This window comes from Callithrix jacchus, chromosome 4, assembly GCF_049354715.1.
Source record: "Callithrix jacchus isolate 240 chromosome 4, calJac240_pri, whole genome shotgun sequence".
NCBI lineage: Eukaryota > Metazoa > Chordata > Mammalia > Primates > Cebidae > Callithrix > Callithrix jacchus.
Genome location: NC_133505.1, coordinates 2,893,599 through 2,995,625, shown reverse-complemented (window position 1 = coordinate 2,995,625; position 102,027 = coordinate 2,893,599). Strand labels below are relative to the sequence as shown.

Genomic DNA, 102,027 nt, shown 5'->3' with positions numbered 1-102,027 from the left:
GCTTGCTATTTGCTGGGCAAACTTTATTATTTAATGGGCAACTTACTGAGCTGTATAACATATTCTTGGAGTAGGCTGAACACAATCCTTTTCATGAAAACTTAACTATAATTAATCCAGTTAATAAAATTATTATCCATAATTTAGAAATATTAATTAGTGCTCACTCTGGCCTGCATTCACTGCTGTCCTTGGAGGCTTTAGGTAGGTAGGTCTATCAGATTTATCCTAAAATGGTAGCAGAAAACCATAGTAATAGATAGCAGATAATTTTAAATAGTCTGTCTCCACAGCCCATGTTTTTAACTCCATACTACAGATGGAATGTAAAAATGTGAGAGAGCAGAAGAGTTAGGAAAAGGAAACTGGAAAGGGAGGCAGGGACAGTCTCACATCAAGAGTGACGTGATTGTGCATCTGGATGACTTTAAAAACATTATCAGTGGCTGGGCGTCACCCTCAGAAAGTGCAATTTCCCTGGACTGGAGTGGGGCCTAGGCATGGGCTCGCTTTTTTTCCTTAACTCTCTAGGTGTAGCCAGGGTCGAGAATCCCAGTTCTAGGATCATAAAGGGCTTGTATGCTCAACAGATGAGTTTACATGTGAAGCATATTCTTTTCTTTAATACTAAGTTAATTTTTTTGATAATTTTTATGAATTTCTGAGGTCACCATTCTTGTATTATAACACCTTTCTTCTGGGTTCACTCTTATTGAAATCTATCCTTTTTTTTTACCCTAAAATTTTTTTATCCTAAAATTATTTTAGTGAGTTCTTTGGGTGGCAGACTGAGCTTTTGCATGTTTCAAAGTTCTCTTATTTTGCCCTTCCTATGACTTAACTGGGATAAACTTCTAAATTGATGTTTTTTTCCCTTAGCATTTGAAGATACTATTAATATTTCACTGTCTTTTAGCTTCTATTGTTTGCTAGTAAAAAGCTACTAACAGTCTAAACACCTTTTAAAAAAATTCCATCTTTTCTCTTTAACAGGTTTTAAATTTGCTCTTAACTGTTATGCTCTGAGTTTCACTAAGTATGTCCAATATGGCTTTATCTTTGTTCATCTCGCTTGGCCTGTAAATGTACTTTTGCTCTAATAGCCATGTTGTTCTTCAATCTGGGGAATTCTCCGCCATGAGTTCCTTAAATAAGCATCTTTTTTATTCCTTATATTATTGTCTGCTGAAGCTTCTAACAAGTACACGTTTAGAACCACTTATCAGTCATCCATTTCACTTCACCGCTTCTTCACATATGTTATGTCTGTCTCTCTGTGGCACATCCTACTGGACTCCTAATGTCTTCCGGTTTATTCTCCCTGTGACTGTCTTCAGCCTATCCATTCCATTGAAGATTTTATTTCAAAAACTATCATTATTTCTAAAATTTCTATTCCGTTTTCATAGCAATCATCCTTGTTCTGCTTATTTGGTTTCATAATTTTATGTTTATTTGCCATGGATGTATGTTATCATTTGTCGTTTTTCCATATCTTTAATCTATTAACTTCGTCAGGCTGTTTGATGAAAGTAACTTCATCTGGATTGAATTCATGTTCCAGTTGGTGATTTTGTATTGAAATTTCTATTTCTAGGCTCATTTTGAGTTCTGGTCTGTTTATATTCCCTCCTTCTTTGTTTACCAACTCTGTTGTACTTTTTCCTGCACCACCCCCACTTCCCCGCCAGAACAAGGTTTTATACAGTGATATTTCAGGACTCCTGTTCCATGTGATATCACAAATATCACCAATGCAGTCATGTAGTCACAGGCTTCTAGGTGGCTTCACTTAGTTCTTGGTCCCTGGGTTCCCTCTTGTTCTCTGCATGGTAAGGTACGCGTGTATGCGTGTGCCTGTGTGTTCCACCTAGCCTGTGGCACCATGCAGATTCCTCTGGTGACAAGACTTCAGTCACTGTGCAAGTCCCGGAGCCCAGCAGGCCCGGAGCTTCAGCTATAGTCGCCACTGTGTTTCTGCTTCCTTTCTGGTCCACAGAAATGTTTATCTGTTGGTTTTTTTTCCACAGATGTGTTTACAGATTTTTAATTTTTATCCATTACTTTGTGTATTTGGAGGTGAAGCGTGAACTCACTGTGCCATCCTGACTGGAAATATGCCATTTTCCTCAACCTCTTTTATTCAGTTACAAATTGAGTTCCTATGTTGTGCTTCCTTTTTATAATCCACATATTTTCTTCTGATGCTAATATGGATTTTAGTTCTTATATCTGTAAGAGTCTTTTGGATGCCATCTATAATAGCCACTTTTTTTCTCTGCTTACTGTTCTAAAAAGACTATAATATCTGTGCAATTTGCTTTCAGATTCTGCACACAGATATATTTCAGGTAGCTCTATGGTTTGAACATGTCCTGCAGAATTCGCATGCTGGAAATTCAATCCCCAGTACAACAGCATTGAGAGGTGGGCCTTTTAAGAGGTGATTAGGTCATTTTAAGTTCTGGTCTGTTTATATATTTCATGAGGGCAGAGCCCTCATGAAAGGATTAATGCCTTTATTGTGGGAGTGGGTTAGTTATGATGGGAGTAGGTTCCTAATAAAAGGATGAGTTGAGTGTATTCTTTTATCCCCCACCCCCTTTCCCCTTCTCTTTCTCTCTCTTCCCCTCCGCCTTCTGCCATAGGGTGACATTGCAGGAAGACCCTCAGCAGATGTCAGCATCGTGATCTTGAACCTTCAGGCCTCCAGAAATGTCAGGAAATACATTTCTGTTCTTTATAAATTATCTCTTCTGTGTATTCTGTTATAGCAGCACAAAATGGACTAAGACAGGTGGCGGTAACATAAAATTTTAAAGTACCCAAAGACTTTAAGATAACCTTAAATAACCACTAGCAGTGAGGGGCTTTTAAGCAGCGCGGCAAACTAGTATGGTGAGATTATTTATGGCAGCCTCTGGTGTAAAACAACGCCCCAAGGGAAGGTTGATCTCACTCTTGCAATGTGCTTTCTCAGCTCTGCCTCATCCCTGGGTTCCTGACCTTCACAGAAGCTCCAAGTCAGATGAGAGTCACTTTTCTCAGACAGGTTGCTAGTGAACTTTGTTCCTCATCCACACTCTCGAAGATCTGAATCCACTGTCTGACCATGGCTTCTTCTCTTCTCTCATCAAAGTCTCTTGAATGAATACATTTTAGCACCGTGAATCCCATTGCCTCTGCCTAGAGTTAGCTGTGACTTGTATGTGTGTGTGAGCACTGCTCAGTACCAAGCTTGGATTTTCTAATCTTTTCAGGCAGATTCGTGGGAAGAAAAACACCAGCCGAGATATATAGAGAAAAGAAAGAGAGTTTATTTACAAGGAAAGAAAAAGAGTTTATTTACAAGTATACCTAGAGATGCTCACAGGCTTCAACACCGGCAATGAAGCAGAACGGGTTTTCGCAAGTACAGACCAAGTCACCACCGAAGCTCAGCTCGGCTTCTGCTAAACAATCTTTTATACTTTTTAAAACAAAGAAGGGTCAAGTCAGGACACTGTCCACGTCTTCATCATGTAACTAACATCCTTGAGGTGTTTACCAAAAGTTGGATCAGGGAACTAGCCAGGTTCTCAGATCCGACTCTTCAGAGCCGTTTTTTTTTTTTTTTTTTGCATTGGGAAAATTCTGAGCTCGGAATGCTCCCAATGATAAGGAAATAAAGACAACATAAAATCTGTCCATGACTTGTAAACGTAATTAACTCCTTCTGTTCCATTACAATGTGTCCTAGTGTTTCAACTGTCATGATTGTCTTTTCTCTCTTTTTTTTTTTCTCCATTTAATGTTCCTTATCCACTCAAAGCACTGCTTTTCCCTGTGTTCTTCCTATGTAGTTACAAATTCTGCCCTTTACTCTGGGTCCTAAAAATGGGATTAAGTTCAGAAAAACATCCCTTGGGTATGAAAATCTCATGTTTTCAAAAACTGTAGATTACTGAGGATATGGCCACATCTCCTGCCCTGGAGAAATTGAGGGTGTTGAGACCCTACTCAAAGGAACCTCTGTAGGAAAGATAGGCGGAGGAATTTTAGGGACATGGTTCCCCTGGGTAAAGACAGATGGAAGTTGAGGGTCTGTTAAAGAACCTTCTCTCTATTAGTAGCTGTTAGCCTGGTAAGTCTGAAATGACCCACAGAGTACAGCTTCACGCTTGACAGATCCCCAGTGTTCTCTACAGGAAAAGTAGTGAGGTCTTTAGGGACCAAAGCAATCTCTGTTCTATCCCCAGTGATAAACCTCGTTTTGTCCAAGGTGTCAGGCCTAATCTTTTTGTTCTGCACATGGGAAATGAGACACTTCCCTGTGCTCTGATTTCCTCATTTTTTCAGTATTCCCAGAGGCCTTCAGGGCAACCTGCAGAGAACTATTTCATGGCACTTATGGGGTACCTGTCCCTGTTGACTTCCTTTCTCTCTTTTTATTTTTCTCTATTCAACTTTGGGCCTTCCCTGGAGAACCTACTTTCACGTTTGATCTCTTCTGTTGTTTACTCTGCTTGTTCTTTGGATCATGATTATCATTCTCCCTATTTTTCTCCATTTAACTTTGGGCCTTCCCTGGAGAACCTACTCTCACGTTTGATCTCTTCTGTTGTTTACTCTGCTTGTTCTTTGGATCATGATTATCATTCTCCCTATTTTTCTCCATTATTTTCTTCAATCATGCCCTTGAAGTCCAGTCCATTCTCTCTTCTATTGCCATCTCCCAATTTCCCCCTCAAATGTTTTAAAACCATTTTGTTGGTGTATTTAAGCCATTTACTTCTAGTGTATGTATTTTAGTTCCTGTGTACCCCAGTGACGTCTGAATCTTCTGCTTTTCATTTCAGATGATATTATCAGAATCAATAAAGTAGAACTCGCTCAAGAGCAGGAACTTACTGTAGATGTGGATTCCCAGGAAAAGTTACCTGGCAAAACCAGTGGAAAGGTTTCTGAATGTGGAGAAACCGAAGAACATGAAGGATGGACAGAAATATATCAGAGAGCTGGGTGCAGTGGCATGCCTGTAATCCCACCCCTCTGGGTCAAGACAGGCAGATCACCTGAGGTCAAGAGTTGGAGACCAGCCTGGGCAATATGGTGAAACCTCATCTCTGCTAAAAATATAAACATTAGCCAGCCATGGTCGTACATGTCTGTAATCCCAGCTACTCAGGAAGCTGAGAGGAAAATCACTTGAACCTGGAAGGTGGAGGTTGCAGTGAGCCAAGACCACACCACTGCATTCCAACCTGGGCGACAGAGCAAGACTCCATCTCAGAAACAAACAAAAAGAAATATATCAGAGAAATACATCAAATGAGAGAAAATATAAGTGTGATGAATGTGGGAAAACATTCATTCAAAACTCAAGCCTCATTAGACATAAAAGAATCTGTACTGGTAAGATACCCCATTCATGTAATGTATGTAGCAGAACTTTTACTGAGAGCTCACAACTTACTGACCATCAGAGAATACATAGCCAAATAAAACCCTGTCATTGTGATGAGTGTGAAAAGGCCTTTTATTACAGCTCACGTCTTATTCAACACTGAAGGACCCATACAGGAGAGAAACCTTTCCAATGTAATGAGTGTGGGAAAGCTTTTCACTACAGTTCAGATAATTTACCAGAGAGACACCAGAGAACTTACATGGGAGAGAAACCATACCAGTGTAATGATTGTGGGAAATCCTCTCTGAGCTCATGTCTAATACAACGTCAGAGTTCATACTGTAGAGAAGCCATAGCAGTATAGTGAATGTGAGACTAGTGCTCGGGCCTCTTCTATCACCAGAAAATCCACAGTGGAAAGAAACCATGTGAATGTGACAAGCATGGAAAGGCCTTCAGATACAGTTCAGCTCTTGCTGGACACCAGCGAATCCATGGTGGAAAGAAGCCCTATAAGTGTGATGTGTGTGGGAAAGCTTTCAGTAACAGCTCACATCTTCTGGGACACCAAAGAACCCACACTGGAGAAACGCCCTGCAAATGTGATATATATGGAAAAGCTTTCCAGCAGAGCCCACTCCTCATTATACATCAGCAAATCCACAATGGAAAGAAGCCCTGGTGATGTCAAGCGTGGTACAACATTGTTCATCTATGCTCATTCCTGTGGAACATCAAAACAGCACGACTAGAAAAAGATGCCATCAACGCAGTGATATAGGGAACTCTGCAATCACTATTGAAATTTCAGTAGTCACTTAAAAAATACAGCCAGGCATGGTGGCTCATGCCTGTAATCCCAGGGGGAATCACTTGAGACCAGGAGTTCAAGATCAGCCTGGGCAACATAGAAAAATTACATAAAACAAAGAATTACATACAGCATACAAAAAATTTAAAAATTAGCTGGACATAGTGGTGCATGCCCATAGTTCAGGCTACTCAGGAGGGTGTGGTAGGAGGACTGCCTGAGCTCAGGAGTTCAAGGCTGCAGTGAGCTATAATTGCACCATTGCACTCCCACATGAACAACACAGCAAGACTCTGTCCCAGGAAAAGGAAGGCTGAAACGGGCAAGCACCTGGAAGCTTGCTAAACAAGGCTTTCTGATTCTCTGCCATTAGGCATACTACCTGATGATGAACTGGGACTGTGCAGGGGCTTATTCCACACTCTGAAACTTTTCTCTAAAGCACGTGGCTCAGGAAATCTAAACATTCTGTTAGACATATACTGGAGGTTTTACTACTGTTCTCGTTCCCCTTCCCTTTTTCTCCTCTTCTATTTCTTTAGAGTTGGAGGAATAATCTTGTGTAGAGTGTGAAATTAGAATTAATATCTGATCTACATGAAAAAAAGCCCCCTTTTTTTAACTTGATAAAATACAATAGCCTTTTACTTACTTACCCTAAAAGCACTGTGACATACAAAAGTCATTGGTTCTGTAAGGGTAAAAGAAGATTTATTGTGCAAACTTCCTGTGACCTTTCACATCTTAAAAATGGCAAACAGACCAACTGGGCTGTATTTGGCCTGCACAGGCATTTCCCTGCCCAATGCAGTGTTTAAAAAATATGTAAAACTATTGTCATTATTTAAGAATCTGGAGATTTCACATAAAATCTAACTTTCCAGATACTGTTACAAAAATACATGAAGTGACTCCTAGACCCCACATTCCCACATGGCAACAGAAGATGAGCTGATTCTCACTACGCTCCAGCTGGACATGGTCCTCACTGCCACACAGCCTCTGTTGCCTTGTATTGCCCCCCTTCATTCACGCATTTAACTTGTGTGCCCTAAGGATTTCTTAGTGGGGCTTCAGGGGCTCTGGGTGCTTTGCCACCCAAACAGCCTCACTTTCTTTCTTTTTTTTTTTTTTTTTGAGATGGAGTTTCGCTCTTGTTACCCAGGCTGGAGTGCAATGGCGCGATCTCGGCTCACCGCAACCTCCGCCTCCTGGGTTCAGGCAATTCTCCTGCCTCAGCCTCCTGAGTTGCTGGGATTACAGGCACGTGCCACCGTGCCCAGCTAATTTTTTGCATTTTTAGTAGAGACGGGGTTTCACCATGGTGACCAGGACGGTCCCAATCTCGTGATCCACCCGCCTCGGCCTCCCAAAGTGCTGGGATTACAGGCGTGACAGCTTCACTTTCGTTCGTGAAGTGCCTTCCAATTAAATTTTTCTATGAAGAACGGGTTTTCTGCTAACAAATTTGAAGATTTAGGTTAAAATTTTTAAATATATTCTTGATCACCTGAAGTTAGAGGATAGCACTTCAAAATTTTATTTGGATAGAATTTGTAGGTAATCTACTGAAAGTCAACTATAATAGCTTTTAGCAGACTCCTCAGAGACTAGTTCTTCGAGTAAAATGAAAAACACATGAAGAGGGTCGACATTAAGTGTAACAGTGAAAAAGTACTGGCCAAAAGCAGGTACTAGACTGAGGAGAGAATCATTTACATCTGAAGCATTTAGTAATAGCAGCAGTTGTGGGGAAACAGTAGGATGAGGCCCAAATGGGAAGGTGGAGAGGTAGGGGGAAAAGCAGCTAAGAATAAGGGAGGGATGCGGATAAACGCTATGAGCACAGGGAAGTAAAGAGAAATTAGGGGGGAAAGGGAAAAAGTGGTTAAAAAAGGACAACAGCACCACGAAAACAAACTGCAAAGAGGAAATGGAAGCCGAGCTAGTGAAAGCACATAGAGGAGAAAGCAGCAACCGGTAGAGAAATGTGAGGCGGAGGCTGAAGGTCTTTCTGTTCTTTTTACCGTTGATTTCAGAGTAATCACCTTCTATTTCCATGCTGTGTAGGCCAAATGCCTTGTAGGAAGGACCCTAACCCAAATCGAAGTTTACTGCTACTACTTGAGGTCCACTCCGGATCCTTGCCCTGTGCTGGTCTCTGAGTGTTGACACAGGACACCTCTCTTCTCTCCCACTCTAGGTCCCAATTTGGTGAATCCTGCTCAGCCTAGATGCCAACTCGGCGAAAAGATTCTCCTGAGGAGCAGAAATATATTCTTGGTTTTTCTTCAGGAGGCATCCAGAGTGCTCCTTTTACGGAAGAGGTTTGTCTGTTCCCCCTCTCCACCCTGCAACAGAACTTTCTGAGATAGTAATATCCATTCCAAATTAAATCAAGGATCTATGCAAAAGGAGGAGCCCTTAGACACCACAGGAATAGCAGCTGCCATTTGTCCAGCACTACTGTGGTCCGGACATTGCACCAAGCACCTTCTGTATGTCACGTAAACTTTCCAATTCTTCTGTCAGGTTCCACATACTTTCTTAAACAATGTATAGATATAAATCATTCTTATGAAAGGTTTATAATAAAATGACAAGTTTTTATTACATTAAAATGTCAAGTAGCATAACGGCTTATGTTCATCACTGAATATATTACATAATCACAAATATGTAAAGCATTTAAAACAGTAAAAATTGAAAGGAAATGACAACAAACTCAACTGCATTTAGGTGATGAAAACAGAGTGATTTCCCCCTTTTGCTTCCTGTTTCTCTATATCCCAAATGGAAAAGTTAGAATTCATCATACACATGTATGATGAATGTACACATGTAAATGCTTTTTAAATATTAAAATGCTGGCTGGGCGTGGTGGCTCACACCTGTAATCCCAGTACTTTGGGAGCCCAACGCAGGTGGATCACGAGGTCAGGAGTTCAAGGCCAGCCTGGCCAAGATGGTGAAACCCCATCTCTACTAAAAATACAAAAATCAGCCAGGCATGCTGGCATACACCTATAATCCCAGCTACTAGGAAGGCTGAGGCAGGAGAATCGCTTGAACTCAGGAGGCAGAGGTTGCAGTGAGCTGAGATCATGCCATTGTACTCTAGCCTGGGGAACAGAGCAAGACTCCATCCCCCCCCAAAAAAATTAAAATGCTATAGAATTATCTGAGTCTTTCCAGAGATTATTCTTTGATAACTTTTTCAATTATTGTTATTAGGGTTGGGTTGGCTTATTTACATATTTTTCCCAAAAAAATCACTAATTTCATTGAGCTTTTCAAAAATGTTAGTAACGTACCTTCCTCTTCATCTGCTATTTGTGATTTATAATGTTTAAATGTATTCTCTCAATTGGATAGAGAACATAGACTTGTTGCTTTTATGAACTTGTTAATAAAGATTTTATTTTTGTACTTATTTATTAATGTCACTATTTTTCTATTTTCTGATCCATTTTCTTCTACTTTTACTTTTTTTTTCTAACTTTTTTGTTGGGAGCAGGGGAGGCTTTCTTCCTTTTGTAATTCCTTGAGTTGAATGTTTAGTTCATTTATTTTCTTTATTTTTCAATAATGAAAGCAAGTGAGAATATACATCTACCAAGTACTGTAATTTTTTAAATAGTCCACTGTGGGAATCTGTGTGTGGTGGTAGTGAGGAGGTTGGGGGGCTTTCTGTTTGTGTAGTTTTAGAATATACAAGGGGAAAAGAGGAAGGTCCTTCCTGTCATATACCAGACTGTATACTTAGGCCTTAATGAACAGGTCAGAGAATATACCTAAGCTGAGGACAGAGCTAGGATTTTAACAAGATCTGCAACAGTGATTGGAAGCCTCATTTTGTCTGGTGTTCAGGCACTCACGTTACCACAACAGGTGCTCCAAGGTGCTGGCAATTTGATTCTCTGAATTTGGATGATGAGCCAGGGGTACATTTGAAGAACATTCTGGGCTATTTAGGAAGTTCAGAAGGATGACCTGATGCAGGCATCATACAGAAAGCAGGCTGGGCTTGTGCTTAAAAACTTGATAATTTAATTCAGCAAGATACTAAATAAAGAGGGCAAAACATACTGCTAATATACTGTGCATGAACGGAGAAGCAGGAAATTGCTAAGCATTGTCTGGAATTTTTATCTGCTCAGCTGGCTATGAGGGACATGCTATGTCACAGTCGAGGGAAGAAGAGACTTCAGCTTTTGATTACATACTTCTAAGGGAAAGAAACGCAGGGGTTATCCTTTCTCTAAAATTTTCTTCCCAGCATGGAGAGTGTTCTAAAGTTTATTTGAAAGTCATTTATACGTACACTTTTTAAATGTTCCACACAGATTTATTTGCTCACTTATATTTGCCCTTAAAAAGCACAGAGAAGTTGAATCTGATTTTCATCTTAAAGGAATTATACCCTTTTGTAAGGTATAATTTCTTTAAGACAAAAGGTATATATCTACAAAAGGTATGTATTTACAGAAGGATATATATGTCATGAAAAATATTGTCAAACTAGATGCTGGGGACATTTATTCTTTTTGATAAATTTATGTGAATGTATTACTTATCTTTGACTTGTAAGGCAAAGAATTTCAGAGGTGGAAAAAAGATATTGATGAAATTCTCCAAACAGGAAAAGTTTTTTGTAGGTTGCAGAAAATAAACAGGGTTTTAAGAACAATTATCTTTTCCTATTTATACCAGTAGCAAATCTTCATACAAAATGGAAACTTTCCAGAAACATATAATGCATAAAATGCTCTCCTTAAGTTTACCACAAGCTGATACTCACATTTTTAAGATAATAATTTTCACAAAAACAATCATAGCATAAGTTTTGTAACTTTTTATTTTACTCAGTATACCTTTGGCATATTTTAGTTTCTAAAAACTGGGTGAGATTTTAATGAACAGACATGTAGAAATTTAAATTCCAAATTTTAGGCATTCAAGTTTCCCAATTTAAATAAACAGTGCTTCTTTATACATATGTTCAAACAATTATGTAAGCATTTCTATATGGATAATTCCAGAAAGCTAAGTTGTTGAATCAAGGGATATGGACAACTTCTTCTAAATAAGTCTTCCCTTCTAAAACTGTACAACTAAGTGTGCCTGTATATCCATATATGTTCTAACACTGAATATTGTAAATCACTTGTCTTTAGCAATCTGAAAGATTTTTAAAAATCTCATTCTTGTTTTATTTAAATTCTTATTCATGAACCTTTTTACATTCATGATTCTTAATTTGTGTTCTATAAATTCATGCAGGTTAAGTACTTTGTCTACTATATTTTAGTAAGAGAAAAGGTCTTTTTATATTAGGAAAATCAGCTGTGTGGCATATTTTACTTTTAGCTTGTATTTTAATCTTACTTTTTTCATTCAAAAATTTTAATTTTACAAGGCCAGTTTCATCTATCTTTTCTTTCATGGCTTTTTCAGTTTTATATCGTTAGGGTTTTGCATTATTCTTAAAAAGGCGCTTCCCACTCCAGCTTTCCAACCTGTCTCCCTGCTTCTGCCCTTGCCCAACCCCTGCACATTCAAGTCTATTATTAACATAGCAGCCAAAATAATAATTTCAGTACCTAAGTTTAATTATGTTACTCCTCTAACTCAGAAACCTTGAATGAGCCACGCTGGGTAGCTCGTGCCTGTAGTTCCAGTTACTCAGGAGGCTGAGGTGAGAGGATCTCTTGAGCCCAGGAATTTCAGGCTGCACTGAGCTATGATCACGCCACTCACTGCACTCCAGCCTTGGTGACAGAGTGAGACCATTTCTAAAAAAAGGGAAAAATAAAGAGAAAAGAAAACAAACTTTGAGTAGCTTATCATTTTATCATTTCAGAGTAAAAATATCCTTGCACTCACCCAAGGTTCTCACTATCTCTACACCCAACACTCTTTTGCTCACTCAGCTCTGGACATGCAAGCATCCTTCCTTTGCTCAAAAGACTTAAAACACACGCCACTCCAGGCTTTTGCACTTGTTATCCCTCTCCCTGAAACATCTTTACCCCTAATAGCACATTCCCTCAGCTCCCTCAGTCTTTGCTCCAATGTCAGTTTACTAGTCAGGTCCTCAATGAATTCCCTATTTAAATTGCATCATTTCATTCTCACCCCAAATTCCCTATTTCCTTTATTTTTCTCCTTAGCACTAACATTCGCCATCTCTATACACTATATTTTTTTGGTTTATTGCCTGCTTTCCCTCCACACACACACACACACACACACACACGATTATAAATTCCATAAAAGAAAGGGCATTGTTTTGCTCAAAACTATAGTTCCAGCTTCCACAATAGTGCCTGGCACAGTAGGTAAATCAATATTTGTGAAAGAAAGGGAAAGAGGGAGAAAAAAACTTTAAAGCATTTTTCACCCATCAGTTTGGCAAAGATAAAAATATTTTATAACACTGTGTTGACAAGTATAGGTAAATAAGAATATTGCTGGTAGATTCCGTGATTGATGATTTGGCATTAACAAAAGTACAAATGTCCCTACTTTATGCTGTAGTAATTCCCTTTCTAGAAATGTAGACTATGGATATATCCTTACACATGAAAAATGATGTGTGTTCACAGTACGTTATTGCAGCAACGTTTGAAAAAGAAAAATTGGAAACAATCTCATGACCACCAGTGGGGTAGTTATTAATAAATTATGGCACACGATACACAGCTGAATACCAGGCAGTTGTTTAAAAAAGAACAAGACCAAGGGACACTTAGGTTCAGTCTTTACCAAAATCGCTTGGTTAAAAAACAAAATAAGCAAGGCACAGAAATGATACCACTTGTGCAGAGGGGGAAAGCGGGGACAATCTATAACGGTGGAATGTATCTATGGAAGGGTACAAGTCACGAAAAATACTGTCAAACTAGACGCTGGGGGGACATTTACTCCTTTTAATAAGTGTATGTAAATGCATTACTTATCCATATTACTAATTTAATAATTAACCGAAAAAAATCTTGAGAGGGGGAAGAACGTTTAAAGAAGGACAAATAAGACTTGCTCGCAGGCCCCGCAATCCCATCAGTAGCAGGTGCACAAGCCGGGTCCTCCAGTGGCCGGGCTGAGGAGGCAAGCCCCCAAACTGCCACAGAGGCGTAGCTTCCTAGAGCGGCCCGGAAGTGCCCGGCTGCAGCGGCCGGCTCCGATTGGTGTCTTTGAGACTAGTCTTTGTTCGGGGCTGTCCAAAGGACGCTAGCTGTCGCACCTGTTCCCTGCACGCAAGGTGAGTGTCTCCCAGCTCCCAGGTGGAGAGGAGGGGACAGGGTGCAGGTGTGGTCAGCCAACACCCTCCCACAACTCCCTGTCGTGGGCACAGTGTAACACTCCTGTCCCTCCCTCCGTGCCCCGACAGATCTGCAGGCGGGGAGTTGGCCCCACCTTCCGGGAGAGGACGGGTGGAAGGGGACACTGGTTGTGGGTTCCTCTGCAGAAGCAGCCATCTGATCCCCTTCCAGGGTTGGCACACGTATCCTATAACCAGTGAGTCCTGGGGACACAAGCTGGCCCATGCATCTCCCGGGACTAGAATGAAGAGCCTTTTAACAAAGCAGTTAATAATACCTGGCATTTATTTAGTGCTTACTAGTGCCCGCTGCCATGCCAGGGATGCTGCATGCGTTCTCACGTAATCTACATATCAACCCTGTAACACACATGAGAACTGTACATGAGGATCTGCAGTTCTAGTCTGGATCAATAACTTCCTCTAAGTTACACAGTAGAGCACAGATTCACATCATGTACCTGCGTCGCTGTTTTTTGGTTTTGAGTGGTTTTTTTTCAGCATCCTATAACACTGTTTTCTCTGATTCACTTCTGGTGGCTTGGCTTCATTATGATGTGTTTATGTTCAGCAGTTCTTGTAATTTCTCTATGGTAACAACTTTTTATGCTTTAGGAGTGGCTCTGAGGCTGGATTCTAAGAAATTCTCTCTGACTTAATCCCAGATACAGGATAAATCTCCCGAAAAATCCAAGAATGACTACAGCCCTGGAACCTAAGGAACCAAAAGGACTTCTGATAATTAAGGCAGAGGACCATTACTGGGGACAGGACTCCATCTCACAAAAGTACAGTCCTCACAGGAGGGAACTCTATAGGCAACATTTCAGGAAGCTCTGCTATCGAGATGCACCTGGACCCCGTGAAGCTCTTTCCCAGCTGTGGGAGCTCTGCCGTCAGTGGCTGAGGCCAGAATGCCACACCAAGGAGCAGATTTTAGACCTGCTCGTGCTAGAACAGTTCCTGAGCATTCTTCCTAAAGACCTGCAAGCATGGGTGCAGGCACACCATCCAGAGACTGGAGAGGAGGCAGTGACCGTACTGGAGGATCTGGAAAGAGAGCTTGATGAACCTGGAAAGCAGGTGTGAAGGAGCAGTCATTTGGCTGTGAGTGATCAGGGAATATGGACAAAGCCAAAACAAAAGGCATATGAAAGAACATCTGAAAGTATTTAATCTGTATACCCTAAAGAACAAGGCATAGGAAGGGGTCTGACTGTCTGTGTCAGATAACTGAAGGGTTGCTGCGTAGAGAGAAGAGTCACTAGACTGATTCTATATCTGTTTGGAAGGCTGGGTTCAGTGGGAAGTTACCGAAAGGCAATCAGGTACCACAGGAAAACAAATAATTTTCTGCCATTCATAGCTACCCATAAATAAAATAGGCTACCCCATAAGAAACTCCCTTTCCATATAGATATTCAAGTGGAGATTCAAGTCAATGTCAAGGGTATTGTGGAATAGCACTGTCCCACAGAAATATAATATGAACTGTATATGTAATCTAAATTTTCTAGTAGCCACATTTAAAAAAACAAAAACAGGTAAAATATGTTTTATTTAACCCACAATATGTGATCGTGTAATCAATATTTTTAAATGAGGAACTTTAGATTTTTGTGTTTTAAATTTTCAGTTTGATAGGTATTTTACATTTAGCTTATCTCATTTGTACTAGCCATATTTTAAGTACTCAGTGAACGTGTTGCTAGTGACTACCTTATTGGACAGCATGGTTATAGAAGGAATGCTCCCATTTGCTGAAAGTTGGGCTACATGATTTTTAAGCTATCATTCAAATCCTGGACCTCTGCAGATCAGTGAAAGAAGAGACATTCAATTTTACTCTCTAGTGTCCTGAATTGAAGAGATTAGCTTCTGTTCATTTTCCTAGGCATTATTACCATTTACAATGAAATGAGAATATGTCCCCCCTTTCTATGTCCCTGGCAGATGTTTCATTTGATTGTTTTGTCTGAAGTTACTTCAGTTTCCATAAAATTCACCTTACACACCTCACTGTCCCTAGGTCCAAACCTATTCAGAAAGACAGGACATACTCATGGACAAGTTGGCCCCCTTGGGAAGGCCGTATGAATCACTGACTGTCCAGCTCTATCCCAAGACGACCCAGCTGGAGCAGGAAGCTGGGAAGCCACACAGGACTGGTAAGTAGGAAGAGCTCTGTGTGTATGAGGGAAGAGGAGCTTCCTTAGGTTTGAGAAGAACTTTCTGACTTTCATCTTCTCCTTTTAAAGATTTCCTGCTTGTCCTCCACCTCACTGGATAATTCTCTCCTCTTCTTACCCTTACTCTATGATGGAGTTATATTTTAGTTTTTCACCAGACAAAAAAAAAACTGTTATTTGGCTCAAAGGATGAGGGTGGGGTTTATTTAATATCTTTAAAATTCTATTTGTTATATAATGATTCTAGCTCTAAATTTCCATTTTGAGATAGGAGAATTTACGGCACCCTGTATTAGTCAGTGAGAGCTACCACACAGAATACCATAGACTTATGGGTGGCTTAACAACAGAAATTTATTTTCTCACAGTTCTGGAGGCTGGAAGTCCAAGATGAAAGTGCTTACAGGGTTAGTTTCTAGTGAGGCTTCTCTTCCTTGGCTTGCAGACTTCTTGCTGTGTCTTCACGTGGCCCTTCTCTATACAGGCACACTCCTGGTTTCTCTTCCTCTTGTAAGGACACTAGTACTACTGGATTAGGGTCCTACCCTTATGAACTTCATTTAACTTTAATTACTTCATTAAAGGCCCTACTGTCAAATACAGCAATGTTGGAAAGGGGTTGAAGCTTCAATGTATGAATTTGGGGAGAAACACAAGTCATAAGACATTCCCATGATGAAAGAAGTAGGGAAGAGAGGCAACGATCAGTCAACAGAGCAAAGTTTCTTGTTTTTATCTGCATGTCAAATTAACTGGGCTTGGTCCCCCATCCCAGCTCCCTAATTACAAACCGGTGTGTCTAGTGTAAACCCAAGCTACATTAAAAAGCAGGTGAGGCCCATCACTTTGGGAGGGCGAGGCGGGCAGATCACAAGGTAAGGAGTTCGAGACCAGCCCCAACCAACGTGGTAAAACCCGTCTCTCCTAAAAATACAAAAATTAACTGGGCGCAGTGGCACGTACCTATAATACCAGCTACTCAGGAGGCTGAGGCAGGAGAATCCCTTGAACCCAGGAGGCGGAGGTTGCAGGGAGCTGAGATTGCACCACTGCACTCCAGCCTGGGCGACAGAGCAAGACTCCATCTCAAAAAAGAGAAGCAGGTGAATTTTAAATGTTAAATTCCAGTTTGTCCAAACCCTACCCTTTCCAGTGCTCACCGCCCTTTCTCTAGAGGCTCTCATGTCTAATAATGCCTCTCCAGGTAGTTCCTTATACTCTAGCCTATTTTGTCTTCCTAGTACTTAAATTTTACCAATATAGTTCTTCCATTCTGTAGGATCCCTACCAGATTATTTGTCTAATCTGAAAAATTATTTTCAGCTAAGATGTTCCTAGCTGCTATCTGGAAAGGATGACATTTAATTATATGTAATTTAAAGAAGCCCTTCAGTGCTTTAACTCTAGGAGTGGAGTGCTGGTTGGTTACTGCTTGGCTTTCCAAGTGAGGTTCAGAACCTCCTGTCTGTTCTTTTTTATTTAACTTTATTTAGAGGAGAGGTCTCACTGTGTTTCCCAGGCTTCTCTCAAACTCCTGGGCTCAAGTGGTCCTCCGAACTTAGCTTCCCAAAGTGCTAGGATTATAAGCGTGAGCCACTGTGCCTGGCTCAGCCTGTCTGTTGATTCATTCCTTTCACTGAGCATTTACTGAGTAGCAGCTATATGCCAGGCACTGTAGTAAATGTAAGGAATCCAAAGGTAAGATACTTAGATTACTTCTCTTCAAGAAACAGGAGAGTGAGCATTTACAACTCAATAATAATTACTACACTAGAGATACACTCTGAACTACAAAGACGACAGCTATCCCTGAGGTGTGCCTGCAAAAGTACCACAGAGTAGCTTTGCTTGAGCTGAGAAGGTTAGGTGGGAACTGGAAAGGGGTGAAATTTTAGGCAATAAATAAATAAATCTATGAAAAAAATAGCATCAGAGCATAACATTCTAAGAATAGCAAGTGCTCTGAGTTTGATTCTGATAAGGAGGAGTCTGGGAAGGAAAATCAGGATCCTGTGTTTTAATAAACCCCCAGCTGATTCTGATGCACAGTAAGGTTAGGAAGCACTGAGCTAGGGTTTCGACAGAAGGAGATGGCAGCGATGACACCAGCTTCAGGGAAAAGAGTATGTTACCAGCATGTACACTATCCATTGTCACTTCCTGTTCTATCCATTGTCACTTCCTGTTCCTTTTCATTCCTCTGTCTCCCCTGACCTGCGTGCTGTCACCCTGCTTCCAGCTAATTATTAGCCTTCAAACATGCGCCCCTCCTTGGATGGTTCTTATTCACTATATTCCTCTCAGGCTGCAGATCCTATTATCCTTTCCAGTCACTTCTACTTGATTTTACTTGCCACCTATGTTTCAGGCCCCTGCATGTCTCTCCGAAACTTTTAGCTCCCTCCGTATCTCTGTTCTCCAGTCTCTTCATCAATCCCTCTTAATTATCTTTGGCACATGTATAGTCCCCTCATCTATCATTCCTCCCTTACATAGTATTGCTGGTTTATCTCTTGAGCTCTATTTTTGCCTTTTCTTCTCTTAGTCTACTTTCAAATAATTTGTCCTGCTGACATCTTCCTTACTTCTTAATTTCTTCCCTACATTTTGACGCTGTGCCATGATGATACCAAAATAAGATGGTACCAAGTACCTGATATATACATATAAATGTGTTATTATGTAACACATTTATAGTATTTACACATTCTTTTTTCCATAGGCTGTTTGCTTCTCAAACATAGAATAGGACCGTTTGTGTACTGTTTGTTTGTTACAGGAGCTAAAACTAGGACGACGAATGAAGAGTTGTTCCAGAAGGAAGATATGCCCAAAGACAAGGAATTCCCTGGGGAGGTAAAGGACAGACTGAACACAGACACTCCTCAGCACCCTAAGACCAAAGACACTGAAAATGAGGACAGATCAGAATGGCAACAGAGGGAAAGAAGACGATATAAATGTGATGAATGTGGGAAAAGTTTCAGTCATAGCTCAGACCTTAGTAAACACAGGAGAACTCACACTGGAGAGAAGCCCTATAAATGTGATGAGTGTGGAAAAGCCTTCATTCAGCGCTCACATCTCGTTGGACATCATAGAGTACACACTGGAGTAAAACCGTATAAATGTAAAGAATGTGGGAAAGATTTCAGTGGACGTACAGGTCTTATTCAGCACCAGAGGATCCACACAGGTGAAAAACCCTATGAATGTGATGAGTGTGGAAGGCCTTTCCGAGTAAGTTCAGCTCTTATTAGACACCAAAGAATTCATACAGCAAATAAACTCTACTAATACAGTAGTAATATCAGAAGTTCTTCAGATACTCAGGCCTAACTAGTTATCAGAAAATCTATTTTAGAAATCTTGAGTTTCCTCAATGTGGTCAAAGCTTCAGTCATCATTAAACTTCTCTAGCACCAAAGAAACTACCTGAGTAAAATATCCTTTTATTTCAAATGAGTTCAGTTTTGGGGGGAGAATCAAGAATTCGTTCAGAAAGCCTTGTCCACTGACAACACTGGTCACTCACAGCCCAAGATCAATGGTTCCTGGATGAAAGACAGTGAATTAATTCTACCTGTCTCTGCTCTAGATCCGTTTTTAGTTGACAATTCAGTGTCTGACTTTAGGCAAGACATACAAATTTTTCTCTGCCTTCATTTCCCCTTCTGTAAAGTATAGGTGATAACAGAGGCCCACTAGGTATGTTTTGACAAGTTAAAACAGATGAAAACGACTTTTGAGATTAAGAACTAATCATTACTCGTATAATATCCTAAATATTCTTCGCCTTTTTATCTTAAAGTGGGGAGTGTGATTATTTTTTGTAAGTTTTTGTTTGCCAATAATAAAGAATAAGCCATCAGTAGACAGGAGGCCAGACTGGTCAACACAGTGAGACCTCATCTCTACAGAAACTTAAAAAGAATTAACCAGACATGTTGGCATACACCTGTAGTTCCACCCAACTGTTTAGAAGGCTGAGGGGGGAAGATTGAACCCAGGAGTTCCAGGCTGTAGTGAGCCATGATCGCACCACTGCACTCTAGCCTAGGCAACCGCAAGACCTTATTTCAGAAAGAAAAAACATGGAGGCTGAGGAAAACAAAATGGAGGAGAAAGTAGTACGTGCTTATTAGGAGCTGCTGGGGAGAGGAAGGGTTCTATAACTAGGTAAATCACTTATTTTCTGGATTTCAGATTATTTTAAGCTGAGGGAGATGGAAAGGGGTTGATCTGAGATGGTCCAGTGTGTCCAGATTGGTAGCCAGTACCCACATTAACTCAAATAAAATGGAAAGTTCAGTTCCTCAAATTTCAAGTACTCATAGCTACATGTTAGTGGCCACTATATTGGACAGCACAGATATACACCTTTTTTTTTTTTTTCTGCCCAGGCTGGAGTGATCCTCCATTTCCTGCAACCTCCCCATCCCTGATTCAAGTGATTCTCCTGCCTTAGCCTCCTGAGTAGCTGGAATTACAGGCATGCACCACCAAGCCTGGCTAATTTTTGTATTTTTAGCAGGATTTTGCCATGTTGGCCAGGCTGGTCTCAAACTCAAGTGATCCGCCCACCTTGGCCTCCCAAAGTGCTGGGATTACAGGCGTGAGCCACCACACCTGGCCACATATCTAATTTGAGAATTTTATAGCATCACAGGAATTATGGCCTAAGGCCCTGCACATTCAAAGTCATACCACCAATCAGACTGCCCAGCGTACAGCTCTGGCTCTTTGTTTAGTTCGAGGAATAGCGATCACCAAAACCATCAGGAAAGAAGGGATCTAATCTCTTCAAATCGCTTGTTTTCAATTAAGAGATTTAAATTGAAGAGATCTATTAACACCTGCTTTATCATTGTGTTTAAGATCAGGAAAACTACCAGAATCGTTTTTATGTCTACTACGATAGGAAGATGAATCTTTTAAAAATAATAAAGACAGAGTCTTGTTCCATTGTCTGGGCTGGAGTGCAGTGGCACAATCATACCTCACTGCAGCCTTGAGCTCCTGGGCTCCAGCGATCCTCCCGCCCCAGCCTTTCAAGTAGCTGGGACTACAGGTGCACACACCATATCTGGCTTTTTTTTTTTTTTTTTTTTTGTAGAGATAGGGTCTGAGTATGTTACTCAGGCTACTGTCCAATTCCTGGCCTCAAGCAATCCTCACATGCTCCTCCCAAAGTGCTGGGATTACAGGTATGAGCTACCATGCCCAGCCAGGAAAATGAATCTCAAGATATTTCTCATAATGCCCTAAAGATAAACTGAATTTTTATGTCCCTTGAACATGATGATCCTCTAAATAAAGTATATCTGCTTTGAATATCTTACATCAACACATTTTTTAAATGTCAGGTTTCACACGAATTCTTGTTTTATGACTTACTATAATTACCTGAGTAATATTTCAAAGTATTTGAAACGGTCAAAGGATTTTCTTTAATGGTCATGAAGAGAAAAGTAAAATATGAAATATTTAGTATTAGAAACATCTTTATTTTAAAAAGTAGAGTTGAGTGCTTTCTGAATAATGGATTTTTCCCTTTTACCTTTAGTGTTTCTGAGAAACACTATAATGCTTAGAAACTGTTCACAATCTTTAAAGGGGAAACTCATGTTTCCGATGTCATCTTTCCTTGAATTTAGGGAAGCTTCTGCAATGCTGAGAAAGATGATTTTGGCTACCCCAAGATTAGGTTTCCTAAAACTGGTAAGACTGATCTTCCTTTATCATCCTCTGTATCAGCAGTCCTCAACATTTTTAGAACCAGGGACTGGTCTCATGAAAGACAATTTTTTCCAGGGACAGGGAAGGGGTGTGGTTTCATTTATCATTAGATTCTCATAAGGAAAGCGTTAACTTAGATCCCTCACATGTGCAGTTCACAATAGGGTTTGCGATCCTGTGAGAATCCAATGCCACTGCTCATCTGACAGGAGGTGGAGCTCAGCTTTGCTTGCTCTCTGGCCCCCCACCTCCTGCTGTCCTGGCCATGGTGGGGCCTTGGGGACCCCTGCTCTATATGACAACATTCCACTTTGCTCATAGTATTGAATTTCTGTTATGTACAAAGAACTGTTCTAGTCTTAGAGTTCTGCACCCTGAAAGGCTGAGTGAAGAGTAGTCTGGAGCACTACAACCATTGTACCCTTTTTAGGTTTCATGCTGATTCCAAACTGCCACCACAGTGCCCAACACACTTTTGGTCTAATGTTGACGAGAAGGGTAATGGTAAGAGTCAGGGAGGGGCAGAAAGACTTGGGGTCAGAGACAGCCTAGAACGATGTAGGTGAGAGAAGAACCATCGGTGGGATCTAGGGTAACTAGAGGCATAAGATCAGAGGAAATCTTAAGTGGTTGCTAGTACTATGGAGACACAGGCAGTGTTTTCGTAGCACGTAGAAACCCACAGAAGAAACTGCGGGCAGTACGACCAGTTGGAAAGACTACAGCTCAATCACAGCCATAGTTCTTGGAAGAGGAGGTGTGATATGCTGGACACTCTATCAGTTCTAGCATCCTGAATGGACGGCACCTAGTCTCAAAAACAAAAACAAAATCACCCTAAACATGGAAAGCAGTTCCTCAGAGAACTGTGTCAAAAGCAAATACGTTGTTGTTGTTCATATCTTTTTGGAGGGCATTTTTCCTGAGGTAGGAGGCAAGAATTGATACTGTGTAGTTTTCATGAATTACCAAGACAGTAATTGCAACAGACAGCTATAGGGAATATGGGGGATAGCTCTCAGACACAGATGGGGCTTGGTAGTGAACTGGCAATTCTAAGTGAGGGTGTCAACAGGTATGAATGGGAGAAATAGGTGAGTGTTGAGGGAGGGTCTGTAGGAGGTATCAGTGGGCACTGATGAAGAGGAATAAAACAGAGGAAAAAGGGATGAAAAGAAAAGAGAATAATTTTAAAAAGAGGCCAAGGGCATAGGGAAAGGAAAAACTATGAAACCAGGGATGGAGGTGGGAAAGCTAGACAGGTGATGTGATGTACTGGCATCAGTCGGAGGCAGGAGGTCATATGGTGCAAGCCAAGAAAAGGTAAAAAGGTTGGCCGGGCGCGGTGGCTCACGCCTGTAATCCCAGCACTTTGGGAGGCCGAGGCAGGTGGATCACAAGGTCAAGAGATCGAGACCATCCTGGTCAACATGGTGAAACCCCGTCTCTACTAAAAATACAAAAAATTAGCTGGGCATGGTGGCGCGTGCCTGTAATCCCAGCTACTCAGGAGGCTGAGGCAGGAGAATTGCCTGAACCCAGGAGGCGGAGGTTGCAGTGAGCCGAGATCGCGCCATTGCACTCCAGCCTGGGTAACAAGAGCGAAACTCCGTCTCAAAAAAAAAAAAGGTTAAAAAGATTAGCTCCTGATCCCAAGGCACTTTGAGTCTTCTGTGTACAGCACACACTATATCACCTTTATTAAATGGTCTACATTCTCATCCTGAGCATGAAATTATTTTATTATAGTCTGATCACAAAATTCATCAACAATGGAAACAAATGGAAACCAAAATGCTTCAAAACAACCTGTTTTTCCCATAGTAATATGACAATGGAGTTAGGCTGAGGTTTTAAAAGAGTAGATATCTCAGACTTTCTTACTCAGATCAAGGTTTCTCAACCTTGAGAAACTATTTCTTTTTTTTTTTTTTTTTTTGAGGTGGAGTTTTGCTCTAGTTACCCAGGCTGGAGTGCAATCGTACAATCTCAGCTCACCGCAACCTCCGCCTCCTGCGTTCAGGCAATTCTCCTGCCTCAGCCTCTTGAATAGCTGGGACTACAGGCATATACCACCATGCCCAGCTAATTTTTTGTATTTTTAGTAGAGACGGGGTTTCACCATGTTGACCAGGATGGTCTCCATCTCTTGACCTTGTGATCCACCCGCCTCAGCCTCCCAAAGTGCTGGGATTACAGGCTTGAGCCACCGCGCCCGGCCGAGAAAGTATTTCTATTGACATTCTGGGCCAGACAATTCTTTGATGTCAGGGGCTGTTCCTCTGCACTGTAGGGTATTTGGCAGTATCCCTGGCCTCTACCCACTAGATGTCACTAACACTCCCCACTTGTGATATCCAAAAATGTCTCCAGACAATTTGGTGGGCAGGCTAAGTGGGGCCAATGTCCACTGAGAGGCAGAATCACCCCCAGTTGAGGACCCTTGCTGTATAGGAAAATAATCAATCAGAGTTCTATGACTGTTCCACATCATATACAATAAAATTCTACTTAGAAATGTTAATGTGACCAGCACTGCTGGACCCTTTCCCTACCCCAGAAAATTATTCCCAACATACCTAAACTCAATGCAGCCATCATTGTAAAAAGTAGGCTACTTCAGAAAGCCCTACCTCATTAACTAGTGAGGACCAGAGGACTGTCCTTAAATGCCACCTGCATAAAGAGCTTACACTGCATGTTTGCGGACTTTCCCCTCCCTTCTTGCCACACTTCTGTGCAGACTTCTCCTCTGCCCCTTGAACCAGTCATGAATACGGGTATTTTATCCTTGGTCTAAATCTGTGCTATCCAATACAGCAGCCACTAAGTACATAGGACTCTGCGACTGAGGAACTACATTTTTTATTTTAATTACATTTTAAAACTAGATAACTTTTAAGTATGTGTGAAATAATTTGGATACATAAAGCTATTTTTTTCATTTTAAATTTAGGTAATCTCAATATAGATCAATTACTTCTTATGAAAATATAATATGTGAATTGAGATGTGCAATAAGTATAAACACACTGGTTTTCAAAAAAAGGAATATAGCTGGGCATGGTGGCTCACGCAGTAATCCCAGTACTTTGGGAAGCCAAGGCGGGCGGATCACCTGAGGTTGGGAGTTCAAGTCCAGCCTGACCAACACAGAGAAACCCCATCTCTACTAAAAATACAAAATTAGCCAGGCGTGGTGGCACATGCCTGTAATAGCTACTTGGGAGGCTGAGGCAGGAGAATCTCATGAACCTGGGAGGTGGAGGTTTCAGTAAGCTAAGATCGCATCATTGCACTCCAGCCGGGACAACAACAGCAAGACTGTCTCAAAAAAAAAAGAATATAGGATATTTCATTAATAATTTTTGTATTGATTAGATATTGATATAGTAATATTTTGGATATGATGGTTTAAATTTAAAATAATTTCACCTGTCTTTTTACATTTTTAATATAGCTACTAATAAGAAAATTTTAAATTACATAGGTGAATCCCATTACATTCCTATTTATTAGAACTGACCTTCAGTTCCGCAGAAGATCATTCCAACAAAGGAAATAACTAACCCAAAGTGTCTGAACAGGAATGAATTTGGTGTGTTACAGGAACTGAAAAAAGCCACCTGTTGAAAGCACTGGATTAAGGGGAAGGTGGCAGATTAGGATAGAGAGGTGACTGGGGGGCCAGGATGTATATTCTAAACGTAATGGGGAACTACTAGAAGGGAGGAACATAATCAGATGTTTGTTTTCAAAAGATCATTCTGGCTCTTTAAAGAGGCAAGAATGAGAAAAGAGCAGAAGTAAGGAAATCAGTCCAGAGGCTACTGAGTAACCCAAGTAAGAGAGGGTGGTGGCATGGATCGTGGGTTTGCAGTGGATATAAGGAGAAACAAACAGATTTAAGGTACATTTTAGAAATGAAAACAGAATCTTGCTAATTGTCGATTCCTAAATTCTGCATGAAAAGATGTTTCTCTATTAGGTTAAACAAATGAAATTCCTGTTTTTGTGGGTCAAAATGGTTAAATATCGGAAATATCAAATGATTTAACCTAATAGAAACAAAATAAAGACAGAGAAGATTCAGAGGAATGGAACAGGAGAAGGGACGTTGAATCGGGGCTTATTTATTAAAATGAAATTTTTATTGTTCTCTTCTCCTTAAATCTCTCTGTGGAAGGCATCCTTGTCAAAAAAAAAAGTTTGTTTAAAGGCAAATTGCCAACAAACCCGATGAGATTCAGAACACCACTACAATAACATGTCTGTACAAACTTAGGCTTCCATCTGGATAGCACATTTCTGTCCAGGTGGACAGCAGATAAAACCAGGTCATCAATGAAAGGCAGTAGAGCGCAGAATTTAAAGGAAGAATGGCTGGGTGTGAATCCCCGTTCTGCCAGTTACGAGGTATGTGACCTCGGCTAACACACTTACTCTCTCTGTGCCTCAGGTTCCCCATCTGTAAAACAGTCTTATAATGACACCTGCCTCATAAAACAGGAATTAAATGAGTGACTACATGTGAAGGGTTTAGAACAGTGCCTCTTAGCCCCTACCGCTGGCGCCCTTAGATCTTTTCGTTAGCATTGAATTCAGCACTTTCTTCCTATCAACGCTGCTTAAATCAGTTAACTGGCATCTCACCTTCACGGGCTCACTGCATGGCTGCTGTGTTCATCTTAACCATCAGCATCATTTTGAACCTCTCCCTGATACCTAACCCCGGTCCCAGCCCGGGCGGTGGAGCCTCTGCACCGGCAGAGAACAGCACCCAGCCTCGCCCTCACTCTGACACTCACCGGCCACACTGTCTTCCGTCCGTTTTTTGCCTCTGGCCCAGGGCGCAGCTCACGTAGCGTTTTCGGCAGCTGCTTGGGAACCGTTAGCAACCGGAAGTGGCTAGAAGTCTTGCGAGAACTTAAAAAGGGGGCCGGCCTTTTCCGGCGGCCCAAACACTTGGGTTCCGGCCTGGAAGGAGGCCCGGGGTTCCCGTAAGGAGAAACAGGGGACCCATTTGGATGGATCCAAAAAGATCCTGGCAGCTGATTTGAGCTAGGCTCGCCGCAGTGGGAACCTCCGGGATGCCTGGGGACTCGCATCTGCGGCGACCCGCAGTTTCCGGTCCCGACCCTCTCTCGCTGCAGTTGTCCACCTCGGCCTGCGGCTTGGAGCGCGGGGTCTCGGTGGCCCTGGCACCCAGGGGCCGGAAGCCGAGGGGCGTTGCGGTACAAGAGCGGACCTGCGGAGCTGCCGCCTCGGGAGAGAACCGCACCGACCGCTGACCGGGAAGGGAGGGCTTTCCTGTTTGAGTGCAGCCCCGCCGGCGGGCGCCTTAGTCTCCCGGGAGACAGGCGGGCTGGGACGCTCTTGTTTGACTTCAGGATGGCCTGGGGGAGGGGCGCCGAGGAGCGTGTCCCACTTGACGTCGCGAGGTCGCAGACCGCATTTGCATTTGCTCACTGTGAGCTGGCAGGACCTTGCGGACTTAACGGAGACGAAAAGCGGCCTACTTGGAGTTTCTCTGATCCTCAGGGGAAATGAGTGTCCAGAGCGAAACAGGAGCACAGTGCTGGCACTCGAATCCTTTAAACCTGGATTCAGATTCTGAGGCCACCACTCCAGCTAGGACTGAGGGCAATTTATTTCTTAACCTCTCCAAGCCTCTGTTTTCTCGTTTATGTAACTCAGGCTAATAACGGGGTGCCTATTTCGTAGGGTGCTTTTGACCGTCAAGTGCGAGAATGCATGTAAGAACATTCTGCAGGTCCCTACCTTCCCCCTTGTCTGCTGTCACTCTCATCCATGTCAGACAACTGGGACTAACTAACCAGCTTTCGCTTTTGTGAAGCATGGGTAAAGAAAAGTGAAGTTCAGGGCTTGGGGAAAGGAGATTCTGAGATCCACGGAGGTGCTCATCCCAGCACTTTAACCTCACCTGGCGTCTGGCACATGGTGGGTGCTCGATAAGTACTTGAATGAATGAGGACCTACTTAGGAGGAAGGAATTTTTGAATAAGACTAGAACAGAAGGGAGAGGATGAATCAGATTGATTAGCTACTTGACAAAAAAAAGGCAAACCATTTTTCCTGTCAGAAATGTATGGTACATCTGCATATTTGAAGGGCTTGCCACTTACTGGAACTGGGAGGGAGATCTCAGAACAGACACTCAACTAAAGAAGCTTTAATCTATTGATAGCGAATGTAATAATAGCAAGTATATAAGACAGAATGTGATCAGTGCAAAATAGAATAATAGGGTCTTGAGAGAGAGTTAGAATAATAGAGTGTTTAGAGTGAGTAGTGAGCAATGAAGTAAGTCCTTTGACTTGGGAGTGCAAGCGAATTGTGACCAGGGGTATGGAATAGGGAGAAGGTTATTCTGGAAGGCAATAAAAGGCAGACAAGGGCCGGGCGCGGTGGCTCAAGCCTGTAATCCCAGCACTTTGGGAGGCCGAGGCGGGTGGATCACGAGGTCAAGAGATCGAGACCATCCTGGTCAACATGGTGAAACCCGTCTCTACTAAAAATACAGAAAAAAATATTAGCTGGGCGTTGTGGCGCGCGCCTGTAATCCCAGCTACTCGGGAGGCTGAGGCAGGAGAATTGCCTGAACCCAGGAGGCGGAGGTAGCGGTGAGCCGAGATCGCGCCATTGCACTCCAGCCTGGGTAACGAGAGCGAAACTCCGTCTCAAAACAAAACAAAACAAAAAGGCAGACAGGACACTGGTGGTAGAAACAAAGGAAAACAATGTCTATCAATGTCCATCAATGGGGGAAGATTACATATGACATGCTATTGAGGAATACCTTTCAGCCATCAAAACGATAATCAGTGACAAAAGGAGTGTCAGTACAATATATATTCCATTTTTCTTGAAAAAAAAATGCATATGTAGATGTAATTTATGGGGTATTTGTGCTGGAAAAGGATGCACTCCAAACTTAACAGTGATTACTCCATGTCAAAAGTTGTGAAACTCTTACCCTACTTGCAAGCTAATAATTTAGCTTGCCATAGTTTTATGGATACTAAGAGAAGACCCTGGACTCCTGCGTCAGAGACAGAAGACTTTATTATTTAATAACACAGGCATCATGAGCTTTATATTGCCTAGTTGCCAAAGCTTATGTTCCCAAAGCCCGCAGAGGGGGCTAAGCTTGGCCTTCCTCTCCTAGCATGGAACAGTGGGTTTGCATCCTAGCAGAGGAATTCTAAGCTTAGGAAGCCCCAGAGTGAGCTATTATCTTTATTATCCTGATCAGGAAACAAATGTGCTGTAGAAGGAAATACAAACATCCATGAAAAGCTAACCTGAAAGAAAAATCTACCGTAAGACTAGAAGTAATTTGAGAGATCATTAAAGAACTGTCTCCCAACATTCCAGGTAAATACCTTTTGAGGGTAGAGGTGTCAGCTTTTTAAAATTATATATAATTCTATATTGATTTTTATCGTTTTATTAATTTTTAAAAATACAAAAAATAAAAGGCAAGCAGAGAAGTTTAAGTTTTACTTAGAGATAAGGAACCACCCAGGGTTAGTGATCTGGAGAATGCTGCGTCTTGGATAATTGGGAAGACTCTCTCACAGTCACATAAGTGTTGTGTTGCAATCACATAGGTGTGGGATAATTAGAACTCAGGATGCTGGTTACATCAGTGGAAAAAAGTAACATTTCAAAGGAGAAATCTGGCTCTGATAGTTTCTCCTTTATCTCATATTTCACTGGGTAAACCAAGGAAACCTCTCAAGCCTGAATAATGTAGAAATTGGTGATATTATCAACCATTCTAATGGGTATGTGGTGGTAACTCATTGCGGCTTTAACTTTGCACTTCCCTGATGAATAATGATTACTTTTTAATATACATACTGGCCATTCATTTATCTTTTGTAAAGAAAGTGTTCAAACCTTTTGCCTATTTATGTTGGATTGTCTTATTCATTCAACTTTGAGAGTTCTTTATATGTTCTGGATACTTGTTCTTTGTCAGATAGATGTATTACAAATATTTTCCAGTGTGTGGCTTTTTCTTCACTTTCTTAATGGCACTTTTTGATGAGAAGATTTAAATTTTGATGAGAATTTAAAGATTTGTAGTCAAATTTACTAATTTTATCTGTTGTAATCAGTGCCTGTGTGTCCAGTTTGAGGAAACTACCTATGGCTTGCCACTTTTACTTGCTGTGTGTACACAACTTTGTACATAGTACGTGCAGGCACAGTTGTGTGCACATTGCTTTCGTACAACTACATATCTGCACCACTTCAGATCTAAGAATTTATTATTTATTTGTTTGTTTATGTCGAGACAGAGTCTTGCTTTTTTTTTTTTTTTTTTTTTTTTTTGCCAATCAGTTTGAGCTTATGAGGTTGCTTAGGTTAGCCTTGAACTGATGACCTCACCTTCGTGAGCGCCATGAGCTCCGGCGGGAGCCACTTAGAGTCTTGCCTTACCGCTCAGGCTGGAGTGCAATGGCAGGATCTCAGCTCACTGTAGCCTCTGCCTCCCAGGGTTAGGTGATTCTCCTGCCTCAGCCTCTGGAGTAGCTGGGACTACCGGGGCCCGCCACCACACCTGACTAATTTTTCTATTTTTTGCAGAGATGGGGTTTTGCCATGTTGGCCGGGATGGTCTCAAACTCTTGAGCTCAGGTGATCCTCTCGCGGCTTCCCAAAGTGCTGGGATTACAGGTGTGAACCACTGCACTCAGCCAAAAAAAAATTTTTTTTTAATGTAAAAAAAGAAACTGAAAGAATTGTAGTCTGACACCAGTTACTTCCAGTTACCATCCCAGGTCGAAGGCATCAGCTGTGAAATAAAGAGCAAAAATAAAGGCTTCGAAGGAGTTCAGAAGCACTGTAGCTAGCTTGTGTTTTTTATTTACTTGTTTTCATGTAATAATTAGATGACAAACCCTTAAACCAAAACGACCTGGTCCGTACACAAAATACTGGGCAGTTAGTAATTGGGAAGGGTTAGAAACATTGCTGGTGGCTACCAGTAGGAGCAGATAAAGAGAGATATTAAGGTGAAAATTGGAGGAGCCCTGATAATAAATAGGTGGTCGGGAAAGGCGTTGAAGTAAATAAATACGTGGGACCTAAACAACAAAAAGTAACACTTCCTACAACCTCCACCCCTGAAATCCTATTAGTCTCAAAAGTTAGAAGCTCTAATGCAACAGGTACCAGGGCAAGTACCATGCCACGAGATTTCACAAAACTGTGAACTGTGATGAGCAGGAATTCCTCACGAAGTTTGGAGCTATGCGGGAGGGCTGGACATATTTATGAGTCGAGAACAACAGGAACGTACAGGGTAGGTACAAACGCGAGTCGTTAGAACGCTCCTCCTCCAACACTTTCCCAGCCTCCCGTTCACAGCTCCCGCCTTCTCACGTCGGACATCGGCCCCCGGGTGACCGTTACTACTGCCAGCGAACGCGCAGAGCCGCAGGGGCACACAAGGCGGAGGGGACACCAAAGTCCGTTCTTGCCCAGCACGTCCGCTGCCCCAGCGACTGCGCAACCCTGAGGCAGGCAGACGCGAGAGGAACCCTAGGCCCAGCACGCCGCAGGTGAGGGGCGTGGTACTCTGGTACCCTCAGTTGTCCGACCATAGAGCTTTTAGACCTCCAGGACTCCTAGAGAGCTTCCGGAAGTGCCTTTGGGGCAAGATGCGTGCTGGCCGGTGTGGTGCCTCCGCTGATTTGGGAAGTTAGTGGCCGGAGGGGCAGGTCCGAGTACGATTTTTCTCCCCGACCTTCTTCCCTGTCTGTTTCTCTTTTGCAGCCCCCCCTTCCCCACGCCGGGCCGCCTCTGCAACTCACAGTGAGTACGGTCGGGCTCTGGGCCGGAGGAAAGTGGGTGTTTCGTGGCTGGATCAGGCCGCAGCTGAGGACAGGCCTGAGGGGTCCGGAGAGGGGCCTGTGCGGTGGTCGGCGCCGGGGAACGATTCTGCCGCCTTCGTTGCCGCAGTAGGCAGCGTACGTGCCCGCGAATTGCCCTCGAACTTTTTGCGAGGGAACTCTTTTTATGAAGGTTCGCTTTTTTCATGGGTAATCGTTTTGTGGTATGATTTTTGTAGTCGATCGTATTTATTTTAAAATGGGGCACTGCCCCCCATGTTATTTTTTTATCCAACTATTTCCAGGGTCTGAATTGTTTTCACTTAGCACTATTTTGCGTTTCGGTCACAAAAAATTTTTCATTTTTTTAAAAAAAGAGATATTTTGCTTTTGGAAGCCCCACTTATCCACAAAAATCCATTTTTGCTGTTATTCTGCTTTCTTTAGTGTATTAAGAAACTGGGGGTGTGTTGACTGGATAATTGTACAAAAGTTTACTTTTTTTAAATATCGGGTAATACAGAATTCAACATTATCAGAATGCCTGTTTCATTTATTAAAGCGAACTGAAGTTAGCCAACGAGGAACTCTGGGAGGGGCCCCATTTCCAAAACTCTGGTTAGTAATGAGTAGTTTTTGTCAGGCTACTCTGACCGCCACCTTTAAAAAATTTCGGTTTTTGTTAGTTCCGTTGAGTATATTTACGTAGCAATCATTGTTTTAGCAAATGTATACATGTTTTGAATTTCTGTTGTTAAATGTAAAATGTCATAGATGTTAATTAAAACTTTCAGCTAGTGAAATTTCAGATAACAAAGCATAGAAAATGTAGACGAAAAATGTAAGAAGAAAATGTAAAAATCAGTCTATATTTACACAGTGCTTACCAACTTAATACAGACATGTATGTACAAAACTAAGAGGAAAGTACATAGTGGAGTAACTTTGCACTCATTTATTTGTAAGTTGTAATTCTCAAAAATGAGCTGATTAGAGAGGGAAAAGACCAAAAAATAGAAAAGTAGCCACTAACTAGAATAATCAAGATGGGCAATGGACAAGACCTGTTGGCTGATTTGGTATAAAAAAAATCAACAAACCTGAAAATTAGCTGGCTTTCATCAGTGTCATTATTGAGACTTTAATGCCACATCCACAGTATAAAGTTCTTGAATGCTGCACACTTCACATGAAAATATTTTATACCCTTCTGTACTGGTGAGCGCTGGGATTGCACCTGTGAATAGACACTGCTGTCAAGCTGGAGCAGCATAGTGAGACCCTGTCCCTAAATAATAATAATAATAAATATTTTATAGCCATATGGATGAGGATTGCCCAGTAATGTATGGCCAGTTGTTCAGTAGTTAAAAATGAACCTGGGCTTAAAGGAGATTTACAAGAAAGCGTAAGACTATCACCATATAATATCACATTCTACACAGTTAGAATTTCTGTCCCATGTAATGACCTTTAAGTTTTTAGCATTAAACCGTAAGTAGCTATTTTAAGAAAAATGTAAGTTTGTTTGTTAAATTGTAATTGATTTTAAAAATTATTTTAAAATGAACTAATTTTAAAATAAATCATCTTAAATTATAATTTATTCAAACAGAAACAAATACATAATTTGTTCAAACCAAATTGATTACCCTTTCTCAACAAAATTTCAGCATCTTCCTCAAATTCACTCTTCACCCAAATCTCACTATTCTAGCAAATTCCTCCAGTTTTCTGTAACGTCATCATCAATGAACTTGACCCCTGATGTTAATTGCTATATTTAACTATATATTTTGCTCCTTAGTTCTTCTAATCTGTAGTTTACTCCCCATCCTGTTGTTTCTGGCCTTGTCTAACTTTTAAAATAATTTTCAAATTCCCTTCCTTTTCTGTACACACTCTCTAAATAGAATTTGTTTCTTTGTTTGTTTTTAACGTTCCTGGCATTCTTGGATGGCCTTTGAGTCTACGAACTCTGCTGAAATTGAATGTAAAATTTTTTGTCTATGAACATTTTGCTGGAAAGAAGTTCTGTGTTTTCTTTAGGTTGAAGAGTCTGTAAACCAACCGCCCCCAGTCACCGCCTCCAAAAAAACTGAAAAGATAAGCACTGCCTTGATGATCCATATTGGGAGCTATAAGTACAGTAATCCACTTTTATTCCTAAGTACTTCTCTTTTCTGTCCTTTGTGGACTATAGGTCTCTGGTTTTATCCTGAGGTTAGCGTCTCATGCCAGCTGGTTTTAGGTGTGCTACCTTTACTTAACGCTCTTCTTCATTCTCTACGGTGTTGCCTGAAATACACAGATAATGGTCACCTCCACCAACAGACATTTGCACATTCTCACAATGCAGCAAGTCCTATATTTGGACCATATAAAAAATGCTTTGGTAGGAATGACAAATGGCAGGGGAATGACAGAGAGGAACTCATCAGAAAGGTAATAGGTAAATTACTGTTAACAGTTGAATGGTTTTAGCTAGACCAAGATTTATCAACCTTGGTATTGACCCTTTGAGCCAAATAATAATTTGTGGTGGGGGCTGTGTTGAGCATTGTAGGATCCCTGGCCTGTATACCCAAGATAATAGTAGCACCCCTTCCCTCCAAAGTCACGAGAACCAAAATGTTTACAGACATTACTAAAGGTCCCTGGGATGAGGGTAAGGATGATATTGCCATCAGTTTTGAACCACTGAGCTAGAGTAGAAAACTCTGTAGTCGAATGGAAGTATGAGAAAGCTACAGCCCGAAAGGCTTTATGAAAGTGAGTTTAAAGTAGTTAAAGCCACGTAGGTTTACATTTATAAAGGGCCTTGCATACCGTGCTAAAGAATTTGGTTCCCTATTGAAGTATTTTCAGGAGGTGAGTCGTATTACATGTTTTTTTAAAAATCTCCCTGGCAGTTTAGGACTACTGTAAAAAAAAAAAAAAGTGTCACGAAATTGGTAGTTTAATACAATAAACACGTACTGTCTCATAGGGAGGCGAGAGGTCCAACATCAGGGCGTTGCCAGGGCCATGCTTTTCTGGCTTCTGGTTGTCACTGAACTTTGGCATTCCTTGGCTTGCAGCTACATAACTCTGTCTCCGCTTCTGTCGTCACTTAGCTCTCATTCCTCTACGTGTCTGTGTCTTCACATGACCGTCTCCTTTCTGAGAGTCTGTTTCTGTGTCTTTTCGTCATTTCTCATTTTGAAAGTGTGCCGGTCATACTGGTTTAATGGCCTGTCCATTCCACTATAACTTCATCTTAATTACATCTACAAAGCCCATATTTCCAAATAAGGTCGCATTCGCAGGTACTGGAGGTTAGGACGTCGGCATATCTTTTTGGAGGACGCATTTCAATCCACAGCTGACAACACTGTGGAACACGAATAGGAAAAAGCATAACCAAGGTTACCACTGCAATTCGAGGCAAGAGATGATGTCTGTACCAACGATAGAAACCATAGACATATATTTCACAAAGAAGTGGGATTGTGGAGTGGAGCTTTTTTGGATATCAGGTCTTGTTTGTAAACCTCACTCTTACAAGAAATATGAACATATTCTGTGTTTGCTGTTGTAAATATGGCTAATGTTTTTTGATTCTATGAATGAGATAAAGATACCTTTCCCCTTGGGGAAAAGACAATTAAGTTATGAAGTCAGAATTCCTTTGGAACTAATAAGTATACAGTTGTAGGAAAAGTAACATGAAAGCAGTACACATTTAAGTAACAGAGGTGTAGAATGAGAGGAAAACAACTTCCCACTGGAGTCACCAGAAAAGGATTTTAAAGGCGATGGTATTTTATCTTGTCCTTTAAGAAGGTAGTATAGGGGGTCCAAAGTGGCTCCCACCGGAGGTCATGGCGCTCACGAAGGCGAGGTCATCAGTTCAAGGCTAATCTGAGCAACCTCATAAAGCTCAAAGTGATTGGCAAAAAAAAAAAAAAAAAAAAAAAAAAGAAGGTAGTGTTGGTACTAATGAAGGAAGTCAAAGAAGACTTCAGTGGAGACACATTGTGTTCATGGAATGGAAAACTCAATATTGTTAAGATACCAGTTGTCCCTAAACTGACCTATGGATTCAGTACAATACCATTCAAGGTTTTTTGTTTTAGAAATAAATACACTGATTCTAAAATATGTATCAATAGACAACAGAACCAGAAACGTCAAAATGATTTGAAAACGAACAGCAAAGTTTTAAGACTCACACCTACTTGATTTTAAGATTGTAGAACTCACACAATCAAGACAGTTCTGTATTGCTGAAAGAACAGATGCCTAGGTCAATGAACAGAATAGAGATTCAAGAAATAGACGCTTATGTATACATACATATAGTGAACTAATATTTGATAAATATAGAAAGACAGTTACATAGATAAAAGGGACGCCTTAAAATGATCATCCAGCCATACCTCAAACCCTGTACAAAAAATTAACTCAAGTGGATCATAGGCCTAAATGTAAAACCTAAAACTATAAAACTTTTTGTAAAAAACAGGAGAAGATATTTGTGACCTTGGATTAAGCAAAGATTTCTTAGCTATGACACCAAAAGGACAGTCTGTAAAAAAATATGAACTTTTTGTTCTTCAAAAGGCCCTGTTAAAAGAATGAAAAAGGAAATACTTACAAATTACATATCTCATAAAGGACTTGTGTCCAGAATATATAAGGAACTCTCAAAACTTAATAAAAAGAAAAAGCTAATTTAAAAAATAGGCAAAAGTTTTGAACGAATACTTCACTAAAGAAGATATATAGACATTAAACACATAAAAAGATGCTCAACATTATTAGTAGGGAAGTACATACTAAAGCCATATGAGATATATATTAAAACTGTAACGAGTTGCTGCTATGTATACACCTATTAGAATATCTAAAATTAAAAACAAAAACAATATGAAGTGCTGGTCAGAATGGTGAGCAACTGCAATACTCATGGAGAGTGGAGTATTTTTTTCCATAGCAAAGTGCTTTGGAAAACGGTTTCACAGTTTTTTATAAAGTTATACATGTATGTATTTTATGACAAAGTAATTTTACCTCTGAATATTTGCCCACATAAAAGGAAAACTACATTCACACAAAAACCCATGTAGATGTTCACAGTGGCTTTATTCATATTAATAAAAAACAAAACAACTCAGATATTGCTCAACTGGGAAATGGAGAAACATTTAAACATTCATCTACATAAGGAACAAACTGCTGCTCCAGTGTTGATAGAAACAAGTGTATTATGCTGTGTAAAAGATGCCAGACTCAGAAGCCCACGTACTGTATGCTTTTATTTATGTGAGATTCTGGAAGTTCGTTTAGTGTGGTGGGAGTAGACCTTTGGGTTGTAGGTGTTGACAGGGCATGCAGGTTGCTTGGAGTGCTCCACAGAGAGTTCTTGAATTGGAGGTAAAAGTCCATAGTAGAGGAAATCAGCCTTGAGATAGGAGGAAAGATAGGGAGCACAGGTAGGATAAGGCATGTTAGGTGTAGAAGAACAGAGTGTTACGAAAGTTTTTTGACAATTCCTTGAATTAGATTGTATAGAAATTAGTCTCATCTGTTAAGAGTAAGGAAAAGGTCGAGAGCTGAAGTGTGTAGAACCAGTTTAGTACAGCTGGTGTAACAAAGGCTAAAAGGGGTTAAGTGAGTAACCCTGAAGGCCAGCTGAGAGTCAACACAGAATTTCAACGACATGGTTTCCCGACTTTGTTTAGCCATGTTCCACATCCCCAAACATAGTGATGAAAGTAGAAGGAAGGATGGTTTGCATGACTAGCATGGCAGGAAGTTAAGGAGGTAAGTAGTTATTTCTGGAACAGAGAGGAGGATCATTTAGTTGGCTGAGCCGTGAAGTCCATGTCATGATAAGGAGCTTGTTAAGATATGATAGTAAGTTACAGTGACTTTTGACTTGCCTTAACACTATTATATTTTCTTCATGAAGAAGTGCCCTCAGAAAAGAGACCCTCAGAAGAGTCTTCTCTTAAGAAGATAAAGAAGGTAGTGGAAACGAGCCTCCTGAGCTTTTCAGGCCCTAAATGGCTGAAGAATCAAGAAAGCCTTCAGCCCCATCCCCACCAGACCAAACTCCTGAAGAGGATCTTGTGATTGTCAAGGTAGAGGAGGATCATGGTTGGGACCAGGAATCTAGTCTGCATGAAAGTAACCCTCCTGGCCAAGAACTGTTCCGCCTGCGCTTCAGGCAGTTATGCTATCAGGAGACACTAGGACCCCGAGAAGCTCTGATCCAACTACGGGCACTTTGCCATCAGTGGCTGAGGCCAGATTTGAACACCAAGGAGCAGATCCTGGAGCTGCTGGTGCTGGAGCAGTTCTTGACCATCCTACCTGAGGAGCTCCAGACTCTGGTTAAGGAACATCAGCTAGAGAACGGAGAGGAGGTGGTGACCCTGTTAGAGGATTTGGAAAGGCAGATTGATATACTAGGACGACCAGTAAGTAGAAGGAGGTGTGCATGCTGTCACTGTGGGAGTCCTGGAAGCTCGGTAGAGGGACGTAGGCATGATAGTGGGAGAGCAAATGATTAGCCTCAGTTTCTGTTTGATAAGGATGAAAATGGTTTTAGCACAGTGTGGCCTGTAGAGTTCTTTTTACTTTGGCAAAGGACATAATTTTTTTTTTTGTCATCATAACATCCCTACAGCTATATTGTTCCTGTTTGCCAGATGGGAGCTTGATGCATAGGGAGCTTAAGTTACTTTTCTAAGGGCACCCAAATAATTAAAGATAAATTTGAGAAATCAAGCTTTCTAGTTCCTTATTAAAGGATTTTCTACTGCATAGCACTGGCTTTAAGTTTGTTTGTTATTTTCCTCCATCCTCTGCTTTAGGAGCACAAAATATTGTTGTTCTGTGTAGCAGGGAAGGCATCAGCAGAAATCTTTTCCTTTAGTACTGAGCAAAAATGATGCTTTTCTTTCTGTGCTAGTCTACATATTTGTGTTCCTTACTCTCTCTAAGAAGTAAGGGAGCTTCTGCTGCTTCCTTCCCCAAGCATATATCCCTGTAGAGGTGTTCTTGGTCGTCTTTCATTGTTCACTACATTTCTCAAAGGGATTCCTTATTATCCAAATGTCTGTCGTTTTTAGGTCTCAGCTCGTGTACGTGGACATAGGGTACTCTGGGAGGAGGTAGTACATTCAGAATCTGCACCAGAGCCTCCAAGTACTCAGCTCCAATCTGAGGCAAGCCAGCATAAATCTCCAGTGTCCCAGGAGTCACAAGAGAGAGGTGAGTAGCCAGATTTCATTGATGACAAGTGGGGGACGTTGAAAGAAAAGAAGTCCATTTGGGATAGCTGTCTAGTTCCTGAAGAACCAAGAACTGAAATCCTGTTTACAGACCAGTCCCAATGTCTGTGTTTAAATGTTCAGGCTTCAAATATAGACTGTTCATCCTAGTGGCAAACTCATGAACAAATTAAAGAATTTGGGTATTTTTAATGTATTTACGTATTTCTGTTACCCCAGTACCTTTACAACATAGGTGTCTTTGAGTTCATGCTGATATTGTCATTCCACTTTATTTGGAAATATTTCCGTATGTATTTCCTCCGGCAAGAGCATTTCTTAGGTAACCTAAATAAATAAATTTCTAAATTTATCCGCATTAAGAAATACAATATTGCTACAATACTAATGGTGGGTCACAGTTGCCCCAGTCATGTTCTTTGGTCCAGAGTGCAGTCCGGTATTGCACTTGGTGGTTAGTTGTCATGTCTCTTCTTTAATTTGGAATCATTCCTTGGCCTTTCTGTTTTTGAAGAGTACAGGTGTGTTATGTTGTAGAATGGCTGCAGTTTGGATGTGCGTGATGTTTGCTCATGTTCACAATGAGGTCATATATGTTTGGCAGGAACACCTCACCCTGCCAAGGATACATGACCTAAGTCATGACAAGAGATGTTGTACCCTTCTCAGGTGTACAACAGGACTTTGTCCCATTACTGGTGATGGTATCTTTGATGACTTGGTTAAGGTTATTCTTGCTAGGTTAATCATTGTATAGTTACTGTTTTTCCCTTTGTAACTAATAAGTAGCTTTTGGAAGATACTCTTGAGTGTATGGAGTGTATGTAAATATCAGTCCTCATTAAACTTCTGTTGCTAAAACACTAGTTCTAGTGTTCATTGGTGCTTCTTGACTGACTTAGTGATTACTAGAATGGTTATGAAATAGTGATTTCTTGACTGGGTCATTCCTTCCACATTTCTTTATTGTAAAGAAGAGTGTTCTCTCCTCCCAATTTTATTATTTTTATGTATCAGTATGGACTCATAAATTCCTATTGATTCCATAAGTATTTTGTTACTGTCTTTATTTTGTTTTTGTTTTGTCTTTGAGACAGTCTCACTCTGTCATCCAGACTGGAGTGCAGTGGCACAGTCTCGGCTCACTGCAGCCTCTGCCTCCCAGGTTCCAGCGATTCTTATGCCGTAGCCTCCCCAGTAGCTGGGATTACAGGTGCATGCCACCACACCTGGCTAATTTTTGTACTTTAGTAGCAACGAAGTTGGCCGGGCTGGTCCCAAACTCCTAGCCTCGAGTGATCCTCCCGCTTCAGCCTCCCAAAGTGTTGGGATAACAGGCATGAGCCACTGTGCCTGGCCAGTGTCTTTATTTTGATGGTAAATAATCTGAGATTTGGCCATAGAAGGCCCCTTCAGCCTGGCTCTTGTGTCCTCTTGATATTTTCCCATCATTTCTTAAATTTTTTTACTTTATTGCAGAATGAGATTCCAGTATCATCTTCCCCTGCATTTCATATGTTTTCATTTATATGATTCAGAGTAGTTTATATTTATGAAATTTTTATATTTCTAAAGAAACATTAAAACACTCAGTAATTCTTGTCTGAAGTCCTAAAGCTCGTTGCCTAAGATACAGTAATCTATATTTTAATAATAAGCTGTTTGATATCTGTAGAAAGCAAATACTAGAAGCCATAGTAGACATTTCAGAAAGGTAATGAATGAGTAGAGATTAATTCTGATACTTAGTTTGCCAAGAGATCAGAACCTAAGGAAATACTGTATACAAGCACAAAGATGGAGGTAGTTCTGGGCCGGGTGTGGTGGGTGGATCACTTGAGGTCAGGAGTCAAGACCAGACTGGCTAACATGGTGAAACCCCATTTCTACTAAAAATATAAAAAATTAGTCAGGTGTGGTGGTGTGCATCTGTAATCCCAGCCGCTCGGGAGGCTGAGGCAGGAGAACCACTTGAACCTGGAAGGTGCTGGTTGCAGTGAGCTGAGACCATGCCATTGCACTCCAGCTTGGGCAACAAGAGCGAAACTCTGTAAAAAAAAAAGTAGTAGTTTTGATGGTAGAGAAGAAACTGAAAAGCAATTCCTGTTAGGAAACCAGTATACGTTCTGTTTTTAGTGGAACTTCAGTCTGACTTCAGGGACATCGGCATGAATATGCTTTGTGGGGCAACCGTACATACAGGCCCAGAATCCGAGATATCAGTACTTCATGTGCAAAATTTTTGGTGCACATGTATATCTGCTGAAATACAAATAATTTGGAATAGGTGAGTGCCAGCCCCCACAGCCACAGGACAGGGCTGGTCTCATTCATAGCTCCTTTCTCCTCTCAGCCATGCCTACTTCTCAGAGTCCTACTTCTTCCCAGAAAGGAAGTTCTGGAAACCAGGAAATGACAGCTACACTTCTCACAGCAGGGTTCCAGGTGAGTTGTGCTCTTTCTCACTGAAACTCCGTAGCTCTGCTTGGCAGTGTTTGTGGCATCTGCCCTATATCTAGACTGTCTAGTTTGTAGCAGTACCTACTTGTCTGAAAAATTCTTTTGCCTAGGGACAGATTGATCCTGAATTTCCGCCCGATAAATCTCATGCATTTTCCACTTCTTCCTGGCTATTCAGATCCCTTTACATAGTACATTCCCAAGTCTTAATCCTCTCCCAATACTGATGGATCTCTCCAACTCTAGGTTTGAGCTGTGAAACAGCCCAGTCCCCAAATGGGGATCTTGTTTTGTTTCAGACTTTGGAGAAGATTGAAGACATGGCTGTGTCCCTTATTCGAGAGGAGTGGCTTCTTGATCCATCACAGAAGGATCTGAGTAGAGATAACAGGCCAGAAAATGTCAGAAACATGTTCTCCCTGGGTAAGGAGAGCTGTGATCGTGATTGTCATTTTAGAGTTTTTGTTTTGTTTGCTGTTTGTGTGTATGGTAGCTAACCTTTCTGAAAGACCTGGTTGAGTTTAAACTCAGGATCCAACAGAGGATATAATGTTGAGACTTCTGTTCTCCTGTCCAGAACTTTCTTACATTTTGTACCTGAGTACTGGCATGTTTGCCATTTGGGAATTGATATCTCACAGATACTCTCTGAGTTCATACATTTCCTCTCCAAGTTGTCATGGGAATGCTCCGTAGATTTTTCTCACATAAATTAATTGTATCTTCTTTTGATGACTATTTAGGGGCATTTGCCCATTTCTATCCTGCTAATTAGTTCTTTTAGTCGTTGCATATTCCTTCTCACTCCCCAATTTCACCTCACCTCAGTTGACCCTTTCCTGACTTTAGTTCCCCTTCCAATAACTCTCTTTTTTTAATGGCACCTCTTTCCTAGTTGACTAGCTCATATTAAGCAAAGTCACTGTTAAGAAGCCGTTTTGGAGATAGAAGTTTTGTGTTTACTTACAGGTGTTCCATGTGTACTTGCCTTTCCCCCATCTTCAGTTTCTCCTAGCATAAAGAATAAGAAGTGACATTGGCTTGATGTTTATTGTTTACATTTTAATTTCAGGTGGTGAGACCAGGAGTGAGAACAGGGAATTGGCTTCAAAACAGGTAATATCTACTGGAATCCAGCAACATGGAGAGACAGCTGCCAAATGCAACGGGGATGTTATCGGGGGTCTTGAGCATGGAGAAGCCCGAGACCTTCTGGGCAGATTAGAGAGGCAGCGGGGAAATCCTACACAAGAGAGACGACACAAATGTGATGAATGTGGGAAAAGCTTTGCTCAGAGCTCAGGCCTTGTTCGCCACTGGAGAATCCACACTGGGGAGAAACCGTATCAGTGTAATGTTTGTGGGAAAGCCTTCAGTTACAGGTCAGCTCTTCTTTCACATCAGGATATCCATAACAAAGTGAAACGCTATCACTGTAAGGAGTGTGGTAAAGCCTTCAGTCAGAACACAGGCCTGATTCTGCACCAGAGAATCCACACTGGGGAGAAGCCGTATCAGTGCAATCAGTGTGGGAAGGCTTTCAGTCAGAGTGCAGGCCTTATTCTGCACCAGAGAATCCACAGTGGGGAGAGACCCTATGAATGTAATGAGTGTGGGAAAGCTTTCAGTCATAGCTCACACCTCATTGGACATCAGAGAATCCACACTGGGGAGAAGCCCTATGAGTGTGATGAGTGTGGGAAAACCTTCAGGCGGAGCTCACATCTTATTGGTCATCAGAGGAGCCACACTGGGGAGAAACCCTACAAATGCAATGAGTGTGGGAGGGCCTTCAGTCAGAAGTCAGGCCTTATTGAACATCAGAGAATCCACACTGGAGAAAGACCCTATAAATGTAAAGAATGTGGGAAAGCTTTCAATGGGAACACTGGTCTCATTCAACACCTGAGAATTCACACAGGGGAGAAGCCCTACCAATGTAATGAGTGTGGGAAAGCCTTTATTCAGAGGTCGAGTCTCATTCGACATCAGAGAATCCACAGTGGTGAAAAATCTGAATCTGCAGGAGTTTAGGAACAGCTTCGGTTATAGTTTGAGCATTATTCAGCATTAGAGAAACCACACACTGGTGAAACTAAAAGGCAGAAAGGTCATTGCAACTCTAGTGACAGAATCTATAGTGGTGGCAAAGCTAGAATAGCTTTTTAGTAATTTGGGCCCAGTGCCTTCATGAAGATTGATTAGTTTGACTGTCTTTGAAAGTATCTGATGGAGCTCCTCATGGCCTAATGTATCCTTTAGAAATTTAAAATAGCATTAGAGCAAGTTGCTTGTCATGGCTTGAGGCACTTAATTTTGTCTTTTGGGTGAGTAGCTATAGGATTGAGAGAGGCTGCTGCTCCTAGTTCCTCTGCTTCTTCCTGTCTCCTGTGATCCCCCTCCCATTTATTCCCTTGAAGGTGCCCTTGTATTCCTAATCAGATCTAAGAAGCTCCTCTAGGGTCAGAAGTAGCTTCTATGTGAAACTTATATTTGTATGTAGCTTTCTAGAAAAATTTTTACAGACACTTAATGTATTTATGCTTAAGTGTGCATTTTTTAATTCTAAATTCCCTCTAGTCCGTGGGAATTTGTATTCCCACACAAACTCAGAATGCTATATTTTTAACAGCACTCATTTTTCTTCATATATGACCTTCACTGACTCCACTGAGTCACTGAGCATTCATACATATCCTTCACCACCCTCAGTCCTGGTACCTGTGTCGGCACAGGAAGTGGGCACACTAGTGATGGTTATGGGAGTTAATACAGAGAAAGAAGTGAGTGGAAACTCAGCCCAGCTGTTCTTGAGCTTGGATAGTTAAACATTTTGGTGACTTACCACTCTCCTTCCACCTCCCCAGTGTACACTGTGGTACAAATAGATGTTTGCACTATCCCTAGTTATGGCATCAGATAGGAGAAGGAGATAGAGGTGCTTTAGGAAGACAATACTCCTTACAGAGAACTCATCCTTTTTGGCCCATTACAGTACTGCTTTCTCAGGTTCTTATCAGCCTGTGCAAACTCCCTGACAAGATAGTCTGTCACGCCTGTCATTACCTTGCACCCACCTCTTTAGATGGCCTCAGCACCTCACTCATTATTCTCCTTCTGTTTCTTGCCATTAGTTTATAAGACTTTGATATCCACAGTGATAATCTAATACCTTACCTTACAGTTTTTCATTCTTTTGAACTCTGATGCACTCCATCCGTAATCCATGTCTGTAATCTACCAACAAAGATATACTATTAAACTCAGTATCTTCAGGCACTATATTTCGTCTCTGAGGCTTTCCAAGGCTATACCAAGGAGTACTGTGTAAAGTAATGAGACTTGTTTAAAGTAACATGCCAGAACTTACATATCCAATGTGGGTTATCACTTGTTATTCCCAAGTACTGTTATTCCAGTAGTACTACTATACGCTTCCAGATATTTGGAACACTCTTAGAATTCCCACTTAATAAACAATATGGGAAAACCGTCTGTTACACTTCACTTTAATCATTTGAGTAGCCACTTCTTTACCAGAGTTGGAGTTAATTTTTGGCTTACCAAAATTTACCTTCAAACTTAAAATTGATTCCATTAAACCTATTCAGAAGAAAATTATATAGGTTCTGGTGAGAAGTTCACAAGTTCACCCTGTGACTGTCCTGAAAAGGAATAACAGTTAATCATATTATTTTTTATTGATGGGTCAAAAAAAGCAATCAAAATCTTTCCTCATAGAGGACCACCTTTTGAGTCATAAATTCTTTCCCTGTAACTTGCCTTCTCTGCCTCCCTAAAGCCCTTGACCACCAACAACATCATAGTTAATCTACATCAATTCCACTAAGCAGTTGGTGAATGAAGGCACCCATCATTTGTCACATTGGTTTTCAACAGTCCTTTTCATTATCATTTATTTTCTCATCCTCCCTTCTCTTATTTCTTTTTTTTGATTTATAAGTTACCATTCCTAATTTCCTGGTACTTGAAATTTCAAGAAACCAAAAACAAGTAAATCTGGTTGTATCTAGATCTTCACTCTCTGTTCTCAGTTGTGCCTTACCCTTTGTAAGATACTGATTCTTCTTGGGGCCAGTACAACTTCGTATGCAAATATTAAGTATGATGGGTACATTGTCACAGGGAAAATACGTGTGTGTGCACATGTGTATGTACACACACAGCTGCTGTACACTTTAGAGGAACAGTTCCCTTCTATTCCAATAAAAAGCCCTTTTAAGCAGCCGGGCGTGGTGGCTCAAGCCTGTAATCCCAGCACTTTGGGAGGCCGAGGCGGGTGGATCACGAGGTCAAGAGATCGAGACCATCCTGGTCAACATGGTGAATCCCCGTCTCTACTAAAAATACAAAAAATTAGCTGGGCATGGTGGCGCATGCCTGTAGTCCCAGCTACTCAGGAGGCTTAGGCAGGAGAATTGCCTGAACCCAGGAGGCGGAGGTTATGGTGAGCCGAGATCGCACCATTGCACTCCAGCCTGGGTAACGAGCGAAACTCTGTCTCAAAAAAAGAAGAAAAAAAAAGCCCTTTTAGCAAAGCAACATATTAACAGGATTGGGTGCATTCGGGGTGGGATGGCCATAGACCAGAGCAACATATTGAAATATGTACTAATGTACCAGCTAAAGTCTCTTTATGCGTCAGTATTCAGAGTAATGTAGAGCCAGCTTCCCTAAATCTCAGAATTACTAAGCATTTGGCATAAATTCAGAGAAAATAATATGACTAGAAAAGTCAGTGTTATATTGTAAAAAGACTGTGTCTTGAAGGAATTATCAGAGCTGATACAGCACATACATAGAATTAGCCAAATAGTATGACACAATGGAAAAAGGCTGTGGATTCTTTGAGGACATCAGCAGAAGTCACTCTTTGTCTCAAGTTCACACTGTTAGCATAGAATATTGTTGACTAGGCTTTGTGACATTTTGAGCTCTTAGACTGTGAATGGCATGCATTAAGCTCCTTTATCCTACACATTCTATCTTTATGTTCATCTGAAATGAATGGTTCATCAGTACTTTTTCCTCCCATCCTAAGCTTCTCATTTTAGGACCTAACATGATAAGGTGGTTCTTCCATAACTCTTAACACCATCCACCGTAGCCCTGGAAGAGGCATCTTAGGTCTCAGAGATTTTCTCCATGGACCAAGGTGAAGTACTAGAATGTGGTGGTTGATTCCCATACAGAGCAGTTAACTTCACTCTTGGTTCTGAGTCTCCAGATAATAAAAGCTGACATGTATTGAGCACTTAGTGTGTACCCAACCCTGTTATACCTTTCTCAGGGTAATGATAGGTGTATTAGTCTGTTTTCATGTTGCTGTTAAAGACATACCTGAGACTGGGTAATTTATAAAGGAAAGAGGTTTAATGGACTCACAGTCCCACATGGCTGGGGAGGCCTCATAATCATGGCAGAAGGCAAGGAGGAACAAATCATGTCTTACATGGATTGCAGCAGGCAAAGAGAGAACTTGTGCAGGGGAACTAAACTTCTCTTTATAAAACCATCAAATCTCATGAGACGTATTATCACAAGAACAGCACAGGAAAGTTACACCCCCAAGATTCAGTTACCTCCCACTGGGTCCCTCCCATGACACATGGGAATTGTGGGAGCTACAATTCAAGAAGAGATTTGGATGGGGACCCAATGAAACCATATCAATAGGTATCATTTTATTCCCCATTTTATAGATGAGGAAACAGAGGCTTAGAGAGTTGAATGAGTTGACGGATGTCACACAGCCAGTAAGTGATAAAGCAGATTCTGACCCAGAGGGTTTGATTCTAGAACCTGTGTTCTGACTACTGTGCTGTGCTGTGTATGATGAACATGGTAATTCTAGCCAGCTGTTTAAAAATACGTAGCCCTTGTTATGGTGGGTAGGGAGGAAGAGAATATGGAATAGAGTTCAAATACGTTACAATTACTGGAAAATTGGTTGAAAATGCCCTTTGGGGTTATAATTATATCATCTTTAAGTGTTGATGCTTTGTAGTACTACAGAGTTACATTGTGCAAATAAAACATGTAACAGAGTAACTGGGAGGATAAAGCAGTAATAAATTCAAATATATTTTTCTCTAAACTGCCCGAGGGGAAGTAGAATTATGAAGAAAAATGAAATATCCATGTACCAGGCCAGGCAGATGGTCACTTACGATGGCACTAGTAAATTCATCTACAGCATAAAATGTGAACTACTTTCAACCTCATTGCCCATTTCCAACTACCATTCTCTTTCTCCTCTATCGCTCTATCATTCATGATTTTTCAAACATGTCTTCCATTTCTCAACCCCCCTTTTTCTCAACCCCCACTTCACATTAATCTGTTCCTAAAACAACTTAGTACTGGCTTTTATACATAGCGTTCCAGTGAAATGTTCTTAGACTCATCTGTGGACAAATAGTAAGGCCTTTTTTTTTTTTTAAGTTCTTGTCCTTTTTTATCTAATTTATATTTTATATTGTTGGAGCATCCTTCCTTTGGCTTGTATGATCCTTTTTCTCCAATATCTGGCTTTTTGTTTTAACTGATCTTTCCCATTCCCTCTTCTCCCCTTCTCCACTCAGAATACTCTCCCTGTCTTTCTTTTATTCACTTCATCTTCGTTCTTTTCTTTATTTCTTTTGAGATGGAGTCTCACCCTGTTGCCCAGCCTGGAGTGCAGTGGTGCGATCTCTGCTCACCGCAACCTCCGCCTCCTGGGTTCAAGCGATTCTCCTGCCTCCCAGCCTCCCAAGTAGCTGGGATTACAGGCATGAACTACCACACCCAGCTAATTTTTGTATTTTTAGTAGAGATGGAGTTTTACCGTGTTTGTCAGGCTGGTCTCCAACTCCTGACCTTGTGATTCGCCTGCCTCGGCCTCCCAAAGTGCTGGGATTACAGGTGTGAGCCACCATGCCTGGCTCACTTCATTTTCTATACTCCTGTTTATCCATTTTGATTGTTTTTTGTTTATACCTACTATTTGTATTCAAATGACTTCATTTTTCCTGCTCTGTGGGTCAGTTTGTGACTTTCGGAATTTTCCACAGGTACCTATACAACTTGGTATTTGAAAACAGAATTCATTATCATATACACCAAACCCCCATTTTCTTTTTAAATAGGCCTCATTGCCTTATTCCTTTGTCCTGAAAAGTGTCACCACCCTTCATGTTTTTACCCCAACCTTGGAGTTACCTTTTTCTACTCTCCATTCTCCATGTCTAAAAATGTGCTGTCAGTCCAGTTTTTAATCAGTTCTGTCTTTGAGGCCTGATCTCCCATTTTTCTCATCTCTGTATAGCCTTTCATGTAGATAAGAAGCCCAGGTTACTGTAATTCTTTTTTTCCAATTTCTTTGCTCTCAGGGTCCCCATCTTGTATAAAGTTTCCAATACTCTATACAAGATGCTCCTGAAACTCTGTTTTTACAGTATCTAATTTTCACTAAGTAACACTCAGTAGATAATTCCTGCCAAGCAGTGGTGTTCCAAATTCTCCATTACCTCTGTGCTTAATAGTTGTCAGCCTTCATTACTCTTTAGCGTATTCACCTTGATTCAACAGATTCAAACTTCCCATAGCCTCTGCTGATGTCTTACCAGCTCTTACCTCTGTGCCTTTCTCATGCTGTTATTTTTGCTTAGATTGCTCTTTGGTCCCAGCCATGTTCACCACTCCCTTCCCAGCCCAGCTGTCTTCACATCTTCTGAGTGAGCGCTCCCTGATTGACATCACCTCATGTGGTGACCTCCCTCATTCTGTGCTGCCTCAGCACTTACCTTTTGAGTTTGTACTGTCTCCATGCACTTACTAATATGTTGCTTTGTAATTATTGTCTAGCACTCTGTTACCGTTTCATATTTGTATTTATTTCCAAAATTAAATTGTGAGCTCCTTGAGGGCAGGAAAAATTACTTTTATATTTGTATCTCTGCACCCCTTAGTGCCTAGTGTAGTGCTGAGCACATAGTAGGCGTTTAATAAATGCTTGTTGAAGTATTGTGTGGATTATTCGTGGTGTTATCTACAGAAGTTTTAAAGCTGTTTTCAGGAATGTCTGTTACCACTTTGGGTGCTCAAAAATGTAACCTGTTTCCATATACTAGTATAGTATATCAGGATCTACCTATACCTAAGAGTAAGGCCAAAAAACTTCAACTTTAGGAGAGTATGTGTGAAAAGCTGAAGCTCTCCATTTGGCTAGCCTTGTGAGTCAAGAAAGAAAATAAGAAGCACTAAAGACTATTGTGTTAAGGTTATAATTCCAAAAGTGCTTGAGATTAGGTTTTCTATATCAGATTAGTGGTTCTCTTTGGGAAAAATTTGGCAATGGCTGGGGACATTTTTTGTCATACCATTAGTGGGCAGCTGGGATGCTACTGGCATCTAGTGGGTAGAGGCCAGGGATGCTGCTAAGCATCATGTTTGCGGAGGACACCCCCACCCACCCCGCCCTACAACAAAGAATTATCTGGCCCAAAATCTTTAATGCTGAGGTTTCAAGACTCAATATATTTAAGGTAAATAGGAGAAAGAGATATGAAGTACTGGCAATAAGGAAAATTAGCTCTGCCTAGCTTTAAGAGAATCCTAAGTGTGTGCATATTTTGTGGTTTGTAAAACTATACAATGAAAAGAAGCCTTAGTGTTTGGTGTTCACAGCCACATATGTCAGAGTGTAGATAAACCATAAAACTATTGCTGATGTTTTCAACATCAGATCTGCCATCATGCCTATGCCAAATGTTTCAGCATACAAGTGTTATGGAAGTACAAATCTAGTTTTAGTCTTCCACAACTTGGTTCATTATAGCATCAAAGGCAAAACACTGGGGGCTATCTTTAGCAGAGGGGCTGTAACATCAAAGATTTAGCCTTGAGAACAACATGACCCTCAGTTCCTTGGACAGCCACTAGGCTGGAATTACCAGCACTCCAAGGAAACCACAAACCAGAATATTGTCAGTTTGCCAAGTAAAACCATTCCAGCTTAGCTTGTTTTTAACATACTGTTTTAATCCTATTTTTGGAAGGCAAATATGTAGGAGGAAATGTGATTCCCTAGATTAAATCGTTAAAAAGCAGGCCTTTAGAAGCACTAGCTTCCATCTGCAGTTCAATGGGACTTTATTCAGCAGGTTTAGAAAGGTTCAACTGGGTGCAGTGGCTCGTGCTTGTAATTCCAACACTTTGGTAGGATTGCTTAAGGCTATTCAAGAGCAGCCTGAGCTACAGCAAGACTGTCTCTACAAAAAAGTTCAGATTTTTTTTTTTTTTTAATTGGGAGACGGAGTTTCGCTCTTGTTACCCAGGCTGGAGTGCAATGGCGCGATCTCGGCTCACCGCAACCTCCGCCTCCTGGTTTCAGGCAATTCTCCCGCCTCAGCCTCCTGAGTAGCTGGGATTACAGGCACGCGCCACCGTGCCCAGCTGATCTTTTGTATTTTTAGTAGAGACGGGGTTTCACCATGTTGACCAGGATGGTCTCCATCTGTTGACTTCGTGATCCACCCGCCTCGGCCTCCCAAAGTCCCAGCTACTCAAAAAGATATGGTGGGAGGATCTGTTGAGCCTGCAATGAGCTATGATTGTGCTACTGTACCCCAGTGCCACTATGATTATGCCACTGGGCAACAGGTCTCAAAATAAGAAAAGTTCAGCCCATGTTAGAAAATCCGTTTAAATGTGTAATACACTAAAGAAATAACTGCTTGCTCTGTCGTATTTAGTTATTCATAGTCTAGAACTCTGGGCTTAGTGTTGCAATCCATTATTCTACAAATGGAGGCTCAAAGAGGCCACTTGGTTAGGTTTCCTGGGGCTTTGCCCATTTCTTCTCTCCCCTAGTTATGCCTTCAGGTGTGATCCTTGTATATTCTTAATTCATGCTCTGCCATAAGGTGGATTCAAACTTTGTGCCTCCACGTGTAATGTTTCATTTTAGGAATTATTTCTTTTATCTGCTTTATATCCAAACCATTATATTTACTGACCACGGTGTTTCGAGTTTGATTCTTTCATAAATAACTGAATAGCCACAGAGATTTTGCAGTATCGCGGTTATGTTTTGAAATTACTGCTTTTGGGTCTGGTGCTTTCGCTTTGAGAAAGCACACAAGATATAGTGTGTTGGCTTTCAGATCACTAATAATTAAGACCAGAGTTGTGTGTCGGTTTAAGGAATCCTGTACGGCCCATACAAGATATTTCACCAGCTGCACTAACTTTAAATTCCAAGATTCACGGGTGGTCCTGCCCTGGGTAAAACTCAGGAAGTAAAAGCGACCTTCGGGAGAGGTGAGATAATAAGTCACAGCGGGCGACCCAGGTGGAGGTGGCAACCCCTCTCTGGCAACCTCAAGCACAGCCAGGCCCCGCCCAGCTATTTCCGGGCCACGCCCCGGAAGTGCTGAGAGGGACTTCCGCCCCGCGGCGAGGCCTCGGAGCCGGTTGCTGCTCACTGGCGGGGAAACGCTGGTATGCATTTGGGTGTCGCTGGGGTGGGTGTTGCACCGCTGCAACCCCTCAGACCTCCTCTCCACTCCTCCCTGGGTGGAATGTGGGCAAGAACCCCAGGAGAGGCAACCCCTCCTGGGACGGTGGGGATTGTACCCAAATGCAGTCTTCCAGGAAAGGGTTTTCTCTCGAGATTTAGTGCTGCAGGGGCCCAGAGTTGGGGCTACTTCCAGTTACAACCCTGGTCTTTACTGGCGTCTTCAGAGAGCTTCACTGAGTATCAACCTCAAGTGTGCTTCTGGTACCATTTGGTATCACTGCCCACCAGATCTTCCGCTCTCTTTTTCAACCACAAGCGGGAGATTGCAAATAATTGGCAACAAAGTGTTCGGTGCTCTAAATTCAGGAGAGGCTTCTTCCACCACTCAACTGTGCCCGTGACATTTCCTTTTGTTTATTTTATTTTTTGAGAGGAGTTTCGCGCTCGTTGCCCAGTTTGGTAAGTGTAATGGCGCGATCTCAGTTCACTGTTCCAAACCTACGCCTTCTGGGTTCATGTGATTCTCCTGCTTCAGCTTCCTGAGCAGCTGGGATTACAGGCATGTGCCACCATGCCTGGCTAATTTTGTATTTTTACTAGAGATGGGGTTTCTCTATGTTGGTCAGGCCGGTCTCGAACTCCCGACCTCAGTTGTTCCACCCGCCTTGACTTCCTAAACTGTTGGGATTACAGGCGTGAGCCATTGCGCGCCTGGCCGACATTTCCTTTTGAATGCAGAATGTGTTTTCTCTCTGCTTCAGCTTGGCAATAAATGGCTACCCTTCCCTTTAGCAGTCACTTCCATCCACACCAGGGCCCCCTTACAGCACCTCAATGCCGTTCTCTCATGAACCCTTCCTCTCCTCCAAGCAGTGCTCAAAGGCAGTGGGGAAGATGACCACCGCAGACCTGCTGCCCTAGCATGTGATCTGAAAGCCCTTTGCAAATTAGCTCCTTATTTAATATTGCACTCCCCACCCCACCGCCCCCCAACCCTTAGTAGTTAGTGTAACAGCTATGGCAATCTTTGCTTTTTCTTTGAATAAAATAATGTTTCTTTTACAGAAGTGTTCCGGGAAACTCTTCAATTAGAGGAAAAGGTGCTTGACTGCATCTTTAGAGGAGTTGGTTTCGCTGGTACCAAGGATTCTGCTAATGCGAAAACTCCACAGTCCGGCATATTGTAAGCTGGGTCCAGCAGCCCAGTTGACAATGGCTGAGGCCAGTTCCCGATCATCCTGTCTGAGAAACACCAGGTCTGGGAGAGGGGAGCAGCACTGACCAAGGGGAGGGAGGATTTTCCTTGGCTAAGTGGCTAAGCTGGATGATTTCAAGGGATTGGGTGAATCCAGACAGCAGGTGGGGAGAGATAGTATTAAGTCACCTTCAAACTTTTAGTCTCTTAGGAATTCTTCTCTTTTTTACCCTGCTTTTTAACCATGTAAGTCAGACGCTGGACTACCTGTCATTTTGGCGACATCATTTTATCTTTATGTGCCTATATGTCGTCTGTAAATGGGTATAATTAAAGCACCTGTCTAGAGTTGTTATGCGGATTACATGAACAGTACCTGCTAGATAGGAAATGCTATCCAGGTATTCGTTGTAATTATTTCTTACTCTCCTTACTTCCCTGGAATTGGCCTGTTCTGCTGATTTATTCCTTTCTACAGTGATTGTTTCAAAAATTCATGTGTTTAATTTTTTCTGGCCCTAGCTCCTACAGACAGTAAGGAAGTAGGCAAGAAATGCCAGCTCTGGAAGCAGAGGGAGAATAAGATAGTTATTCTCCAGTGCCACCAGGAATATACCACTGAAATGTCAGTGACAGACTCTTCCCTCTCTAGGCAAGTTGTGCTAAACTTTGACATTGTGTGGTCTTCTGGGAAGTCTGGAACTAAGGGACCTGAGGAGACTTAAAACACCTGCTGCATAACAGGTTCAGGATAAGTGAGTTGTGAATGCTTAGCAGAGTCTGATTAAGTTCAGAGTGAGGCTGGAGTGGGAGAGAGTCCAGCTCAGATCTGTCATTTCCGCGTTTTTCGTTGTTCAGGAGCTTCATCTTGGCTGCCAGTTGTCAGAGATAAAAATTGTAAATATTTTTCCATTTTTTGTCTTTGACTTTGCTGAAAGTACTTTTGTTTGTTTTACCTCACAGGAGTTTTTATTCTATGTGGGTCAAGTTTATCAAACTTTTCATTAATGACCTCTGGATTTTGGCTCATAAGGAAGAAGGCCTTCTACTCTGAGGTTATAAAGGACTCACCTCATGTATTTCTCTGGTACGTTTATGGTTTCATTTATAACATTTAAAACTGATTTAAGGCCGGGCGCCATGGCCCACGCCTATAATCCCAGCACTTTGGGAGGCCGAGGCGGGTGGATCAAGAGATCGAGACCATCCTGGTCAACATGGTGAAACCCTGTCTCTACTAAAAATATAAAAATTAGCTGGGCATGGTGGTGCGCGCCTGTAGTCCCAGCTACTTGGGAGGCTGAGGCAGGAGAATTGCTTGAACCTGGGAGGCGGAGGTTGCGGTAAGCTGAGATCGCGCCATTGCACTCCAGTCTGGGTAACAACAGCGAAACTCCATCTCAAAAAAAAAAACGGATTTATTTGGAATATATTGTAGTTTATAGAGTAAGGTAGAAATCTAATTTACTGTCTTTCCAGATGATTATCCAGTTCTCATGCATTTGAAGAGTTCACTTATTTTTTTAACTTATTTGCTACCTTAATTAACATGCTAAATTTATGCCTGATTGTGTCTGTTTCTGGGCCTTTCATTCTGTACCATTTGTCTATCGTGAGCACCACACACTTTAAGTATTAAGTCTTTATAATATGTTTAAAGTTATTTAGGACAAGTGCCCTTCTTTCTTAGTTTCCCCAGGTAGTCCTGCGTGTTTAGTCTTCTAGGTGAACATTAAAATCTAAACAGTTGATATTTTCATGGAAATAGTGTTGAATTTACAAATTAATTTGGTGATTACTCTCTGAGTGCTAACCCCTGAGGAGCCATAAAGTGGCTTAATCTGGGAAGCAAGCCCTAGATTGAAATTTCATCCTGGCTGTTTTAACGGGTGTCTGACCTCAGAAAATTTATTTGCTTCTCAGTTTTTATATATACGAGAGGAGGACTTTAATGTCTGCCCTGTAGGATTAAGTGAGATTAAAAAGCATAAACCACCTTTTTGGGAGTAAGCAATCCTTTCTTCACACCTTCCATTCTGGTCAACTCACAAACCACTGAGAGGAAAGCCTCCAGGATCCTAGAGTGGATGATCAGATGCCCAGACACAGGATATGCAGAAGTCAAATCAACCTTTCTAGGCCAACAGCTGTCCTGTCACTTGGTCAGTTAGTCTCATCGCAGTTTTCCAGGTAAGTTCCTCTTGACTTTCTTCTAGGGTTTTGCGTATGCCCTGGGGTGAACACCCTCAGACGATGGGTAAAACTGTGTACTGTGCCGGGTCGCCTCAGGCCTACGTTTTCCCTCCATCCTTCCCTACCCCTCCCTTCTTCCACCCACTTTCACACTCCTCCCCTTTTCCCTTCCTCCCTTTTCCTCCCTCCCCATCAACCTCCCTCGTCCCCATTGACCTGCCTCTTCTTTCTCTTTCACTTCCATCTTCCATCCTTGCCTGGCCCTTCTGCACTAGCAGTGGACCCTCAGAAGCCCTGGGAGAGAAGATAGCTGGGGCAGGCTGGTGTCTTGAGACCTGTCCCTGGCTGTCTCTGAGGCTTAAGACTCCTAATGACAGGAGGGACTCCAACTTGCTTTTCTGACAGGGCTAAATTTCCAAGGGTGGGGTGCAGGAATAGAGGCCTTATTTTCTCTTGGTCCTGGATCCTCAGTTCTGCTTTGCATTGGTTTTTATTGTTGACGTTGTTGTTGTTAGTGTGTTTTGTAGAATGTCACTCAATTGGGATTTAACTGTTTTTGTTATTATTATACTGAGGCTATAGGTTCTGGGGAGGAAAACCACAAAGGTAAAATGCCGTTCTCGTCATATCAAAGGTGGATACCGTCACCTTATAACTGTCGAGACATAAAACAATTCGTAAGGTGAAAAAAGAGAGGGATAATTAGTGTAATTTGAGTTTGGAGCAAAAATCTTATCAAATTTGGACACACAGCTAGGTTTGTGCCCAAGAAAGTAGCAGCCATCCCTTTTCTTTGGAGAGGTGAGGGTTTATTCCGTCACAGTTCCAGCAGAGACAAAGCATCCCTGTTGCTGAGATAGTGTCCATCATAGCAGAAACAGCAGCATAGCCACGAGCAGAGCGTTTCTGGTCCCCTTGTCTCATCCCAGGTGTTCTGGACTCCTGTGGGAGGTAAAACATGCCTGTTAATGGTGTTATTGGCATCTTCCCAACCTTCTTAGCAGTGGAATTTGTTTCTGTTGCCGTCTCTTTTCCCCTACTCCTTCATCTGCTCTATCTGCAAATCTCTTCCATTTCTGTCTTGTTTTCCTATTTAATTAAATACGATTCGCCCTTAAAAGTAGGAAGTATATATTATTTTTATATTCATTTATAGTCCAGATTACGTGTTTTAGATGCCTTTATAGAGGATATTTTATTTATTTATTTATTTTTGGGGCGGAGGGGCATGCTCTTCTATTGCCCAGGCTAGAGTGCAGTGGCATGATCATAGCTCACTGCAGCCTCCGTGTCCCAGACTCAAGCAATCCTGCCTTTGCCTCCCAAGTAGCTGGGATGATAGGCGTGTGCCATGAAGATATATTTAAATAGCCATTGAGGCAGGTATTCATTCCAACAGTCCTTTGATGTTATTGAGACATGATACAGGCTGAATGAAAGCATTTTATCTGAGTGCCATATGACTGGTGTGTCCCGGGATTATTGAACGTGTTTGAGAGCTCGAGTCTGTATCATGTTATGTTGCTTTAGTAACAGGGAATAAAGCACATTTCAAAGGTCTGTTTATTATTTTAGGAATCGAGGCCAGAGGTGTGAACAAGGTGTCAACCATAACGCGCAGATTTTTCTAAGGATGGACCTGCAGCAGAAGGTCCCTGGCATATATAATGGGAATACTTTACAGACTCCTGGGTATGAAAAAGTCTCTAAGGGGAAGGACCAGTTAGAAAGGCACGAGGGTAGGCGCATGGAAGAAAGACGGTATAAATGCAGTGAATGTGGAAAGAAGTTTGCCCAGAGCTCGGGGCTTGTTCGACATCAGAGAATCCACACTGGAGAGAAACCCTACGAGTGCGATCACTGTGGAAAAGCCTTCAGCGTGCGCTCAACCCTCACTGTGCATGAAAGAATTCACACTGGTGAGAAGCCTTATTCCTGTAATGAGTGTAAGAAAGCCTTCAGTGTAAGGGCACACCTGATTATACATCAGAGAATCCACAATGGAGAGAAACCCTATGAATGTAATGAGTGTGGCAAAGCATTTAGTGTGAGCTCAGACCTTATTAAACATCAGAGAATCCATACTGGTGAGAAGCCGTATGAGTGTGACGAGTGTGGAAAAGCTTTCAGTGTGAGCTCAGCCCTCATCAAGCATCAGAGAATCCACACAGGAGAAAAGCCGTATGAGTGTAAGGAATGTGGAAAGGCCTTCTATGTGAACTCAGCACTTATTAACCACCAGAGGATTCACTCTGGAGAAAAGCCCTATGAGTGTGGAGAGTGTGGAAAAGCATTCAGCCAGATCTCAACCCTTATTCATCACCAGAGAATCCACACTGGAGAGAAACCCTATGAGTGCGAAGAGTGTGGGAAAGCTTTCCGTGGGAGTTCTAATCTTACAAAACACCAGAGAATACATGCCAAAGGGAAGTGTCATCAGTGATTTATGTGGGAAGTATATTCCAGAGGGCTTTTGTTACATCAGAAGACACCATCGAAAGAAGAGTATAGTAAAAGTTAATGCCTTAATTGACACTTCACCCTTGAAATACTGAAGTGAGAAATCACTGAAAAGCAGCTCCATCAGCATTGTGGCCCAGGCTCTGAAATCACGTCTACTTCTGAGAATGTAATTTTACGACTCATAAGGTAAAGCCATTTAAAAACCATATAGTATTAATGTAGTTTGTGTTGACTTAGAGCAAACCAACAATTCAAACATTTTTCTCTTGTGAGGAAGCCTTTTGTTGTTGTTCTGTTGCTATTGATGTTATGGATAAAACATTAAACTCTGGAATTGGAAGCAATGTTGGTTGGTGAAAGAGGAAGGACATAGTTGAATTTGGAAAATAACCCGTTGATCTTGCCTTGCCTTTGATGTACCACTCTGCTCTTAGGATGATTGGATGTGTTTGTGACCTCCTGGCAGAAGATAGAGTATCTCTTCAGGTTGGAATTCCTATAGATAATTTTTTAAGGTGATTCTTACATAGTCAGAAAGCATCAAACCTTTTGACTTACTGACTCAATAAGCCTTTGAATTTGACTGAGGTTCCTCAACCAATGCAAACAAGAACTTTCCAGGGAGATTGAAGTGTTTCTGACCCTTGTTCATAGCTGATCATAGCTCACTGCTGTGTGTGGTGTCATGTATGCAAAGGCTCTGAGGTATAAGAATGGGACACCTGGGGAATTGTCGAAGTCGGTGTTGGTATTAGGAGACTATGTGAAGCTTGATACCTGATGCAACCAGGAGAGCTCAGATTTGATAGGTGTGTTTGATTCTGAAAATACTTTTGCTGTGTGTGGGAATCCTACTACAGCTGTCCACCAGACCATAATCTGACTTCTTAATCCTAATCCCCAAAGCCTATATTTGCACATTACTTTTGTTACTATTTTTTTTCCTTTTGAAGCAGGGTCTTGCTCGATTGCCCAGGCTGGAGTACAGTAGTGTGATCCCACCTCACTGCCACCTCAGCTTCCTGGGCTCAAGTGATCCTCTCATCTCAGCCTCCCAAATAGCTAGTTCTACAGGTGTGCACCACCATGTCTGCTAATTTTTTAGTTTTTGTAGAGACAAAGTCTTACTATGTTACCCAGGCTGGTCCTCACCTCCCCTGCTCAAGTGATCCTCCCATCTTATGCTCCCTAAGTGCAGGAATTACAGGCATGAGCCACCAGATTAGGCTACTTTTCTGTTTTAACAGTAATTTCTCCCTCCTTAGTAATAGTCCTGAAATTTTTTATTCCTAAAATTTAATTGATGTGAGGTTCAAGATGAATATGCCAAATCAGAGGAAATTGCAGATTGCTTTGATGGTTCACGTTTGGAATAAATTGTGGAGAACACTATCTGGGAAGGTGAAATGGTGTTCACTTCTCAGAAAGAGACTCTGTGTTGCAAAGGGATGCCCAGTTTCCACGAATTACCCTAATCAGCACTTCAGGCAGGTCAGCTGTAAAACACACTGGACTTGATGAAGCTCTGAGCCAACTTGTGGCCAGTAGGCACTAAGGTCAGAGATGCATGTGAAAAAGCACATGATGAAACCTCTGACATTGGAGTAGTGCCTACCGCCCTGCACAAGGCCTGGATGTGGGGATTGAAGGAAAGATCGTGGTTCTGGAGCTCAGGTTGAGGAAATGGACCTCAGTCAGGGTATGCGGCACATGAGAGAAGGTAAAACACATACTGTACTTGTAGCAGAAGTGAAGGGCTTCAGGAAGTTCTCTTTGTTGTGCTAAGTTCATGTGTGAATTCCTTTGCCTGCTTCTTCCTGTCTTTGGCGATTGAAGGAGACTGGTTTTTCCTTGATGTGATCTGTAACCCATTTCTGTGCTGTTAACTTTCATGTTTTCACTGTTTACCTTTCTAACCCCGGCTGTCTTGGTTTGTTTCTAGAATGGAGGTTTACAGACAGTCATCTGGCTGGAGGACACCCTTTGGAATCAGCACTGAAATGAATGCCATATCCCACTCCAAACCAGCACGACTATAAATACTAAGCAGTGAGTGTTATTCTGAAGACTTTGAAGGAGAAGCTATTTCTGAAAATAAATGCATTTTGTTGAGGAATTTAACCATTAAGGGATCAGGATATGTGTACTGTGGTTATTTCTTTCGAGCTCAAAGTAAGGTGCTAGTGATTATTTGTTTTAGGTTGCGTGTTGTGCCAGGTGCTAGGAATACAAAAATCAGTGAAAAAAGCACCCTAATTTCAGGGGACTTGCAGTCTATTTGGTGACAGGGAGAAGGGAGTAGATAGAAAACAACAAATACTGTAATAAAACCACTGAATTTGTAGAGTACTTTGCACCAAAGAAGATTTAACAGACACTTACAAATACAATTGAAAAGGTTTTGGAGGAGGACGAAAGCTTGGAGGAAAAAATGAGTTCTTGAGCCGCGTAATGAAGGAGGAGGAGAGAAGGCACAGCGGAAATAGCATATGGAAAAGCATCGTGCCTCTGCGGGGAAAGAAGGAAGTTTTCAAGGACATTGATTATGTTTCAAGGATCATAGAATGCGCATATGAAAGTAGTGTATTATAACTAGACCATGATATTCTTTGTTTGTTCACCTAAAAAGCGTGAAACATACTCTCTAGGCCAGTGTTTTTGTGCAGTAAGAAACGGATTTTATGTTGTGAACTCAGTGTACCATTTTTGGGAGAAGCCATCCTTCTTGGGCCTTGCACTCCTCCATGCCTTGCTGAGTGTGCCAGCATTGCAAGGGCATGGCAGCTCTTTTACTCAGGCCACTTTTTATTGTGATTCAGCTAGTAACCTTGAAAGATGAGGTGACATCTCTTGGAACAAGAGTAGGTTAGCTTGCTTACCTACTTAATTCTTATTACAGAACACTGTTTGATATTCTTTTGGAAAGTTCCTCTTCAATTCTTGTACATGTTTATAGGGATTATTTATATATCCTGGATATGAGCTCTTTTCATAGAAGATGCAAATATTATCTCCATCTCTATAGCTTGCCTTTTATTCTCTTAATGGTGTCTTTTGATGAATATAAGTTTTTAGTTCTAATATAGTCCAGTTTATCAGTCTTTTTCTTTCTCACGTGTCTTGTTTTGTGTCTTTTGAAGAATTCTTTTTCTGCCTTAAGATCATGAAGGTAATCGCTACCATTTTAAAAACTTTTCTAATTTGCTTTCTCATTTATATCTGTAATCCATTTGAAATTTATTATTCTGCCTGAGTGAGGTAAAGTCTAATTTCATTCTTTTCCCATATAGATATTCTTTGCATCCTTATCTCTTACAGAAATGCCTATCATTTACCACTGTTCTTAATTAACGCCAACTTGTCATTAATTAATTTTCCAAAAATGCGTGGATCTGTTTCTGGTTTCCTGTTATGTTCTGTTGCTTTATTTGGCTACCCCTGCATCAATACCAGATTTTCCTAATGAGTATAGCTTTACATTGTTCCGGTATCCAGTAGAGCAAAACATCCCTCCTGCAGAGTCAGACTCCAGGCCAGGTTTCTACATGTCACTTTTCAGGCCCAGCCATAGGGAGTTACGAAGGCCTTATGCCTCCTGCTCATGCCAGATGTGGGGCACAGCCAACGCACTGCGTGGATTCAACCAACTGTGTATTGTCCGTATTCAAAAATAAATAAATAAGTTATCTGGATCCTGATCTTTAGAACCTGCCTTGCCTGAAAATTTAACATTTCCACACTACCTATGAGTGAGCCAGCCAGCACTAGCTGAGAAGAGTTTCACATTTTCTTGACCCTGTTACACCTGCATAAAAACAAGACTTTAGAACAAACAGGTCTTACTTGGTGGTTGCACAGTTCAGTAAAACATTTTAGGTTGAGCTCCATTGATATCTGGTTTCTAAAATAATAAAACATTTTTTAAATACACTATAACAACTGTGTATACAGTGTTTACATTATATTAGGTATGATCAGTAACCTTGAGATGATTGTAAAGTATGTAGGAGGATGTGTGTAGGTATCAGCAAATACTATGCCATTTTATGTGAAGGACTTACGCATGCTGAGGTGTCCTGGAACCAGTCCCCAGCAGATACCCAGGAAAGACCATATACAGCCAGTTCTCATTACTTAGTTGGATCCTATGTTTGCCACAAACACCGGATTAATAAGTACTAAACCGTTGTTTCTAGAGGAAATGCGGGGTTACATTTCTGTGAGCCTTTAGTCACAACATTTTCATGAGTTCATATGTCATTTGCATTGTAACCATTTGTTTGCCAGCATTAAAACAAACCAGTCTATCTCATCAGGGTTTGAAAGCAGATCTTTGTGTATACCATGTAACTCTTTTGTGGCTGGCTTATTTCTTTCAACATTGTGACATGTATCCATGTTATCGAATATAGTTATAGTTCATTTGCCCCTGAAATTTCTAACTTAGTGAAGCATTTCTACATGAGGCTAAGAGAGTATGTTCAGGGATTTGCTTTATATAACCTTGCTTTTCATAATCAAAAGGGTTAGACTTAAAGAATCTGAATGGAAAGTTAAATGATCATCAACTAGTGTCTCAGATTTCACACACGTTAAGCAAGTATTCACTTAAGATTCATGATTGAATTCTGTGAAAAGCATCTGTGATCACATTTTTTTTTTTTTTTTTGAGACGGAGTTTCGTTCTTGTTACCCAGGCTGGAGTGCAATGGCGCAATCTCGGCTCACCGCAACCTCCGTCTCCGGGGTTCAAGTAATTCTCCTGCCTCAGCCTCCTGAGTAGCTGGGACTACAGGCGTTTGCCACCATGCCCAGCTAATTTTTGTATTTTTAGTAGAGACGGGGTTTCACCATGTTGACCAGGATGGTCTCGATCTCTTGACATCGTGATCCACCCGCCTCAGCCTCCCAAAGTGCTGGGATTACAGGCATGAGCCACCGTGCCCAGCCTGATCACATATTCTTTATAGCTACTCAGATTCTTTTTGTGATGATTCAGGGGATGGATGCATGAATGGATAGCTAAACTTTACTCTTACCCAGATATAAAGCCAACCCACTTCAGCATGAGCATGAGTAGTAGAGGAATTTCTAAGTAAACATAATTTATTCCTCAGGAAAAACTTTGGATCTTCTACATCACAGTTTGGGTGCTTAGTTGGGATTCCAAACTTCTTTTTCAAAAAGTTGGAAAGCTTCAGCCTGGAAGATCTTTAGAACAAGTCGCACTTGGTGGCTGCACAGTTCACTACAACATTTTAGGTTGTGCTCTGTTGCCGTCTGATTTCTAAACAAACGTATTTCCTTTACTATAACTACTTCCAATCTTTCCCTCTTTGACCTCCCATAGCACACTGTTTCTTTCTTAGAGGATTTATCTTCTGTTTTGGTTTGTTGGTTTGTTTGTTTTGAGCCAGTGTTTCACTCTGTCGCTCAGCCTGGGATATAGTAGCACGATGTCGACTCAAGGCAACTTCCAATTCCGAGGTTTAAGCAATTCTCATGCCTCAGCCTCCTGAATAGCTTGGACTACAGGCATGCACCACCATGCCCAGCTAATTTTTGTACTTTTAATAGAGATGGCATTTCACCATGTTGCCCAGGCTAGTCTCGAACTCCTGAGCTCAGGTGATCTGCCCGCCATGGCCTGCCAAAGTACTAGGATTACAGGCTTGAGCCACTGCGCCTGGCTCTGTTTTACTTCGTATCTGTCTCTAGTCCTGCTCCTTTGTGAGTTTTGACTACAGGATTCTTCTTTATGGATTCTTTGCAGCCCTGCGTATGGTGACATAGCTTGAGATTGCACAAGTCATCTTGGACTAATTATGATCAATTAATTTTTTATTATGTAACCAACAACATCCCATATCTCAGTGGCTTGCAATAACATAGTTTTATTCTTATCACACATCAGTTATGGGTCATTTGCTGGTGTGCAATACATTCTCTATATTCTAGGATCCAGGCTAGAGGAGAGTACTACCTTGAATGTGCTGCTCTTAGGGCAGTAGAAAAGAACAACCACATAATTCTACAATTAGGTGACGGATTTAAATTACCTACTCCAGAGGAGCATATGTCACTTCCACTTCATTAGCTAAAACAAGTAAAATTACCAAGCCTAGTATCTATGGGATGGGAAAACAATCCTTACAAAGAAGGCACTGTGTAATTCAGAACAGTAACAGAGTCTATTATTGAAATAGTGTATATACTCTGAAAGCCAGTATTTATGGAATGCTTTCTATACCAGGGCTTTTCTTGAATGTCTCATATGTATATTTTTCTCAGTGAACAACGTTATGAGACAGGTACTTCTGTATTCTCATTGTACAGCTGAAGAAGTTGAGGAACACACATTGAATAACTTGTCCAAGATCAGGCAGTTAGGAAATGGTAGAGCCAGGAATTGAAACCAGAAGTCTGACTTCACAGCCTTCTCTCTTAACCACAGTGCTGTATTATGAGAGTTTTCATCTGAAGGTTTATGTTCATGTACCATGCTGGGCTTTAAACAGTTATGAAATGCGCTAGTAAAAACCCTAAAAGTGAGGTTCAGGAGCCCTTGGTCTCATCCTGTCTTTACCTCTGAGTAGCCATATTACCTAGACTCACGCCCCCTACCTGGGCCTCAGTTTCTATATCCTTACAAATAAGGCAAACAGACCAGATATTCTGATACCCCTTCAGCTTTGAATTTTTTATTGTTTCTCCAAGTGCATAGTAAAATCTTTGTTGACGTTGATGTGATGACCTCTTTCATCTTCTGCTATGTTATTATTTTCATAGTAGATCTTGTAGCAGTGTTGAATCACCCCAATCCTCTTCCTTCTATTTTACTTCTCCTAATGAACTACTATTACTACTACTTTCTACCATTTATTGAGACCTACTGTTTCAGAACAGGAAAATAAACCCAAAGAAAACTGAACGAAGAAAGTACTAAAAGAAAGAGCAGAAATTAATGAAAAAGCAAACATATATCCTTACTTAGAGCCTTCATATATACAGAGTGTGTTTTAGGTAGGTTCTCTCTGTAGGCTGCTCATCTATGTTACATTACAATTCCCCTTTCTTTCTCCAGGGAAAAGGTGCTAATTGCATAATCAACTTGTTCTTTCAGATAGCGACTCCTGGCCCTAAACAAGGAGTCTGTTTCAAAGCAGAGTTTTCCAGAGGAAGTCCAGCACAGCGATGGCCAGGGGACTAATAGAGACATTTATCAGGGACCCGACACTGAACAAGTTCATGGGCTTGTGAAGAGTTTACCCAAGTGAGGGCACATCCCCTTGGAAAAAGCACAACAGACATTGCTTGAAGCTGAGGAGAGCATCACTGATAAAGGGACCTGAGACACCTGGGAGAATTTGCTCTGAGAGGGAAACCGTCCATTCAGTTTGCACATGATGTTCAACTTCAGCAACTGTAAGAAAAGAAGCAGCTTCTCAATGTAAAGTTAGTGGAAAAGTCATTGTCATGAAAATATCCCTCCCTATTTAAAAAAGCCTTAACACACCAGCAGCCCTGACTTAAACACCAGCATGTCCCAACTGGACTGTGTATCCTCAACATGGAAAGACCTTCAGTGTAAACCCGAGTCCCATGAAACAATGGATAAGCCATCCTGGAGAGGACTTGCATGAGGGTAAAGACTGTGGCAGAATCTTCAGATACTGTATCTTGTCAGACATCAGAGAAGTCTCGTGGATATCTTCAGTGTGGAAGGCCTTCTGTGTGAGCTCAGTATTACTGAACATAAGTAAATTCATTTGGGACAAGAGTCTTATCTATATTTGTGGGTGTAGCAAAGTCTCAAAGTGCTGTGACAGCCTTATTAAACATCAGAGAATCTGTACTGGAGAAAAATCCTATAGGTCTGAAGAAGATAATAAAAGGTTCATTGTGGTTCAGCTCTGGTCACCCACCGGAGAATCGGCACCGGAGAGCAGCACCATTATGAATGTAGTGTGTGAGGGAAGGCCTTTATTTGGAAGGTAGCACTTTTCAATCATCAGAGCACCCATGCTGGAGAGAAAATTTAAAAATGTAAAAGTGTAGGAAGGCCTTCACCAAAAGCTCAGTCTTATGCATCAGAAAAGCCATACTGGAACAAAACTGTATACGTAGGACCACCATAGTGTTAGCTCATTACCTAAAGGGCATCAGGATTCCCATATGGGGAAAAGCTCTTTGTAAATTATGTGACAAAACCTTCAGTCAAAGTTCAGATCTTATCCAGCATCAGAGTCCTCACTAGATAGAAGCCTTATGACTTGGACAAAGGTAAGAAACATTTTGATAAACCCATCCTTTACTAAGCAACAGAGGATACACAACAAAAATGAACCTCAATAATCAAATATGTGGTAGAAAGATAGTAGAGGAATTTTTCAACATCACTTGTCATGATTAGATAGGAGTGGTAACAATGAAAATTAAAAAAAAAAAAAAAAAAAAGACCAAATGCATATAATCACTTTAACTGGCATTATTTTATGGAATTAAAGACAAATATTATTAGAAAAAGATTGTCATGTCACTTCATGGGCAAAGTTGAGGAATTAAACTTCTGTGACCAGTCTCTATGGATATGTTTTTGAGACGGAGTTTCGCTCTTGTTGCCCAGGCTGGAGTGCAATGGCGCGATCTCGGCTCACCGCAACTTCCGCCTCCTGGGTTCAGGCAATTCTCCTGCCTCAGCCTCCTGAGTAGCTGGGATTACAGGCACGCACCACCATGCGCAGCTAATTTTTGTATTTTTAGTAGAGACAGGGTTTCACCATGTTGACCAGGATGGTCTCGATCTCTTGACCTTGTGATCCACCCGCCTCGGCCTCCCAAAGCACTGGGATTACAGGTGTGAGCCACACCATGCCTGGCCCTCTATGGATATTTAACTGTCTTTGATATTGTTAGCTTTTTATTTTCTGTAGTAAAGATAGAGAGTAAAGGTAAGTCTTTGTAACTAATCACATAACTGTAACCTAGATAATCCAATCATTATTGACTATATTGTTGTTTGTTTGGAAGTCTTAATGCTCATTAAAATTTCTCTAATAATGATTTTGACATTTATTCCTGAGACCCAATAAGTGTATCACTTCTTCCAGACTTACTCCCTTTTATTTTGTATGATGTTAGTCTCAGAAATGATGCAAATAAATGTGTGTTTTGGCAAATCATTTCCCAAAGTTTCCTATTCCTTTGTTTAAAAAAAAGATGTAGAAATGTGAATAGTGTATGTGAACCTGCAATATGCTGAGAAACAGACCTTGTTGCCCTCGTTTATGTTTGTGTCTCTAATATACAAAATAATGACTGATACAGAAAAAGCCCTCAAAACATGATTGTTGAATGACTGCTGCAAGGGTTCTGTTTGTGGGTTGGCTCAGTCCAGCCTACAGAGGGGCCTCTAATTCAGTTTGCCGTAGGATTGTACGCTGTTCCCAGACCTGCCCAGTGAGTGAGTTCGGGTGCTCAGTGTGGATGATGATATAGGATTGTACGCTCTTCCCAGACCTGACCAGTGAGTGAGTTCGGGTGCTCAGTGTGGATGATGATATAGGATTTTACGCTCTTCCCAGACCTGACCAGTGAGTGAGTTCGGGTGCTCAGTGTGGATGATGATATAGGATTGTACGCTCTTCCCAGACCTGACCGGTGAGTGAGTTCGGGTGCTCAGTGTGGATGATGATATAGGATTGTACGCTCTTCCCAGACCTGACCGGTGAGTGAGTTCGGGTGCTCAGTGTGGATGATGATATAGGATTGTACGCTCTTCCCAGACCTGACCGGTGAGTGAGTTCAGATGCTCAGTGTGGATGATGATATAGGATTGTACGCTCTTCCCAGACCTGACCGGTGAGTGAGTTCCGGTGCTCAGTGTGGATGATGATGAACTCCCTGCACTGCACATCATAGTCTGCTCTGTGTGTGGCCTTGCTTTCATTCTTACACACTTTTTCTCCATTCCTCTCATCCCAGTCCTACTTCTCCCATCCTTAAATACTTGATTTGCAAAACTGATCTTGTGTTAATATGTGTCTTTCTGTGCCATTCTACTTTTTGAGATTTATTCGTGTTGATACATGAAGGTCTAGTTCACCCCTTAGCTGCTGTGCAGTGATTGAATGTATTGATTCATTCCTCTAATGAAGGTCATTTTAAACAACTCTTTAAAATGAAACAGTCTTTCTCTGAACACCTTTGGGAGTGTTTTTCTGAGGAAGATACCAAGGAGCCAATTGCTGGGTCACAAGTATGCACAGTGTCAATATCACTAGAATGTAATGATTTTCTGTTCTTCGTGAACTAAGAGACTATCCGGCATCTTAGCCTTATCATGATAGCCCCGTTTCTGCAGGGACTTCTGAGAGCAACTGTCACTTAACACAAATTTATGATCCAGTCCTGGGAATTAGAAGTGCAAAACGGGTATTACTGGGCTAAAATCTTTTTTTTTTTTTTTCAGAGCAGGAGAACTTGAAGGGTAAAATCAGGATGTCAGCAGAGATGCATTCATTTAGGGGACTTAATGGGGAGAGTCTGTTTTATTGTCTTTTCCAGGTTCCAGAGGTTTTTCATGTCCCTTGGCCCTATTTCTCCATCTTTAAAGCCAACACGGAGTTGAATCTTTCTCACATCATATCATTCCACGTTCTCTTTGGATTCTCTTCTGCTCTTAAGGGTACTTGTAGTTACACTGGACCTACACAGGTAATGCAGGATAATCTCCCTATTTTAAGGTCAGGTGATAGGGAACCTTAAACTTCCCTCTTGCCACATAACATCATAATTACAGATTCTGGAGATTAGGACATAGACATATTTGGGTGTGTGGGGAAATTTCTGCCTGCTACATTGGCCTAAGCTAAAAATGTGTCCCCACCATGGTTTGGTTTCTAGTTAGAGTTGCCTTCTTGTTGTATACTCATGTGGCAAAGAGAATGAAAAAGTTATTTGGTGTCTCCTTTTATAAGGGTACTAATCCCATTATGAGTGCCCCATCATCATGACCTCGTCTAACCCTAGTTAATTCCCAAAGGCCACCTCCCCTAATGCCATCCCAGTGGAATTTAGGACTTCAATATGCAAATGGGAGCAGGGGACAAAAACATTCAGTTCATACCAGCATGTAATGGGAATAGCATAGGAGAAGAGAAAAAGGAACAGAAGAAATATTTGAAGCAATAATGACTGAAATTTTTCCAAAGTTAAACACCAAGCTACAGATCTAGGAAGCTCAAGAGAATATGAAGCAGAATAAACAAAACATCTACACCTAGACATATAATACTCAAACTGCAGAAAGCCAGAGAAATAAAATCTTAAGCTAAAGGAAAAATTACTTTACCTATATAGGAGCCAGGGTGAGAATTACACTGGCCTTCTGTTCAGAAAGCATGCAAGCAAGAAGAGTGGAGTGAAATATTTAAAATGTTGAAAAAAATCTCACCAACCTAAAATTCTATAGTCAGCAAAATTATCCTTCAAAAATGAAGGAAAAAAATACTTCTTAGACAAAAAGTGGGAGAATTTGTCAACCATAAACGTAATTTGCAAGAAATGTCAAAAGTTCTTTGGAAAGAAAAATAATGATACTGGTCGGAAATTGTAATGCACATTAAAAAAAAGAAAGCTTTAGAGATGGCGTAAATGAAGATAAAATATTTTTCTTATTCTTAGCTGATCTGACATAACAGTTCAAAATAATAGCAACATATTTGATGATTACAGTTAGATGAAATCGGTGGCAGCAACGTTATGAGGAACAAGAGGGAAGAATTGGAAATATTCTATTATAAAGCATGTGCGCTACCATAAAGCATGTAAATGGATTCGGATTTGTTGTAAACGTGTATTGCAAACTCCAGAACGACCACTATAAAAAGAAAAGAATAATTGCGTACTAAGAAAGGAGGGAAAGTTGAGTCATATAAAATGCTCAGTTAAAACCGGAGAAGATAGATGAACAGCGGAAAACAAAAACAAATAGCAAGAACGATGAATCGGGAAAAAGTGACGAATATGGTAGATAGCAATCCAACCAGTGATCACCGTAAATGTCAGTGGTCTATATACAGCAATTTAAAAAGACTGTTAGAACAGATCAAAAAATAAGACCCAACTATATGTTGTCTTCAAGTAACTCTTTAAATATGAAGACATGATAGATTAAAGGGATGAAGAAAGATACACCATAATAGCACTAATTAAAAGAATGCTGGAGTGCTATGTTAACTTCAATACAAAGTCAATTTTGGAGCAAGAAAAATTATCAGGGATTAAGAGGGGCGTTACATAATGATAAGGGAGTCAGTTTCTCCAAAAAGATATAACAATTCTTGATGTGTATTCACCTAACAGCATAGCATCAAAATATATGAAGCAAAAACTGATAGAACCACAAGAAGAAATAAATGAATCCACTGTTATACTTGGACTCTTTAATATACCTCTATCAGTAAATGACAGATCCAACAGGCAGAAAAATCAGCGAGAATGTAACTGAACTGAACAGCAGTAGATGTCAACTGGAACTAGCTGCCGTCTATAGAATACTTCATCCAATGGCCACAAATACACATTCCTTTCGAACTGACTCCGAACATTCACCAAGATAGATCAAATTTGGGAACATAAGATACACCTTAACAAATTTTTAAATATAGAAATCATACAACTCATTGTGCTCTCAGACCATAATGGAACTAAACTAGAAATCAGTAGCAGAAAGATAACTGGGAAATCCCTGAATATTTGGAGATTAAATGACACACTTCTAAGTAATACAAGTTCAAAGAAATCTCAGGACAGGCCGGGCACGGTGGCTCACGCCTGTAATCTCAACACTTTTGGGATGCGAGGCGGGTGGATCACGAGGTCAAGAGATCGAGACCATCCTGGTCAACATGGTGAAACCCTGTCTGTACTAAAAATACAAAAAATTAGCTGGGCATGGTGGCGCGTGCCTGTAATCCCAGCTACTCAGGATGCTGAGGCAGGAGAATTGCCTGAACCCAGGAGGCGGAGGTTGCGGTGAGCCGAGATCGCGCCATTGCCCTCTAGCCTGGGGAACAAGAGCGAAACTCTATCTCAAAAAAAAATCTCAGGAGAAAAAATATTTGAACTAAATGAAAATGAAAATGCAACTTATACCAGGCACAGTGGCTCATTCCTGTAACCTCAGTACTTTGGGAGTCTGAAGTGGGAGATCACGTGAGGCCAGTAGCTCAAGATCAGTCTGATCAACATAACAAGACCCAGCCTCTACAAAAGGTCTTTAAGAAAAAAATCAGGCCGGGCGCGGTGGCTCACGCCTATAATCCCAGCACTTTGGGAGGCCGAGGCAGGTGGATCATGAGGTCAAGAGATCGAGACCATCCTGGTCAACATGGTGAAACCGCATCTCTACTAAAAATACAGAAAAAATTAGCTGGGCATGGTGGTGTGTGCCTGTAGTCCCAGCTACTCAGGAGGCTGAGGCAGGAGAATTGCTTGAACCCAGAAGGCGGAGGTTGTGGTGAGCTGAGATCGTGCCATTGCACTCCAGTCTGGGTAACAAGAGCGAAACTCCGTCTCAAAAAAAAAAGAAAAAATTAGCCAGGGTTCTGTAATGGAAGTGTGATACAATCAAAAATGAAAAAAAGTAAGAAAAAGAAATAGCCAGGCATGGTGGCACACACCTGTAGTCCCAGCTATTTGAGAGGTTGAGGTGAGAGTATTAATTGAGCCCAGGAATTTGAGGCTGCAGTGAGCTATGATTGCACCACTGCATGCCACTGTGGGAGGCAAAGTGAGGCCCTGTGTCTATTAAATATATATATAATATTTCTATATATATAAATATATATAATATTTCTATATATATATTTCTATGTATATAAATATATATATTTATATATATATAAATATATATTTCTCTCTATATAAATATATATAATATTTTTATATATCTATATATATAAATATATATATATTTTTCCTATGTTCAATATATATATATATATTTCCTATGTTCAATTTCATGAATATATATATATATATATATAGAGAGAGAGAGAGAGAGAGAGAGAGAGCAGAAATTCATGAAATTGAACATAGGAAATCCATAGAGAAAATCAGTGAAACCAAAACCTGGTTCTTTTATGGATCCTGTAGATACTAACAGTGTGACAAGTGAATATTATGAACAACTTTGTCCCACGAATGTGAAAATCTAGATGAAATGGATCAATTGTCACTGCAATCCAGCGTGGGCAACAGCATGAGACCCTGTCTCAGAAAACAAGCAAATGAAAAAAAATAAATAAAAACAAAACAACGGACAGACTAAGCTGAGGAAAATCTCAGAGCCTGAAGACTGGTCCTTCAAATCAACCCAGTCAGAAAAAAGAATTTTTTTAAAATAAACAAAACCTTTGAGGAATATGGAATTATGCAAAGAGACCAAACCTGTGACTCACCAGCATTTCTGACAGGGGGAGTAAGCAACTTGGAAAGCATATTTGAGGATATAATCATAAACTGCCTCCACCCTTGCTAGAGAGGTCAACATGTAAATTCAAGAAATTCAGCTCAGCCAGGTGTGGTGGTTCACATCGGTAATCCCAGCACTTTGGGAGGCGGAGATGGGCAGATTGATTGAGGCCAGGAGTTTGAGACAAGCTTGGCTAACGTCGTGAAACCCCGTCTCTACTAAAAATACAAAGATTAGGCAGACGTGGTGGTGCCTGCCTATAATCCCAGCCACTCGGGAGGCTGAGGCATGATAATCGCTTGAATGCAGAAGGCGGAGGCTGCAGTGAGCTGAGATCATACCACTGCACTCCAGCCTGGGTGACAGAGTGAGACTCTGTCTCAAAAATGGAGGGAAGGAGGGAGGAATTTAGCTTCTGCAAGATGCGATACAGAATGAGCATCCCTAAGACACATCAAGCTCAAGGTGAAAGAAAAACTTTAAAGCCATCTGGAGAAAAGGATCATGTCACAAAGGGAGTCCCATCGGGCTAACAGCAGACTTCCCAGCAGAAACATTACAAGCCAGGACAGATTCAGGGCCTATTTTCAGTATCCTTAAAGAAAAATTCCAGCACTTTGGGAGACTGAGGTGGACAGTACACTTGAGGTCAGGAGTTCAAGACCAGCCTGGCCAACATGGTGAAATACGGTCTCTACTAAAAGTACAAAAATTAGCCAGGCATGATGGCAGACGCCTGTGATCCCAGCTACTCTGGAGGCTGATGCAGGAGAATCACTTGAACCCTGGAGGTGAAGCTTGCAGTGAACTGAGATCGTGCCACTGCACTGCACTCCAGCCTTGGTGACAGAGCAAGACTCCAAAAATAAGTAAAATGTTAAAAATGTTAGCCGAGGTGTTTTAGATATTGATCTCTTTCTTCAAATGCCTAAACCTAAGTAAATGTAAATTTCTCCCTTTAAAAATTAACTTCTCCATCATTTCAAACCTTAAAAATAGATGTTTCTCTTCCCCCCCCCCCATATTTTCATGGTATACTCTTTCAGAAGGTAACCTGATGTTACCTTCACAAGCAGGAAAGTTGTGAAGAAATGGGAGAACACAGAGCTATACCTCATAATTGGAATATAACGAAGAGTCAAGGGCAGAAATTCTCCTGCCTGGTGAGGCTGAGGCAGGAGAATTGCTTGAACTCAGGAGGCAGAGGTTGCAGTGAGCTGAGATTGCACCATTGCACTCCAGCCTAGGTGACAAGAGCGAAACTCCATCACAAAACAAACAAGACCACATACATGAACTTAGTATCGGATTTAGAGAAGTCTTCTCCCATTAAGCTCATGTCCTTGTTCCACCCCTCCGGTGTCATTTTATGTACCCCAATCAAACATACGGTATACTTTTCACATTTGTCGTCTTTATTGATTGCCCAAGCTAGAACAAACGTTCTACAATGGAAAGGATCTTTTGCATTGTTCACTAATATATTTCAGACACCTAAAACAGCTCCTGCACATGGTAGGCCTCTAACCTTTACGGACTTAATGAAGGAATAAACTACTTACTCTAGTCACAAGTCTTCTTACTTGTGTGGGTTCTTGGCAGCATGTGCCATTTTCCCTTATCATTTAATTCTTATTTCCCAGGATCCCTCAGGAGGCTCTTGTTCAAACTCCAGCAGAAAGCAGGCAGGATGACTTGGACAAAAGAGAGGCTGCTGGTCAACTGTGCCATGGCCCTTGGCGTCAGCAGGAGTCTGTGATTGTGAAGGTGAAGTTGGAAGAGGACCACCCCGGGAATCAGGGTCTCAGCCTTGCGCAGAACCAGCCTCTTGCCTGGGTTATGCAGGCAGCAGTTCAGATGCTTCTGCTACCAGGATTCCCCAGGACCCTGTCTGGCGCTGGGCCTGCCCGGAAACCTGTGCCATCAGTGGCTCAGGCCAGATACACATGCCAAGGAGCAAATCCTGGAGCTGGTGGTGCTAGAGCAGTTCCTGTCCGCCCTCCCTGAGGAACCAGGGCCGGCCATAGCAGCAGCATCCAGAAAATGAAGAGGAAGCACTGGTCATGCTGGAGGATCTGGAAAGAAGGAGAAATGTGTATGTAAGAAGAGACTGGTCTGATATGGTTGTGGGGAACTGGGAGCAAGAGGCCCAGAGAACAATGGGAAGACCCAGCCTTCAGCAGGAAATAGAGCATTTTGTTAAGCCAGACTTAGCAAAAAGAAGGGAGGAGCGGGGAACACAGCAGATTCAGGGAGGGTGACTAAAAATACTGAAGGCATTTTATGGGCACTGTTCTCCTTACCTTACAGATCACTCAGGTCCCAGCAACAAAACGAGGTAGGTGGCATTATTCCCGTTTGCCCACATAAAAACTGAGTTCAGAAAGGTCGTATAACATCTAAGGGCACACAGCCAATAAGTAAAGTGACAGAAACTAGATTTGGTCCAACCTTGCTTTGCTTGCCTTTCTGGCTGCTGCTCAGTCTCCCGGGAGGTAAATGAGGCTGTGGTTTCCCTTCTTCCTAGTCTCTCCTGGGGACTCCTTCCTGAGGCTTGGTCTCTGTTAAAGTCATGATATCCTTCAGGCTTAGTGAGAGCTGCTTCTCTCCAGGTTTCAGCCTGTCCTCTGGAACAGAAAGACCTTTTGCAAACGATGACCATTCAGACACCAGGTGAAGACTCTTCATACACTTGGGTTCAGCCCCCAGAGATCCACTTCAAGGAAAAAGGACCTGAGCCCCAACCACTGGAGGAACGAGGTGAGGCAAGAACTTCTCCAGGGGACTTCAACTGAAATGAACACTGAGTGGGCTATTTTTGCATTGCGACTTGTTAATTACTTTTACTGAGGGTTATGAAAGGATATGGGAAAGGTGACTTTCTAGGTAATAATTGTTTTGAAGGTTAGAGGTCATCTAAGCACAGCCTCAGTAATGTGGCCAATGTCAAATATCCATAGTTGAATTTTTTTATATAGTCTGATAATAAATGTTACTTTCAGATATTTTGATGGTTACATTCTTCAGTATTTCTCATAGGGTACTAATCTGTAAAATTGTAATGATCTTTTGAAAGTTACCTTTTATTATTACCAAAGAAGAATATATGCACTGTAGAAATTCAGAGTAGCAACATAAGAAAATAAAGCATTGTATTCTACCACCCAGAGATGATGACTGATGACTCTCATATATGCACATCTTTTTCCATGTTTATATGTATATATATTTGCGTGTGGATATATGCATATATAACATATACCTTTTACAAAAATTAGATCACATTATATGTGGTATTTTTTAACCGATTCTCTTCAGTTAATAATCTTCTCCTTTCCCTGTCAATATATTTTAATGTTACTGAATTCAGTCCAAATTCAAATTGGCCCATTTTTTCCATAACGTCTTTAAAGTTGACTTGCGGAAACCGGAAGCACACAATACATATGCTTGTGATGGGTCTTATCCTGTCTCTTTTTTCCCCATAACATAGTCTTTTCGATGAGTGCAGGCTCGTTGTCTCACCGTCTGAAGTTTTCTGTTTGTTTCTTCATTATGTCACTTCACTTTCCCCATATTTCCTATAAACTGCAAATTAGATCAAAAGGCTTGAAGGATTCAAGTTAAACATTTCGGGATAGAATTAGTATTAGATGACCCACTATTAAATCATTTTCTTAGGATAACAAGAGTCTTATCCCTCCATCGAACAGCTTATTTCTCCTTCATCCCATGTACAGAACTTGTCCAGCATCAGGGGCTTCACAGTAAGGAAAAACCCTATAAATGTAAAGAGTGTGGGAAAAGCCAGTCAAAAGGCAGGAGTCTTCTAACATTTTTAAATCCACATTGGAGAAAAGCCCCATCAATGTAGTAAACGTGGCAGATGTTTCAGTCAGCGATCAGTTCTTAGGAAGCATCAAAGCCTCCACACTGGAAAGAAACCTTTGAAATGTGGGAAAGCCTTCTGCCATAGTTCACACGTCATTCAAAGTCAGCAATTCCACAGCAAAGAGAAACCTTGTGAATGTAATGAATGTGGAAAAGCCTTCAGGCAGCATTCACATCTTACTGAACATCAACGAATTCACAGTGAAGAAAAGCCCTATGAGTGTAAAGTATATGGAAAGGCTTTCACTAACTATGCAGGACTTAACTCACACCAGAGAATCCAGGCTGGAGAGAAACCTCTGAATGTCCTGTGTGTGGATGAGCCTTTAGCCAGAGCTCAGAACTAATAATACGTCACAGAATCATTCACTCAGGGGGAAAACCCTATGAATGTGCTGAGTGTGGAAAAGCCTTCAGTGTGAGCTCAACCCTGATCATACGTCAGAGAAGTTACACTGGGGAGAAGCCCTATAAATGTGACGAATGTGGTGATACCATGAGTCAAAGTTCAGGCCTTAATAAACACAAGTTAGAAGGGAAGCATGGAAACCGTCCTGAACCAGGATGTAGGGCACGTTGGGAGCCAGAGGTAGGGCTGATGGCCCCACAGGGTTGTGGGGTGAGCCTTCTGCTGTGCTGAGGCACAGGATCCGAGTAATAAAGAGACAGGGAACAGAAGTACAAGAAAAACACAGCTGGGCTCAGGGGGCCACGCCACCTGTAAGCAGAGTCAGGTGAGGCCCCGAATGTCCAGAAGCGTATTTATCCTGTATAGGTTAGGGGGCAGGGCAGTGGGTGAAATCATCTCTAAGGATAGTGATAGGGTCGTGAGCAATAAAACATGGGGTCCACCCCCATTAGGTCACCTAGGCCAGGAGGTGGACAGTGCACAGCAAGGGGCCCGTTCCCACGAAGGCAAGGGCCGTGCGCACTAAGGGGTCCACCCCCATTAGGTCACCGAGGTATGAAGGTGGGCCATGCTCAGTGTGCAATACTCCTATCTATGGTCAAACTACTTCTAAGAAGATTTATAGGAGGATGCTTTAAGTCACACAGCAGTGACAGAGCTGTCAGGGTTACCGCCACCTGCTGGCAGCTTCCAATGGGTTCTATGGGAAGATGCTTTTGAAGCAGCACAGTAGCAAGAGCTGATAAAGTTCAGTCACCAAGGTGGATTGCCGGTCTGAGGGCCGCCTTCCGCAAGAACTGGAGCAAGGTCCTACAACTCCTTTATCAGGAGGAGTGGCTCTCGCCCCAAGCCTGCCATACAGTGGGTATCTTTACATACTGAATGCTGCTGCCTCCGCCATCGGTTCTTGTCCTGCCATAACTGTTTTCCCTTAATTCATGCTCTGCACTGTGTCCACTCTAGGCATTCGTCTGATTATGAACTAAGACATAATTATAGGTATATATGTAGGGAAATATTCTTTAGGCAATCATACTATCAACTATTATATGATTATATATACAGGGATTATATATGATAAAGGGCTTCATCAAGCCCTATTTCTATAAACTAATATAGGATTATATAAAGGATTATATAAAAGGAAATAGCTGAGAAGTAACACTATAAAGTAAGATATTCCTCAAGCCCTAACTGTGCTGGGGTTCTGCTTAGCTCTCATTCTTTGGTGCCTATATGGGGGGTTACCCACACAGGAAAATATAAATGTGATGAGTGTGGAATGACCTTTACTCGGTCAACCGGCCTGAGGAACCATAAGAGAATCGACATGTGATAAGACATACCAATGTCCTGAGTGTGGAAAGACCTTCACAAGAGGACAGCATCTTATCTAACACCAAGGCATTCGCAAGGTGAAGCCTTGTGAGTGTCAAGTGTGTAGCAAAGCCTTCAGTCAGAAGACAGGTCTTAGACACCATGTCAGAATCCACACAGGAGAGAAACCTTTTGAGTGTTCCGAACGTGAGCGAGCTTTCTGCTGGAAGTGAGAGCTCAACAAATACGAAAGAGTTCACTCCGAGGAAAAACCCTTAAATGTGAAGAGTGTGGTAAGGCTATAGGTAGAGAGCAACACTGGTGCAACATCAGAGAAGCACATTATGCAAAGACCTGGGAGTGGACTGAGTGGTGCAAAGCCTCCAGTGGAAGCTCAGCCCTGATTGCATACACCAGAGAATCCACTACAGCTGAACGTCTTGCCCAGTTGTTTGGTGACAACTTCAAGGAGTGTCCACGATTTTTTTTTTCCTGAGATAAAATGTTTCTAGGACTTCACTGTTTAAGAATATCATGGACGCCACATTGAAGACTTTTTATAAAAACCACAAATACTGTGAGAGTTGAGAATTTAGAAAAATAAACGTCAAGGAATTTACGTGTAATTCCCTTTTTTAAATGCAATGAAGTATCAGTACAATAAAAAAGTACACAAGGGCAGTTGTTTAAAAATTATATTTTTTACTGAATTCTTCTTGTGTTTTGTTTTGAAGCCATTTTAATTTCCCCATATTCTCACCAACACTTGTTATTTTCATATACAGGTGTGTGTGTGTGTGTGTGTGTATACACATATATAGTGACATCATATCTGTTAATATAGCATACATACAATATACATGAAAGTAACACATGTTATGTGTACAACTCTCTCTCTCCCGCTCTATATATAGCATGTATATGTGTGTGTGTGTATGTGTGTGTGTATATATGCTATTCTAACTGACGTGAGGTCATGTGACATTTTTATTTACACATGTCACTGGTAGACATCTGGTGGTGATGGTGATGGTGGTGGTGGGGTTCTTGTTACTTAGGAAAGATATAATGACTATTGGAATTGGCACTTGGAAACTCTGGCTCACTAACGGCAGACACTAAACTGTATCTAGTTTTTCAGTGTTATTTGTCTCTGGTTCTCCTACACTAACCTTTAATTCCAACAGAATTCACATCTGTTATTTGCAACCCTAAGCCCATGTGGTGTGTGCCAGGGCATGTAAAGCTGATAATCAGTCATTGACGGTCTTGTCTACAAAAAAAATTTTTTTTTTTGAGACAGAGTTTCGCTCTTGTTACCCAGGCTGGAGTGCAATGGCGCGATCTCGGCTCACCGCAACCTCCGCCTCCTGGGTTCAGGCAATTCTCCTGCCTCAGCCTCCTGAGTAGCTGGGATTACAGGCACGCACCACCACGCCCAGCTAATTTTTGTATTTTTAGTAGAGACGGGGTTTCACCATGTTGACCAGGATGGTCTTTATCTCTTGACCTCATGATCCACCCGCCTCGGCCTCCCAAAGTGCTGGGATTACAGGCTTGAGCCACCGCGCCCGGCTTGTCTAAAAAATTTTTATAGCTGTGTACAGAAAATGAGACACAGGCAAAAATAACTGTAATATCCAGAGAATATTGTACATACTACAGTAGATGTAGATAAAGACCTTTGAGAGTTCAGAGACATAATACATTTAGCTTTTAAAGAAAAAGACAGAGGTATTTTTAATTTTTAAAATTCTGCACAGCTGTACATAAACTTGATTATTTTTTGTTTTGTAGACTTGACTACAGTCTTGGAAGCATCATTGTCCTGGATAACAGCTGTTATTTTGACTGTTGGGTTAGAATCAACTTACCACTTGCTTATTATTTAGAGAGAAAGAAACTCAGGGAAGAATGTTATATTGTTGCCAACTTATCTGGGATTTTAAAATTTATTGCAATCCATGAAGGACATTATATTAAAAATAAAACTGGGCAAGACAGTGACCACGGGAGTCAGAATTTGCTAAAGAGTATGTAACAAACCATCTGCTGGAAAGGAAAAAAAAAGAGAGAGAGAAAACTGGAGTGCTTAATCGTGGTAGAACAGATCACTCCTCAGAAGCCTGCAACCTTTGTCCTAGGCTTACCAAATAACTACCTAAATGGGAGGGATGGCTATTTCAATGTCTAATTTGGGCCGTGATAGCATTTCTGTGCCTCTAATGCTCATGTTATAGTGGTAGCACTGTAGCCACCCAGTTCACACAAATAACAATTCAGCTCATACAACATAACCTCACACTGTAGCCACACAGTTCACACAAATAATACTTCAGCTCATACAATGACATAACCTCACACTGAAGCCACCCAGTTCACACAAATAACAATTCAGCTCATACAACATAACCTCACACTGTAGCCACCCAGTTCACACAAATAATACTTCAGCTCATACAATGACATAACCTCACACTGAAGCCACCCAGTTCACACAAATAACAATTCAGCTCATACAACATAACCTCACACTGAAGCCACGCAGTTCACACAAATAACAATTCAGCTCATACAACAACATAACCTCACACTATAGCCACCCGGTTCACACAAATAACAATTCAGCTCATACAACAACATAACCTCACACTATAGCCACCCAGTTCACACAAATAACAATTCAGCTCATACAACATAACCTCACACTGAAGACACGCAGTTCACACAAATAACAATTCAGCTCATACAACATAACCTCACACTGAAGCCACCCAGTTCACACAAATAACAATTCAGCTCATACAATGACATAACCTCACACTGAAGAAGACAAATCAGAAGGCAGGATAACAAATGCATTTAGCATCATTTATACCTATTTATATGTAAGCGACAGACAAATTGATTTAAAGTTTTGTTAAATTATCAACAGTCTGATTTTTAAAACATTTTAAAATTATCTTCTTAGTTCCGTCTGCCTCTAAATAGATGAAACCAAGGGCCTGTTTCCTGTGAAATGTTGCCCTAACAGGAAATGATGCTTAATCGATTCCTGCAATGCTAATCCCTACAAATACATAAGCACGATGAGCACCTACTGTATATCCACTAAGAACGAGAATAATTGAGTGGAAAAAAACTCAAATTTTTCTCTTTTCTTCTTCTGCTTTCACACCATAACAATCAACACAGAAAACTTCTGTGACCAAATGCTTGGGAATTTCTCCCCACCAACAAGCAAGCAATCAATTCTACAGCAAACGTCACCTGGGTGTCTTCTAATGCAATTCAATTCTGAAACTATCTTCCTGGAGTTAGAGTTGGATCTTATAGGGCCAACTCTTAGAGGCACGGTGGCTCATGCCTGTAATCCCAGCACTTTGGGAGGCCGAGGTGGGTGGATCACAAGGTGAAGAGATCGAGACCATCCTGGTCAACATGGTGAAACCCCGTATCTACTAAAAATACAAAAAATTAGCTGGGCACGATGGCACGTGCCTGTAATCCCAGCTACTCAGGAGGCTGAGGCAGGAGAATTGCCTGAACCCAGGAGGCAGAGGTTGCGGTGAGCCGAGATCATGCCATTGCACTCCAGCCTGGGTAACAAGAGCAAAACTCCGTATCAAAAAAAAAAAAGAGTTGGATCTTATAACTTAAAGGCCCAGTCCCATAAGACTGCAACCAGCTTTAGATGCCAAACACCAGTAGTATATTGTCACGCAGACTTCTGACCAACCAGTTATAAATTGGGGTTCCCACTACTTACTGCTTGGGTTTAATTTGCTAGGATGACTCATGTAACTCAGGAAAACGCTTTACTTATGCTTACCCATTTATTATTCAGGATATTATGAAGGATACAGATGAACAGCCAGGTGGAAGAGATACATAGGGAAAGGTAGGTGGGCAGAAACATGGAGCTTCCAAGCCCTCTTCAGGAGCACTGCCCCCCAAGAACCTCCACATGCTCAGCAACCAGGAAGCTGCAGGAACCCTGTGCTTTTGAGATTTTGTGGCGGCTTCATGATGTAAGTGTGGCTGGTCACATGCATCCCTGGCTACTGGTGATGAACTCAAACTTCAGTCCCTCTTTCCTCCCCTGAGGTAGGGGATAGGGCTGAAAGGTCCAACTCTCAAACAATACGGTTGGTTGCCCTGGCCACTAGCCCTCCTCCTGACGTTACCTAGGTGCTTACCAAGAGTCTTCTCATTAGAACAAAAGATAGTCTTATAACTCAATAAATTCCAAGAGATTTTGAAGTTAGTATCAGACACACTCCTATCATTCAGGAAATTACAAAGGTCTTAGGAGCTCCGTGTCAGGAACCCAGGTCAAAGACCAAATATTAGCTCAGAAACCAAGGACACAGAACACATATATATATTTCTTATTATACCACAATGTCACAATATTCAAACTTCATAAAATCAAAGATTTTTAAAAAGAAATCTTAGAAGCCAAAGGAAGAAGAAATACCATATCTATAGAGAATCAAATATAACAATTATATCCAATTTCTCCTTAAAAACCATGTAAACAGCCAGGTGCGGTGGCTCATGCCTATAACACCAGCACTTTGGGAGGCCGAGGGGGGTGAATCATGAGGTCAGGAGTTCGAGACCAGCCTGGCCAATATGGTGAAACCCTGTCTCTACTAAAAATACAAAAAATTAGCTGGGCGTGGTGGTGTGCACCTGTAGTCCCAGCTGCTCGGGAGGCTGAGGCAGGAGAATTGCTTGAACCCAGGAGTTGGGGGAAAAAAAGAAAACCATGTAAGCAAGAGGATAGTGAAATGAAATACTATAAAAGTGTTGAGAGACAGTACTATCAACCTAGAATTCTTTACCTTGCAAAAATCATTCTTCAAAAGTGAAAGAGAAATAAAGATTCTCTGAGACAAAGAAAAACAGGAAATGTGTTAACAGTAGACTTGCCTGATAAGAAATGTTAAAAGAAGTTATTCAGAGAGAAGAAAAATAATATAGGTCAGAAATTGGGATCTTCTTATAGAAAGGATGAGCATCAAAAATGAATAAAGTGAAATACTTTTAAAAAAAATTCTTAAATGATCTAACAGATAATAGATTGTTGAAACAATAACAATAATGTATTCAATTACGTATGCTTGTGTGTAAGTGAAACCAATGACAACAATGATAGAAGGGACAGGAGGGTTCTGGGAATTCTGAATATTTTGTTATTAAAAGGTACTTACACTGCCCAAGAAACTGTATAGTGTTATTTGAAAGTGTATTTAGGGCCAGGTGCAGTGGCTCATGCTTGTAATTCCAGCACTTTGGGAGGCCGAGACAGGTGGATCACCTGAGGTTGGGAGTTTGAGACCAGCCTGACCAACATGGAGAAACACCATCTCTACTAAAAATGCAAAAAAATTAGCTGGGTGTGGTGGGACATGGCTGTAATCCCAGTTACTTGGGAGGCCGAGGCAGGAGAATTGCTTGAACCCAGGAGGCGGAGGTTACAGTGAGCTGAGATCGCGCCATTGCACTCCAGCCTAAGCAACAAGAGTGAAACTCCATCGGAAAAAAAAAAGGTGTGTTAGTTATAAATGCATCAAGCTCCAGGGGAACCACTTAAAAAATACAGAAGTATAATTGATATACTAAAAAGGAGAGAAAATTAAATTGTAAAAAGGGCTCATTCAAAAAGTTAAAACAACAATGAGACGCCACTACACGTCTATTAAAATAGCCAAAATCCAGAATACTGACAACACCAAATTCCAGCAAGAATATGAAACAACAGGAACTCTCCTTCATTCCTGAAAGGTATACAAAATACAATTTGGCAGAATCTTACAAAATTAAATACACTCTAACCATATTATCCAGCAGTCACATTCCTTAGTACTTACCCAAAACTTCTGCCCATACAAAAACATCCACATGAATGTTAATAGCAGCTTTATTTGTAATTGCCAAAATTTGTAAGCAACTGAACTGTCCTTCAATAGATGAGTGGATAAATAAACTGACATATCCAGACGATGGAATATTATTCAGCACTGAACAAAAAGAAAAACTGTCAAGCCACGAAAATCATGGAGGAGACTTAGATGCACGTTGCTGAATGAAAGAGGGAATCTGAGAAAGCTGCATACTTACGATTCCAACCAGGTAACATTTTGAAAAACGCAAAACAATTGAGATCGCAAAAAGTTCAGTGTTTCCAGGGTTTAGAGGGGAGGAAGGGATAAACAGGCAGAACACAGAGGATTTTTAGGGCAGTGAAACTATTCCTTATGATACTATATGATATAGACACTATATAATATATATGAAACTATAATGGTAGATATATGTCGTTATATACTCGTCAAAATGTACAATATCAAGAGTTAATGCTAATGTAAAAGTGCACCTTTAGTGGTAATTATGCCTGTAGAGACTCATTGATTGTAACCAGTGTACCATTCTGGTGGGAGATACTGATAATGCAGGAGGTTGTGGCTAGTATGGGAACAGGGGATATGGCGGAAATCTCTGTACCATCAGCTTAATTTTGCTGTGAACCTAAAAGTTCTCTACAAAACAGAAAGTGTATTGATGTTTTAAAATGTGACTATCATTATAATAGGGCATGAGTGGGGGAAATAAATCCAACATCACCAACATCCATAAATCCAACATCCAAGCATGCTATCTGCTTCCTCTTTTAACACACACACACACACACACACACACACACACACACACACACACACACCTAGTCTTTCCAGATGATCCTTAACTGGAAAGAGAAATATCAGAAACTTTCCTTGGCTGACATAATACGATACTGATGCAGTCTTACGTTGATATGGAAAGGAGAGAAGAATAAACAGGCCAGAAAAGATTGGATGCCCCATTGTTTAATGCCCAATTCTTTGATCTTCAGTTGTTTAAAGCTGAATCTTCATTTGGGCTGTCTTCATCAGAACAGTCTTGGGCATGGGTAAAATTGAACAGGAATTATTTTTAAAGAAAATTAGCTTTTAGAAAAAGAGAGGTGAGGAAGATTCCCAAATAGCAGAGGCCGTTCTTTCCCTTTCAGAGAGCATCCACTCCAAATAATTACCTAGTTAGGCAACTAGTAAAGAGTGTTGCAAAAACAATAATGTGGATAGTGTCAAGGATCTCCCAAGCCTTTGTTGGACAAGCTATGCTATCACCACTTAAAAATCAAATTCCACTAGTGGAACAATTTGAAGAGTGAGTAACATTCGTTGAATGAATTCTCAGTCTCTAACACAAGTTGTGTGATGATGTGACTTTTCTTTGATGGATCAGCTACCTTCTTATTTAATCATCTGCTCATTTCAAGCCAGTTAGGATAAATTAACACTTCAGAACATCTACAACCAAGCAAAGGCTTGCCAACACTCGGGAGATGACAAAAGGGAACGTGGTGTCTGCCTAAGAGAGCAACTGCCATCCACAATCCGGAAGACCTGCATGCAAACCCCAGATAAAGAGAACATTCTGAATGAAACTGGGGGAGATAAAAATAGTGGAAAACGTCTAAAGATTTACGGCTGAACGATCAACTGAGAGAGGGTAAGAATAATGTGCGGCTTGTTTCTCACCACAGTTTTACTGAGAGGCAGACGTTTTGTCTGAGAATTGTCTCAAAACACGAAGACAAATCGGCAAGGGTCTAGGTTTAATGTAATTCATGTAAGGCATTCTTATCTCCGTGGAAATACTGGCTCCCAGCCTTCAGCACTGGATTATCAACCAATATAAACCTTTGAAAAGGTACAGCCTGGCCCATGACAGTAAAATCTTCTAAGCCATATAAAGATCCTCACCAAGGGCAGACAGGCAGTGCCAGAAGACGGAAAAATAAAAAATATTTTAGGGTTTTATTAACTCCAGGTTTATGACAGTTTTGTATTCTCCAAAAAGTGATGATAAAGGAAGAATTTTAGGAATGTTTGTAATTTAATTTTTTTAAGGCAACCACAATCTTAAAAATTTTTTTAAAAATTTAAACTTGGGCAAAATAACAAGTGAGCACTGATTCATTAGCGACTCGAAAAGGAGTTCCTTCAGCTACAGGACAGGCCTCCCTTGGAGGACTGGGTCAGGGCTCTTAATCCCAAGATCCTTCCAAACCTCGGGGGGTGCTCCAGCACTGGCTCAGCTTCCACTGGGCCCGTCTTGCATCCAGCTCCTTCGCGTTTCTGGCGCGAGCAAGTCAGCTTCGCTCCCCAGCGGATTTTTTTTTTTTTTTTTTGAGACGAAGTTTCGCTCTTGTTACCCAGGCTGGAGCGCAATGGCGCGATCTCGGCTCACCGCAACCTCCGCCTCCTGGGTTCAGGCAATTCTCCTGCCTCAGCCTCCTGAGTAGCTGGGATTACAGGCACGCGCCACCATACCCAGCTAATTTTTTGTAATTTTTAGTTGAGACGGTGTTTCACCATGTTGACCAGGATGGTCTCGATCTGTTGACCTCGTGATCCACCCGCCTCGGCCTCCCAAAGTGCTGGGATTACAGGCTTGAGCCACCGCGCCCGGCCTCCCCAACGGATTTTAACAGAGTGGGAGGATTGAGAGAAACATCTGTGGTCTTGGAATGTCCAAAAGCTACTTGGCACCGATCACAAGTGGGTGGAAAATTATGGCCCTGCTGTGCTCCAGATCTCAAGACGGGAAAATGTTGGAAACTCCCCTGGTCACCGTCTACCCTAACGTCCCCCACACCCCCGCACAGCTTTGAATATTCCAAATATTTCCATTTCCTGTCCTAACAGTTGGTTTATCCACAGAATGAATCCAAGGGCGCTCAACAAAAGGGAGGACTCAGGCAGCTTTCCTGGGATATGGCATCATATACTGATAATTTCAGAAACGCACAGTGCGCGGCCCAGCGCGGCGAGAATGGCATTAACGATGTCAGCAGCGCCCACATTCCCTGTAATTTACCCCTTACCCTTCTTGGCTCTCTTCTTCCTTGCGTCCAGGGAAGTGTGGTTCTGTAGGAGACGGTGGGCAGGACTGGGTCCCCGACGCCCTCGCGGCCGCAAAGAGGGACAGCTGGTTGGGTGGAGGTGGAGGCTGTGGCCGGGGACAGGGCCGCAGGGCCGCGCGTGGAGCTGGTTAGGAATCCAAGCTCCCCCTCCGGGCGCTCCCTAACCGCTCACTGAGCAAACTTCGTTTCACAGCTTTGGGGTTGATTTTTGGGAAATTGGGTCCTTAAAGCGGCTTCTGGTATCAGAAGCTTTGGTCCGCTTTTAATTTTTTGACACCGTGGGTTTCACATCCCACCCCACCCTCACCCCCACCAGCCTCGAACAAAACGCTCAAACACGATTGTGTCTCCCTTGCGCTTTGGGGGAAATAATTTAAGATGCTGGCGTCTGAAACACTTCACTGTGTGATCGTTCAGAGCATGGGCTGTGGAAACAGTCCCGGGAAACCTCAGCTCAGCCGCTCTCTGCAGCGCGACCCTAGGCGGGCATCACCTCCCAAGGGCGGTTCAGGATTCTATGAAATCCTGCGTGGAAAGCGCCTGCGGGAGTCCGCGCTGTTCAGGTGTGTGCCATTATTATTATTACTATTTTATTATTAAGGTGTGAGGGGTCTTGGAAGAAAATATATTCTCTTTTCAGAGGTTTGCACTTAGGATCTTTAGTATTGAAGGCTCACCTGTCACCTTTGCTAAGATGTCTACTTATCCCTCACTGGCTCTGAAAAATAAAAATAAAAAGTAAAAACAAACAAACAAAAGACCCCTACTTTCCTTTAGTGAAGGAGGAATACAATCAAGGGTTTTGTATTCAGAATGTTGTGCAATATCTTGGAATGGGACATTGGTGTGTTTAGAGATTTTTAGTTGAAAAAACAAAAAGATTTCTGAAATCTGTAGAGTTTCTATTGTTCCAGATCTTTAAAGTTTGTGTTAAAAGCATAATACATTTTATAATTTTTAAAAATATATACATACTGCTAGATTGCCCTTTAACGTAGTTATAAAAAGTTACAGCTCTCTAACAGTATCTGAAAGTTATTTTCCCTCCCACCTTCATCAAACTTTTTCATCTTTGGCAATCTAATAGGTAAAAAATGGTATATTATTGTAGTATTAACATTAAAAAAAACAACAAGCTCTGGCAAGTTTTATTAAAGGAAATTTTTGCATGGATTACTTTTCACCAGTCTGTGCTGGCACGCCTCTAACGACATCAGCATCACCTGGACCAACGGTAGCCGGTGTGCATTCTCGGTGGTATTTTCCGCATCCTGTGTCCACTTCAATATTATTGCTGCTGTAGTGACGGGCACCAATTTTGGTCAGCATTGTGTAGTACTCTATTTTGGACTTCCTTAAAGCTGGGCAGTTGTTAGCGAGAATGATCAATTTCGCTTTGTCTTGTCTGATCGTTTTCAGAGTTCACTTGTACCCCAGCACGTACTTTCCACTTTTCATAACGAGCTGGAGCCTAGAGTTGATGGACTTCAGCGATCTTTTCTTTCTTTCTGTCTTTCCTTTTTTCTTTTTTCTTTTCTTTCTTTTTTTTTTTTTGAGACGGAGTTTCGCTCTTGTTACCCAGGCTGGAGTGCAATGGCGCGATCTCAGCTCACTGCAACCTCCGCCTCCTGGGTTCAGGCAATTCTCCTGCCTCAGCCTCCTGAGTAGCTGGGATTACAGGCATGCGCCACCGTGGCCAGCTAATCTTTGTATTTTTAGTAGAGACGGGGTTTCACCATGTTGACCAGGATGGTCTTGATCTCTTGACCTCGTGATCCACCCTCCTCGGCCTTCCAAAGTGCTGGGATTACAGGCTTGAGCCACCGCGCCCGGCCTGTGCCAAAACTATTTTTAAAAATACTTTCTTTTTACTTATTTATTTATTTTTTTTTAGTGCTTCTGTGGGCTTTTCTTTTTTTTATTTAAATTTTGAACCCCCGATTGTGAGATGTGAGTTGTGGATTATGCTCTATTTTCATCAGATATCTATCTAGATGTTACGGTAACTTTTATAGCCTAACTCATCTTTTCTCCACTGCTTTGAAATGTCAACTTTATCAAATGCCTAAATACTTGTGCCTGCTTCTGGACTTTCTATTCTATTTGTATTAAGATGTTTTATTTGCTGTAGCTTAAAATATGTCTAAATACCCAAAAAGGTGTATGTTTTCCTTATTATTCTTTTCTTAATTTTCTTGGCTACTAATGTTATTTTCCATATAAACTTTAGATTGTTTGTGAAAAAATATAAACTGTTGGTCCAGAATGATGTATTTTCCTCAATGCAGCAAACTGTAGATTCTCTGCTTCTCTCTGGAGGTGGGAAGGGGCATTGAGGTAATCCTGGAGCCAGGGCAGCAGCAGAATCGTGAGTTTCTTTCTTTAGTGAAGGAGGAATACGATGAAGGGTTTATATTCAATCAAGCGTTTTGTTTTGAAAACAAAATTCTATTTTAATTTGTATTGGCATCGTATTAAATATGTAGACTAACTTGTAGAGAAAATTGATGACGTATTCTTTATATTAGTCTTGTGATTTCCTTCTAAATTTATTTGTCAATATTTTATCTCCTTTGTTGCTATTGTAAACGGGTCTTTTCTTCTATTGTGTGTTGTGGTAGGAAGGCAAGTGATATATTTATTTCTGTAAACACATTTAATTTTATAAATAAATCCTAGCATAGTTGCACATATCTAATCTAATGATAATTTTGTATTGGAAACAGATGCTTGGTGCTGCCAAGAAAAATTAGCACTGAGACAAAGGATTTTTTAGCACCAATTTTTACTTCCTGGGCTGCAGGAAAGATACTCTCACTAGCCATTTTTCCACAAGAGTACAACAAACGAGGGAAAGCAGACCTATTTATCCCTTATGCATTTGGGTTCATCCTTACTGCTGTGTCTGATTTCTGTTGGCTGGAGCTAGACCTTACAATTTAAACTAAAACCGGATTGGCAAACAACGGAAAACTTTTTTAAACAGGTAAAAGCAATGGAGAGCTGGGACATGCCTGTGAGCACATTCAGCATGGGTATTTGGTTACAGTAAGAGGACAAAGACTGTACTACATGCCTGTACACCTGGCATGTTTAACACTACATAGGACAGGGCTTAACAGAGTGATTAGCACATTTATGACTTATTCTTTAGCAAGAAAGGACACTTTAAAGAGGAACTTTTCAAATTCCCACATTTTATCTCCTTCTTTTTTAAAATTATGTTTTTAAATGATTCTCACTAACCCAGAACACTACAAAATATTTGTCATGAAAGTAGACATCTTTCTAACTTGTTGCTAATTTCAAAGACAATGCATATAATGTATTCCCTGAAAAGCAGGATGATGACCAAAAGAAGATCGTAAGGAGCGATCTTCTTTTATTAAAAGTTTCCAGAATTATTACCAAAAAAAATGGATCTTAATGCAAGAAAATGCCATTTCCGCATTTACTTAAACCCTTTCATGCTTTTTCTCCTCACATATGCTAATATGGTGAATTATGTCTAAAGATGTCGCTCGTAAACAATACTTATGCTTATCTCCATTTCGTAATTGTGAATTATTGATTTCTTTAGTGTGATGCTGGATTCTGTTTGCTCCCATTTTATTTAGGATTCCCCATAAGAAAGAATAAAAACTGGGGTTTTCCTATTGGTAATTATCTTCAGTTTTGAGATTATTGTTAGAATTGTTTCTGAAAAGCTGGGTGCGGTGGCTCACACCTATAATCCCAGCACTTTGGGAGGCTGAGGTGGGTGGATCACGAGGTCAGGAGTTCGAAACCAGCTTGGCCAACATAGTGAAACCCTGTCTGTAATAAAATTCAAAAATTAGCTGGGCATGGTGGCATGCACCTGTAGTTCCAGCTACTAGGGAGGCTGAGGCAGGGGAATGGGTCGAACCCGGGAAACGGAGGTTGTGGTAAGCCAAGATCGCACCACTGCACTCCAGCCTGGGCAACAGAGCAAGACTCTGTCTTGACAACAACAAAAATAATTGTTTCTGAAAAAGTAGAATATTCCCATCACTTTTTATGTTCTGGAACTGTTTTTAATGCATTTAAATGATCTGTTTTATAATGGGTTTTAAAATTTTATCTGGGAAGCTATTATGTCTGATGTTTTTTCAGGTTGGGCAGTCTGTCGTCAACTTTTATTTGTTCTGTTGTAATTGGTATGTGTGATTTTCCATTTCTTCTAAAGGTTTTTTTGGTATATTTTCTAGAAATACGTTGCAACCAGGTTTTTCAATTATATTGCAGAATACTGAACAAAATAATATCTTTTAATTTTATGTGCATTTGTGGTTACAGGCATTGCTACCACCACCATAGCAGTGATCAGCCAGTGAAAGCAGTTACAGGAAGTCACCACTGGTTATATTGTAGCAGAATTAAGTTGGTACATCGTCATTTGTTTCACCAAACTTGCACCAACCCTCTGTTTCAAAGACTGCTGCCTTGAACATTCTTTCATGCTCTGTGCATACCTTGTTGAATTTATGCAGATATTTCTGTAGAATGGAGTTTTAAAAGTGGAATAGCCAAATGATGATATGTACTTTTTAAAAAGTCACTTTATTGAAGTTTAATTTCCATATAGTACAATTTACCTTTTTGTATGTAGTTGGATGAGTTTTGGCAAACACATATAGTCATGTAAAGATCTCTAGAATAACAAGATATACATTTCCAGCATGACCCCAACATTCTTCCTCACTTCTCTTTTTTTTTTTTTTGAGACGGAGTTTCGCTCTTGTAACCCAGGCTGGAGTGCAATGGCACCATCTTGTCTCACCTCAACCTCCGCCTCCTGGGTTCAGGCAATTCTCCTGCCTCAGCCTCCTGAGTAGCTGGAATTACAGGCACGCGCCACCATGCCCAGCTAATTTTTTGTATTTTTAGTAGAGACGGGGTTTCACCTCGTTGACCAGGATGGTCTCAATCTCTTGACCTCATGATCCACCCGCCTCGGCCTCCCAAAGTGCTGGGATTACAGGCTTGAGCCACCGCGCCCGGCCCCTCACTTCTCCTTAGTCAACCTTTCCCTCCACTCCCAGCCTAACAATTACTAATGTGATGTTTTTACTTTATCTTTTGCCTAATCTGGAATAGAATCATACCGTATAAGCGGTTAAGTCTGGCTTCTAGTTTCTTTCACTTGGCTTATTGCTTTTGAGACTCATTTATGAGGCACGTATCTGGTTTGTTCTTTATGCTGCTGAGTAATATTCCATTGCATGCACGTATCACAATATGCTTATCTATTCACTGGGTGATAGACATTTGGATTGTTTCCAGTTATGGCAATTGTAAATAAAACTGCTATAAACATTCGTCTACAGCTGGACATGTTTTCAATTTTTTGAGTAAATATCTAGAAGGAGGATTGTTGGGTCATGAAGTAAAAATATCCTTAAATTAATTTTTTTTAAAAAACCTATCAAACTGTTTTTCCCAGTGGCCATACTATTTTTGCATTTTCACTGGCGAAGTATGAGAATTTCAATTGTTCCATATCATCATCAACACTTAATATTAACAGGTTTAAAAAAATTTTTTAAGTTCTGCCATTGTAATAGGCATGTAGTTTTAAATTTTCCTAATAGGCATGTAATAGGCATGGTTTTCAATTTTCCTAATGACTAATGAGATTGAGGTTTTTTTGATGTGCTTATTGGCTATCTGCATATCATTTCTGTTGAAGTGTAATTCAAATGTTTTCCCCATTTTTATTGGGGAATGGAATTGTTTTCCTGTTGTGCAAAATCTTTACATATGATTTCTCTGAGTCTGAGACTTGTCCATTTCTATTAAAGTACCTTTCGAAGAACAGAAGTCAAATTATTAATTTCTGACAGTCAAATTATTAATTTTTCTTTTGTGATTTATGTTTTTGTGTCCTATTTTAAAATCCTTGTCTAACAAAGTCATAAGGATTTTCTCTGAAGTTTTCCTTTAGAAATCTTAGAGTTGTAGATTTAGTTTTAGGTTTTATTTTGGTCTATGAGCCATTGAGAGTTAATTTTTTAATACATTGTGGGTTGAGGACGGAGATTCATCCTTTTTTTTTTTTTTTTTTTTTTTTTTTTGCGCATGGCTGTTGTCCAATTGTTACATCACCATTTGTTGAAAAGACCTTCCTTTCCCCGCTAAAGGATTCGGTGAATCACCTTGGCAACTTCGATGAAAATCCGTTCATATCGTGAGTCTATCTTTGAACTTTGAGATCTACTTTTAAATTGTGATAAACGATAAGCGAATTTGCCCTCTCCAGCAGAAATGTGTGACAGCGACCTTACAGCTGACTGCCAGTTCCTTTGGTTGCCCCTTCCTTACCAGGAACAGAAGTGGGGACCTGTGCTCGTTTCTTTTCCCTCAGCCCAAACCTGGCTCTTCCTAACGTCTCCTGAGGTGATGCGGACAAGCGATGCTTGGTGGCAGACAGCAAAGCAACTTCCATGTTCGCCAGAAACTCTTTCCGAGGCAGCCCGTTCATTTCAGTACACCAGGTATTTCGGAGGCAGCTAATCCTAAATAAATATAAAAAAGGATTTATTATAGCGTTTGGGATCTGGGGGTGTGAGTTTAGGACTCAACCAGACCTGGGAGTCTAGTTTTGCGTTTTCCTCTCCAGTAACTGCTCATTTCTCTCCTTTTCTGAGAAAAGCTCCTTTCCAGCTTAATGATATATTTAATTCCAAGGAATGAGAACATTATGTTTCAAAACGAAAGAGTTCTCACATTGTAATTTAATTTACTCTTTTTTGTGACTCGGGTTGGGCTGAGCCCTGGAGACCCCAGAAACGGACCCTGTCTTAGGGTTCCCGGGTGGAAAGGCAGCGTGGGAAGCGTTCTCTGGCCTCGGAAAGTGCTCCTCCCTCTGCTTTGCCCGGCACGGCTCGCGGACGCGGGGTGTCACCAAGTAGCGTTGCGAGAGTCGTATGCAAAATTTTGTTCTTCCTTTATCTGAAATTAAAATTTAATTGTGTGCTCCGTATCTTACCTGGCAATTCCACCGCCAACCCGACCTCAGGCCGGGGGAGCAACTGCGTTCCGGGAACTTCCCACCCCTCTGAGCCGGAGGACGGTTTCCTGAGCGTTGGGAAAAGTGAAAACCTGTCACCACGAAAAGAAAGGAAATCTGCTCTGACTGAAATAACAACAAAAAACAAAAACAAAAACAGAAACAAAACCAAAAACCACACCCGCAGCCCCGCTGTTACCGGTAACGCCAGAGGCAGTTAACAGGAAACGCTTTTTCCAAGATCCTGCAGCAGCTGCCAAATGTCGCACTGTCCCCCCCTGGAGCACCTGCTGCCTTTTTACGAGTTCAGACTCGCTTTGCCACACCCATCTTCGGTACTGGGTACTTGGTACTTCGGTATTCCTAGGGATACCGAAGAGCACGCTCTCCTCGTGAAAACGCTGTCCCCAGCTAATCCCCGCTACTCAGAAACCCCAAGCGACCCAGGACTGGTCCCGCTTCTCTTAGACTCCTCGGAATCCTCCAGTGGGAACCCAAACCTTACAAAAACGGTTCTCTCAGCCTCCTGTTGAACTGCATTTCCCGGTGGCTCCGGAGTGTCCTGTCACTTCTTCTATGTGTTGAATCTGATTTTGGTTTGTTCCGGGTGGTCTTTGGCTAGTGTCTTTACTACCGCATTACTGCTCCGTGGGCCCCGACAGTGCAGGGGTTGGAGGGATTAATCCTGGCAGGATAGACGCTGATGCCGACGTTGCAATGATGAGAGAAAAGCGGATCCTGAGAGAGATCTGATTTTACCAAATCAGACAGAATCTAGATCAACCGTGTTTTAGAAGGGGAGGTGTAGACAAAACAAAACTAGGGCAGTGGTGTCAAACTTTAGCATCAATCACCTGCAGAGCTTGTTAAAGCACAAATTGCTGAACCTCAGACATAGAGTGCTTTTTTTTCCAGGTGATAATGATGTTATTGTTCCAGAGACCACACTTTTTTTTTTCTTTCTTTCCTTTTTTTTTTTTCCCCCTAGATGGAGTCTTGCTCTGTTGCCCAGGCTAGAATGCAGTGGCTTGATCTCAGCTCACAAAACCTCCACCTCCTGGGTTCAAATGCTTCTCTCGCCTCAGCCTCCTGAATAGCTGGGATTACAGGCAGGTGCCACCACACTCTGCTAATTTTTGTATTTTTAGTAGAGATGGGGTTTCACCATGTTGGCCAGGCTCCTCTCGAATTCCTGACCTCCTGATCCACCTGCCTCAGCCTCCCAAAGTGCTGGGCTTATAGGCATCAGAGACCACACTTGTAAGAACCACCGAACTAGAGCAATCTAGTCAGCATAATAATGCTTTTTTTTTTTTTTTGAGACAGAGTCTCACTCTGTCACCCAGGCTGAAATGCAGTGGTGCCATCTCAGCTCACTGCAACCTTGCTGTCCTGGGTTCAAGCAATTCTCCTGCCTCAGCTTCCTGAGTAGCTGGATTTCAGGCATGTGCCACAACACCTTGCTAATTTATGTATTTTTAGTAGAGACAGGGTTTAGCCAGGCTGGCCAGGTTGGTCTGGAAGTCCTGATATCAGGTGATCCACTGCCTTGGCCTCCCAGAGTGTTGGGAGTACAGGCATGAGCCATCACATGGTGTCAAAAGCTAATAATGCTTTGAAGCCAGTGATCCAACTTAAGATCTCTAACTTAGAAACTTTAAAATTGTCATTCACTATTAAAAAAATCAAAAGAGCCATATTCTCAAATCACACAAAGCTCAACACCATTAATCCCTACAAATTCATTAAATATTGAATATTTATGAAGTCCAATTTATAAACTGCCAGTAGTTACCCAGAAAATCTACAATAAACCAAGTTCACTGAGTTTATAAGAATCCAGGATTCCCAATCACTTTCTCTTTTGTTTTGTTTTGTTTTGTTTTGAGATGGAGTTTCACTCTTGTTTCCCAGGCTGGAGTGCAACGGCGCGATCTCAGCTCACTGCAACCTCCACCTCCTGGGTTCAGGCAATTCTTCTGCCTCAGCCTCCGGAGTAGCTGGGAAATGCCTCAGCCCTAACTGGGAATGTTCCATGGAATGTCTGTAAGTTTTATTATATCTCTAAGCGACACTCTCCCGCCTTTTTCAAAGACAGGGATCCGTAGACAATAATGGTTGCTTTAAACGTTAGCATTGAGATAGTAAATGAATATTTCAGTAGAGATATACAATCAGGCTGAAAATGCCTGAAGTAACCCATGCGGCTCAATATATACAATGTTGTGTGTGAAAATCACGCTTTATGATTTTCTAAGGACCTTTGCATTTCTTGGGCGGTGTTTTTCTCTGGCCGTCAATTACATCTTCAATTTTTCCTCAGTGGGGAATCCTACTAAGCAAACTTGTGCAGGAATGAAAATTTGCGTAAGAATGAAACATAAATCGACAAACAAATTACATTCACAGACAAGACAAGTGTTACTAAAGAAGCAGAGAACGGGAAAGATTAGAGAGAACTGTCGAAACGGTTGGTGACTAGGGAATGAATTTGCCAAATAAAGTGGTTACCACATCATTTGTGATTCCCGGAACAAAAGGGTCACCGAACTACCGACGAGGATGGGATTCGAACCCACGCGTGCAGAGCACAATGGATTAGCAGTCCATCACCTTAACCACTCGGCCACCTCGTCGCATGAAGCCCTGATAAATTGAATTTCTTCCTCTGTGTAGTGCTCCCAGTGAGTCTTGTAGCAACACGATCTAATCGTTTTTTTCCTGGTTGAATCCTCATAGCTACAGTCTGAGTCAGGTGTCTTAATTAAGGCACATTTCACAACCACCATAAAAATAACGGATGTCACTTAGAGTAGTGAAGTTACTGGCAAATACTCAGTAATAGGTTGAACCAGTGCCGGCATTCGTTGGTAGACACAAATCACCCGCTATCTTGTGGACCCGGCTCCAGCTGGCCGCCCTGCTTGCCCTAGAGACACACTGGGCCCCTCGCCGGGTCCTTCCGCCGCTTTGTTCTGCATTCGAGGGGTTGATTTGTTTCCCGACCTGATCTAAACGTTCACCTTCCACTCCTGTTTTCTGTGACGTACCAGGAACCTGACTCGCGATTCCTTTTCATTGGCTTCTGTAATTTGCCCGGGAGCCAGGAGCTGCCCTCCTTTCTCCTGTTACTTTCTCCTTTGTCGCTCTCTCTAGGAGTCGGTACTGATCAGGCTATGATCAATCGGCAGCAGGTGAGAACGTATTTTGTTTTGTTTTAACAAAAATTAAAGGTGCGCAGGCGCCCCGATGGCGCTCCTCTGGCTTTGACCAGGTCAGTGAAAGAAATGCTTTTTGTGTCTAGCACAAGATTGGCTCAGTCCAGCTGCTGCGCGCGCTGGGAAGGGCCTGTGGGGGTGCGCGGGCAACCCCCTGGGGCGGGAGTCAGCTTGCGTGGTCCTAACTGTGTCTCTTAACTAAGCTACCTCGCTACATCCAACCCCACCTTGGGAAGCAGAATAGAAACCCCTAACGTCCCTTCCAGCTCTGACAGCCTCAGTTATAAAATGATCCACAAGAAAAGAAGCCTCAGGCTGGGCGCGGTGGTTCACGCTTGTAATTCCAGCACTTTGGAGGCCAAGACGGGTGGATTGTTGGAGCTCAGAATTCCGAAACCAGCCTGGGCATCATAGAGAAACCCTATCTGTACAAAAATTGCAAAAATTAGCCGGGCGTAGTGGCCTGCACCTGTGGTTCCAGCTACTCAGGATGTGGAGGCGGAGGATTGCGGGAGCCCAGGAGGCCTCGAGGCCACAGTGAGCCAGTGAGCCCTGATTCTGCCATTGCACTCCAGCCTGGGCAACAGAATAAGACCCTGTCACAAAAAAAAGAAAAAGGAAGGAAGGAAGGAAACAAGGGAGGAAGGAGGGAAGGAAGGGAGAGAGGGAGAGGAAGGAAAAGGAAGGAAGAAGGAAGGAAGGAAGGCAGGCAAAGGAAGGAAGGAAGGGAGGGAGGGAGGATGGATCTTACACTGGTAAGAGTTTGTGTGCTTTTTGATATTTGGTGCTGAATTTTGGAGGGGAAAGTTTTCCTTTCTACCTGAAGAATGTTGGTGCTTTTTTCCTCCCAATAAAATGTCCTACTTCTCAGCTTTTTTGGAAAGGGCTTTTTTTACTCTTACCCATGTTTCTTCACAAAATTAAAAATACCTTCGGTCAGCACAAAACTACCATCAGGGGAACTTTCCACAATACTGAATGAAACAATGATATTTGTTCCTTTGAGTGGGGCAAGTATATTTCATTTTTTCTTACACTCTGAGTCACCCACTACCCCTTACATTCGTTCTTCAGAGACTCAGGAGCCACCTCATTTCATGTCAGTCACTTCAGAACTGGTGACCAGGGGAAGCTTTGAGGACGGAATTTCTGCTATTAAGTAACTATATTTGACTTAGACCACTCTCCCTGTAACTACAGGACAGAGATTATATTTGAGTGATCATATTTTACCCCAGCGCAAGAGTAAGCAAACAATAACTATTGTTAAATGAATTAATGAAACGTTGTAGATTTCTAATACAAACTCTAAGCAGAATTGAGGTACCTTAGAAAGGGTATTTTCAATTAATTAAGACTTGTGCGTTAACAATACCAATTTAAAAAAAAAAATCACAAAGTTGTGATGAATATGAGTTTGTTTCAGTAAAATGATTAAAAATTATCTTGTAAATAGTAATCACTGAGTACATCATTTGACATAGTAATTGTTTTTATCACTAATAAATAAATTACTAATTAATGACATAAAATTATATATTTGATTTAAAAAGAGAAGTAGAAAAAAAAGAAGCAAAAATCATGTATGATGAATTCACGGAAGAAAATAAAATGGTTAATGAATGTTTTTGAAGATGATTCACTTGTATGTAAGGATATACCATTTAAAACATTAATATCGTATTCACCTCCTCTACTCCCACTGTAGATTTCTGAAATACTGTCCATGCAAGTATAAATTGGTCCAACCAGACTGAAGCACAAGTTCATATCCTTCTTTCTTTCCTTTCTTCCTAAACCCACTAGTGGAAAATTATGCCAGAGATAATACCTACCGAGTGTGAAATACACACACATATATATGCACACACGTGGAACACTGCTTTTAGTAAACATGAAAACTACCCAATGTCCACCAAAGTGGAATGCTTAGTTAAATAAATTATGATTAAAACATTAAAATGGTATGTGATTATTAATAAAAATAATGCAGTTCTAAATGTTATAAGTTTGTAAATATTTTCCCACTTTTTTTTTTTGAGACAGAGTCTCACTCTGTCGCCCAGGCTTCATGCAGTGGGACAATCTCAGCTCACTGCAACCTTCACGTCCTGAGTTCAAGCTATTCTCCTGCCTCAGCCTCCCAAGTAGCTGGAATTATAGGTGCCTGCCACCATGCCCAACTAATTTTTGTATTTTTAGTTGAGACGGGATTTAACCATGTTGGCCAGGCTGGTCTCAAACTCCTGGCTCAAGTGATCCACACTCCTTGGCCTCCCAAACTTGGGATTACAGGCATGAGCCACTGTGCCCAGCCTATTTTCCCACTTCTAAGTTTTTTTTAAAAAAAAGGCAAGTTGCAGAACAGTATGTATAGTATGGTTGTTTGTTTTACATGATAGAGAGTTTAGATCTTTAATATTGGTGAGGGCCATTTAGCTTCAGCCTCAATTTTATGAAGGTTCTAAACAGACTTTTCATGTTATGTTTAAAGGAGTATTATGTATGTGTATGTATTATACATACAACCACTGCGTATTTTTTAAGAGTTAAAGGTTTCCAATATTCCCAATATTTTCAAATCTTATTTGGCATTTCTTTTTTTATATACTGAAAATGAACATGGAATGAATATTTTGTGACTTCTAGAAGGCTCTGATTAATATAAACATAAGAAAATCCAGAAGGTATCTCTAAGAATGGGTCTATGAAGCTTTTTTTTTTTTTTTTTGAGATGAAGTTTTGCTGTTGTTACCCAGGCTGGAGTGCAATAGCTCGATCTCGGCTCACCGCAACCTCCGCCTTCTGGGTTCAAGCAATTCTCCTGCCTCAGCCTCCCGAGTAGCTGGGACTACAGGTGCGCACCACCATGCCCAGCTAATTATTGTATTTTCAGTAGAGACGGGGTTTCACCTCATTGACCAGGATGGTCTCGATCTCTTGACCTCGTGATCCACCCGCCTTGGCCTCCCAAAGTGCTGGGATTATAGGCATGAGCCACCACGCCCGGCCTAAGCTTTTTAGCTTTCTAAAACGGATAGTGCTGGCTGAGAAACCAGGGCATTGTCTGCTGGGGGAAGTAGAACTGGTGCCCACTGCAGGGGGAGGAGGCTGGCAGGGCCTGCCTGGGCAGGATCCACAGCCACAGCAGTTGCCCACTTGAGGTCGGTGGGGAGGATGGAGTCGGGGGGTGGCAAGGGCTTTGGTGCCTTCTGGTGATGGGACCTTGATGCCAAGTGCCCCACTTGCCAAAAAAAAAAAAAAAAAAAAAGTTTGTTACACTGCTCCCCTGGTCCTTGTCCATGTTTGCCCTGCCTTCTAGGGTTGGAGAAACAAACCTTCTTCTGGCAAAGGCAGGGGAGCAAATGCACCTCTGTGATCCAAACACATCACCTGGGAGTGCAGAGTCCCTGTCCAGGACACCACTCCTCACAGTATTAAGGTCCAGTGAGGTTGGGTCAGTGCAGTGAGAGGGGATGGCAAGAAGTACTGAGAAGCTCTCAATTAGGCAGGGGCACAGATGTACTCAGCACCTACAACCAAAAGACCAAAGAGTCTCCATTCCAGGCTCAGGGCTTCGTGCTACAGATGCTGACTCCAAAATCCCACCCCCAAGGGTGCTCAGGTGAGTAGCTCCCCACTGGCTAAGGTCACACAACAAGAGGGTCGAAGTGCAGGGATGCATCAGAGGCTTGAGTATTCCCTCTGCCCTTCAGAGCTAACCTATTTTTGGGGTGGTGGTGGTAGGGGGGTCAAAAACAAAAGTGCGGCTCCCTCTGCAGTCTGGAAACCAGTTCCTTCTGCACTGTTTCTCTCTGGAAGTGTCTGGGGCTTAGCCACAGTGGTGTGACCCCACCATGCACAGTGTCCTGCAAAAGAACTGCTAATGCCCTCAGCCCTTTCCTCAGCCTCACTCATTAATAAACACTTGCTGCAAGGCAGAAACACATCTGGAGAGGAAGTTTCACATGGTTTGTAATCCTTAAAAAATGGACAGGAAACCACACACACACACACACACACACACACACACACACAAACCACCTCCCTATCCACAACCTCTGGCTCAGGGAAAAAGGGGCTGCATGAGAGAAAGAAAAGGCCATATTCATCAGTGGCGAGGTGGCCAGGGCCTTGATGATGGTCTGGGCCTGGAGGGAATGGTGGGCTGGGGTCCACAGGACAGAGATGAAAGGAATTCAACTACATAAAGTGCTAACCTTCCTGTGGTCAGACATCAGCTCTAGCGGGAGGGTATCAAGTGGCCAGCCAGCAGCTCCCTGTGGCCCAGCCTGAAAGGGAGTAGGGGCTGGAGTCAGAGCTATTTTGATGGCAGGGCCTGAGAAAGCCTGCCAAGTTTGGATGGCTGGGCGACAGAGGCAGTGACACAGGCCAGCCTCTCCCTGTTCCAGGAGGGTCAGGCTCCAGTTGCAGCTCTTCCTTCCCTGTGACACAGCAATCCTAAACTGGAGTGTGAGGAGGAAGGGAGAAGCAGAGAGCAGAAATGCACTTCTGGGTCATTCTTAGCACAGGAAGTCACCAATTAAAGATGTTATATAGAAAACTACATGTCAAAAAAAAGAAAAGAAAAAAGAAATATAAAACCCAAACCAACCAACTAAATCACAGGCCGATGGGTGAGTGGTAAGTGGTAGGGGGGTTAGTTAAACACGTTTTGGTGCTTTGGGAGCCCTCCTATTCCATGCCTGGGCTGGATCTTTTTTTTTTTTTTTTTCCTAGAAGCGAGTGAGAAAATCGAAAATCCTTTTGTACATTTTCCTTTTCCTCTTATTTTATTTTTCATTTTTATTTTACTTTCATTTTTATTTTTACTTTTTTCAGATGGAGTTTCTCTGTTTTGCCCAGGCTAGAGTGCAGTGGTGTGCAACCTCCACCTTCCAGTTTCAAGCGATTCTCCTGCCTCATCCTCCTGAGTAGCTGGGACTACAGGCACCTGCCAGCACACCTGACTAATTTTTTGTATTTTTTTTTTTTTAAGTAGAGACGGGGTTTCACCAGACGGAGTTTCACCACGTTGGCCAGGCTGGTCTCGAACTCGTGATCTGCCCGCCTCCCAAACTGCTGGGTTCTGACCCTGTGATGGGTCTGCCTCCCAAACTGCTGGGAATACAGGAATGAGCCCCCCCCCGCAACCCGCTCCTGGCCTTCTTCCTCTTTTCGGTGGTCTTGAGTGCTGCCGGCCCCAGAGCAGGTAGAGGGTCAGGTGGCCAGCACTGCGGGGTGGAACAGCTGACTAGGATATTCCATGGTG

At 41.7% G+C, this 102,027-nt stretch overlaps 4 protein-coding genes, 1 long non-coding RNA gene, 1 other non-coding gene and 1 pseudogene across 15 annotated transcripts; 4 read left to right on the top strand and 3 right to left on the bottom strand.

The window, feature by feature from the left end:
* Nucleotides 1–11,040: 11,040 nt before the first annotated feature.
* LOC144582290 (uncharacterized) lies at nucleotides 11,041–34,384 on the bottom strand. The gene is made up of 5 exons (XM_078370537.1): nucleotides 34,298–34,384; nucleotides 31,301–31,499; nucleotides 30,787–31,073; nucleotides 26,261–26,848; nucleotides 11,041–11,995 (listed from the first exon to the last, which is right to left on the bottom strand). Exons 1-5 carry the CDS (start codon nucleotides 34,382–34,384, stop codon nucleotides 11,957–11,959), a joined length of 1,200 nt encoding a protein of 399 aa, XP_078226663.1. The 3' UTR covers nucleotides 11,041–11,956.
* Nucleotides 13,376–19,571, top strand: ZSCAN16 (zinc finger and SCAN domain containing 16). The gene is made up of 4 exons (XM_008993777.5): nucleotides 13,376–13,464; nucleotides 14,190–14,607; nucleotides 15,554–15,692; nucleotides 18,493–19,571. The coding sequence occupies exons 2-4, from the start codon at nucleotides 14,221–14,223 to the stop codon at nucleotides 19,008–19,010; spliced, it is 1,044 nt and encodes a 347-aa protein (XP_008992025.3). The 5' UTR covers nucleotides 13,376–13,464; nucleotides 14,190–14,220; the 3' UTR covers nucleotides 19,011–19,571.
* On the top strand, nucleotides 26,407–49,086 carry LOC100400493 (zinc finger protein with KRAB and SCAN domains 8). Of its 6 annotated transcripts, none has more exons than XM_035294733.3 (7): nucleotides 26,407–31,048; nucleotides 31,263–31,301; nucleotides 37,278–37,785; nucleotides 38,440–38,581; nucleotides 40,955–41,046; nucleotides 41,361–41,484; nucleotides 42,134–49,086. In XM_035294733.3, the coding sequence occupies exons 3-7, from the start codon at nucleotides 37,369–37,371 to the stop codon at nucleotides 43,093–43,095; spliced, it is 1,737 nt and encodes a 578-aa protein (XP_035150624.1). In that variant the 5' UTR covers nucleotides 26,407–31,048; nucleotides 31,263–31,301; nucleotides 37,278–37,368; the 3' UTR covers nucleotides 43,096–49,086. The 6 variants fall into 6 exon arrangements, with proteins under 6 accessions (XP_035150624.1, XP_035150622.1, XP_008992019.1 ...); XM_035294731.3 differs by having other exon boundaries at nucleotides 37,275–37,785; XM_017970824.5 differs by lacking the exon at nucleotides 26,407–31,048 and adding an exon at nucleotides 31,881–31,936 and having other exon boundaries at nucleotides 31,164–31,301; nucleotides 37,275–37,785.
* Nucleotides 49,087–51,498: 2,412 nt separating this feature from the next.
* LOC103792185 (uncharacterized) lies at nucleotides 51,499–66,616 on the top strand. Of its 5 annotated transcripts, XM_078368102.1 has the most exons (8): nucleotides 51,499–51,564; nucleotides 52,649–52,839; nucleotides 53,742–53,865; nucleotides 54,702–54,968; nucleotides 56,547–57,620; nucleotides 59,377–59,483; nucleotides 64,336–64,457; nucleotides 64,558–66,616. In XM_078368102.1, exons 4-5 carry the CDS (start codon nucleotides 54,874–54,876, stop codon nucleotides 57,412–57,414), a joined length of 963 nt encoding a protein of 320 aa, XP_078224228.1. In that variant the 5' UTR covers nucleotides 51,499–51,564; nucleotides 52,649–52,839; nucleotides 53,742–53,865; nucleotides 54,702–54,873; the 3' UTR covers nucleotides 57,415–57,620; nucleotides 59,377–59,483; nucleotides 64,336–64,457; nucleotides 64,558–66,616. The 5 variants fall into 5 exon arrangements, with proteins under 5 accessions (XP_078224228.1, XP_078224229.1, XP_078224227.1 ...); XM_078368103.1 differs by lacking the exon at nucleotides 54,702–54,968; XM_078368101.1 differs by lacking the exon at nucleotides 64,336–64,457 and having other exon boundaries at nucleotides 54,745–54,968.
* A 20,226-nt stretch (nucleotides 66,617–86,842) lies between these two features.
* On the bottom strand, nucleotides 86,843–90,057 carry LOC108591044 (large ribosomal subunit protein eL30-like; annotated as a pseudogene).
* Nucleotides 90,058–92,610: 2,553 nt separating this feature from the next.
* On the top strand, nucleotides 92,611–98,062 carry LOC128931904 (uncharacterized). The gene is made up of 3 exons (XR_008480979.2): nucleotides 92,611–92,715; nucleotides 92,893–93,022; nucleotides 94,526–98,062. It is a non-coding gene; the product is annotated as an uncharacterized LOC128931904 (long non-coding RNA).
* Nucleotides 96,092–96,173, bottom strand: TRNAS-GCU (transfer RNA serine (anticodon GCU)). Its single transcript has one exon. It is a non-coding gene; the product is annotated as a tRNA-Ser (tRNA).
* Nucleotides 98,063–102,027: the final 3,965 nt, after the last annotated feature.

Coding starts and splice junctions, on each gene's coding strand:
- LOC103792185 (XM_078368101.1), top strand. CDS start 54,874: ATGCCCAGACACAGGATATGCAGAAGTCAAATCAACCTTTCTAGGCCA. Junction 54,969..56,546: donor GTCTCATCGCAGTTTTCCAG/GTAAGTTCCTCT, acceptor TTATTATTTTAG/GAATCGAGGCCAGAGGTGTG.
- ZSCAN16 (XM_008993777.5), top strand. CDS start 14,221: ATGACTACAGCCCTGGAACCTAAGGAACCAAAAGGACTTCTGATAATT. Junction 14,608..15,553: donor TTGATGAACCTGGAAAGCAG/GTGTGAAGGAGC, acceptor CACTGTCCCTAG/GTCCAAACCTATTCAGAAAG. Junction 15,693..18,492: donor TGGGAAGCCACACAGGACTG/GTAAGTAGGAAG, acceptor TGTTTGTTACAG/GAGCTAAAACTAGGACGACG.
- LOC144582290 (XM_078370537.1), bottom strand. CDS start 34,384: ATGCCAAAGTTCAGTGACAACCAGAAGCCAGAAAAGCATGGCCCTGGC. Junction 31,500..34,297: donor TCTCGCCTCCCTATGAGACA/GTACGTGTTTAT, acceptor CTTCATAAAAAG/AGTTCCCTCGCAAAAAGTTC. Junction 31,074..31,300: donor AGAGCCCGACCGTACTCACT/GTGAGTTGCAGA, acceptor CGGACAACTGAG/GGTACCAGAGTACCACGCCC.
- LOC100400493 (XM_008993771.6), top strand. CDS start 37,369: ATGGCTGAAGAATCAAGAAAGCCTTCAGCCCCATCCCCACCAGACCAA. Junction 37,786..38,439: donor TTGATATACTAGGACGACCA/GTAAGTAGAAGG, acceptor TGTCGTTTTTAG/GTCTCAGCTCGTGTACGTGG. Junction 38,582..40,954: donor CCAGGAGTCACAAGAGAGAG/GTGAGTAGCCAG, acceptor TTCTCCTCTCAG/CCATGCCTACTTCTCAGAGT.